Source organism: Mustela erminea, chromosome 18 (genome assembly GCF_009829155.1).
Source record: "Mustela erminea isolate mMusErm1 chromosome 18, mMusErm1.Pri, whole genome shotgun sequence".
In the NCBI taxonomy this organism is placed as follows: Eukaryota; Metazoa; Chordata; class Mammalia; order Carnivora; family Mustelidae; genus Mustela; species Mustela erminea.
In genome coordinates, this window is record NC_045631.1 from 14,591,936 (window position 1) to 14,726,182 (window position 134,247).

Sequence of the window (134,247 nt, forward strand, 5' to 3'; positions counted from 1 at the left end):
CTTTCCTCTTTCTCTTTTTTTCCTTTCCTCTTTCTCTTTCCTTCTTTTACTCTTTCTCTCTCCTTCCTTTCCTCTTTCTCTTTTTTCCTTTTATTAAAATTTTGTTAGCTTCTCTAACCAAATCTCTAATAGTTAATTCTTGTAATCCCTTCAGCCTCTGCAGCTTCCGTCTTTTTTTTTTTTTCTTAAGATTTAATTTATTTATTTGACAGAGAGAGATCAAAAGTAGGCAGAGAGGCAGGCAGAGAGAGAGAGAGAGAGAGAGAGAGAGGAGGAAGCAGGCTCCCTGCTGAGCAGAGAGCCCGATGCGAGACTCGATCCCAGGACCCTGAGATCGTGACCTGAGCCGAAGGCAGCAGCTTAACCCACTGAGCCACCCAGGCGCCCTGCAGCTTCCTTCTTATGTCTACTGCAGACTGTCCAATGAAAGCCATGGCTATTGACGCCTGCTGTTCCTCCGACTGAGGGTCAAAGGGAGTATACCTCCAGTAGGCATCAAGAAGCCTTTCTAGAAATAGAGAGGGGCTTTCAATAGGGCCCTGGATTATACCTCTTACCTTAGCCAAATTAGTGGGCTTCTCGACCTGCTGCCCTGAGACCCGCCGCTAGAGTCTGGCGATAGATTTCGAGGTGTCTCCTACCTTCAGGCAGATTAGGATCCCAGTCAGCGCGCGTCAGAGGTGAATATTCATCAATCAGATTAGGAAGCTGGGTAGGTTGCCCGCCGGGGCCAGGCACATTCTTTCGGGCATTCAGGAGGATATTCTCCTTTTCCTCAGAGGTGAGGAGGACTGAGAGCAGCTGTTGGCAGTTGTCCCATGTAGGCTGATGGGAGTTCCTTAGAGAGGTAATTAGATCTGTTATGCGGGCAGGGTCCTCAGAGAAAGGAGGGTTTTTGCAGAGATCCTGCCACACCAAGATGTAGGGCTCTTGGTTCGGGTGTCCTTTGGGTCGGGGCCGGTAGATGACGTTCTTGTCCTGCAAAATTAGGGAGAGATGGAAAGACCCCTCGGGGGGCCAGTTGACCTTAAAAGATGGCCATTTAGTGGCACAGAGAGTCTGCCATTTAGCTTTCTTTACAGAGAGAGAGAGAGATTATGAGCTCTAGCCTGAACCTCTGACCAATGGGCTAGGGTTAGAGACAGGGGAGTTGATGTGTTTTGTCCCATCTCGAAGTACAGGAAGATTCTTGCAGTCACCAAACCTAGAAGAAAGAAAGCAGGACGCAAGCGCTTGTCCCCACTGGGACTGTAGGAGAGATGAAAAATAAAATAGTGGCCAATGATAGTGTTTTCTGGGATATAACAGATGTAGATCCTCCGGATCTACCCGACAGGAGGCCACCAGGCGTCCCTGGCCCTCCTTCACCTTTGGGGCGTCCCCCAAGGTTGCAACCGGCGTCTCCTGGACACGTCTGTCAGACACTGAAGGTTGCCCAGATTATCCCCAGAAATCATGAGAAAACAGAATCAGACTAACATGTGCACATGAATATTGGTACCAAAAGAGGAATGGGCGCTGCAGACTTACCCAAAGAGCGAGTTGGGTCTGTCCCGTCCGGCGTCCCGTTGGCTGGGTTAAATCTCGGTGGGACCTCCAAATGTTAGGGTCGAGAAGACCTCAACCCAGGGAGGCGCGGAGGAATGACACCAAGGCGGCTCCTTCTGCAACAGCAAGGGTTTTATTGTTCCAGCATGCTGGGGCTCTGCAGCATTCCTGAAAACCAGGCGGAGCCTGAGAGCCTCGATCCAAGGGAGTATGGGGTTTTTATGCATTTTTTCGACAAAGGCTTGTCATAAAACCATGATCACAGTGACCTCATAGTTACAGTTCCTGGTATGTTCTGTACAGTTCACATTTTTCAGTTATCCATATCTTATTGTCCGGATGTAGCTCGGCGGCTGTGAAACTAGGACAAAATAGTTCTCTTCTTTCTTAACCACAAACATAATTCAAGGACATCTCTTGAGCAGGGAACGTACTCAGGATGTGGGGCCTCGGGGGAATGGAGGGGAACACAAAGGGAAGACCATGCTCCTACTTCTCAAGGTTTGACCCGCAAAGCAGCAGAGCAGTTACAGAAAAGCAAGTTAGCAGAAGCTCCACACAACTTAACTCTTTCAGCTCTGGATCTCTTCATTCCCCACTTCTTCTTGTGGGTATCTCTAACCTTAGAGATTGTGAATATTATCCGAGTGTAATGCTTTATATTGTTGCCTTATTACCATTAACTTGATCTGTCCTATTCTATCTTGCTTAAAGGCTATTAACTTATTTAAAATATAGGGTCCTAGAGTCAAAAGCAGGAGGAGAATAAGTATGGGTCCCGTTAGCATGGATCTAGGCCGCGATGCCGTCAACCTTGACAGCAGTTGGCGTGGTCAGCAGGATCAAGTAGGGTCCCTTCCATCGAGGCTCAAGGTTGCGTACCTGGTGTCGGTGGACGTAGACCCAATCACCTACAGAATAAGAGTGGGGAGTAACAGTACCCGGTCGGTAGGCCTCTGATAGGCCCTTCCAGATATATTTCTGGATGGCCTCCAGAGCCTTAAGTCTGGGTATCAGCATGGCAGAGGAAGTAACAGATGTCCCATATCCATGTTCAGTCGTGTGTTTTAAAGGAGGGAGTCCCCCATAGAGGATTTCAAATGGGGTCAGGTTCCTCCTAGAGGGGGGAGGGGTATTACGCGCACGGAAGAGGGCATAAGGAAGGAGCACCGTCTAATCTTTCAAGCCAGTCTCTATAGCTAATTTGGTTAAGGTCTCTTTTATAGTTCTACTTATCCTTTCTATCTGTCCTGAGCTCTGGGGTCTATATCCACAATGTAATTTCCAATTAAACCCCAAGACCCTGGCCAATCCCTGACTTACCTGGGCCACGAATGCAGGTCCATTATTAGATCCCATTACCTTAGGCAGCTTAAATCGGGGAAAGATCTCCTCTAGGATCTTTTTGGCCACGATTATGGCCGCCTCCTTTTTGGTGGGGAAGGCCTCAACCCATCCTGAAAAAGTGTCTATAAAGACTAGCAGGTACTTCTTTCCATATGTTGCTGGTGTTACTTCGGTGAAGTCTGCTTCCTAGAAGATTCTAGGCCGGTTTCCCTGGTCCCTGGTTCCGGCGGAGCCGTCTGCTTGTTGCACGTTTGTCACTGTGCAGGCTTCGCAGGAGGAAACAATGTCTTGATCCAGGTCCTTTGTCCTACCCGGAGGTAGGGACGGTAGATTTTGGTCCTTTAATAATTCCAGCAGCACTCTGGTGCCTAGATGGGTGAGGCGGTGGGTGAAAAGTAAAAATTCATTTACCTTTTCTTTTGGGGTCTCCAGCTCAGTGACTTCTTCCAATGTAGTCAGGATGTTTGCTACCGGGGGGTCACGCAGGGCGGCCGATCTTGCTTCTTCGTCTGTGCGACGGTTGCCCTGGGCAACTGGGTCTTCAGCTTTTTGATGTCCAGGGCAGTGTATGATGGCTATCTCCTTTGGGAGGTGGATCTCCTCAAGGAGATCTATAATCTCCCGTTTGTTCTTGATTTCTTTTCCAGCGGAGGTGAGAAGCCCCCGCTGCCGGTAGATGGCACCATGTACATGAGCAGTGGCAAAGGCATAGCGGCTGTCTGTGTAGATATTAGCCCGCTGGCCCGTCGCCAGGTGCAAGGCTTGGGTTAGAGCAATAGGTTCTGCTTTCTGAGCAGAAGTTCCAGGAGTTAAGGGTGCTGACCAAACCACAGCTTGAGGCCCAACTATTGTTGCCCCTGCCTGTTGCTCCCCTTGTTGTAGGAAGCTGCTCCCGTCCGTGAATAAATTTACATCAGCATGGGGCAGGGGTCTGTCCTTGAGGTCTGGCCTCCTGCCTGTTTCTTCAGCCAGGATATCCTGGCAGGAATGGATTACTGGATCATCCGTCTCCTCTGGCAGCAGGGTGGCGGGATTAAGGAGCACAGGATTGCCCAAAGAGATGCGGTCTTTGTCTAACAGGAGGCTCTGATAGTGGGTTATGCGAGCATTGGAGAGCCAGCGGTCTGGGGGTTGCCGGATCACACTTTCCAAAGTGTGAGGGGCAATAAGAGTGATTTTCTGTCCCAAAGTCCATTTGTCAGCATCCCTGACAAGTAAAGCTGCGGCGGCTATGACTTTCAGGCATTTTGGCCACCCGCCAGCAACAGGATCCAATCTTTTGGATAGATAGGCTATGGGGCGCTTCCAGGGGCCCAAGGATTGGGTCAGTACTCCTCGTGCCACCTCGTTCCTTTCTTCCAAGTACAGGGTGAAGGATTTTTTTAGATCTGGTAAGGCCAAGGTGGGGGCTGAAAGCAGTGCCCGCTTTATTCTATCAAAAGCCTCTTGTTGTTCCTTCCCCCATTCATAGGGGGCCTCATTTTTGGTGAGGGGATAAAGCCGGGCAGCTAAGGAAGCGAAGCCAGGTATCCATAAGCAACAGAAGCCTGCCGTCCCTAGGAATTCCCTTAGTTGCCTTCTAGTCTGAGGAGGCGGTGTTTGAGTAACAGTCTTTTTCCTTGTGTCCGTGAGCCACCGTTTACCTTCCTTGATCTTATAGCCTAGAAATGTCATTTCTAACTGGCAGAGTTGAGCCTTTTTTGGCAGAGGCTCGATATCCCAGGGTAGCCAGAGTTCTTAATAGGGCCTTAGTCCCATGGAGACATTCCTGCTGGCTCTCAGCAGCCAGCAGGAGGAGGTCATCCACATATTGCAAAAGAGTCAAAGTGGGATGTGTCTCCCGGAAGGATTTCAAGTCCTTACGCAAGGCTTCATCAAACAGGGTGGGAGAATTTCTAAAACCCTGGGGAAGCCGTGTCCAGGTGAGTTGACCCGAAATTCCAGGATCAGCGTTGATCCACTCAAAGGCAAAGAGGTGCTGGCTGTCAGGATGCAGCCGTAAACAGAAGAAGGCATCCTTTAAATCTAACACAGTGTATCAGACTCGGGAGGGACTTAGCATGCTGAGGAGATTATATGGGTTTGGCACTGTAGGGTGTATTACCTCCACCCGAGCATTCATTTCTCTTAGGTCTTGGACAGGGCGATAGTCATTTAGTTCCAGGTTTCTTTACAGGGAGCAAGGGAGAGTTCCAGGCCCACTGGCAAGGCACTAAGACTCCCTGTCGAAGGAGCTTGATAATGTGAGGGCGGATGCCCTCTCGAGCTTCCTTATTCATTGGGTATTGCCTTACCTAGATAGGGGTGGCGGAAGTCTGAAGTGTCATCACTACAGGGGGTCGGGCGGTTGCTAAGCTCAAGCCCACGGTTTTAGCCCAAGCCTCAGGGAAGTCCTGTAGCCATTTTTTTTAATTTTTTTAGATCCGGGAGGTGGTCGGGAGGGTTGGGCCCTTCAAATAGCTTGTATTCATCTTCTAGAGTGATGGACAGGGTATTTACTACAGGCGGAGTTGGTGGAGGGGAAAGATTCTTATCCGAACGCGTAGGCCCACGATGGGGTTAAGAAAATCCATCAAAGGCCCGGAATCAGTGAAGGTAATTCTGGGTCGCAATTTGGTTAGCAAGTCTTTCCCCAACAGGGGGGCAGGGCAGTCAGGGAGCACCGAAAAGGAGTGGTGCACCCTTCCGTTCCCTAAATCCATTGTCCGCTGGGTGGTCCAGGGGCGGTACCTGCTCCCGTTTGCCCCCTGACAAGGGCCCGTTGGGATGAGAGGGGCCCTAGGGCCTGCTGCAAGACTGAATAAACAGCTCCAGTATCGACCTCAAAACTGATAGGAGTTCCCTCCACTAGAAATTTCATCTTGAGCTCGGGGAGGGGGTCCGAGCCCCGTCTCCCCTAATCATTATCTTCAAGTGCCAGGAGGTTGGTAGCCCAGTGTTCATGCTCTTTACAGTAGGGACACTGGTCTGAGGCCAAGTTTGGGTGTCGCCTAGGAGAGTGGCCCAGGTTCCCTATCTTTCCTGAAGTCTTAGTATCTGATTTTCTACCAGTTTCTACCATTGTGCCCAGGATCTTAGTCAACTCTTTGTTCCTTCTTTTATCCCTTTCTTTTTCCTTTTCCTCTCTTTTTCTTTCCTTCCCTTTCTCTTTCCTTCCTTTCCTCTTTCTCTTTTTTTCCTTTCCTCTTTCTCTTTCCTTCTTTTACTCTTTCTCTCTCCTTCCTTTCCTCTTTCTCTTTTTTCCTTTTATTAAAATTTTGTTAGCTTCTCTAACCAAATCTCTAATAGTTAATTCTTGTAATCCCTTCAGCCTCTGCAGCTTCCGTCTTTTTTTTTTTTTCTTAAGATTTAATTTATTTATTTGACAGAGAGAGATCAAAAGTAGGCAGAGAGGCAGGCAGAGAGAGAGAGAGAGAGAGAGAGAGAGGAGGAAGCAGGCTCCCTGCTGAGCAGAGAGCCCGATGCGAGACTCGATCCCAGGACCCTGAGATCGTGACCTGAGCCGAAGGCAGCAGCTTAACCCACTGAGCCACCCAGGCGCCCTGCAGCTTCCTTCTTATGTCTACTGCAGACTGTCCAATGAAAGCCATGGCTATTGACGCCTGCTGTTCCTCCGACTGAGGGTCAAAGGGAGTATACCTCCAGTAGGCATCAAGAAGCCTTTCTAGAAATAGAGAGGGGCTTTCAATAGGGCCCTGGATTATACCTCTTACCTTAGCCAAATTAGTGGGCTTCTCGACCTGCTGCCCTGAGACCCGCCGCTAGAGTCTGGCGATAGATTTCGAGGTGTCTCCTACCTTCAGGCAGATTAGGATCCCAGTCAGCGCGCGTCAGAGGTGAATATTCATCAATCAGATTAGGAAGCTGGGTAGGTTGCCCGCCGGGGCCAGGCACATTCTTTCGGGCATTCAGGAGGATATTCTCCTTTTCCTCAGAGGTGAGGAGGACTGAGAGCAGCTGTTGGCAGTTGTCCCATGTAGGCTGATGGGAGTTCCTTAGAGAGGTAATTAGATCTGTTATGCGGGCAGGGTCCTCAGAGAAAGGAGGGTTTTTGCAGAGATCCTGCCACACCAAGATGTAGGGCTCTTGGTTCGGGTGTCCTTTGGGTCGGGGCCGGTAGATGACGTTCTTGTCCTGCAAAATTAGGGAGAGATGGAAAGACCCCTCGGGGGGCCAGTTGACCTTAAAAGATGGCCATTTAGTGGCACAGAGAGTCTGCCATTTAGCTTTCTTTACAGAGAGAGAGAGAGATTATGAGCTCTAGCCTGAACCTCTGACCAATGGGCTAGGGTTAGAGACAGGGGAGTTGATGTGTTTTGTCCCATCTCGAAGTACAGGAAGATTCTTGCAGTCACCAAACCTAGAAGAAAGAAAGCAGGACGCAAGCGCTTGTCCCCACTGGGACTGTAGGAGAGATGAAAAATAAAATAGTGGCCAATGATAGTGTTTTCTGGGATATAACAGATGTAGATCCTCCGGATCTACCCGACAGGAGGCCACCAGGCGTCCCTGGCCCTCCTTCACCTTTGGGGCGTCCCCCAAGGTTGCAACCGGCGTCTCCTGGACACGTCTGTCAGACACTGAAGGTTGCCCAGATTATCCCCAGAAATCATGAGAAAACAGAATCAGACTAACATGTGCACATGAATATTGGTACCAAAAGAGGAATGGGCGCTGCAGACTTACCCAAAGAGCGAGTTGGGTCTGTCCCGTCCGGCGTCCCGTTGGCTGGGTTAAATCTCGGTGGGACCTCCAAATGTTAGGGTCGAGAAGACCTCAACCCAGGGAGGCGCGGAGGAATGACACCAAGGCGGCTCCTTCTGCAACAGCAAGGGTTTTATTGTTCCAGCATGCTGGGGCTCTGCAGCATTCCTGAAAACCAGGCGGAGCCTGAGAGCCTCGATCCAAGGGAGTATGGGGTTTTTATGCATTTTTTCGACAAAGGCTTGTCATAAAACCATGATCACAGTGACCTCATAGTTACAGTTCCTGGTATGTTCTGTACAGTTCACATTTTTCAGTTATCCATATCTTATTGTCCGGATGTAGCTCGGCGGCTGTGAAACTAGGACAAAATAGTTCTCTTCTTTCTTAACCACAAACATAATTCAAGGACATCTCTTGAGCAGGGAACGTACTCAGGATGTGGGGCCTCGGGGGAATGGAGGGGAACACAAAGGGAAGACCATGCTCCTACTTCTCAAGGTTTGACCCGCAAAGCAGCAGAGCAGTTACAGAAAAGCAAGTTAGCAGAAGCTCCACACAATTTAACTCTTTCAGCTCTGGATCTCTTCATTTTTTTTAAACATGAAAAATTAGGCTTTTATAATAATAATTTCCATTAATTTTATATACGAATTTCCTTTATTAATTTTTAGAGCCTAATATTCACATTGCCTGTATGGACTGAGAAATCTATACCAAAATGTGAGTTTACATCTACTTGAATTGGAGGTACCTAGAGGAATACCTATAAAATTTATCCTATAGGAATGTGCTTTAAGCCAGGCATTAATATATTCCTATTGAGAAACGTTTCAATAAATAGTCAAAACCCATACAACAAGTGAAGAATGTGAACCAAAGAAGAAGGTGGGGGAGGAGGAGGGGACAGAGGGCAGGGTGCGGGAGGGGAGGGGAGGGAGAAGGAGAAGAAAAGCTTTCAAAGACCATATACTGCAAATGACAAAATCTGTATATTTTCAAAAGAAAGTATTGACATTGAAAGACCCCTCTCCCCTTTCTAAAGGCTTGTTTAAGTAACCTGATTTCCCCACAGCACCCCCTCTCCCCTTGCTGAAGGCTTGATTGTCCCCATAGCTGGATGGCAACACATACCAGGATTTCTATTGTCTGTAATCACCCGGTCTGTCAAGAGAAAAGACAAATGAGGAATAGAGTGTACCTGGGACTTTCCAGAGTGCTGAGCCAAGGCCCACCAGAACAAACCCTTGTGTCCTTGCCTTAAACCCAGTGCCTGACAATGCTTGATTTAAGTTAACCAATCAGATCCCTGTAACCAAGCATCTACTTCTGTAAGCTCGCTTCCCGCCACCCCAACCCTTGCCCTATATAATCTGCTCCCCAACCTAGCCCAGCGCGCTCAGTCCACAAAGGCTGATGCGTCTGCAGGTGCCTGTGTAACCAATAAACCTCTTGCAATTTGCATCCAGTGGAGGCGTGCTGTTTGATTCTTTGGTGCGGCTCCAGGGTCTTTCAACATCAACATGAAAGATTAGCAAAAATGTTTAGACATTTGAAAGGAACCCAGGCGAAACTTCTAGAATTGACAAATGAAATAACTAAAATTATAAACTCTGCTAGAGTAATAAGCAGATACAGAGGATTTAATTAACTAGAAGCTGGATTTGAAGGTATTATCAACAATGCCACAAGGATTAAAACATGGAAAATGTGGATAAAACTCCATGAAATTTCAAAACACTTTAAGGTCCTCAAATGCACTTGCACAGCCTCCTAGATGGGACTATCTCTTTTCTTCCTCCGTGACCTCATCTGGTATCAATTTCCCATGACTCAGAAGCTTCATTCACTCTTGTGAAATATGCTGTGATGGTTCATTTTTTGTGTTGGCTTCACTGGACCATTGAGCACCAAAGGTGCACAATTGGGTGAAACGTTGCTCTGGGCCTATGAGAGTGTTTCTGGATGAGACTAACATTTGAATCAGTTACTCAGTAAAACAGATCGCCACCCCAATGCTGCCGGGCCTCATCCAACTGGTTGAGCCAGAACAAAAAGGCTGAGTAAGGGAGACACCTCTCCTTCTAACCCTTTGTCTCTGAGCTGGGACACTGGTCTTCTCCTGCCTGGGTCATAACCATGTGAACCAGTTTCTAATAAATCTCTTTCTGAAGAGAGATTTCATGGAGATATAGGTATAGATGGTCAGATATTTCTCTGGAGAATGCTGACTAATACACATTCAATTCCTCCTCCTGACTTAGTTCCATTGATTTATCTCCTTCTTTTCTTTGGTAAAAGAGGTTTTAGATTAGATGCCCTTTCTGATTAGGTTAGATGCCCTTTCTGATTAGGTTAGATGCCCTTTCTGACATAAGCAGGTTTAGACCACACAGATCCGCAGTTCACTCCCCAGTGAATAGAAATACCGCTCTGTGGTCCAGATCATGGATCTGCATTGTCACAGCTGTGTCCTAGGGAGGCTTCAGGTAGTTTCCCAGGTTCCTCCCCGCGCAATGAGAAGCCTTTATTATTTCCCAAGTGGAACGATAAGAGGCCACATCCTATGTCAGCTACAGGAGCAATAGAGCAGAGCAACAAATGGATGAACCAAAAAAGCAGACCGCATGTGAAAGAAAAATGAAATAAAATGAAAAAATTGAATGAAAAATGAAATGAAATAATGAAAAAATGCTTGTTCAACCAATTCTCATTTCAATGAGAAATTCAAATCTGGGTTGCATTTCAGATGAAATCAGCAATTTAATATGGCAGACAGGTATTTTAAAATTTTTCTTACAAAGACAGGAAACCTGCACTGGGAGAGTTAAAATCCCTTTTAACTGACGATTAAACAAAAAATTCAAATGATTTATTTGACCAAGAAACAAAGGAATTCAATCTAAAGAAATTGCAAAAAAAATATTGATGTAATGAAAGTACAGATTTAGACATTAAAATTGAGTAGACAATATATGAAAATGATGGTTAGATATAGAAATATCATTGTAAGCCAAATATTTGCCACATTCCTCATATCTAAATGTCCCAGTCAAGTACTTCTACTTATGCTCAAATCCCAAGTCCCAAGTGCTATGTGATATGTCCCAGACCCATAGGAAGAAGGAAACCTGCCAATTTCTTTGACTGAAGCCATGTAGCCTGGATCACGAAGCCTGTGTGACACAGCCCAGTAGAGGAAGCCTCCCTCCCTCTGCCTCACTTGTAAATGCAGACTCCAATGTCCTCACTACAATAATAGCAGCTATCATATCTCAGTAGATTAAAATCCTAAAAGAGCTTATGAAAAAGCCTCAGTAGAGGAATGTGAAGATATTTCAATAACATGTCAAATGGTGTAGGGTAGATTAATAGGTGCACAGGCAGAAATAACATGACAATAAAGGGTGGGAATATATTAGACATAACCTAAGCCTCCTCTCACCTCACTGCCGCAGAGACCCAGATGCCCCGGAGGATGATGCCTGACCAACGCCAACTGTTACCCCAAGTGGGGCCATTTGCATAGTGACTAGGAGAATGGACTGTGAATCCAGGCCACCAGGATTCAAATCTTGGCCACATCATTTTCTATGTCACCTTAGTGAGCTACCAAATTTAAGTGCTCCAGTTTCTATAGCTGAAAAATGCTGGTACTAATAGTACCTACCTCCCAGGTAGACATAAGGGAGGGGTGAATTAATATACATGAAGTGCTTAAAATGGCAAGATGACAGTTCAGTGTCCTCTTGTTGATATTTGCATTATTATTGCCACTGTTGGTATCTTACTGAAGCCAGCTCTCTGAGATTCCCTCTTTCTCTCTCCTCCAAAAGAGTGACCCAGAGGGGCACCTGGGTGGCTCAGTTGGTTAAGCATTCCACTCTTGATTTGGGCTCAGGTCATGATCTCAGGGTCCTGGGATGAAGGCCCAAGTTGGGCTCCACTCAGCAGGTGATCTGCTTGAGAGTGTCTCTCCCTCTGGCCCTCCCAACCTCTCTAAAATAAGTAAATAAATCTATCTGAAGAGAAGAAGAATAAGAAGAGGGAGAGTAAGAAGGAGAAGGAGGAAGAGGAGCAAGTGGAGGAGGAGGAGATGAAGGTGAAACAGGAAGAAGTAGAGGAAGGAGGAGGAAGAGACCAGAGCCCTAGATGGGGAGGAGGGAGGATGGGGAAAGTTTCTCTGTGGTTAGAAGGCAGCGTCCCTGACCAGGAATGCAAGAGATTAACATCTATTTTGTACAGCCAAGGGGATTTTTGTGTTTATTTACTATCACAGACACAGTTAAGGTAACAAAGATGAGGCTTAATTATTTGTCTAAAAAAGTAGTAGAGGTCACTGTAGCTATTTCAAGTTTGGTTTTCAATTCCTTATTTTCAAAGTCCTTTTATCTGTAAAAAGAAACAATTTGCCCTAGATAAAATTCACCATTGTATAGTTTTTTGTTGTTGTTGTTGTTGTTGTTGTTTGTTTGTTTTTTACATGCTTTGGGGATGCACACATAAAGGTTTTGTTTAACAAAATTAAAAAAAAAAAAAAGCAGGCCCAAAATGGAGTCATCTGCACTAGGCCCACCAAGACTTAGTATCTTAACCTAATTACTATTTCAAACTCCCTCAGAAATGTAGTGTGGAATTTTCTGATCAGCACCAATGATGTAATCTGCCACATGGTTCCTTTCTATCCTCCAAAAGAAGATGAAGTAATCCCCCTAATATACCCTTTTATCCTCAAAAGCAAGGTGAGTTCATCTGGAGCAATTAAAACAAAAATTATGACTTAGTTGACTTGTCTTTAAAAACCTTTCCCTAACTGTAGATTTTGGATTGCCTTTCTAGTGTTAGATAGGATGTTGACTGATTCTTGAATCATTTGAGAAAACCAATTAGATCGTTAAAACTGGCTCATTTGAATTTTTGTTGCTGAGTAGTCTTGACATTTCTGGTTAATTCTGAATATTTGAGGAAAGTTCTGCCATCTTCCTATGTTTTCCCATTTGAAATGGACTCAGTGTATTTATGTTTTTATTACAAGAATAAGAAGTTTCAAAGATGATTTTCAGAAATATAAGGATCTTGCTTTCTTCTTTCCTTTGTTCCCAGGAAAGTTGAAATCTAAACATCTTCAAATAGGCAGTCTCAGATAATTGTTTCCTGGGGTCTCTGTCATTTTAAAAGTACATGTGAAAAAACCCTCCCTGTAACTTTTAATTAATTTTTTAAAGATTTTTATTTATTTATTTAACAGACAGAGATCACAAGTGGGCAGAGAGGCAGGCAGAGAGAGAGGAGGAAACAGGTTCCCTGGCAAGCAGAGAGCCCAATGCGGGGATCGATCCCAGGACCCTGGGATCACAACCTGAGCCAAAGGCAGAGGCTTTAACCCACTGAGCCACCCAGGACCACTGTTAATTAATTTTTCATAAAAAGAAGCTATAAATAAGGGTATCAAAGATATCTTTTAAATTTTTAAGAATTTCTAAGTTGGTAGATTTTATGAGATAAGATTTTAGTGTACAATACTATACAATTTTTCTAGCCTTTTTTTCTAACAAAATATTCACTTTTTTGAAAGAATGCATAGTTTTTTTCTTAGTTCAGTTGCTAAATTTCCAAAGCACCGTATATAATTAAAAATAGATGTTCATTGGGACACCTGGGTGGCTCAAGGGTTAAAACCTCTGCCTTTATCTCAGGTTGTGATCCCAGGATCCTGGGATTGAGGCTGATTCCTCCTCTCTCTCTGTCTGCTTCTCTGCCTACTTGTGATCTCCCTCTGTCAAATAAAAAAATAAAATCTTTTAAAAAAATGGATGTTCATGGACTAAAATATCTGGAGAGTTAAGACAATATTTAAACTAATGTTGTCTGCATATCCCCGTGTTTTAAATATTACTGAAACCAAGTGAGGTTGTGTTTACATATACAATATATTTTAGGCATGCTACAAAAACAAAGTTGTTGAAAACTTAGAAAAAGACATCATCAAATTTATTTGCTGACCTAGGGTTTTTTACATTCTTTAGGTTATTCCTTTACTTTCTATTTCTGTGAAATAGAAATATAACAGAACTATTTGTTCTGTGTCTCCATTTCAGGCACAGAACTAAAAACCTCTGTAATTTCCAATGAGGATAACAACAAAGTTTTCTTTCATTATGTTAATGAGGTGGCTTTTGGACCTCATTGAGGAACTGTGGTTGGTTGGCAGTGGGGTCAACTTGTGATTAGAGGCATGGACCTTTGAGCCCCACCAGGCAGACCTCTGGGGAGAAAAGACAACTGGACATGAAAATCAATGGCCAATAGTCAATACTGTAATCAATCATGCCTATGAATTGAAACCTTAATAAAACAGCATTTCTTATAACATCATGCATTTGTAAACCAGGCTTTGATTTTAGAAATTTTGTTTTAGCCAAACTAGTAAAAACTGCAAGGTTTTTGTCTTGATTTTGTACATTCTCGTATTTGGAATCATAAGGGTTCTGTGCCCAATTTCCACAGGTGTGGGAGGGTGTTTTCCCCACACCAACAATTCTCTGACACCAGCTAGGTGCCCTACAACTTAATTCAAATCTGACCCTATCTATGTGGACATAGATACCTGGAGATAGCAGGGGCTCAGTCCCACAAGACTGTCCCCCCAACCTCTGCCCCACCACAAACACATTACACACTTTAGACAAGAATCACAAATCTGGGTTGTCACCTCTGCCTCCCACCAACCAGCTAAAGATTACAGATTCCCACCACCCACTCTTTGGGTTTGATTAATTTGCTAGAGTGGCTCAAAAAACCCAGGGACATTCCGGACTTCAAGCTCTATTACAAAGCTGTCGTCATCAAGACAGCATGGTACTGGCACAAAAACAGACACACAGATCAATGGAACAGAATAGAGAGCCCAGAAATAGACCCTCAACTCTATGGTCAACTAATCTTCGACAAAGCAGGAAAGAATGTCCAATGGAAAAAAGACAGCCTCTTCAATAAATGGTGCTGGGAAAATTGGACAGCCACATGCAGAAAAATGAAATTGGACCATTTCCTTACACCACACACAAAAATAGACTCAAAATGGATGAAGGACCTCAATGTGCGAAAGGAATCCATCAAAATCCTTGAGGAGAACACAGGCAGCAACCTCTTTGACCTCAACCGCAGCAACATCTTCCTAGGAACAACGCCAAAGGCAAGGGAAGCAAGGGCAAAAATGAACTATTGGGATTTCATCAAGATCAAAAGCTTTTGCACAGCAAAGGAAACAGTTAACAAAATCAAAAGGCAACTGACAGAATGGGAGAAGATATTTGCAAATGACATATCAGATAAAGGACTAGTGTCCAGAATCTATAAAGAACTTAGCAAACTCAACACCCAAAGAACAAATAATCCAATCAAGAAATGGGCAGAGGACATGAACAGACATTTCTGCAAAGAAGACATCCAGATGGCCAACAAACACATGAAAAAGTGCTCCATATCACTCGGCATCAGGGAAATACAAATCAAAACCACAATGAGATATCACCTCACACCAGTCAGAATGGCTAAAATAAACAAGTCAGGAAATGACAGATGCTGGCGAGGATGCGGAGAAAGGGGAACCCTCCTACACTGTTGGTGGGAATGCAAGCTGGTGCAGCCACTCTGGAAAACAGCATGGAGGTTCCTCAAAATGTTGAAAATAGAACTGCCCTATGACCCAGCAATTGCACTATTGGGTATTTACCCTAAGGATACAAACGTAGTGATCCAAAGGGGCACATGCACCCGAATGTTTATAGCAGCAATGTCCACAATAGCCAAACTATGGAAAGAACCTAGATGTCCATCAACAGATGAATGGATCAAGAAGATGTGGTATATATACACAATGGAATACTATGCAGCCATCAAAAGAAATGAAATCTTGCCATTTGCGACAACATGGATGGAACTAGAGCGTATCATGCTTAGCGAAATAAGTCAAGCAGAGAAAGACAACTATCATATGATCTCCCTGATATGAGGAAGTGGTGATGCAACATGGGGGCTTAAGTGGGTAGGAGAAGAATCAATGAAACAAGATGGGATTGGGAGGGAGACAAACCATAAGTGACTTTTAATCTCACAAAACAAACTGAGGGTTGCTGGGGGGAGGGGGTTTGGGAGAAGGGGGTGGGATTATGGACATTGGGGAGGTTATGTGCTTTGGTGAGTGCTGTGAAGTGTGTAAACCTGGTGATTCACAGACCTGTACCCCTGGGGATAGAGTATTATGCCTCCATCAGAAAGGATGAATACCCAACTTTTGTAGCAACATGGACGGGACTGGAAGAGATTATGCTGAGTGAAATAAGTCAAGCAGAGAGAGTCAATTATCATATGGTTTCACTTATTTGTGGAGCATAACAAATAGCATGGAGGACATGGGGACTTAGAGTGGAGAAGGGAGTTGGGGGAAATTGGAAGCGGAGGTGAAACATGAGAGACTATGGACTCTGAAAAACAATCTGAGGGTTTTGAAGGGACGGGGGGTGGGAGGTTGGGGTACCAGGTGGTGGGTATTATAGAGGGCACGGATTGCATGGAGCACGGGGTGTGGTGCAAAAATAATGAATACTGTTATGCTGGAAATAAAAAAAAAAAAACCCAGGGACATTTTCCAGACTAGATTACAGATTCATTATAAATGGCTCTAACTCAGGAATAGCTGGATGGAAGAAATGCACAAGGAAGGTGTGTGGAACAGGTGCAGCACTTCCATGCCCTCTCCAGGTGCCCACTCTCCCCAGACCACCACGTGCTCACCAAACCAGAAGCTCTCCAAACCCCACCTTTTTGGCTTTTTCTGGCCAGGACACCACAGTGACACAGGTCCTTTGGTCTGAAAGGGAAGGCACAGATAAATGGGCTTTGACATAGGGAGCTGTATTTCACTGAGTTCAAATATTCCCTGGCATATATTTTTGTTACTATCAATTTTTAAATATCCCACCAGCCCCTGTTTCCCAAGATGAATAGGCTTCCCTCTTCCCTCCATCCCTGGGTTCTCTCAGCATTTGGTACCAGTGATTCTTGAGGATGGGTCAGCGTTCCCTGGAGGGACCCTGAAGTTCCTGCAATGGGGACAGGAAATCTTCTTGACTGTGTATCTTCGGTGCTCCGCAAGAACAATATGGCAGTACTTAGCATGTTTCTGCTGCAGGAGTGCTCGGTATTTGCTTGTGGAGAACTCAAGAAGGGAAAAGTTTGGGATGCAGGTGTGTACTAGTGCTGGGTGGGATCAGGTGGCCTATGGTTCTCTGGAGAGATGAGTATGCAAACACTCAGATTTTCAGCGTGAAGTTGAATGCGCAGGTCTTGAGGTTTTCTTAGAAATCATGGGAAAGATGATGTAAACTGTCACTTATTTCTCGAATTAGTCCCTTGGACAGTGGTGAGGTAGGTGGGTGTCCCAGCTAGGCACAGAGCCATTTTACTGAAGGAATGGAGTTCTAGTCTTATTTCACTCAGGAGCCTTTGGTGTTCTGTTGGTCCCTCTGATGGACTGTAAACTGTACTGGGCAGAGCACCGGCATGCTCTGGGGCATTATTTCCTCCCTAGATCTCCCTTACACTCTGCTTCAGGTGGCACTGAGGATGGAAGGTAACTTTCCCCAACTTACATGAGAATTCCAGAAACCCGCACAGTAGCCCACAGTATGCAAGTTATTTCTGAACACCCTTCTCACTTAGAGCAGTGCTTGGTACATGAATAAACAGACACAAAGTCAAACTTAAAGACTGAAAAAGATCGGGCCTGAGACCTCAGCTCACTGAGTTTTGAGACTACACGAAGGGCCCAAATGGAATCTTCAACAATATATGGGGTTTGGCTTGAAAACATCTGATTCTAGTTGATTGTATTTCTCTTCTATAATTTTTGATGTCATTAATTGTGTCACTAAAAGTGTTTTTTTTATTTTAATTTTTTTTTTTTTTTACTTTGCATGGGGTTAATTATTGACAAATCCACAATTCAATCTGGAGAATTCAACACTCATCTGTCAATAATTAATAGAAGAAGCAGATAGAAAAGTGGCAAGTAAATAGACCTAAAAATCCATCCAACCTGCTTGACCTGTTTGGCACTGGAACACAAGGCCCAACAAATGCAGAATACCCAAGGACACAGGAAATACTCATTGAGATCAACCACATTCAAGCCCATAAAACAAGGCTCAAGAAATTTTTATTTTTTATTTTTTTAAGATTTTATTTATTTATTTGACAGACAGAAATCACAAGTAGGCAGAGAGGCAGGCAGAGAGGAGGGGAGCAGGCCCCCCCACTGAGCAGAAAACCCGATGTGGGGCTCCATCACAGGACCCTAGGATCATGACCTGAGCTGAAGGCAGAGGCTTAACCCACAGAGCCACCCAGGCGCCCCTCAAGAATTTTTTAAAAAGCAGCTGAGGGGCACCTGGGCGGCACCCTCAGTGAAGTGCCCAACTCTTGGTTCTGGCTCAGGTCGTGATCTCAGGCTCTTGCGATTGAGCCCTGAGGCAAGCTCTGGGCTCAGTGCAGAGTCCACTAGGATTCTCTCTTTGCCCTGGCCTTCCCGCCTGACTCACTCACCTGTGCTCTTTCTCTCCAACAAACAAATCTTTAACAAAAATGAACAATGGTTGAGAGTGGGAGGGGTCGGGAGAGAAGCGGCTGGAGGGCAGGGGGAGCGGGAGGAGCCTGAGATGTTGCCACCCTCCCGGGGCAGCGCTCGCTCAGCCGCATCCGCCGCCTCTGGACAGAGCAGCAGAGCGCCCAAGTGTAGGCACGCGCCAGCCAGGCCGCCTGGGCACAGAGCGCGCGCTAGCAGCTAGTAGCGCCTCCAGCGCCCTCTGAGCGCGCTCGCTTGGGGGCCGCAGGGCCGCAGACCGGCCCAGGGAGGAGGCGAGGGCAGCGCCCAGGCGCCCGCCGATGGGGCAGGCAGGATGTGCCGGGAGATCCCTGCGGACTGACGGATCTGCTGCAGGGCTTCACGGTGGACAAGGCGAGGCACCAGCCTGCAGACCTGCTAGAGTTCGCGCTGCCGCACTTCACGCGCCTGCAGCAGGAGAAAGAGGGCAAAGGCGCCCTGCCCTTCGGCCATCAGGGCGGGACCTGGGGGCGCGGACACCGACGCAGGGGCGGCACCCCCAGTAAGGGGATCATATCGGGGAGTAGCCAGGAGGTGGGGAAATTTAGTTTTCTTTTGACAAGGAGGAATTTACCAAACAGCTCATACCTAGTCTTCAGAAAGTCAGAATTGCAGGTGCCACCAATGCTGCTTCTTAGGCCTTGGCGCCCTGGGAATACGTTGGGGGACGGAGCTGAAGAGAGTGGTTGAGAGGGAGGAAGGCTAATTTCAGGACAAGGGCCCGAGTGGCGCCTCTCCCAAGCTGAGCGCCAGGGGGCGTGCCCGCCGGCGCGAGACAGAGCCTTGGACACGTGACCACAGGCTGGCCCTCCTGCTTTACTGCGCTGGCCCTGGCGGCGGTTACAATGGGGCGGGGCTTGGGTGACCACCATAGATAGGGAGAGAGTGGAGGAGAAAGCAGTGGCCACTGGAGGCTGGGGAGGTGACCTAGGGGTCCAGGTGGCAGGAGGGCCAGTCCTTTGAGGCCCTTGGAGGGCGCACTCTGTGAGTCTGGGTTGAGGGTCCTGGTGTGGGAGGGTCTGGTGCCCAGCAGGGGTCTGGGGATGCTTGGGGGCCAGGTCAGCCTCAGAGAGACCTAAGCTGGAGGAAGGACTTGTGCCTCTGTGTCCCCCTTCCCTCCCCCACAGAAATAAATAGACCTTTAGTCTATTTTCCTCCCCTGCACTTTCCTCCCCTCCCCTGGGCCCTGCATCAAGATGCTCTGGCAAAGTTTGCAGTTGGAGCAGGCCCCCTACTCAAGGCCCTGGGCCTTGAGTGCTTTTTCCACCTGGAGGAACTGAGCATTAGAGAGGTCTGCCCCTTTCCAGCGGTGTGAGCCCATTAAGTTATTTCAACTCCCAGAGCCTCAAATTCCAGTTTGTCTGAAGAAATGAATGAGAGACTATGTTAGAAGGCTGTTAAACTGTAAACGATTGCTGCCTTTCTCAAGCCCTCTGTGGCAGCTGCACTGAAAGTTTTACATAGGTCATCTTAACCCCAGAAATTAGGGTTCTCACTTTTATCCTGCCTGTGAGCAAATAGGCACTCTGAGGGAACAGCGACTTGCCCAAGGTCTCAGAGCAAGTGAGTGGTGGAACCAGGGTTGGGTGCTAGAAGAAGCCTACTGCAAAGCCCACGCTTTTAACCACTAAGTCGCTGCTTCTGTCCCTATTTACATTATTAGAATTGTTGTAAATGCCTGGGTTATCATTTCGCTTGCCTGTGGGAATATGAAGGGAATATGAATGTATACAAAGTGAGTTACAGAGCTCTAAAATTATTCCTGGAAAGATGAGAGGCCCTGACGTCAATATGCTTCCAATTACATATAGGTTTTTCCAGAACTATGAAATTCTTTTTATTCCTGTGGAAAGGAACCAGAGCTGGTATTGCTCAATGCAGTTCGTTTATAGGTTCATGTACTAGGAAATTAAAATGGGAAGCAGAGTGAACTGCCAATGGTTATGGTCAATATTTTTCTAAAGGAAACTCCACAAAGAAGAATGTCAGGTGCAGGGGAGATACTTACACTGACTGATTCCCAGTCAGTCATGTCAGGAACTTCCCTAGTATGCAGTAATTTTAAGCCATTCATCTATTCATTCATTCATTCATTCATTCATTCATTCAGAATCATGGAATGCTCACCATGTGCCAGGCTATGGGGATAATACAAATAAGACACAGTCCATTCTCTTAAGGAGCTCTAGGGTGTGTAGGGAGGCAGACTGATACCTGAGCACCATGAAGCAATATCCTAAGTGGAGCGATTGAGTGATGCATGGGAGATATTTAAAAAACAAAAATCAAGGACGCTTAGCCCAGTTAGGAGGATGGTCAGGGAAGGCCTCCTGGAGAAGGTGTGCAGGGGAGCTGACAGAAAGCGTTCCTAGGGGTTAGTTGGAATGCAATTGTCTTAGAACACAGTCAGCATGATTATAATAATGTAGGCTCTCCCTGCGAAGGAGAACTCAGCTGTGGTCCAAGGAGAAGAGTGACTGTGACTCGCCCATCCTTGGAGATGACCAGGACCACTTAGAAGAATGGTTTTCCTGTGTGGTTCTGCTCGTAGGCCAAGAATAAACCTGACACATGCATGATTCATGTTATTTAAGTATAAAATGTCCCAGGCTCCTTTTTATTTTTTTAATTATTATTATTTTTTAAGATTTTACTTATTTATTTGACAGAGGGAGTAAGAGAGAGCACAAGCAGGGGGAGAGCAGGAGAGGGAGAACAGATGCCCCACTGAGGAGGCAACCCAATGTGGGGCTCCATCCTAGGCCCCAGAATCATGACCTGTGTCAAAGGCAAACACTTAACCAACTGAGCCCCCCAGACGCCCCCCAGGCACCTTTTTGAAACAGTTCGTAGTTCCAGTGTGAGCTGAACACTAAGGCTGGCTGAGTAGGAACAGAAAGAAAAGTAAAGGAGGGAATCAAGCAGCTATACACTGTATTTGGAATCACAATCTTCTTTTATTTCTTTTTTAAGAGAACCCTTGGCGAGTGAAAGGGTGCATTAGAATCAAAGCATTTGGAAACAAATGAGCCTTTAAGAGACTTGAGCTCTAAAGGAAAATTTCTTGATTTGGATCAAAGCGATTCTGAGGAACCAGAGATTAGTTTCCCTGAAACACAGCCCTCAAGCTGGCTTGGGGAGAAAATCGACCAGATGCCTCAGGATGAGCTGGGACGGGAAAGGAGAGAGGAAAAAAGATGATCAGACTTAAGTGAGCAACAAGAGGAAGAATTCCCAAAGCAGAGATCCCGGAGAAATCACTGGTGTCCACCAGCGAGGACATGTTGTTTTGAAGGGATGACCACGCCAACGTGTATCCTTTGGAAGGGAGTGTAACATGGATTTTAGTGTCCTCTAGTGCTTTAAAAACATTGTGAAATAAGGGGATTTTATGCATATGGAAGAAAAAATACCACCAGAAATATCCTTTTGAACTAATAACAAACTCATATGTTTTAAAGTTCAGTTCAGCACTCTGGAGGGACATGTGTGACAGGAGTATTGTCTCTGGGCCTGACATCTGGGTCCGACACTGTTGCTCCCCAGGCAGGAAATTCTGGATGTGGTTTGTTACGTAGGGTGCCCTTTCTTGTGGGAGACTCAAGGACAATCTCTCCCTCTCCTCCCCATTCCCCTTCTTTCTCACTTCCTCCTCCTGCTCCTCCATTCCTTTCCCCTTTCCCTCCTCTCCTTACCTCTACCGCCTTAGATGGCCTGATGCCTCTTCACTAGCTCCTAAAACCATTACGGGCTCCTAAAACTGTGCGTTCAGAGATGGACCAGAAAGCAAAAGGTATGGAAAAAGTGAAAGCCACTGAGAAAGGCACCAGGGGGTCGACTGGCATCTGCCTTTGCCGCACAAATATTACCATTTACCAAGAGAATAAGAGGAGGAGAATTTTTCCCTTCCTCCTCCATGTGCCACTGAAAATTGCTTCCTAGTATTCACCTCTACTTTTCCCTGTAGATTCTGCCTTTGGAAGATTTGTAAGTGATCGGATGCACATAAAGTGTTTAATGTAGTTCCTGACACACAGTGAGCACTGGACAGGTGTTGAACACCTCTCACATCTGGATGATGCTAATGGTGGTGGTGACAAGGATGGTAGCATTGATGAGGATGATGGCAAACACCTAGTGGGAGATGCAGACAAATGACAGCCTCGTTTCTGTAGACTGGGTTTACTTTGAGCAGTGGAGTTCAAGGTCAAAACTTGGGCTTGTCCAGTCTGAAAGATAGAACAAGTTTCAGAGCCCTTGAAGACTTTTGGCTTGTTTAGCCAGCTAGAACGACATCTGGGGATATCGCTAATGAGAGCAAGTGTCCTGCATGCCAGGGGTTTGGGTCCCCTGTTAGCCTTGGGCTCACTGCAGAACTCAACTCTTCTAGACCACCTCCCTCCGCAAATTTGTTTATCTCCTTGAGGACACCTTCTTTCTGTTCCTTTCTGTTCCCGTTCCTGTATTGGTTTTTTCTCTCTCCCTCTCTCTCTCTCTCCCTCCCTCTATCTCTTTATTTTATTTTATTTTATTTATTTGACACAGAGAAAGAGATCACAAGTAAGAAAAGTGGCAGGCAGGGAGAGAGGGGGAAGTAGGCTCCCTGCTGAGCGGAGAGCCTAGTGTGGGGCTCTAGGACCCTGGCATCATGACATGAGCCAAAGGCAGAGGCTTAATCCACTGAGCCACCCAGGTGCCCCCCCCTTTTTTTATTCCTGTTAAAAATAATAGGTGCTCTTAAAAAAAAAAATTTAAAGCAGAGGCACCTGGGTGGCTCAGTTGGTTGAGTCTGAGTTTTTATTTCGGCTGGGGTTGTGATTGTGATCTCAGGGTTGTGAACTCGAACCCCGCATGGGGCTCTGCACTGGGCATGAAGCCTGCTTGGGATTCTCTCTTCCTCTCTCCCTCTGGCCCTCCCCCTTCTAAAAATAAATAAGTTAAAATTTAAAAAAAATCAGGCAGATTCCTCTTCTCGCACAGACCATGCCAAATCCATTTCCTGAAAGTGACTACCATTCCAGTTTTGTATAACTGTATATCTTTACAGACCTTTTCCTGGGCATCTATGGACATGTCTCTGTGTGTGCACACACAAACCACACATGCTAGGTTTTGTTTTCTTTACAGATCTTCTGCATGACCACTTAGTATGTCTCAGAGGGTTTTCTGCTTCAGGGTGTGTAGAACCACTTCCTCATTTTAAATTCAACCGGTGCCCTGTTATGGATGGCCGTTTTCGTTACTTCTGATTTGTTCTCACCAAAGGGGCTTCAACAAGTGTGTTCCTGCCTCTCTCTGCCTGCAGCATTCCCCTTTTCCTTTGGGGTCCCCTGCCTTACACCAGAGGCCTGGAGTAATTCAGAGTGCTCCTGGTAAGTAGGCATAACCCTGGATACTGACTTCCACCGAGAAAACAAGGTGTCTTGCATTTATGAGAAGGACTCTTTGATGATTGTCAAGTGCAGTGAAATCTGCTTTGGACCATAGCGTTTTGTGTTCACGTTTGGAAGGTTGCTGTAAGACCCGGCTACTCCATGACCATTCACCATGAACAGTAGCACTAGTGCCCAGCATCAGCCGATAGCGCGTGCTTTCAGTGAGTGTGCGCGCTGCTGGAGCAACGAGGTCCCGTTAATACTGAGTGAGTCAGTTGCTAAAAGTCTCTAATCACTTAGCCATCACTTTAGAAGCTACCACATTCAATTAATTGGCCTCGGTTAATTTTTTAAAGGGAATGCTTTTATTTTAAGTAACTCTACACCCAGTGAAGGGCTGGAACACTCCGAGATCAAGGGGCATAGGCTTTACTGACTGAGCCAGCCACACATCCCTAAAGTCTATTTTTTGGAGCAGTTTAGATTGATAGCAAACAAAATGAGAAGTACAGAGTTCCCATATACTCCCTTGTGCCCCCTACCAGGTTCCCCTTTTGTTAATATCTTTATTAGCGGGAGACATTTGTTAGAGGTGATGAGCCCATGTTGACTGTTATTATTAACTAACGTCCATATTTTACTTTAGGGTTCACAACTGGGGTGTGACATTCTCTGGGCGTTGACTAAGGTATGATGAGGTATATCCACCATTGTAGTATCATACAGACTTATGTCACTGCCTTCAAATCCCTCGTGCCCCACTCTCCATCCCTGCCTTCACCCCCTCACTCCCCGGCCACCATTTTTCCCCCCGGCCTTAATAGTTTTGCTTTTCCAGAATATCATGTAGTTGGAATCATACAATGTGAAGTCCTTTATTTTAAGATTTTATTTATTTGTCAGAGAGAGAGAAAGAGAAAACACGTGTCGGGGGAGGGACAGAGAGAGAGAAGCAGACTCCTGGCTGAGCAGGGGGCCCAATGCAAGGCTCCATCCTAGGACTCTGAGAACGTGACCTGAGCCAAAGGGAGACACTTAACCAACTGAGCCACCCAGATGTCCCCACTGTGAAGTCTCCTAAGGTTGGCTCCTTTCACTTAGCAAAATGTATTTAAGATTTCTCCATGTCTTTTCCTGGCTTGCTAGTTCATTACTTTTTATTTCTGTATAATACTCTTTTGTATGAATCCACAGCTTTTATAAACTGTTTTAATCACTTGTGTGATTTTTATAAAAGACTTTGCCCACAAAAATATGCATAAGTAAACTACTATTGAGTTAAAAGTAATAGTCAGATTTATAATACCTCAAATTTTTCATTTCAGAGAATTTTTATCTTGGATTTATTCCTGGTAATATGGAATTTTTAATCATGCTTAGGGAATTTTGTCTCTTTGTGCTTTATTCTTCCAGGGGAAATGGTATATGAGGACCAAATACAAATATTCCCAGCTGAATAATTGCCTTTCTTATGAAGTTCCTTGGCAACTATACTGTGACTTCCCCCTTCCATAAATTTCATGAAGTAAATTGAATTTCACAATATTAAGTGCTCACTATGTGTCAGGTACTGAGCAGCCTAGGTTCTGGGGATTAGGAGGATAGGACGTTCTTTCTGTTTACTGTTGACTTTCTTTTCTTTTTTAAGCAAGGTATAATTCATATACCATTAAATTTACCTTCTTAAAATTTAAAATTGTGGTAAAATACATATAAAGTAAAATTTAGCATCTTCCAAAAAAAAAAAAGATTTTATTTATATATTTGACAAAGAAAGAGGCAGAGAGAGAGAGGGAACACAAGCAAGGGGAGTGGGAGAGGGAGAAGCAGGCTTCCCAAGGAGCAGGGAGCCTGGCAGGGATTTCAGTCCCAGGATCCTGGGATCATGACCTGAGCTGAAGGAGACACCCAATGACTGAGCCACCCAGGCGCCCCTCATCTTTCTTTTAAATATTTACTTATTTATTTGAAAGAGAGGGGGATTGGGGAAGGGCAGAGGAGAGTCTTAAGCAGGATACTCATGGAGCCTGCTGTGGGGCTGGATGCCACAACCCTGGGATCACGACCTGAGCCAAAGCCAAGAGTCAGTTGCTGATCCAACTGTGCCACCAGGCACCCCTAAAATTCACCATCTTCACCATTTTGAAGTGTACAGCATCGTAGTAGGTACATTCACACTGTGCTGCAACCAACACCTGGAACTCATATCGTGAAAAGGAAACTCCCTACCCATTGAACAACTCCTTGTTCCCCAGCCCTGCTCCTGGCAACCACCATTCCACTTTCCGTCTCTATGGAACTGATTCTTCTTGGGACCATGTCCGTGGAATCCTACCATATTTGTCTTTCTGTGACTGGTGGATTTCACTTCCATGATGTCCCCAAGGCCCATCCATGTCATAGAGCATCGGGTCTCCTTCCTGTGGAAGTCTGAGCAACACTCACATGTTGTTCATCCCTTCATCTGTCATGGGACACTTGGCTTCCTTTTATCTTCTCTTTTCTGTGAAGTATGCTGCTCTAAACATGGGCGTGTGAATGTCTCCTTGAGAGCCTGCTTCCAGTTCTTTGAGGTAGGTAACCGGAAGTGTCGTTGTTGCGTAATATGCTAATTCTGCTTTCAGTGCTTGGAGAGCTCTCCCTGGGGCTTTCCAAAACAGCTGCATGATTTCACATTCCCACCACGAGTGCCCAGTCGTTCCAATTTCTTCACATCCTCATAAAATTGACCCCTTTAAAGCGTACCATCCATTGCTTTTTAGCATGTTCACAAGGTTGTGCAGCTGTCACCACTGTCTAATTCCAGAACATTTTCTTCCCCCACCAAAGAAATCCATATCCCCTAGCCATCACTCACCAACCACCTTTCCCAGGCCCCCAGCACCACTGGGCTCCTTTCCATATCTATGGGTCGGACTGACCCTGCACTGTGTGTGGCCCCTTTCACTCAGTGTCATGGATTCGAGGGTCCTCCGCACCCTATCATGCCATTGAGGATGTTCTTGAAGGGATTTCCCTCATTTTGAACTGATGATGTGAAATCCTTCCCCTCCAGAGACTGCGCCAGGGGTGCCTGGCATCACAGTTCTGGGCTCCGTGCACTCAGGGTCTTGCTGGTCTTGCCTTTGTCTTCCAGACCATGACTTGGTCTTTCGGATGGAACAGTTCTCTTCCTGTTTACTACATTCAAGATGAAAACCAGCGAGTTCTTCTGTACATCTGTGCTGACACTGCATTCATCTATGATGTCTTCAAGAATACTCAGCACCATCTTCAGGTATGCAAGTTTTTGTTGTTGCTTTTTAAGATTTTATTTATTTATTTATTTATTTATGAGAGCAAGCAAGAGAGAGCAATAGGGAGAAACAGACTCCCCTGCTCAGCGGGGAGCCTGACCTGGGGCTCTATACCAGGACCCTGAGATCAAAGACTTAACTGAAGGCAGACGCTTAACTGACTGAGCTGCCCAAGAGCCCCCAGACATATATTTTAATAAGGACCTTCCTTAAGTCAATGCCTAGTTCAAAAACATCACAGAAGGCTTCCCAAAAGCCTAGTCTGTACTCAGGGATCCATGCCATGTAGGTGCAGAATTTTCTCTCTAGGTGTCTGGAAACACACAAGCCCACAAGCAGCCCTTCTTGGAGCTTAGTTGAATGTGCAGCACTGAGCCCAGTGCTGATGGGAGGGAGGGAGGTAGTTTGTGTCTGCAGAGCGAGGAAGGAGCAGCAGGCAGAGGGGCTGAGAAGTAGGGACCATGCCAGGCAGCTGTCCAGCCTCCTGCAGAGTCAGGTGGCTGGGAGTGGCCTTGATTATCCATCCATCCATCCATTCATTCCTTCATTCATTTATTCCATAGGTATTTATCAGAACCTCTTTGTTTCAGATTCTGGGCCTGTAGTCATGAACAAAACATGGAGTTTATACACACAATTACAAATTACAACAAACACTCCAAAGGAAATGTGGACTGCTGCAGGAGAGAGATCAGGAGTGAGAAATGGACCTCCAGTTGGTTGCGCTGGCAAACATGCCCTTTGTGCCAAGATCTGACTGACTGAGGAGAATGAACCAACCAGGGGCAGTTTGGGGAGGAGCAGTCCAGACCCAGGGAGCTCCAGGTTTACAGGCCTGCCCAAGCGGCCCAGAAAGAAAGCTGGTATGACTGACATGGAGTGAGCAAAGGAAGAGGAAGGAGGGAGGGAATGGGCTATTTCCTGGCAGGCAGCACTAGCATTTTATTTGTTTCCAGAGGTTGCTGAGTTACTGGGAAAGGATTGTGGGGGGATGGGAATGAAAGCAGGGAGACCAGCAGAGGGCTTTTGCTCCAGATCTGCTCAGTGGCCTGGGTGGACACTGTTTAAGGGAAAGGAGGCCAGCAGGGCTTCAAGGGGGCTGGAGGTGGGGCAGAACCCCAACATTTATTCCCCACCTGGGTTCACAGTTGGGCACATGCCTAGATTTGTAGGGAGCCCTTGTCCTTGTGGAGAGTGTGGTATACCCTTCAGGGGTTTGGAGGGAAAGAAAATCGGAAAATGACTGATTATGGAGAAATGCCAGGGAAAGGCCATAGGAGTGGGATTTTCAGCCTGATGAACCAGGAAAGGAAGCTTAGTTCTCTCTGTGGGGCTCCAGCTTTTGAATGTTTCAGAGCATTTTCTCTGCATTTCTGCAGGGCCACGCTAATGTGATATCCTGCCTTTGCATCAGGGAAGACAGGTGGTGGATTGCCACGGCCGACAAAGGGCGTGACTGCCTGATAATCACATGGGACTCCTTCACAGGGTAGGTGTGGCACAAGCCTCTATTTCCCTGCTCAGTGTAACGTATCTGCAACAAATGAGAAATGCTGGCCTGGGCACGCAGAAGCCAGACGTGGGATGCCGGGTGAGGGTGAAGCGGCCTGGGGAGGCTGGCCATCCTGTTGCCTTGAGGCTGGGTCAAGTGACATTACCTTCATGAATTTCCCCCATTACAATTCTTGGCCCTTTAGGCCGAGAAACTTGGTTTGGCGATGTCCCAGAGTAGATGAGGGAGGTTAACACTAACCCAGCTTGGAGGCCCAGAGAAGTGAAGTCATTTTCCCCATCTACAAAAAAAAAGAGGCTAACCATACCCACTGTTTTAGTTTCCTTGGGCTGCTCTAAGAAATTACCACACCCTGAGGTGCCTGAAGGGCTGAGCAGGTTAAAGCCTCTGCCTTTGATTCAGGTCCTGACCCCAGAGTCCTGGGATCCAGCCCTCCATCTGGCTTTCTGCTCAGCAGGAATCCTGCTTTTCTCTCTCTCTCTGCCTGCCTCTCTGCTTACTTGTGTGATCTCTGTCCATCAAATAAATAATTAAAATCTTAAAAAAAAAATTACCACATGCTGAGGGGCTTAAAATAAGAGAAAGTTATTCCCTCACAGTTCACGAGGCTGGAAGTCTGAAATTAGGGTGCCCTAAGGGGCGGTTACTTCTGGGGCTCTGAGGGAGAACCTGCTCCAGACCTCTCTCCCAGCTGCTGGTGGTGGCTGGCAGCCCTTGATGTTCCTTGGCTGGTAGACTAATCACTCTAGTCTCTGCCGCTGTCTTCACATGACGTTGTCCTCCATGTGTCTCTTTGTGTCTGCACTTCTATCAGTTCAGCAGTCATTGATTTTAGGATTCATCCTAATCCAACCTCATCTGAACTAATTCATCTCAAGGACCCTGTGAGCATTATATGCTCACATCCTGAGGCTCTGGGTGGACCTGAATTCTGAGGAGGCCCTCAACACACTGCACTTACCTTACGGGACTGTCATGAAGACCAGTAGCACACAGTACATGGCCCATGATGTGTGTTTTCTTTCTTCATTCCTGGTCCTAGAGTCAGAGTGCAGTGCTAGATTAATTCATAAGATTGTAAGGCCCTGGTTGAGTTGTGGGGGTGGTGACATGGGGTTGGCTGAGTCCACTTAGGGACGAGTAGTAAGAAGTTGTTTAAAGCTCTTGGGTGTTCTGGAAAGTTAGGTTGAATGTTCTAAGATACAGGTCCCCCAGGTGACTGGTGATGTCCTAAGGCCCTGTTACTTAATCCTGGTCCTCATCTTACTAGATGTCTCGGTGGCATTTGACACTTGTAATTTCCTTGGCTTCTCTGATACCACGTCTCCTTGGTTTTCATCTGCCTTCTGAGACTCTGCTTCCTCTGGCCCAAGATGGTGAGGAGGATACAGTTGGTCCTTTTCTCCAGCCAGGAGGGAGCATACCTGGGGTGGTAACCACACCATCTTCATCTCCCTAACCACCTCATAATTCCTCTTTTCATGGATGAGGAAGCTTCTGGAGAACATTCCACCTGGATGTCCTGTGGATATCTCCTGCTAAAATGTCCCCAAGCCCTTTTGCATCTGCTCCCAGAGGCCTTCTAAAGCCAACTCTGCTGGCTCTGCCCTCCCACTCCCACCTGGCCAGCCTCCTCCTCTGCAGCTTCACTCTGCAACCCAACCTCCAGGATAGTGATTTAGAATACACATAACATGACATTGGCCATCTTCACATTTTTAGAAAAGATTTCTTTATCATTTATTTAAAAGCAAGAGAGTGTGAGTGGGGGGAGGGCAGAGGGAGAGGGAGGCAGAATCCTCAAGCAGACTCCTCGCTGAGTGCAGGACCCAACATGGGGCTTGATCCCAGCACCCTGAGATCATGACCTGCACCGAAACCAAGAGCCAGACGCTGTACCAACTGAGACACCCAGGCGCCCCCTTGTAAAAATATATATCTTTTAATTTAAAGATTTTATTATCTGCTGGAGGCAGAGGCTTTAACCCACTAAGTCACTCAGGCGCCCCCAATTATGATTTTAAATGTCTAATTTGGTGGCATTAATTACATTCACAATGTTGTGTGACCATCGGCACTATTTCTGGAACATTTTCATCACCCCAAACAGCCTCTGTGCCCCTCATCAACTTTCTGTCTCTATAGGTTTGCCTGTCATCGTTTTATGTCTGTGAATCATATGTGGCGTTTTTTTAAAAGATTTTATTTATTTATTTGACAGACAGAGATCACAAGTAGGCAGAGAGGCAGGCAGAGAGAGAGGAGGAAGCAGGCTCCCCGCTGAGCAGAGATCACAATGCGGGGCTTGATCCCAGGACTCTGAGATCATGACCAAGTCGAAGGCAGAGGCTTAACCCACTGAGCCACCCACGCGCCCCATATGTGGCTTTTTATGTCTGGTTTTTCTCTCAGCATAATGTTTTCAGAGTTCTCCCGTGCTGTGGCATCAGTCAGTGCTTCCTCTGTTTTCAAGATTCTATCACATGGATATACTGATTCTGCTTATCTACTCATCTGTTGATTTTTAATAATATTTTAATTGAAAGCTAAGGTCTCCTTTGGCCACCATCTCCAATCTTCGCCCTCTTCCTGGAGTGTCGGAGGCAGGCCCCTGGCCAGGGTGGCCTCCGCCATTAAAAGATGGCGCCTGGCTAGTTGCCAGGTTAGGATTGCCTCATGAGACTAAGCAGAATGCCCAAAGAGGAAGTAAACAGCATTGGTTGCTAGCGAAGTTGTTCATTTAGGTGCACAGCCTGATTCACTCCCTCCTGTACCCTGCTCACTGATTGGTCATGTAAGTGTATATAAATGTGTAGACTTGCAGAAATAAGGAGAGAGAAGATGCATCCGAACCAGGGTTCTTGTCGTCCTTGCGGGCCGAGGGCGATAAATGGTGCCGAAACCCAGGAACTAAAAAAAGGAATCTTGCAAGGTAACCCACAGGAAAGTGGGGAGTAAAGGTCCTCAGGTAAGCGGGGACATTAGCCATGTTCAAAAGTGGGAATTCCGTGGTAAAGCGGGGAGTAAAAATAGAAAAACCTTGCAAGGGAGAAGTCTGCAGGTAAGCGGGGTAAAACCACGACAAAGGTGGTGGGAAACTTGTACAAGACCGCAACAAGAAGCGGGGCGGCCATAGAACCAGGATTTTCTTATCAAAACTTCAGGTAAGTGGGGAAGGGACCACGATCAAAGTGGTGGGAATCTTGTACTAGTCCGCAATAAGAAGCGGGGTGGCCTTAGAGCCGGGATTTAGCCGCGAGTCTTTAACGTCCGCGTAAAAGCAAAAACTGCTCAGGCGTTTTTGAATACAGTGGAAAAGGCGGCTCCATGGTTCCTAGATGAAGGCTTGCTAAACATACCTCAATGGGACCACTTAGGGGAGGATTTGAAGAAACAGAATGCTTTAACTCTTTGCCTCAAATTTAACATAACAAAAGCACAGGCTCGGGACATAGTAGTCTCCTGCAGAAATTGCGTGATCTTACTACCTGCACCGTCCTTGGGGGTTAATCCTAAGGGTTTGTTAACTAATCATATATGGCATATGGGTGTCACACATGTTTCAGAATTTGGAAAGTTAAGATATGTTCATGTCTCTGTAGATACCTGCTCTGGAATAATTTTCGCCTCAGTGCATATGGGGGAAAAATCCAGAGATGTTATCGCCCATTGCCTACAGGCTTTGCGGCATGGGGAAAGCCATGCCAATTAAAGACAGATAATGGTCCAGCCTACACCTCACAACCCTTTAAAGCCTTCCTACAACAACTTGACATTTACTTGATACATGGAATACCCTATAACCCACAAGGACAGGGTGTTGTGGAGCATGCGCATCTTACAATAAAAAATGCACTTTATAAACAAAAAGGAGAAATAGGGGACACCTTCAGGTCCCCTAAAGATCAGCTCAACACCATTCTCTTTATTTTGAATATTTTAACATTGGACAAAACGGGTAAATCAGCTGCAGACAGACATGCAAGTGATGCTGCTGCTTCCCCTAAGCCTTTAGTACTTTGGAAGGACATCCTCACAGGAAAGTGGAATGGACCAGATCCAGTGTTATTATGGAGTAGGGGGTCTGTATGTGTTTTTCCACAGGAAAAGGAGGCTCCAATTTGGATCCCAGAGCGGCTGGTGCATGCAGCCTTGCCTCCAAACACCAGTCATGATGCTGAAGATGCTGATGATAACTCTGGGGATGCTACACCTCCTGTGGCAGACTCAAGCCAGAGAGCTGTGAGCAGTGGTTAAAGCATGGCTATATCCTTTACCATTGACTAACTCTTCTTTCAAATTCCCTCCTCTCCCTTTGATGCATGGTAGGTCTGTAACTTGCTAGGAGCATGTACTGATATCTCAGCAGTGTCCATGTTAAATGGTGGCAAATCCCTCAACTGTTCTTATAAACAAAATGACTCTAGTACCTTTGAGACAACAGTTAATGTGTCTTGTCCCAATAATATTACTTATCAGCCCACTCCCATATGGGTCTCTCCACCATTCCTTTTCCTCATAACAAATGCTAGCGAGCTGAATGATACGTTGAATTGCACTAAGAATTGCTATCTTTCCCAGTGCTGGAATGTTACGGCCTTCAAGCTGGCTGTGATTATGCATATCCCTACCCATGTTCCTATCCTAGTTTCCATTCCAGAGGACAAATTACCGGTGGTGCTATCCAGAAAGAAGAGATATTTTGGTATCATAGCCGCCGTTGTGAAAGCATTGTCTATATCTACAGCAGCTGCCACGGCAGCAGCAGTCTCGCTTGCTGCAACTATACCCACTGCGGAAGCTGTGAACACCTTGCAGAAGGAACGGCGGCTGCCCTTCAAACACAGACTCAGATCAATGCACATCTGCAAGCAGGAATCCTGATAGTCAACCAGAGAGTGGATTTGGTTCAAGAACAAGTGGACATATGGGGGACCCTATTGGGACTGGGATGTATAGTACCCTTCCCGGCGATTTGTGTAACTCCCATAGCCTATACTAATATGAGTGACTTACAGAATGTCTCCCGACAGCTCTCCCAATACTTGCAGGGGAATTAGTCCGCAGAATTCCAAAACTATACTCAGCACCTGCTACTCGGCATAACAAGGATAAATAACACCAGAGTTGAGCTTGCAACCCTCCCAGAGACAATCAAAACATTGCAAGAAGTGTTAACCTTTACGAAACAATGGGCTAGTGTAATTGGTCTGATGATAATCCTCGTAGTGGGCTTGATTCTGCTAGTAAGGAAACTGCAAATTTGGAGGCGACAGCAACCTAGGCAACAGCAAGCCATGGTGCAGGCCTTATTAGCCATCGAGGCTGGAACATCCCCCCAAGTGTGGCTAAGTATGCTGGATCGGTAGTCAACGATGGGTAAGATTGGTGGGGGAAATATACCAACCTAAGACAGGACGCAGATCATTGATATCTGCCGTCTGATGACGGGTAAGGATATTCCCCTCCACTGACAACCTAAGACAGGCACGATCCCTGCCATAAAAGAAAAAAGGGGGAGATGTTGGAGGCAGGCCCCTGGCCTGGGCAGCCTCCGCCAATAAAAGATGGCGCCTGGCTAGTTGCCAGTTTAGGATTGCCTCATGAGACTAAGCGGAACGACCAAAGAGGAAGTAAACAGCATTGGTTGCTAGCAAAGTTGTTTGTTTAGGTGCACAGCCTGATTCGCTCCCTCCTATACCCTGCTCACTGATTGGTCATGTAAGCATATATAAATGTGTAGACTTGTGGAAATAAGGAGAGAGAAGATGCGTCCGAACCAGGGTTCTTGTCGTCCTTGCGGGGCGAGGGCGATACTGGAGGTAGTCAATTTGGTGTATTTCCTTCCAGAACATTTGCTGTTGTCCTAAATACAGATCCATGGACATCAGCGTGTAGCATCATTTGGTTATTTTCCACAGCATTTTGAGTCTGATCTCTTCACAAAGGCAAAATCTGTTTGTGTTATTCCCCTACTGAACACCCTTCAGAGGCTGCCTCTTGCCGATGCAGCCTGAGATAGAGGGAAAAACGCATCTTGCATCCCAGTCATGGGAACTTGTCCCCCAGAAAGTGGAATTCCCCTTCCACGTGCCTGGCTGTCACCTGTGGCTGTCACACACTTCCAGCTGCAAGTAGTGGAATATCTGACTTACACATGAGGGAAAGTTGTTCTATCCCGTGATAGAGTCCACAGGAGGAAGGGTGGGCGCCTTACATGTGTCTCTTCTCTGAAACTGTTGCTGATAGCTCCCTTCCCCAGGCGTGGCTGGCCCCCTAAAAAGGCTTTATTCTTTGCTTTTTTTCTTTTCTTTTCTTTTTTCTAAGATTTTATTTATTTGACAAAGTAGACAGCACAAGTAGTCAGGCAGGCAGGCAGAGAGAGAGAGGTGGAAGCAGACTCCCTGCTGAGCAGGGAGCCTGATGTGGGGCTCAATCTCAGGACACTGGGGTCACTACCCGAGCTGAAGGCTTAACTGACTAAGCCACCCAGGCGCCCCTCGTTGATTTTTCTCTTGCTTATAAAGCTGTCTCCCCGACTAGACTAGGGGTGACTCTGGCAGTGATTTTTTTCTTTTTAATTGCAAAGTAAAGTGCATCTTTGGTTAATGATTCAATATGTCAATGTGAGTTTTATGATATAGTAAATGATGAATTTGGAACCAAGAAAAAAATTAGTTGGTTTTAGAATTAATATTCACTTTATTAAAGTTATAAACTAAGAACCATAGTTTTCCCTTAAGTTTTTTTTATTCAACTTATAAATCTTACTCCTTTTATAAATCTAGCAGATTTTTATAATTGCCTTTAAGGAGGTTTTGATTAATGTTTGGCCCAAATCACAGATTTGATTACTAATTCTTTTTAAAAATTTTTAAACTGCACTTAGAAATTGAATATATTTGGTTTTATCTCTAAGTTTTTTAGTAGTCTGATTAAAAATAAACCCTTCACCCATACTTAGAGAATTATTGTAAATCTAATAAATTAGACATAACTATGGCAAATCTTAAGTTCTCTTAAGTTTTCTAATACTGTTTATAAACCAGTGTGATTTGAATGTAAAATTACAAGTCTGAATCAGTGACGGGTTTTAAATTAGAGTCACAAATTTAATCTATCAGAGGCTCTGATATGTTAAATTCTTTTAAACATCACCCATTCCTAAGCAAAATAAACAGATTCTCTTCCCACCAATATGTTTACAGAACAGGCCCAGCTGACATCACTGGCTCTCTGTTTTAATTCTGGAAAGCTGCAGGGATAAGATGCTGTTCCCCACTAAGGACATCATGGTGTCATTCACAGCAATGTTAGGACTGCCTTCTCTCAAATGATTTTGGGGGCTAGTTCCCAGGGGGATGAAGCCTTCTCCAGTGACAGAGAACCAGCCAGGTCCTCAGCTGGGACACAGACTTGGTTCCAGCCAGTTGGGGCCGTGGAGTGACCTACAAGGCCTGCTGGTATTTCCTGTAACAAGAGCTCTGTAATGAAAAACAATGGGAAACCACCAGCCCTTGGTCCTGGATCAGGACGTCCTACCACCGGCCTTCGCTCCCCCAACCCCCGTGCTGCCGCTCACTCACATCACTCACATCCTTGCTTCTGTTGTGTCTCTCGGGCTCGCTTAGATATTTAAGTATCTCATTTAATTCTGCAGGTGACAAGGTTTTTCCTGCTTCTTAGGGTTCTACAGTCTTGCCAGTGACATTGTATAGTAGTGAATGAGGGAAGAAAAAGTGAGTCCTTCCTTACCCAGACCCATCGCCAGAGTCACCCTTGTTTAGTTTAAAATCTGTTCCTCTAGACTCTTCTGAGTCTAGAAATGTGTGCACTCTCTCTCCCTCATTCAGAATGAAGTTAACTACACTGTTTGGCAACTTGCTTTTTTCACAAAATATTGGTCACCTTCCCACATTGACCTCATTCTTTTTTTTTTTTTTTTTTTTTTTTAGTTATTTTTCAGAGAGACGGGGGAGAGATAGAGCATAAGTAGGCAGAGTGACAGGCAGAGGGAGAGGGAGAAGCATTCTCTCCACCGAGCAGGGAGCCTGATGCAGGACTTGATCCCAGGACCTGAGCTGCAGGCAGCCCCTTAACCAAGTGAGCCACCCAGGTGCCCCTGCCTCAATCTTTTTGCAAGTAGCCTAGTTTTTCATTATATGGTTATCTCATAATGTTTTTAAACAGTTCCCACATCCGTGGATATTTGTGTTTTGAGATTTTTTTGCCATTAAAGCAGTGCCATGATGAACATGATTTTATATTTATCTCTGCTTAATTTCACTATTGTTTTTCTGGGAAAAAAGCTGTAGAAGAGGAATTGTTGAGTCCTAGGGTGTGTGCATTCAAAATTTTGACAGATGCAGCTAAGTTGCTGTCTAGAAAGCCTGTGCTTATTTTCATTCCCACTTAGGTGGGAGGGCACTCGTTTTCCTGAGAGCTGGGGTATTGTCCTAGGCATCTTTTTTTCTTATTTCCATCCTTCATGCCTGGCACAGAATCAGCGCTCAATAGTGGGTGACAGTCGACTTCATGAAGAGAACTAACAGCATGTTTGCATAATGCTGAGTTAGTTTTATTATTTTTTAAAATGAGGTAAAATTCACATAAGGTAAAATTCGCCATTGTGAAGCCTGTGATTCAGTGGCATTGAGGGCGTTTACAATGTTGTGCCATCGCCGCTTGTATCTAGTTCCAACTGCTGTTTTAAAGTCATCTCTATGCCCAAAGTGGGGCTGGAACCCACAAACCCGAGGTCAGGAGTCACATGCTCCACCAGCTGAGCCCGCTGGGTGCCCCTAGTTCTAAAATCCCAAAAGGAAAACCTAAAGCCCTCAGTCATCCCTCCCATTCCCCCTGACAGCCACTGACATGCCAGTCTGTCCCTGTGGATTTTCTAATTCTGGACACTTCAATCAATGAGCTCGAACAACGTGTGGTCTTTGTGTCAGACTTCTCTACTTCATGTGATGTTCTGGGGGGTCCACCCTTGATACAGAAGGGGTCTATGCTTCCTTCCTTTGTATGGCTGTATCACAGTCTGTTGTATGGATGGACCACATTTGTTTCCTCCATAACTTTTGAAGTGAGTCCTTCCGGGGAGCAAGGCAGACCTCCACAAATGGGTGTTCCCTGGTCCTGTTTTGCACCATTCCTGTGCACACAATATTGACAGCTGCCCAGAAGGCAACGGCATCGGGGCCATAGCCATCACCTGGGTTGCCAAATATCTGGCAACCATCTCCGATGCTGAAATTCAGATATGGGGCACGTGGAGGTGGCCTCAGTGGGCTGGCCGGCCTGTCAAGCGGGTCCTGGTGAGCAGTTGACGTGGTGATGTGATGCTCTCAGGGAAGGACTGGACCCCATGGCCCCTCGTTGGGGTTCTCTTTCTGGGGTTTAGCTCATGGTGCCATGTTCCCGAGCCAAAGTTACATGGCTACCATGAGAGGTGTCGGGTTTATCAACAGCCTTCAGGAACCTTCTCATTCTGCTCCATCTGCTGTCACTCACAGGAAGTTTGCATCTGGAGGTGGACCTTAGCCATGGAAATGCCAGCATGTACCCTCAATCTCCTCAAAGAGTATGGTGCTCAGGTGAGTTCAGTTTGAGTGTGCAAAGCTAGTCTACAGTCACACCAAGCCCAGGTCCAAACCTATTTTTGGTTTTGCTGGCATTCAGTTATGGTACACTAGCATTTGTAAAAACAAAACAAAACAAACAAACCAAAAAAACACAGCCATATCCTTGATCTCATTTTACTCTTCTTGATAGTGAGCAATATTTTCTTGAGCATGTATTATGTGCCAGGTTCTGCTAAGTTTGTTACAGCAAGTATCTGACACAGTCAATGCAAACGTGCTGGGAAGGAATTCTTTAGTAACACAATGGACTGCTACTGTTAAGTACTAGGTAATTTGTCTGAAGTCATGGGACAGCGGCCTTTCCTGTTCTAGACATGCTCTTAACTGCTCCTGAGACCCAGAAATTATTAGTCTCAGTTTGCTTGAAGCGACTTGCCAAGGACAACCACCAAGTCTACTCTTCCATTCTGTATCGTCTTACTCATCCTTGCACCCTTCGCTCACCACACGGCTGCTTGGTCCCTACAATATGCCAGACAGTGTGCAAAGTGCTCACCTGGGTGCAGGACCCAGAACCCAGTCAGAGGTCCTGGGTGACTGGGCTCAGCCGGGTACATGCCATGCTGCAGCTTCATGTCCATGTCTCTCCTTCTGGTCCCCCACCTTCCCTCTAGGTCTCTGCAAAAAATTTCCTCACAGCTTTTATAAGCTGAGCTGATAAAGTAGCCACTGGCCATAGTGAGTTTTTCTGTTGCTGCAAGAAACCACTCTGGGACTTTTTAGAGCTTGCATTGAATCTGTAGATTGCTTTGTGCAGTTGTCCTCTTAACAATCCATGAGCACAGCGGCACCTGTGTGGCTCAGTGGGTTAAAGCCACTGAGCTTCTGCTCAGGCCATGATCCTAGGGTCCTGGCACTGAGCCCTGCATCAGGCTCTCTGCTCAGTAGGGAGCCTGCTTCCCCCCACCTCCCACCTGCCTCTCTGTGTACTTGTGATCTCTGTCTGTCAAATAAATAAAATATTTAAAGCAAGTAAACAAAAAAAAAAAATCCACGGGCACAGGCTGTCTTTCCATTCTCTTACATCTTCTTGAGTTTCCTTCAGCAGTGTCCTTTGCAGCAAACAAACCCTCCACCGAAAGTTTGTTCCTAGGTCTTTTTATGCTATCATAAGTGGACTGGTGTTCTTCATTCCCTTCGTGGGTTTTCATTGCTAGTCTATAGAAACACATCTGCCATGTGTAGGATTTTGTGTCATGAAACTTTGCTGAATACATGTGGCTACTTGGATTTAAGTCGGTTAGAGTGAGATAAAACTAGAGATTCAGGGGAGCCTGGGTGGCTCAGTGGGTTAAGCTGCTGCCTTTGGCTCAGGTCATGATTCCAGGGTCCTGGGATCGGGCCCCACATCAGGCTCTCTGCTCATCAGGGCACCTGCTTCCCCAATTTCTCTTCCTGCCTCTCTGACCACTATGTGATCTCTGTCAATTAAACAAATAAAATCTTTAAAACAAAACAAAAAAAAACAAACAAACAAAACTGCAGATTCATTTCCTTGATGTCACTACATTTCAAGTACTCCCCAGCCACCTGTGGCCAGTGGCTGCCTAGTTTGACAGAACAGATGAACCAATATCTCAGTCACAGAGGAATGTGCTGTGGACAGCGCTGCAAGGCGCCAAGTCTGGAAGGATTCTGCCATCTTCTGCCTGCTCTACATTCCTGCCCGCCCCGCTGGACTGAGCCCTTCAATTTGGGCTTGAGTCACAAAGGGTGAGCGAGCTCTCAGCACAGCCCAGCTTTCTAGTAGGCTGGCTGTTTCATTTCTAGAGCGAACTGTCTCACACCTTCTCTTCATCCCTCCCCATCCCTTCCTCTTCCTCTTGGCTGATGACCTCTCTCATTTTGTGTTGAGAGAATGGTGGCCATCAGATACAAACACTGGCCTGTTCTCACTCTCATCCTACAACCTGCTACATCCTCACCACCGTCTCCTGCTCCTCTGCGTGTAAGAGTGGTCAGAGCCCAAGATGCCTCTCCTCTCAGGCGCCCAAGGCCCTCTCCTGCAATGATCTGCTCTCCCTCCCTCTGTGGCTATACCTTGAGCAGACACACATGTGTTCATTTCCCCTGTCTTTGGGGGCACCACTGACGGTGCATCTCTTTCCGGCTCTGGCTCTCTGCACCTCTTCACAGTTACATGTCTCTGAGGTGCTGTCTGTGCCTGCTTTCTGACTTCATCATGTCTCATTTACTCTTTTGTGCCCAAAATATTTGATCTCTTTATATTTTAATTGCTAAAGGAGGCATACATCCAAAATGTGTCCATTTTAAGGCATGAAACAAAAGGTACCTGTGTGTTTACTGACCGATGAAGAAAGAAAATCATCCAAACCCTGGAAATCCCTTTGTCCTCCTTCCACAATCCCATCTCCAAGTTAACTAGGGTTAACTAGTTAACTAGTGTCCCAGATTTTGTGTTACACATTCCCATGCTTTCCTGTATACTTTTGTCTAGCAAGTATCTCTCAGTACTTTTTTTTTTTTTTTTTTGAGTGAGAGAGAGAGAACGTGAGCAGGGAAAGGTGGAAAGAGAGGGAGAGAAAGACTCTCATGCAGACTCCAGGCTGAGTGCAGAGCCTGATGTGGAGCTTGAACTCAGGAGTCTGAGATTCTGACCTGAGTCAAAATCAAGAGTCGGATGCTTAACCAACTGAGACACCTGGGTCCCCGCCACCACTTTTTTAAAGTAGGCTCCACAGCCGGCATGGGGCTGGAACTCAGGACCCTGAGATCAGGAGCTGTGGGCTCTACTGGCTGAGCCAGCCAGGTGCCCCTCCGTCAGCACTATCCTATTTTGTTTTACTTGTTTTTTTTGGTGCATATCAGGAATCATAATTGATTCATTTTGTCTGCCTTGTTTCTGAGATTCATCCATTTTGATTACTGAGCTATAATTCACTATTTTCATGCCTATCTAGTCTTTTCTACTTTGAATATAATGTAGCTCATTTATCTATCCTACTGATGATGAACATTTTGGTTCTTCTGATCTGTCTTCCACCTACCCACAGCTCTACCAAATCTGTGCTTATCACAGTCACTGGTATTTCCAAGTGAAGCAAGCACTATTACATTGGCATGAGCACCATTCCCAGTGGGAATGGTGAAGACACCTTCCTTGTGCTCACAACCTTCCCTGAGCTACTCTGTGGCCTTATCCTCTTTGACTGCACACCTTCTAAATGCTGGCTATCCTCAGGGTTGAGTTGTGGGAGCTCCTCTTATGGCGACACCTTCTTCCTGGTTGTTCTCATCCATTCCCATGACTTTTAAGTCCTGTGCACTCCCAAGATGCACCCGAAATCCTTCTTCCCCTCTCCATTTCCACGGCCACCACAGCTCCCTGCATGACTACAGTATCCTTCCAGCTGAGCTGTGTTCACTCTTGTTCCAGTCCTTCCTGCCATCCTGCAGCAGCCAGAGCGACAGTTCTTAAGTGAGCTGGACAGAACATACCACTCTCTCACTTCAAGTCTTTGAGTGGCTTCCCTTTGTGATGGGGATAACCCTAAGCTTCCCCTCCACCCATCTTCCAGCATCTACCCTCCTGTTTATTAATGTCTGTCCATTTGTATTCCCTGGAATTTTACAGAAATGGACTCTTTTTGTGGAGGGTGCTGATGTCTTTTATTCAATTTAATTTTTTTATTTGATTTAATTTTTGAGATTGATCTATGAATGCAAAAATAGTTTATTTCTCTTTATTCCTCTTTATGTGTCCTTTAAAATGTGAATGCTGAGTAGTCATCAAATGGATATATCACAATTTGCTGATTCACCTGTTAAAAGACATTTGCTCTGTTTCCTGTTTGTGGCTGTTGAAAACAAAGGTTCATGAACTTTCATGCACAAGTCTTTGTAGGATATATGCTTTCGTTTCACTTAGTAATTATCTTTGTTTCTGAAGGCGATTTGCCCTAACTATAGGGCTGTAGGGTGGTAGTTATTTCCATATGTTGAAGATATTATTGTCTTCAGACTTAACACCATTTCCGTTGTGAAGTCAACTATCAATCTTATTGTTCCATCTTCTGAAAGTTATGTATGTCTTTCCCCTCCTGCCCCATTCTGGCCACTTTTAAGGTTTTCTGCTAATTGTTAGCAGTTTTTAAGGATGTGTCTCTATGTATATGAATATGTTGTTGATTTTTTTTTTAAAATCCAAAATTGGTGCCTAGCTGGCTCAGTCAATGGAGTATGTGACTCTTGATCTTGTCTTGTGAGTTCAAGCTCCATGTTGGGCAAAGAGATTACTCACAAAAAAAGGATAAATAAATAAAAATGAAAATCTAAAAAACAAAAATAAAAACAAAAACGTATCTCCTGGAGTTCTTTGAACTTGGAATATCGTATCTTTCTTCAGTTTTGCAAAATTCTCTCCCACTACTTTTAACATCACTTTTATCACCTTTTTTTTCTTTCCTCTCCTTTTGGTACTCCAATTATACAGACATTAGACCCGTCTTGTGCTCTATCTCTGTTATTGTCTATATTGTCTGTTCTTTTGTGTCTTTATCCTTCAGTGTGGACATTTTCTCTTACAATTTATCTTCCCATTGTACTGACAAATTATTTCTTTGGCTATATTTTATTTTCTGTTAAATTATCTTTTGAAGTTTTTAAAATCAGTTTTGGGTTTTTTTGTTTGTTTGTTTGTTTTTTGTTTGTTTTTCTTTGTTTGTTTTTAGATCTAGAATTTCCACTTGATTCTTTTTAAAAATAGAGTTACTGCTGAGATCGCCCATCTTGCCCTCTACTCTCTGGCACATCGTGACCACAGTTATTGTCAAGTCTGCGTGTCAATGTTATGCATGCATCTCCTGGGGTCTCTTGCTGATGGTTGTTTCCCTCTCAATTGTCAGTCGTTTGGAAATGTCTTTTTCATATGCCTGGTTGTGTTTCATTGGATGCTCAGTGTCATGCTTTAAGAAGTCTAGGAATAATTTGATACTCAGGATGGTACCTTCCTCCAAGGAAGACTCACTTTTGCTTCTTGCTGGCATCTGGCAAAGTTAACAAGATTAACTGATTAATTGCATCACAAATCGTAGTGATTTGAGGCTGATTTTCAGCCTTTTTGAAGATTTGTCCATGCATTTACTTCCAACAGTTCTGCCCCCCACCCCCGCCACCCCATTCCTCCCGCCCCTGCCAAGGCTAATGAGATGTCCTGGAATTACTTCTCAAACATTGGCACTGGGCCTTCACATTCTTGGAGTAGGCAAGGAGTAGGTGATGGTGTGGAGGTGGCAGGAAGGTAACTTAAGTCATGTTTCTAGAAGCTGTCTCCCAGAGCTGCCCCCGCCTCTCTTCACCTCAGGCCACAGCCAGTCCCTTCCACACACATACCCCCACAGGACACATGCCTCAGTCTCCCCAGGGAGCTCCGTAGTGGTGTGGCTGATGTTCACCTTCTGCACTTTGTGGGTTCCTCACTTGCATAGTTACCACAGGGTTGATTTATGAGAAGGGAGCCAGGAGTCCATGCTATTCTCCCTGTTGGCAAGAATCAGAAACTCTTTCCAGTGTTTGCATTCAATCCAAGTTACCTTGTGGCCTTGTCAAATTTAGATATGTATATGCAGCAGTTTTTGTCCAAAAGGACACAGGGTAAAGGTTACTAGGGAATATTGTGCTACTTTTGCTTGTTCCAATTTACAGATGATGAATTATAATAAATAAGACTAAATAAGAAAAGGGACACATTTGAGACCATTAATTTTGATGCTCAGAGTTTCAATTCCATTCCTATTGCTTACAAAATGCTGTTGTCTTTTCCATTTTATATTCCTAATCAGCTATTTAATATAATATAAATATTATTTTTTTTTTATTTCCAGCATAACAGTATTCATTATTTTTGCACCACACCCCGTGCTCCATGCAATCCGTGCCCTCTATAATACCCACCACCTGGTACCCCAACCTCCCACCCCCCGTCCCTTCAAAACCCTCAGATTGTTTTTCAGAGTCCATAGTCTCTCATGTTTCACCTCCGCTTCCAATTTCCCCCAACTCCCTTCTCCACTCTAAGTCCCCATGTCCTCCATGCTATTTGTTATGCTCCACAAATAAGTGAAACCATATGATAATTGACTCTCTCTGCTTGACTTATTTCACTCAGCATAATCTCTTCCAGTCCCGTCCATGTTGCTACAAAAGTTGGGTATTCATCCTTTCTGATGGAGGCATAATACTCTATCCCCAGGGGTACAGGTCTGTGAATCACCAGGTTTACACACTTCACAGCACTCACCAAAGCACATACCCTCCCCAATGTCCATAATCCCACCCCCTTCTCCCAAACCCCCTCCCCCCAGCAACCCTCAGTTTGTTTTGTGAGATTAAAAGTCACTTATGGTTTGTCTCCCTCCCAATCCCATCTTGTTTCATTGATTCTTCTCCTACCCACTTAAGCCCCCATGTTGCATCACCACTTCCTCATATCAGGGAGATCATATGATAGTTGTCTTTCTCTGCTTGACTTATTTCGCTAAGCATGATACGCTCTAGTTCCATCCATGTTGTCGCAAATGGCAAGATTTCATTTCTTTTGATGGCTGCATAGTATTCCATTGTGTATATATACCACATCTTCTTGATCCATTCATCTGTTGATGGACATCTAGGTTCTTTCCATAGTTTGGCTATTGTGGACATTGCTGCTATAAACATTCGGGTGCATGTGCCCCTTTGGATCACTACGTTTGTATCCTTAGGGTAAATACCCAATAGTGCAATTGCTGGGTCATAGGGCAGTTCTATTTTCAACATTTTGAGGAACCTCCATGCTGTTTTCCAGAGTGGCTGCACCAGCTTGCATTCCCACCAACAGTGTAGGAGGGTTCCACTTTCTCTGCATCCTCGCCAGCATCTGTCATTTTGTGACTTGTTGATTTTAGCCATTCTGACTGGTGTGAGGTGATATCTCATTGTGGTTTTGATTTGTATTTCCCTGATGCCGAGTGATATGGAGCACTTTTTCATGTGTCTGTTGGCCATCTGGATGTCTTCTTTGCAGAAATGTCTGTTCATGTCCTCTGCCCATTTCTTGATTGGATTATTTGTTCTTTGGGTGTTGAGTTTGCTAAGTTCTTTATAGATTCTGGACACTAGTCCTTTATCTGATATGTCGTTTGCAAATATCTTCTCCCATTCTGTCAGTTGTCTTTTGATTTTGTTCACTGTTTCCTTTGCTGTGCAAAAGCTTTTGATCTTGATGAAATCCCAATAGTTCATTTTTGCCCTTGCTTCCCTTGCCTTTTGCGTTGTTCCTAGGAAGATGTTGCTGCGGCAGAGGTCAAAGAGGTTGCTGCCTGTGTTCTCCTCAAGGATTTTGATGGATTCCTTTCGCACATTGAGGTCCTTCATCCATTTTGAGTCTATTTTTGTGTGTGGTGTAAGGAAATGGTCCAATTTCATTTTTCTGCATGTGGCTGTCCAATTTTCCCAGCACCATTTATTGAAGAGGCTGTCTTTTTTCCATTGGACATTCTTTCCTGCTTTTTCGAAGATTAGTTGACCATAGAGTTGAGGGTCTATTTCTGGGCTCTCTATTCTGTTCCATTGATCTGTGTGTCTGTTTTTGTGCCAGTACCATGCTGTTTTGATGATGACAGCTTTGTAATAGAGCTGGAAGTCCGGAATTGTGATGCCACCAACGTTGGCTTTCTTTTTCAATATCCCTTTGGCTATTCGAGGTCTTTTCTGGTTCCATATAAATTTTAGCATTATTTGTTCCATTTCCTTGAAAAAGATGGATGGTACTTTGATAGGAATTGCATTAAATGTGTAGATTGCTTTAGGTAGCATAGACATTTTCACAATATTTATTCTTCCAATCCAGGAGCATGGAACATTTTTCCATTTCTTTGTGTCTTCCTCAATTTCTTTCATGAGTACTTTATAGTTTTCTGAGTATAGATTCTGTGTCTCTTTGGTTAGGTTTATTCCTAGGTATCTTATGGTTTTGGGTGCAATTGTAAATGGGATTGACTCCTTAATTTCTCTTTCTTCTGTCTTGCTGTTGGTGTAGAGAAATGCAACTGATTTCTGTGCATTGATTTTATATCCTGACACTTTACTGAATTCCTGTATAAGTTCTAGCAGTTTTGGAGTGGAGTCTTTTGGGTTTTCCACATATAGTATCATATCATCTGCGAAGAGTGATAATTTGACTTCTTCTTTGCCGATTTGGATGCCTTTAATTTCCTTTTGTTGTCTGATTGCTGAGGCTAGGACCTCTAGTACTATGTTGAATAGCAGTGGTGATAATGGACATCCCTGCCGTGTTCCTGACCTTAGCGGAAAAGCTTTCAGTTTTTCTCCATTGAGAATGATATTTGTGGTGGGTTTTTCATAGATGGCTTTGATGAGATTGAGGTATGTGCCCTCTATCCCTACACTTTGAAGAGTTTTGATCAGGAAGGGATGCTGTACTTTGTCAAATGCTTTTTCAGCATCTATTGAGAGTATCATATGGTTCTTGTTCTTTCTTTTATTGATGTGTTGTATCACATTGACTGATTTGCGGATGTTGAACCAACCTTGCAGCCCTGGAATAAATCCCACTTGGTCGTGGTGAATAATCTTTTTAATGTACTTTTGAATCCTATTGGCTAGTATTTTGTTGAGTATTTTCGCATCTGTGTTCATCAAGGATATCGGTCTATAGCTCTCTTTTTTGGTGGGATCCTTGTCTGATTTTAGGATCAAGGTGATGCTGGCCTCATAAAATGAGTTTGGAAGTTTTCCTTCCATTTCTATTTTTTGGAACAGTTTCAGGAGAATAGGAATTCGTTCTTCTTTAAATGTTTGGTAGAATTCCCCCGGGAAGCCGTCTGGCCCTGGGCTTTTGTTTGTTTGGAGATTTTTAATGACTGCTTCAATCTCCTTACTGGTTATGGGTCTGTTCAGGCTTTCTATTTCTTCCTGGTTCAGTTGTGGTAGTTTATATGTTTCTAGGAATGCATCCATTTCTTCCAGATTGTCAAATTTATTGGCGTAGAGTTGCTCATAGTATGTTCTTATAATAGTTTGTATTTCTTTGGTGTTAGTTGTGATCTCTCCTCTTTCATTCATGATTTTATTTATTTGGGTCCTTTCTCTTTTCTTTTTGATAACTCTGGCCAGGGGTTTATCAATTTTATTAATTCTTTCAAAGAACCAGCTCCTAGTTTCGTTGATTTGTTCTATTGTTTTTTTGGTTTCTATTTCATTGATTTCTGCTCTGATCTTTATTATTTCTCTTCTCCTGCTGGGCTTAGGGTTTCTTTCTTGTTCTTTCTCCAGCTCCTTTAGGTGTAGGGTTAGGTTGTGTACCTGAGACCTTTCTTGTTTCTTGAGAAAGGCTTGTACTGCTATATATTTTCCTCTCAGGACTGCCTTTGTTGTGTCCCACAGATTTTGAACCGTTGTATTTTCATTATCATTTGTTTCCATGATTTTTTTCAATTCTTCTTTAATTTCCCGGTTGACCCATTCATTCTTTAGAAGGATGCTGTTTAGTCTCCATGTATTTGGGTTCTTTCCAAACTTCCTTTTGTGGTTGAGTTCTAGCTTTAGAGCATTGTGGTCTGAAAATATGCAGGGAATGATCCCAATCTTTTGATACCGGTTGAGTCCTGATTTAGGACCGAGGATGTGATCTATTCTGGAGAATGTTCCATGTGCACTAGAGAAGAATGTGTATTCTGTTGCTTTGGGATGAAATATTCTGAATATATCTGTGATGTCCATCTGGTCCAGTGTGTCGTTTAAGGCCTTTATTTCCTTGCTGATCTTTTGCTTGGATGATCTGTCCATTTCAGTGAGGGGAGTGTTAAAGTCCCCTACTATTATTATAGTATTGTTTATAGGTTTCTTTGATTTTGTTATTAATTGGTTTATATAGTTGGCTGCTCCCACGTTGGGGGCATAGATATTTAAAATTGTTAGATCTTCTTGTTGGACAGACCCTTTGAGTATGATATAGTGTCCTTCCTCATCTCTTATTATAGTCTTTGGCTTAAAATCTAATTGATCTGATATAAGGATTGCCACTCCTGCTTTCTTCTGATGTCCATTAGCATGGTAAATTCTTTTCCACCCCCTCACTTTAAATCTGGAGGTGTCTTCGGGCTTAAAATGAGTTTCTTGGAGGCAACATATAGATGGGTTTTGTTTTTTTATCCATTCTGATAGCCTGTGTCTTTTGACAGGGGCATTTAGCCCATTAACATTCAGGGTAACTATTGAGAGATATGAATTTAGTGCCATTGTATTGCCTGTAAGGTGACTGTTACTGTATATGGTCTCTGTTCCTTTCTGATCTACCACTTGTAGGCTCTCTCTTTGCTTAGAGGACCCCTTTCAAGATTTCCTGTAGAGCTGGTTTGGTATTTGCAAATTCTTTCAGTTTTTGTTTGTCCTGGAAGCTTTTAATCTCTCCTTCTATTTTCAATGATAGCCTAGCTGGATATAGTATTCTTGGCTGCATGTTTTTCTCGTTTAGTGCTCTGAAAATATCATGCCAGCTCTTTCTGGCCTGCCAGGTCTCTGTGGATAAGTCAGCTGCCAATCTAATATTTTTACCATTGTATGTTACAGACTTCTTTTCCCGGGCTGCTTTCAGGATTTTCTCTTTGTCACTGAGACTTGTAAATTTTACTATTAGGTGACGGGGTGTGGGCCTATTCTTATTGATTTCGAGGGGCGTTCTCTGAACCTCCTGAATTTTGATGCTCGTTCCCTTTGCCATATTGGGGAAATTCTCCCCAATAATTCTCTCCAGTATACCTTCTGCTCCCCTCTCTCTTTCTTCTTCTTCTGGAATCCCAATTATTCTAATGTTGTTTCGTCTTATGGTGTCACTTATCTCTCGAATTCTCCCCTCGTGGTCCAGTAGCTGTTTGTCCCTCTTTTGCTCAGTTTCTTTATTCTCTGTCATTTGGTCTTCTATATCACTAATTCTTTCTTCTGCCTCATTTATCCTAGCAGTGAGAGCCTCCATTTTTGATTGCACTTCATTAATAGCTTTTTTGATTTCAACTTGGTTAGATTTTAGTTCTTTTATTTCTCCAGAAAGGGCTTTTATATCTCTTGAGAGGGTTTCTCTAATATCTTCCATGCCTTTTTCGAGCCCGGCTAGAACCTTGAGAATTGTCATTCTGAACTCTAGATCTGACATATTACCAATGTCTGTATTGATTAGGTCCCTAGCCTTTGGTACTGCCTCTTGTTCTTTTTTTTTTGTGTTGAATTTTTCCGTCTTGTCATTTTGTCCAGATAAGAGTATATGAAGGGGCAAGTAAAATACTAAAAGGGTGGCAACAACCCCAGGAAAAAATGCTTTAACCAAATTAGAAGAGATCCAAAATCGTGAGGGGGGAGAAAGGGGATAAAAAGAGGTTCAAAAAGGAAGAAAGAAAAAAAAAAAAAGAAAAGAAAAGAATTAAAAAAAAAAGGAAACACCTAAGAAAAATGTAAAAAAGAAAAAATATATATATTAGATAAACTAGTAAAAAATCGTTAAAAAAGAACAATGTAACAGTTAAAAAAAAAAAAATTTACCCGAAGGCGAGAAAAAAAAAAAAACAAAAAATGAAAAAGAAAAAAATTAAATTAACTGCAAGACTAAAAAAAAATCACAGGGAAAAAGCCATGAGTTCCGTGCTTGGCTTTCTCCTCCTCTGGAATTCTGCTGCTCTCCTTGGTATTGAAACCGCACTCCTTGGTAGGTGAACTTGGTCTCGGCTGGATTTCTTGTTGATCTTCTGGGGGGGGGGCCTGTTGTAGTGATTCTCAAGTGTCTTTGCCCCAGGCGGAATTACACCGCCCTTACCCGGGGCTGGGGTGAGTAATCCGCTCGGGTTTGCTTTCAGGAGCTTTTGTTCCCTGAGCGCTTTCCGTAGAGTTCCGGAGGACGGGAATACAAATGGCGGCCTCCTGGTCTCCGGCCCAGAGGAGCCGAGAGCCCAGGGCCGCACTCCTCAGTGCGCCCTCAGAGAACAGCGCCCAGTTACTCCCGTCTGCCTGACCTCCGGCCCCGCTCCGAGCTCTCCGAGCCTGCGACCAGTTCAAGGTAACACCGAGCTGTGAGCTTACTGTCGGCTCTGTCTCTGTAGCCGGCTTTCCCGTTCCAATACCCGCAAGGTCTGCGACACTCAGACACCCCTGATCCTTCTGTGACCCTGCGGGACCTGAGGCCACACTGAACCCGCGTGGGCTTCGCCCCGGTTTAGCCTCTGGAGCGATATCCCTCAGCGGAACAGACTTTTAAAAGTCCTGATTTTGTGCACCGTTGCTCCGCCGCTTGCCGGGAGCCGGCCCCTCCCCCCGGGGTCTATCTTCCCGTCGCTTTGGATTCACTTCTCCGCCGGTCCTACCTTTCAGAAAGTGGTTGTTTTTCTGTTTCCAGAATTGCTGTTCTTCTTCTCTTCGATCTGCCGATGGATTTTCAGGTGTTTAGAATCTTTAGATAAGCTATCTAGCTGATCTCCGGCTAGCTGAAGCAGTCTCAGCCTGCTACTTCTCCGCCATCTTGACTCCGCCTCCAATATTATTTATTTTTAACGTTTAACTTAGCCAGAGAAAAACAGAAAATTTGTCATAATGTAATATATTTCCATACTTTATATTTCAGAGCTATCTTACTTTTAATCCAACAAATAATAAAGAATTGGTGAGCAAAAATAAAACACAGGCAATATGTTATTTGTGGGTAAGTAGAAATATTTTGATTTGTCTTAAATGTGGGGACAAGTATATGTTCATTCCCCGAGTAGAGGTGTTTTGGTAATGTAACAGTACAGTATCTACTTAGGAAGCATTAAATATGTATTAAAATGTTTTGATTTAATTATAGCATTTACTTTAGTCTTATTGGGAACTAGTGTATTAAATCAGAAGTAGATAATTTAAATTTCATTTAATTTTTTAAGGTAATGAGGCAAATATTTATTTGAATGTATTTAACATGTTTAAAAAATACAGGATTTTTCAAGACCTTGGTTTTTACCCCCCTTTAGAAAGGAATTAGCAAACAGATCAGCAATATATCCACTGACACAGGGCAGAATCGTGAGATTAAGAAAAAATCAACTTAAACATAAAATTACCACATGACCCAGCAATTCCTAAATCCAAAAGAATTTAAAACAGGCATTCAGACAAATGCAAACATACAAACATTCATAGCAGCAGTATGATTGTCAGTAACTAAAAGGTAGAAGCAAAACACATGTTCCTCAGCTAAGGAATGCATAAACAAAATGTGGTCCATCTGTACAATGGACTATGATTCGGCCATACAAAGGAATGAGGCACTGACACCCACTACGACATGGATAAAACTTGTATACATCATGGTGAAGGAAAGAAGCCATACACAACAAACCATGTGCTGTATGAGTCCATCGATGTGAAATGTCTGGAAGAGAAGAATCCATTGAGACAAAGTACAGAATGGTGGTTGTTGGGCCTGGGGGGAGGGGCGTGCATGATAACTTATTGGAGGGGGTCTTCCTTTTGGGGTGATGAAAATGTCCTGAACTAGACAGAGGGGATGGTGCCCAGCATTGTTAGTGTACTAAATGTCCCCGAATTGTACACTTTAAAATGACTAATGGTTGGAATGCCTGGCAGGCTAGTCAGTGGGGCATGTGGCTCTTGTTCTTGGAGTTGTTTGGTGTAGAGATTACTTCAAAATAAAATCGTTATTTATTTATTTATTAAGATTTCATTTATTTATTTATTTATTTATTTATTTTTAAAGATTTTATTTATTTATTTGACAGACAGAGATCACAAGTAGGCAGAGAGGCAGGCAGAGAGAGAGGAGGAAGCAGGCTCCCTGCTGAGCAGAGAGCCCGATGCGAGGCTCGATCCCAGGACCCTGAGATCATGACCTGAGCCGAAGGCAGCAGCTTAACCCACTGAGCCACCCAGGCGCCCCTCAATCACCAATTTTCAGTGCTAGTTGTTAATGCTGGTACTTATTGTGGCCTTAATGCCTTAGAAATGTAGCATTAATATTTTCATTTAGTACCATTTAAAGTCACAATCCTTTGTGGCATTTTTTTTTTTACATATTTGCTTTTCTTTCAGAATGTTTCAGATGTTCCTTGAGGCAGATTCTCTTATCTGAGGAGGTTGCAATGCTCTGACCTTTTTTAGATGCATTCCTTTTGATTTTGTTGTTATAGTAGTTCTTTCTTTTAGAAACCAGGTCTTTTTGTAGTAGTGATTATTTTTTCTATACCCCTCAGTATGAAGAGGGAGATATACTTGCTCCCAGTGCCCCACATTTAACAGAAAAAGTGAGTATGATTCCTGCATTTTTATATGTCAGATGTTGTGGAGAGTAAATATGTGTAAGCTTTGTTACTTTGGGCTAATCTTTGTTTATCTTGATAGTACACCATGGGAAAATCATTTGATATTTTTACTTGGGTCCTTTACCATATTGAATTCTCAGCTGAAAATAATGGTACCATTGTTCAAAATAAATATTATGGAAAAGAAATTTGATTAGACTGAGAAAATACCCCCCCAAAAGTGATGGCTTTACTAATGTATGTGTGCATATGACAAACAATGAAAAGTTATTTTAAAGTGATATAATAAAGAGTTGAATGTGAGTGGCTCATTTTTAGGCTACACGGTTTTCAGAATACTAAAACAAGATCTTAGATATTTAGACATTTCAGAGCAAGTTCAAAGGTGGTGCCTCAGGTGTTGGAGGAAACAGGTTATCTTGCCTGCCTGCTGCTTGCTCACCTGGAGCCATTGTCACATCTGAGGTGGACCTCGGGTCCCGTCTCCTGCCACAATTTCTGCATTTAACACCCATGTTATCTACCCTTATGGTGTTTCTTCTGCTTCCTCTCTTCACTCTTGGTAGGATTTATAGAACTTTATTTTTAAGAAGCATGCAAAAAAAATTGAGATAGATGAATACAAAGATGATTCTGTCCAAACCTCTTTTTCATATATCAAAGTTATCAAACAATAAAGACAATTCTCATTATGCATGGCAGTTAAGTTTCACAGTCTCTGCAGACTTCAGCGAGTACAAAATCATTGCTCCTAGAAGCACAGGATTAGATTCCTGCCAGCCTCGGGTCATAACAGTTTCCCCAACAGATAGATACATAACCTTGTCTTATGTGTGTTTTCTTTTGAAGACACAGTATTTAATACATAATGTTGATGCATTAGCGCTGACTCACAGCCAGCAGCTCTGAAATGTCTGCGTGAATGACGTTTATCTAACTCAGGTATATGCTCTGGAAGGTACGTCACTAGATTGCCTTTCAGTACCATGTTTGCCTTAGTTTAAATACTACCCTCACCAACAAAAAACACCTCAAAAACGTGACACACGTGGCACTAGGCAGACCCTGGAAAGACACTTGTTTACAGTTTGAAAGCTGGAATAAGAAGGCAGAGTATGTCCTCACTGGACTCAGTTAGGAACGTGTGCACAGGGAGAGTCAGATTTTTGCCACTCCGCATATGCACTTGTCTGCAAACCATCATGAAAGGGCCACAAGGGTTAATTTTGGGGTTATAAATTGTAGCGAGTAGGTGAGTCTGCAAATAACGCAAAAGCCATGACAATGCCTTGTATGGAAGTAGAGCAGCTCTTTGGAAGAACTTGATGGCCTCCCTTGACCAGTTATTGTTTTTCTGACCCTTCTATGTTCAGGGCAGAAGAGGTGAGCCCTAGGGTCTTCTCTGTGTTGTTAGAGAAGGGGGCAGCAAACTTGCTGTATCACGTGGCAAATGAAGGCCTTTCTTTGATTGATTCATTCACTGTGCATTCATTGTGGGGCTCCACTCACCACTCTGGGTTCTTTCTACACTTCGTCTCCAAGACATTGCCTAAGAAAGATGGCTCTCGTGCCTTATTTTATGTAGCATAGATTTCATGAGGTGTCAGGGGCATGTCTGTGTAGAGTACTTAATTTCTACTGATGGGAAAATAGTTTATGGGAAAAGGTTGTAGTTATAAGACTGGGATAATTGTTTTGTGATATCTTACAACTGGAGCATGCTTTTGCACAAGACAGACATTAGTCTCTTTTATCAGTCTCTGAAACCTCGGTAAGAGAAGTTGAACAGATATAAACAAGTGGTTAAACACTTTTTCATTTGCTCGAAGCAAACAGTTTAATGAACTCCATGCACAGCCCTTCACTTGCTCCTAGCAAACCTTCAGATGTTCAGAACGGCCTGCACCATGGCAATTCATGGGGAAGAGATTTCCTAGTGATTGGTTTTTTGATTTTATCTTTTTTTCCTACTGTAAATCAAGGCAGTATTGTAAAATATGCCATACTGACAAATGCTTTGTTTTATATTTATCACCAACGTAATGTGTAATCTGTCTTCTGAAATGCAAACCTTCAACAAGCTCGTGGGAAGATTTAGCCAGTCAGTCTTTCATTTGAATTTAACATGAATATTTTCCACGACAATGGAAGGGAAGCTGGTTTTCTGGGACCTCCACCGCCCACTATAGCCTACCTCTGCCTCTGTGGGCTTTCCTCAAATCACACCTTGTAAATTGGTTCATTTTAAGAAAAAGGGCATCACTTGTGCTCACTACGGTAGATCTGTAATTAACTTAATAAAAAAGCAGCTATCAGTGATTACCAAAATCTATTACAACCCTTTTGGATGTATACACATATTTTGCATATGCAGTGAATATTTCTGGAGAAAGTCCTTATTAACTGGGAATGTTTGGTGCCTCTGAGGAAAAGAACAGAGAAGCGGGATCAAGGGTGGGGGTGGCTTCAACTCTTCTTATGATCTCATTTGTACTAACTGGTTTGCTTTTTTTTAAAAAAAAATTATTTTTATAAACATATAATGTATTATTAGCTCCAGGGGTACAGGTCTATGAATCAACAGGTTTACACACTTCCCGGCACTCACCATAGCACATACCCTCCCCAATGTCCAAAACTGCACCACCCTCTCCCTCCCCCACTCCTCCCCAGCAACTTTCAGTTTGTTTTGTGAGATTAAGAGTCTCTTATGGTTTGTCTCCCTCCCAATCCCATATTGTGTCATTTATTCTTTCCTACCCACCAAACCCCCCACGTTGCATCTCCACTTCCTCATATCGGGGAGATCATATGAGAGTTGTCTTTTTCCAACTGATTTATTTCGCTAAGCATTATACCCTCTACTTCCATCCATGTCGTCGCAAATTGCAAGAATTCATTTCTTTTGATGGCTGCATAGCATTCCACTGTGTATATATACCATATCTGCTTTATCCATTCATCTGTTGATGGACATCTAGGTTCTTTCCATAGTTTGGCTATTGTGGACATTGATGCTATAAACATTTGGGTGCACGTGCCCCTTTGGATCACTATGTTTGTATCTTTAGGGTAAATACCCGGTAGTGCCATTGCTGGGTCGTAGGGTAGCTCTATTTCCAACTTTTTGAGGAACCTCCATGCTGTTTTCCAGAGTGGTTGCACCAGCATGCATTCCCACCAACAGTGTAGGAGGGTTCCCCTTTCTCTGCATCCTCGCCAGCATCTGTCATTTCCTGACTTGTTAATTTTAGCCATCCTGACTGGAGTGAGGTGCTATTTCATTGTGGTTTTGATTTGTATTTCCCTGATGCCGAGTGATGTGGAGCACTTTTTCATGTGTCTGTTGGCCATCTGGAAGTCTTCTTTGCAGAAATGTCTGTTCATGTCCTCTGCCCATTTCTTGATTGGATTATTTGTTCTTTGGGTGTTGAGTTTGAGAAGCTCTTTATAGATTTTGGATACTGGTCCTTTATCTGATAGGTCATTTGCAAATATCTTCTTCCATTCTGTCACTTGTCTTTTGGCCCTGTTTACTGTTTTCTTTGCTGTGCAAAAGCTTTTGATCTTGATGAAATCCCAATAGTTCATTTTTGCCCTTGCTTCCCTTGCCTTCGGCAATGTTCCTAGGAAGAAGTTGCTGTGGCTGAGGCTGAAGAGGTTGCTGCCTGTGTTCTTCTAAAGGGTTTTTATGGATACCTTTCTCACACTGAGGTCCTTCATCCATTTTTAGTCAATTTTCATGTGTGGTGTAAGGAAATGGTCCAGTTTCATTTTTCTGCCTGTGGCTGTCCAATTTTCCCAACACCATTTGTTGAAGAGGCTGTCTTTTTTCCATTGGACATTCTTTCCTGTTTTGTCAAAGATTAGTTGACTATAGAGTTGAGGATCTATTTCTGGGCTCTCTATTCTGTTCCATTGATCTATGTGTCTGTTTTTGTGCCAGTACCATACTGTCTTGATGATGACAGCTTTGTAACAGAGCTTGAAGTCTGTAATGGTGTTGACCCCAACTTTGGCTTCTCTTTCATTTCTTTGAAAAAAAAAAATGGATGGGATTTTGATAGGGATTGCATTAAATGTGTAGATTGCTTCAGGTAGCATAGACATATTCACAATATTTGTTCTTCCACTCCACGAGCGTGGAACATTTTTCCATTTCTTTGTGTCTTCCTCAATTTCGTTCATGAGTTCTTTATAGTTTTCTGAGTATAGATCCTTGCCTCTTTGGTTCGGTTTGTTCCTAGGTATCTTATGGTTTTGGGTACAATTGTAAATGGGATTGACTCCTTAATTTTTCGGTCTTCTGTCATGTTGTTGGTGTAAAGAAATGTAACTGATTTCTGTGCATTGATTTTATATCCTGACACTGAATTCTTGTACAAGTTCTAGCAGATGTGGAGTGGAGTCTTTGGGTTTTCCACATACAGTATCATATCTACTGCAAAGTGTAATAGTTTGACTTCTTCTTTGCTGATTTGGATGCCTTTAATTTCTTTTTGTTATCTGATGGCTGAGGCTAGGACTTCTAGGACTATGTTGAATAGCAGTGGTGATAATGAACATCCCTGCCATGTTCCTGACCTTAGCAGAAAAGCTCTCAGTTTTTCTCCATTGAGAATGATATTTGCAGTGGGTTTTTCATAAATGGCTTTGATGATATTGAGGTATGTACCCGCTATCCTTACACTTTGAAGAGTTTTGATCAGGAAGAGATGCTGTACTTTGTCAAATGCTTTTTCAGCACCTATTGAGATTATCATATGTTCTTGTTCTTTCTTTTATTAATGTATTTTATCACATTGATTGATTTGCGGATGTCGAACCGACCTTGCAGCTCTGGAATAAATCCCACTTGGTTGTGGTGAATAATCCTTTTAATGTTCTGTTGGATCCTATTGGCTAGTATTTTGGTGAGAATTTTCACATTTCTGTTCATCAAGGATATTGGTCTTAAATTCTCTTTTTTGATGGGATCCTTGTCTGGTTTTGGGATCAAGGTGATGCTGGCCTCATAAAATGAGTTTGGAAGTCTTCCTTGCATTTCTTTTGTTTTGTTTTGTTTTGTTTTTGTTTTTGTTTTTGGAACAGTTTCAGGAAATAAGAATTAATTATTCTTTAAATATTTGGTAGAATTCCCCTGGGAAGCTGTCTGGCCCTGGGCTCTTGTTTGTTTGGAGATTTTTTTTTTTGAATTTTTTTTTTTAAATTTCCAGCATAACAGTATTCATTATTTTTGCACCACACCCCGTGCTCCATGCAATCCGTGCCCTCTATAATACCCACCACCTGGTACCCCAACCTCCCACCCCCCGTCCCTTCAAAACCCTCAGATTGTTTTTCAGAGTCCATAGTCTCTCATGGTTCACCTCCGCTTCCAATTTCCCCCAACTCCCTTCTCCACTCTAAGTCCCCATGTCCTCCATGCTATTTGTTATGCTCCACAAATAAGTGAAACCATATGATAATTGACTCTCTCTGCTTGACTTATTTCACCCAGCATAATCTCTTCCAGTCCCGTCCATGTTGCTACAAAAGTTGGGTATTCATCCTTTCTGATGGAGGCATAATACTCTATCCCCAGGGGTACAGGTCTGTGAATCACCAGGTTTACACACTTCACAGCACTCACCAAAGCACATACCCTCCCCAATGTCCATAATCCCACCCCCTTCTCCCAAACCCCCTCCCCCCAGCAACCCTCAGTTTGTTTTGTGAGATTAAAAGTCACTTATGGTTTGTCTCCCTCCCAATCCCATCTTGTTTCATTGATTCTTCTCCTACCCACTTAAGCCCCCATGTTGCATCACCACTTCCTCATATCAGGGAGATCATATGATAGTTGTCTTTCTCTGCTTGACTTATTTCGCTAAGCATGATACGCTCTAGTTCCATCCATGTTGTCGCAAATGGCAAGATTTCATTTCTTTTGATGGCTGCATAGTATTCCATTGTGTATATATACCACATCTTCTTGATCCATTCATCTGTTGATGGACATCTAGGTTCTTTCCATAGTTTGGCTATTGTGGACATTGCTGCTATAAACATTCGGGTGCATGTGCCCCTTTGGATCACTACGTTTGTATCCTTAGGGTAAATACCCAATAGTGCAATTGCTGGGTCATAGGGCAGTTCTATTTTCAACATTTTGAGGAACCTCCATGCTGTTTTCCAGAGTGGCTGCACCAGCTTGCATTCCCACCAACAGTGTAGGAGGGTTCCACTTTCTCTGCATCCTCGCCAGCATCTGTCATTTTGTGACTTGTTGATTTTAGCCATTCTGACTGGTGTGAGGTGATATCTCATTGTGGTTTTGATTTGTATTTCCCTGATGCCGAGTGATATGGAGCACTTTTTCATGTGTCTGTTGGCCATCTGGATGTCTTCTTTGCAGAAATGTCTGTTCATGTCCTCTGCCCATTTCTTGATTGGATTATTTGTTCTTTGGGTGTTGAGTTTGAGAAGCTCTTTATAGATTTTGGATACTGGTCCTTTATCTGATAGGTCATTTGCAAATATCTTCTTCCATTCTGTCACTTGTCTTTTGGCCCTGTTTACTGTTTTCTTTGCTGTGCAAAAGCTTTTGATCTTGATGAAATCCCAATAGTTCATTTTTGCCCTTGCTTCCCTTGCCTTCGGCAATGTTCCTAGGAAGAAGTTGCTGTGGCTGAGGCTGAAGAGGTTGCTGCCTGTGTTCTTCTAAAGGGTTTTTATGGATACCTTTCTCACACTGAGGTCCTTCATCCATTTTTAGTCAATTTTCATGTGTGGTGTAAGGAAATGGTCCAGTTTCATTTTTCTGCCTGTGGCTGTCCAATTTTCCCAACACCATTTGTTGAAGAGGCTGTCTTTTTTCCATTGGACATTCTTTCCTGTTTTGTCAAAGATTAGTTGACTATAGAGTTGAGGATCTATTTCTGGGCTCTCTATTCTGTTCCATTGATCTATGTGTCTGTTTTTGTGCCAGTACCATACTGTCTTGATGATGACAGCTTTGTAACAGAGCTTGAAGTCTGTAATGGTGTTGACCCCAACTTTGGCTTCTCTTTCATTTCTTTGAAAAAAAAAATGGATGGGATTTTGATAGGGATTGCATTAAATGTGTAGATTGCTTCAGGTAGCATAGACATATTCACAATATTTGTTCTTCCACTCCACGAGCGTGGAACATTTTTCCATTTCTTTGTGTCTTCCTCAATTTCGTTCATGAGTTCTTTATAGTTTTCTGAGTATAGATCCTTGCCTCTTTGGTTCGGTTTGTTCCTAGGTATCTTATGGTTTTGGGTACAATTGTAAATGGGATTGACTCCTTAATTTTTCGGTCTTCTGTCATGTTGTTGGTGTAAAGAAATGTAACTGATTTCTGTGCATTGATTTTATATCCTGACACTGAATTCTTGTACAAGTTCTAGCAGATGTGGAGTGGAGTCTTTGGGTTTTCCACATACAGTATCATATCTACTGCAAAGTGTAATAGTTTGACTTCTTCTTTGCTGATTTGGATGCCTTTAATTTCTTTTTGTTATCTGATGGCTGAGGCTAGGACTTCTAGGACTATGTTGAATAGCAGTGGTGATAATGAACATCCCTGCCATGTTCCTGACCTTAGCAGAAAAGCTCTCAGTTTTTCTCCATTGAGAATGATATTTGCAGTGGGTTTTTCATAAATGGCTTTGATGATATTGAGGTATGTACCCGCTATCCTTACACTTTGAAGAGTTTTGATCAGGAAGAGATGCTGTACTTTGTCAAATGCTTTTTCAGCACCTATTGAGATTATCATATGTTCTTGTTCTTTCTTTTATTAATGTATTTTATCACATTGATTGATTTGCGGATGTCGAACCGACCTTGCAGCTCTGGAATAAATCCCACTTGGTTGTGGTGAATAATCCTTTTAATGTTCTGTTGGATCCTATTGGCTAGTATTTTGGTGAGAATTTTCACATTTCTGTTCATCAAGGATATTGGTCTTAAATTCTCTTTTTTGATGGGATCCTTGTCTGGTTTTGGGATCAAGGTGATGCTGGCCTCATAAAATGAGTTTGGAAGTCTTCCTTGCATTTCTTTTGTTTTGTTTTGTTTTGTTTTTGTTTTTGTTTTTGGAACAGTTTCAGGAAATAAGAATTAATTATTCTTTAAATATTTGGTAGAATTCCCCTGGGAAGCTGTCTGGCCCTGGGCTCTTGTTTGTTTGGAGATTTTTTTTTTTGAATTTTTTTTTTTAAATTTCCAGCATAACAGTATTCATTATTTTTGCACCACACCCCGTGCTCCATGCAATCCGTGCCCTCTATAATACCCACCACCTGGTACCCCAACCTCCCACCCCCCGTCCCTTCAAAACCCTCAGATTGTTTTTCAGAGTCCATAGTCTCTCATGGTTCACCTCCGCTTCCAATTTCCCCCAACTCCCTTCTCCACTCTAAGTCCCCATGTCCTCCATGCTATTTGTTATGCTCCACAAATAAGTGAAACCATATGATAATTGACTCTCTCTGCTTGACTTATTTCACCCAGCATAATCTCTTCCAGTCCCGTCCATGTTGCTACAAAAGTTGGGTATTCATCCTTTCTGATGGAGGCATAATACTCTATCCCCAGGGGTACAGGTCTGTGAATCACCAGGTTTACACACTTCACAGCACTCACCAAAGCACATACCCTCCCCAATGTCCATAATCCCACCCCCTTCTCCCAAACCCCCTCCCCCCAGCAACCCTCAGTTTGTTTTGTGAGATTAAAAGTCACTTATGGTTTGTCTCCCTCCCAATCCCATCTTGTTTCATTGATTCTTCTCCTACCCACTTAAGCCCCCATGTTGCATCACCACTTCCTCATATCAGGGAGATCATATGATAGTTGTCTTTCTCTGCTTGACTTATTTCGCTAAGCATGATACGCTCTAGTTCCATCCATGTTGTCGCAAATGGCAAGATTTCATTTCTTTTGATGGCTGCATAGTATTCCATTGTGTATATATACCACATCTTCTTGATCCATTCATCTGTTGATGGACATCTAGGTTCTTTCCATAGTTTGGCTATTGTGGACATTGCTGCTATAAACATTCGGGTGCATGTGCCCCTTTGGATCACTACGTTTGTATCCTTAGGGTAAATACCCAATAGTGCAATTGCTGGGTCATAGGGCAGTTCTATTTTCAACATTTTGAGGAACCTCCATGCTGTTTTCCAGAGTGGCTGCACCAGCTTGCATTCCCACCAACAGTGTAGGAGGGTTCCACTTTCTCTGCATCCTCGCCAGCATCTGTCATTTTGTGACTTGTTGATTTTAGCCATTCTGACTGGTGTGAGGTGATATCTCATTGTGGTTTTGATTTGTATTTCCCTGATGCCGAGTGATATGGAGCACTTTTTCATGTGTCTGTTGGCCATCTGGATGTCTTCTTTGCAGAAATGTCTGTTCATGTCCTCTGCCCATTTCTTGATTGGATTATTTGTTCTTTGGGTGTTGAGTTTGCTAAGTTCTTTATAGATTCTGGACACTAGTCCTTTATCTGATATGTCGTTTGCAAATATCTTCTCCCATTCTGTCAGTTGTCTTTTGATTTTGTTCACTGTTTCCTTTGCTGTGCAAAAGCTTTTGATCTTGATGAAATCCCAATAGTTCATTTTTGCCCTTGCTTCCCTTGCCTTTTGCGTTGTTCCTAGGAAGATGTTGCTGCGGCAGAGGTCAAAGAGGTTGCTGCCTGTGTTCTCCTCAAGGATTTTGATGGATTCCTTTCGCACATTGAGGTCCTTCATCCATTTTGAGTCTATTTTTGTGTGTGGTGTAAGGAAATGGTCCAATTTCATTTTTCTGCATGTGGCTGTCCAATTTTCCCAGCACCATTTATTGAAGAGGCTGTCTTTTTTCCATTGGACATTCTTTCCTGCTTTTTCGAAGATTAGTTGACCATAGAGTTGAGGGTCTATTTCTGGGCTCTCTATTCTGTTCCATTGATCTGTGTGTCTGTTTTTGTGCCAGTACCATGCTGTTTTGATGATGACAGCTTTGTAATAGAGCTGGAAGTCCGGAATTGTGATGCCACCAACGTTGGCTTTCTTTTTCAATATCCCTTTGGCTATTCGAGGTCTTTTCTGGTTCCATATAAATTTTAGCATTATTTGTTCCATTTCTTTGAAAAAGATGGATGGTACTTTGATAGGAATTGCATTAAATGTGTAGATTGCTTTAGGTAGCATAGACATTTTCACAATATTTATTCTTCCAATCCAGGAGCATGGAACATTTTTCCATTTCTTTGTGTCTTCCTCAATTTCTTTCATGAGTACTTTATAGTTTTCTGAGTATAGATTCTGTGTCTCTTTGGTTAGGTTTATTCCTAGGTATCTTATGGTTTTGGGTGCAATTGTAAATGGGATTGACTCCTTAATTTCTCTTTCTTCTGTCTTGCTGTTGGTGTAGAGAAATGCAACTGATTTCTGTGCATTGATTTTATATCCTGACACTTTACTGAATTCCTGTATAAGTTCTAGCAGTTTTGGAGTGGAGTCTTTTGGGTTTTCCACATATAGTATCATATCATCTGCGAAGAGTGATAATTTGACTTCTTCTTTGCCGATTTGGATGATTTTCCTTTTGTTGTCTGATTGCTGAGGCTAGGACCTCTAGTACTATGTTGAATAGCAGTGGTGATAATGGACATCCCTGCCGTGTTCCTGACCTTAGCGGAAAAGCTTTCAGTTTTTCTCCATTGAGAATGATATTTGCGGTGGGTTTTTCATAGATGGCTTTGATGAGATTGAGGTATGTGCCCTCTATCCCTACACTTTGAAGAGTTTTGATCAGGAAGGGATGCTGTACTTTGTCAAATGCTTTTTCAGCATCTATTGAGAGTATCATATGGTTCTTGTTCTTTCTTTTATTGATGTGTTGTATCACATTGACTGATTTGCGGATGTTGAACCAACCTTGCAGCCCTGGAATAAATCCCACTTGGTCGTGGTGAATAATCTTTTTAATGTACTTTTGAATCCTATTGGCTAGTATTTTGTTGAGTATTTTCGCATCTGTGTTCATCAAGGATATCGGTCTATAGCTCTCTTTTTTGGTGGGATCCTTGTCTGGTTTTGGGATCAAGGTGATGCTGGCCTCATAAAATGAGTTTGGAAGTTTTCCTTCCATTTCTATTTTTTGGAACAGTTTCAGGAGAATAGGAATTAGTTCTTCTTTAAATGTTTGGTAGAATTCCCCCGGGAAGCCGTCTGGCCCTGGGCTTTTGTTTGTTTGGAGATTTTTAATGACTGTTTCAATCTCCTTACTGGTTATGGGTCTGTTCAGGCTTTCTATTTCTTCCTGGTTCAGTTGTGGTAGTTTATATGTTTCTAGGAATGCATCCATTTCTTCCAGATTGTCAAATTTATTGGCATAGAGTTGCTCATAGTATGTTCTTATAATAGTTTGTATTTCTTTGGTGTTAGTTGTGATCTCTCCTCTTTCATTCATGATTTTATTTATTTGGGTCCTTTCTCTTTTCTTTTTGATAACTCTGGCCAGGGGTTTATCAATTTTATTAATTCTTTCAAAGAACCAGCTCCTAGTTTCGTTGATTTGTTCTATTGTTTTTTTGGTTTCTATTTCATTGATTTCTGCTCTGATCTTTATGATTTCTCTTCTCCTGCTGGGCTTAGGGTTTCTTTCTTGTTCTTTCTCCAGCTCCTTTAGGTGTAGGGTTAGGTTGTGTACCTGAGACCTTTCTTGTTTCTTGAGAAAGGCTTGTACTGCTATATATTTTCCTCTCAGGACTGCCTTTGTTGTGTCCCACAGATTTTGAACCGTTGTATTTTCATTATCATTTGTTTCCATGATTTTTTTCAATTCTTCTTTAATTTCCCGGTTGACCCATTCATTCTTTAGAAGGATGCTGTTTAGTCTCCATGTATTTGGGTTCTTTCCAAACTTCCTTTTGTGGTTGAGTTCTAGCTTTAGAGCATTGTGGTCTGAAAATATGCAGGGAATGATCCCAATCTTTTGATACCGGTTGAGTCCTGATTTAGGACCGAGGATGTGATCTATTCTGGAGAATGTTCCATGTGCACTAGAGAAGAATGTGTATTCTGTTGCTTTGGGATGAAATATTCTGAATATATCTGTGATGTCCATCTGGTCCAGTGTGTCGTTTAAGGCCTTTATTTCCTTGCTGATCTTTTGCTTGGATGATCTGTCCATTTCAGTGAGGGGAGTGTTAAAGTCCCCTACTATTATTGTATTATTGTTGATGTGTTTCTTTGATTTTGTTATTAATTGGTTTATATAGTTGGCTGCTCCCACGTTGGGGGCATAGATATTTAAAATTGTTAAACCTTCTTGTTGGACAGACCCTTTGTGTATGATATAGTGTCCTTCCTCGTCTCTTATTATAGTCTTTGGCTTAAAATCTAATTGATCTGATATAAGGATTGCCACTCCTGCTTTCTTCTGATGTCCATTAGCATGGTAAATTCTTTTCCACTCCCTCACTTTAAATCTGGAGGTGTCTTCGGGCTTAAAATGAGTTTCTTGGAGGCAACATATAGATGGGTTTTGTTTTTTTATCCATTCTGATACCCTGTGTCTTTTGACAGGGGCATTTAGCCCATTAACATTCAGGGTAACTATTGAGAGATATGAATTTAGTGCCATTGTATTGCCTGTAAGGTGACTGTTACTGTATATGGTCTGTGTTCCTTTCTGATATACCACTTGTAGGCTCTCTCTTTGCTTAGAGGACTCCTTTCAAGATTTCCTGTAGAGCTGGTTTGGTATTTGCAAATTCTTTCAGTTTTTGTTTGTCCTGGAAGCTTTTAATCTCTCCTTCTATTTTCAATGATAGCCTAGCTGGATATAGTATTCTTGGCTGCATGTTTTTCTCGTTTAGTGCTCTGAAAATATCATGCCAGCTCTTTCTGGCCTGCCAGGTCTCTGTGGATAAGTCAGCTGCCAATCTAATATTTTTACCATTGTATGTTACAGACTTCTTTTCCCGGGCTGCTTTCAGGATTTTCTCTTTGTCACTGAGACTTGTAAATTTTACTATTAGGTGACGGGGTGTGGGCCTATTCTTATTGATTTCGAGGGGCGTTCTCTGAACCTCCTGAATTTTGATGCTCGTTCCCTTTGCCATATTGGGGAAATTCTCCCCAATAATTCTCTCCAGTATACCTTCTGCTCCCCTCTCTCTTTCTTCTTCTTCTGGAATCCCAATTATTCTAATGTTGTTTCGTCTTATGGTGTCACTTATCTCTCGAATTCTCCCCTCGTGGTCCAGTAGCTGTTTGTCCCTCTTTTGCTCAGTTTCTTTATTCTCTGTCATTTGGTCTTCTATATCACTAATTCTTTCTTCTGCCTCATTTATCCTAGCAGTGAGAGCCTCCATTTTTGATTGCACTTCATTAATAGCTTTTTTGATTTCAACTTGGTTAGATTTTAGTTCTTTTATTTCTCCAGAAAGGGCTTTTATATCTCTCAAGAGGGTTTCTCTAATATCTTCCATGCCTTTTTCGAGCCCGGCTAGAACCTTGAGAATTGTCATTCTGAACTCTAGATCTGACATATTACCAATGTCTGTATTGATTAGGTCCCTAGCCTTCGGTACTGCCTCTTGTTCTTTTTTTGTGTTGAATTTTTCCGTCTTGTCATTTTGTCCAGATAAGAGTATATGAAGGGGCAAGTAAAATACTAAAAGGGTGGCAACAACCCCAGGAAAAAATGCTTTAACCAAATTAGAAGAGATCCAAAATTGTGAGGGGGGAGAAAGGGGATAAAAAGAGGTTCAAAAAGGAAGAAAGGAAAAAAAAGAAAAAAGAAAAAAAAAAGAAAAAGAAAAGAAAAGAATTTTAAAAAAAAAGGAAAACACCTAAGAAAAATGTAAAAAAGAAAAAATATATATATTAGATAAACTGGTAAAAAATCGTTAAAAAAGAAAAAGGTAACAGTTTAAAAAAAAAATTTTACCCGAAGGCGAGAAAAAAAATAAAACAAAAAATGAAAAAGAAAAAAATTAAATTAACTGCAAGACTAAAAAAAAAAATCACAGGGAAAAAGCCATGAGTTCCGTGCTTGGCTTTCTCCTCCTCTGGAATTCTGCTGCTCTCCTTGGTATTGAAACCGCACTCCTTGGTAGGTGAACTTGGTCTCGGCTGGATTTCTTGTTGATCTTCTGGGGGTGGGGTCTGTTGTAGTGATTCTCAAGTGTCTTTGCCCTAGGCGAATTACACCGCCCTTACCCGGGGCCGGGGTGTGTAATCCGCTCGGGTTTGCTTTCAGGAGCTTTTGTTCCCTGAGCGCTTTCCGTAGAGTTCCGGAGGACGGGAATACAAATGGCGGCCTCCTGGTCTCCAGCCCGGAGGAGCCGAGAGCCCAGGGCCGCACGCCTCAGTGTGCCCTCAGAGAACAGCGCCCAGTTACTCCCGTCTGCCTGACCTCCGGCCCCGCTCCGAGCTCTCCGAGCCTGCGACCAGTTCAAGGTAACACCGAGCTGTGAGCTTACTGTCGGCTCTGTCTCTGTAGCCGGCTTTCCCATTCCAATACCCGCAAGATCTGCGACACTCAGACACCCCTGATCCTTCTGTGACCCTGCGGGACCTGAGGCCACGCTGAACCCGCGTGGGCTTCGCCCCGGTTTAGCCTCTGGAGCGATGTCCCTCAGCGGAACAGACTTTTAAAAGTCCTGATTTTGTGCGCCGTTGCTCCGCTGCTTGCTGGGGGCCGGCCCCTCCCCCCGGGGTCTATCTTCCCGTCGCTTTGGATTCACTTCTCCGCCGGTCCTACCTTTCAGAAAGTGGTTGTTTTTCTGTTTCCAGAATTGCTGTTCTTCTTCTCTTCGATCTGCCGATGGATTTTCAGGTGTTTGCAATCTTTAGATAAGCTATCTAGCTGATCTCCGGCTAGCTGAAGCAGTCTCAGCCTGCTACTTCTCCGCCATCTTGACTCCTCCCCCCTGATCCCAATCTTTTGATACCACTTGAGACCTGATGTATGGCCCAGGATGTCATCTATTCTGGAGAATGTTCCATGTGCACTAAAGAAGAATGTGTATTCTGTTGCTTTGGGATGGAATGTTCTGAATAGATCAGTGATATCTGTCTGGTCCAGTGTCTCATTAAGGCCTTTATTTCCTTGTTGATCTTTTGCTTGGATGATCTGTCCATTTCAGTGAGGGGAGTGTTAAATTCCCCTACTATTTTTGTATTATGGTCGATGTATTTCTTTGATTTTGTTCTTAATTGGTTTATATAGTTGGCTGCTCCCATGATAGGGGCCTAGATATTTAAAATTGTTAGATCTTCTTCCTGGACAGACCCTTTGAGTATGATATAGTGTCCTTCCTTGTCTCTTACTATAGTCTTTAGCTTAAAATCTAATTGATCTGATATAAGGATTGCCACCCCAGCTTTCTTTTGATGTCCATCAGCATGGTAAATTGTTTTCCACCCCCTCACTTTAAATTTGGAGGTGACTTTGGGTCTAAAATGAGTTTCTCATAGACAACCTATTGATTTTTTTTTATCCACTCTGATACCCTGTGTCTTTTGATTGGGGCATTTAGCCCATTTACATTTCAGGTAACTATTGAGAGATATGAATTTAATGCCATTGTATTGCCTTTATGGTGACTATTACTATATACTGTCTCTGTTCCTTTCTGGTCTAATATTTTTAGGTTCTCTCATTGCTTAGAAGACCCCTTTCAATATTTTCTGTAGAGCTGGTTTGGTGTTTACAGATTCTTTGTTTTTGTTTGTCCTGGAAGGTTTTTTATCTCTCATTCTATTTTCAGTGATAGCCTAGCTGGATATAGGATTCTTGGCTTCATATTTTTGTCATTTAGTGCTCTGAATATATCATGCCAGTTCTTTCTGGCCTGCCAGGTCTCTGTTGATAAGTCTGCTGCCAATCTAATGTTTTTACCTTTGTATGTTACAAACTTCTTGTCTTGTGATGCTTTAAGAATTTTCTCTTTGTCTCTAAGACTTGTAAATTTTACTATTAGATGACAGGGTGTGGACCTATTCTTACTAATTTTGAGGGGGGTTCTCTCCTGGAACCTCCTGGATTTTGATGCTTTTTCCCTTTGCCATATTAGGGAAATTCTCTACAATAATTCTCTCCAATATACCTTCTGCTCTCCCTCTCTTTCTTCTTCTTCTGGAATCCCAATTATTCTGATGTTCTTTCGTCTTACGATATCACTTATCTCTCGATTTCTCCCCTCATTGTCCAGTAGTTGTTTGTCTCTCTTTTGCTCAGCTTCTTTATTCTCTGTCATTTGGTCTTCTATATCACTAATTCTCTCTTCTGCCTCATTTATCCTAGCAGTGAGAGCCTCCATTTTTTTATTGCACCTTATTAACAGCGTTTTTGAGTTCAACTTGGTTAGATTTTAGTTCCTTTATTTCTCCAGAAAGGGCTTTTATTTCTCCAGACAGCATTTCTCTAAAATCTTCCATGCCTTTTTCAAGACTGGCTAGCACCTTGGGAATCATCATTCTGGACTCTAGATCTGACACATTACCAATGTCTGTATTGATTAGGTCCCTAGCTTTCGGTACTGCCTCTTCTTGTTCTGTTGTTGTTGTTGTTGTTGTTGTTGTTTTGTGGTGAGTTTTTCTGCCTTGTCATTTTATCCAGATAAGAATATATGAAGGAGCGAATAAAACACTAAAAGGGTGGCAAAGACCCCAGGAAAATGTGCTTTAACCAAATCAGAAGAGACCCCAAATCATGGTGGGAAGAAAGGGGGTAAAAAGAAGATCAGAAAAAAATTTAAACAGTAAACAAATAAAGAAAAAATATATTAGACTGTTGAATAGAACAGGGTCACCCACTTAATTTTGGGAGTATTTTGGTCTCTTAGAAGAAACCACCTCCCAAAATTTTAAAGAATGAAAAACATATATAAGGGTAAACACAATAAAGGGATGGAATATTATTATAAAGATGAAAATTTTTTTATATTTATATAAAAGGAGTCGATAAGGAGAAATTGGTTGGGAGAATAAAGAAAAAGAAATTGGAGACAATTTGCTCTGGCTGGAGACTATAACAAAGCCCTGTGTTAGATTTAGGGTGTATTTTGATCTATTAGAAGAGGTTGTAACCCCAATTTTTTTTAGAAGAAAAAACCCTATGTGTAAACAAAAAATAAAGTTAGATACAATGAAGGATAAAATATGACTTTAATAATGAAGGTTCCAAAAAATATTTTTTTAAATGAAAGGTATTGTTAAGAGAAACCAGTTAAAAACATTAAAAGAGGAAAGGGTAAAAGTTAAAAAAAATTAGTGGAAGAAAAAAATAAAATTAAAAAAAAGTATTAACTTTGCAAGACTAAAGAATCATGGGGAGAAAGCCATGAATTCCATGCTTTGCTTTCTCCTCCTCTGGAATTCCGCTGTTCTCTTGGTACATGAACTTGGTCTTGGCTGGATTTCTTGTTGACCTTCTGGGGGAGGTGCATATTATAGTGATTCTCAAGTGTCTTTGCCCAAGGTGGAAATGCACTGTCCTTACCAGGGGCAAGGCTAAGTTATCCGCTCGGGTTCACTGTCCCTGAACACTTTCCGTAGAGTTCCAGAGGTCAGGAATGAAAATGGTGGCCTCCCAATCTTTGGCCCAGAGTAGCCGAGAGCTCGGGGCCCTACTCCTCAGTGTGCCCTTGGAGAAAAGCGCTCAATCACTCCCATCTCCCTGGCCTCCAACCTGTGACCAAGCTTCTCTGTCTCTGGCACATGACCGTGCCTGGAGTCTCTGAACCCTGCCAATCCCTGAGGTCTTCCGGGGGGGGGGGTCTCCCCGGATCTTGTGGGGTCCCTGCTCACAGAGCAGTGGCCTGTTCCATGGATCACGATAAGTTAAACCCGAGCTGAGAGCTCGCTCCTTGACTCCATCTCTGTAGCCGGCTTCCCCACTCTAATACCTATGAGCTCTGCAACACTCAGACAGCCCTGATCCTTCTGTGAGCCTGAGGGACCTGAGGCCATGCTCTTCTGGCATGGGCTTCACCCCAGCATAGCCTCTAGAGCGATGTTACTCAGTGGAGCAGACTTTTAAAAGTTCTGATTTTGTGCTGCATTGCTCTGCCGCTAGCCGGGAGCCAGCTCCTCCCCCTGCGGTCTATCTCCTCATCGCTTTGGAGTCACTTTTCCGCTGGTCCTACCTTTCAGAAAGTGGTTGATTTTCTGTTTCTAGAATTGCTGCTCTTCTTCTATTCGGTCTCCTGTTGGATTTGCAGGTGTTTGGGATGGTTTGATAAGCTATCTTGCTGATCTCCTGCTATCTGATGTTGTCTCAGCCTGTTACTTCTCCGCCATCTTGACTACTCCCTGGTTTGCCTTTTTTTTTTTTTTTAAATCATGGCCATGTATTACTTTTAAAGAACCCCTTTGTGTTGGTGAAAAAAAACGTTGGTTTTTTCCTTCCACGTTAATTAGAGTTATTTTAACCCTAAATATTATGTACTTTAATTTTAAGGAAATGACATAAATAGCTATATTGTTTCTTTTGATTATAAAACAACACTTACCCATTATGAAAAGATGAAATACAACAGAACTTTATAAAATTTGCTGACTGAAGAGGCTGTGGGGGCTCAGAGAGGGTCATTAAAGGCCTTAGTCTCAAACAGAAAGGGGCTCACATTCCAGATGTATCCCTGCCTTGCTGAATGACTTGGGGCAAGGGACTGAACTTGGCTGAGCCTCCATTTTTCCACGTTCAAAATGGGCAGGATGACACTCTCCCTCAGAGTGATTTTATGAGAATTTTTGTGAGACAAGCCACGTAAAACTCTAGCACCTTGTCTGGCACAGGGGAGCTCTAGGTGAAATAATCATTATCAGTATGCTTGAGAAGTTCCCGACAGGGACAGAGGACTCTGCCTCATGACAGGAACCATGCACATGTGTTTGGAGTCACTGTGCCGTCTGCTTTCCAAAAGCCCTACTTTTTTTTTTTTTTTCCATTTCTTTTAATACAGAAAGCAGTGAGGCCCTGGCATGTCTTTACCAAGAAAAATGCAAATTGTCCTCACTCAGGGGTGTATAAAATACAGTAGAAGAATTGCAGCTGATGATGAATCAGCCTTTAATTAGTTGGGGGGCTAGGGCCCAGTGAAGACCAGGCCTGTACTCCCCTCTCTCCATGGTAAATAAAACCCAGCCAGGACCAGGGAGCCCACCAGGATCTTGAAAACACTTGGCCTGTTTCGCCATTTCTTTCCAGCAGAGGGCAGTGAAAGATGTTCTTGCCAATTATTCTGCACACCTGCCTTGCTGATCAATCAGAAACTGCATTTAATCACTTTGCATCTATCAGAGGAAATTCATCCCCCATCCTGCCCCCCCCACCGTGATTAGACTTATGCCAGAAGCTTAAAAAAAACGCATTTGGGATGGATCTGGGAACTGGAAATAAAAGCCATTATGTCACAGGACACTGCCTTTGGCTGTGACCACTGGACAGGTTTTATATGGCTCTGAGAGCAGTGCCCTCCTGTAAAGTGGATTGTGTGCTTTTGTCAAGCTGTGTGATTTCAGAGGGCTGGTGGACAGACTCTGATGTCCTCTGTGCATGTGGCTGATGGGAGAGGGTGGGAAGAGGAGAGTGAGACAGAGCGTGTACTTTGCATTAGGTACCCCTGGGTCCCTGCACAGTCTAGCCACGGGGCCTGATGGGGCTGCCGTGTGTAAGTCGGTCCGCAGTGGTATTTGGGATATACTTCTACTGAAAGATTACTGCTTGTTTCACTGAAATTCAAATTTCATTGGGCATCCTGCATTTTTTACTTGCTAAATCTGGCAACCCCAGGCCTTGAGCAAATTTCTCAACTTCTCTGAGCCTTAGTTTCCCAGATGTAAGGTGGAATAACTGTAAAATCAGCCACAGTATTAAAGTGAAATTTGTACAACACCTGGATTCCAGAGCTGGACACAAAATGAGCTGTTCGGAGATGGTACTTACTACTGTTAGTTCCCAAACACATGTTTTTCTCCATTTCAGCTATATTGTCACAGGTGATAATAGAGGGAACATTAAGTTCTACGATTATACCCTGTCCATTGTTACGTGGTAAAACAACTTCAGACTGAGCTCCATAAGGACCCTGTCATTTTCCAAGGCCCCAACAGCTACCCCCGCCAAAAAATCAAACTATCCTCCAGACTGCACACTAAAAGGTGAACTTTTGATTGTAAGGTAACTTGATAACAAATCTAGGGCACCTGGGTGGCTCAGTGGGTTAATCCTCTGCATTCAGCTCAGGTCGTGATCCCAGGATCCTGGGATCGAGCCCCATATCAGGCTCCCTGCTCAGCAGGCAGCCAACTTCCCCATCTCCCTCTGCCTACCTCTTTGCCTACTTGTGACCACTCTCTCTCTGTGTCAAATAAATTTCAAAAATCTTAAATAAATAAATTAATTAAAATGAATGATAAAATAAATTAAAAATAAAATTAATAAAATAAAAGAAAATAAATAATTTGCAAATAAAATATTAAAATTAATAATAATAATAATAGAATAAATAAATTTATAATTGCCCAGGTTACATTTCAAAGCAGAATTTTCAGGACACCCGACTGGTTCAGTGTGTTAAGCATCTGCCTTCTCAGGTCATGAGGCCGGCGTCCTGGAATGGAGTCCCGCATAGGGCTTGCTGCTTAAAGGGGAGTCTTTTTCTCCCTCTGCCTTGGTCCCTCCCCCCTACTTGTGCTCTCCATCTCTCTCTAACAAATATGTAAATAAAACCTTTAAAAAATTTTAAGGCAGAATTTTAGAAATAACCTCTAAAAAGACGAGCTGCCCAGATGGCTCATTCGGTAGAGTGTGTGATGCTTAGTCTCAGGGTTGTGAGTTTGAGTCCCCCACTGGGTGTAGAGATGAATTCAGATATGAGAAATAACCTCTAAAAACGAAGAATTTTGTCATTTTTCTCTACGGATAGATAAAAATCTATACCCACATATAAAAATATGTGAGCCATGTTATGTTGGGACTCCCATTACTGAACAATTGGAAAGCATGTTCAAATACAAAGAATCTTCAGTCAAAGCAAACTGTTGGACTATTACCGATGGGATTACAATTCAGGATTTCAGAAACCCACCTCCCAGGCTTCCCATATGGGGTGGGGGTTGTCCTGCTGCTCCATGGCCACAGACTATCCAAGAACACAGGTGGATCCTGGCCTGGGGGGAATCGTTTTTAGCAGCAAACCGCCAGGGAAAGAAATTCTCTTCCGATGCCAAGTTTTCAGCCTCCTGAGCCCCCAGCAGCATGTCTGTAGCCTCAGGAGCTGTCATTGCTTGAAGTTTCTCTGTGTGCCCCTGGTGTGAGTTGGGCTATGAGCAGATGAAAGCTCTGGTACTAGGCCAGCCCTGGACACAGGGGATGGTAGATGCCACCCACTCATGCAAGCAGGAACAGGATCCCACCAAACTGCTATGCAGATGAGGAAGAGACTGACTAGGACACAGCAGGGGTGATCTGCCCACTGGAGACCTGACGTGCAGCCAGGAGGAAGGGCAGGATCTAGATGGCCTCACTGTATCCCTGGGTCGCTGCTCCTCCCCTCTTTCCTATCTGCCCTGTTTCTCTGTGTGTGCATGTGCATGTGCATATGCGTGTGTGTGTGTGTGTGTGTGTGTGTTGTCAGTCTCCTCTGTTCCTCTCCCCTCCCACCTCCTTCTGTAGTGCTGTCCATTCTCTGCTTCTCTGCTGCTTGCTGTCCCATCTTTCCCAACTACCTGCCACTGTGTCCACGGCAGTCAGCATCATCTCTCAGCCCCCAGGCCACCTTTCTTGTAAGCTCAGGCCAGCATCCTTAAAGCCCAAGCCGTACTTCCTGGGAGAGTGGCAAAAGGGGGCCCTGTGGAAGACAGGGGTCCACCCGGCCTATAGGCCACACTGCAAATGTAGCTGTCAGGGTCAGGGCCAGGGTACAGGGAACGGACCCCCTCAGGCCCCAGTCCCAGTGTGGGGACTGCTCAGCACTTTCTCCCTCTTCCCACCCTTGTCCAGCGAGCTCTAAGACCTATATGGATGAGGGAAGTTCATGGCCTGAGTTCAAGCCAGGCCTGCAAGCCTCTAGGACCCAGCTCTCAGCATGGACTCAGGCTGGCACCAGCCTAGCAGCTGGGTGACCTGGGACAGGCAGTGAATCATCTGCGTGTCTCAGCATCCACAACTATGGAGCAGGGAAGAGAAGACTCCCTCCTTAATGTGCCTCTGAGGACTGGATAGGGATGAACAGACATGAAGAATTTGGCATGGCAGTTGCCGCAGTCAGTGGTGAAAATTCGGTTCTGACGGGCAGCAGCAGCAAGAAAGAAAAGCCCAGAGACCACCAGGATCGCAGCTATAGCTGACCGGGGGGCTTACCACCCGTTGCTGTGTGGACCCACACGTGCCAGGGGACTGCTGGGGTCTCTGTGAGAGGGTGTTACCAGAAACGATTGCCCTTTGGGTTTCAGTGGTTGCTTGTGGGGACTGTCCAAGGAGACTCCACACTGGGTGCTGTCAGAAAGAAGGAAAGTTCTGTGAATGGAATCCAGTCCATGGGATCTTGAGAGTAGAGGAGAGACTCAGCTGTATATGTAACCCCAGATGCGGGTGTGCCAAGTGTACACAAAGAGCATGGCAAGGGTAGGCCAAGGGCACTGGAACAAGAATGGTGGACAAAAGGCAAAATGGAAAGCCCACTTGGACCTTCATCCTGTTGCTGGATTAATCAAAATGGGGAAAGAACCCTAAAGGTTTTCAGAGCGTCTCCTAGAGGCCAGAGTCTCACAACATGTGAGCCCACCGTCCAAGATGTCACCCAAAACCAAAGGGCCTGACACCCAGAGAAGGAGGCAATGCGGGCACTTGCTGAGGGAAGAGAGGATGTGTGCAGCCCTGCCATGCCCACCTGACAGGTCCCCAAGGGCATGGCTATGAGACCAGCTCTTGTCCCTTAGTGCTTGGGTCCCAGCCGGGGAGATGGCTGGCACCCACTGCACCCCCGTTCCCCTTCCTCAGTTCAGCCTTCAAGCCTGAGAGATCTGTGAAGCCCCCGAGGGTTGGGAACCAGGGAGTCGACCCCTCCACGGCGCCTCTGCAGGCCTGATTCTTGCACTGGGCGGCGACCCAACAGAAGCTGTGCGCATGCACAGGGGTTCCTGAACGCGCGCTCCCTCAGGTTCCAGGTTCCAAAGCTGTGTCCTGGCAACAGGCCCTGCATTGTGCTCTAGGTTTTCTGCTGCAACTTGGCAGCTGAAGAAGAGCGCTGCAAGCCTAGTTCGCTATCCTCAGCATCTGGCCTTACCCAATTGCTCTATGGGCACCTCCTTGAGCAGGCCGTGCCCCTCCCCCCATCCCCGGGCTCTGCAGGGCCCCCACCTGGCTCCCTGTGGCCGCAGACAACTCTTGGCACCCAGCGCTTGCCTGGTGGTCCACGCCCCAGGGGCCACTCGCAGGCGGTCCTCCAAGTACCCCACGAGCTGGCAAGCGTGCTCAGTCCTAGCAGCTTGGAGAAGGTACTCCGGGATCCTGGCGACCCCGTGCTTTCTTCTGGGGCTCCTCACCTCCTCCTGCAGGTGGGGCTGCCAGCTGAAGGTGATGCTGTCAGCTGCCGGATCGCAGGTGTCCTGCCGCCACAACTGCGAGTCCATCGTGGACATGGTCATCCCCTGTGTGCTGCAGAAGTGGGTCATCACCGGGCTGCCGCCCTCAGCACCCAGGAATGTCCACGATGTCTCCACAGTGGAGCAGGTATGCAGAGACCCCAGAGAGAGTGGCAAAGGGATAGCCCAGATAGAGACTCACAGAAAGGACCCTAAAGGCACTGGGGCCCCACAGGGGGCATTTAGGCCCCTGGGAGTCCACAGAGGCCTCTCTTCCTTTGTGCCCAGGCCTGGGCCTTTGCAGAGAGCCGTCCCCCGGGAAGACAGCTCAGAAGACCCATGCAATAAGAAGTCCCCCAGCTCCCATAGGAGCTCCTGCCCCACTCGAAATTCCATCACGAGTTCCTACAGTTCCACCAGGGGCTGCCACCCAGTGCGGAGGAAGAGGAGTCTGCCCACAAGTCAGGCCTCGCGGCCCCCAAGTTCCCCCCAAAAATCAGCCAAGAGAGCCCGTTGTGTCCTGCCAGAGTGCCTGCACTTTGCCAGAAGAAGAACCAGCTGGAAAAGGATGCCGATACCACCACTGGGCAGAAGGCAACGCAGAGGAACTGCTCATCCCCAGCTGACTGTTCCGGGCCCCGAAAATGCAAGTTTCCTCTGCTGCCACACAGGCAAGGGGAGCCTCTGAGGCTGCCGTCTCCCCCTGAGCTGGGGTTTCAAGTGACTGCTGAGGACCTGGACCAGGAAAAGACAGCTGTTCTCCAGCGCATCCAAAATGCTCTTTGAGGGGACACAGAGGCCACCTGCAGCTGTGGCCCGACTTGGCCATCTAGTGCCTTAGCCCTGCCTGCTGCAGTGGCTGCTCCCCTGCCAGCCCCTGACTCTCAGGTCACCTCCATGGACTGCTCCCCTTCTTCCAAGCCTCTCTTCTTGGGGTCTTACCCTGGCTGCAGTGGGAGCAACTTTGCATCTACCCAGGCCCTCTCGATGTAGTCCAGGGACAGCATGGCCTCAGTCACAGTCCCCACAGGGCTGCCTGCACTGCCTTGGGGTAGTGGCAACCCGGGATCCACTGTCCAGGCCCCACTCGGGGCTGTTGGTGGGCAGTGTCCCGGAGCCAGCACCCTTCACAGCTCTCCCCCGCATGGACAGCTGGCAGCTCAGGCTCCAGACCCACTCCAGGCCCTGAGCACAGCTCTAGCCTAACTGTCCTTGGGCAGTGGCACCCAGGCGGGTTATGTGGTTCCCTTACCCGCATCTGCCTCCCGGGGCACTCGTGCCAGTGCCCAGCCAGGTTCGGCTACCTCCCCTGCTGTACCTGTCTCTGGCACAGCCACTGCCCCTGGCTTGGCAGCTGCCCCCCAGGTGCCCGGCGCCATGTCCCATGCTCGGCCCAACAGCCAGCAGCCCCACACCCCAGGTGGCAGCACAATGCCTGCCCCCATCAGCATGGGGCTTTCGGCAGCACCCCCAGGTTTGGGGAGAGGAGATGATGTTGCAGTTCTGTGCTCCAGCTTTGGGGCTCTCAGCATCACAACAGGAATGAGCAGGGCCCCAAGTGGCCTGCAGGGCTCCAGGGCAAGCCTGGGCCTGAACACAGGGGCCCGCCCACGCCAGAGCACCCTATCAGGAACCGCTGGAGCCAGCATGACAAACCAGCCTGTGTCGGGAGCCTCGAGTGCCCCTCCCTTCAGCTACATCCCCAGGCACCTGACCAAGAAGAGGTTCAGATCAGATGGCTGCAGCTCTGCCAGCAAGGCTGCCTGTGGGGGTGGGGGTGTCCTGGCGTCTCCTCCTAGTGGCCCCGCCTTCCTGGTCAGCAAGGCCCAGAGCCCCCTTGCCACCAAGACCCCCTCATCCCCTGCCCAGCGCCTGATAGGACGCAAGAGAGCTGCACCGTGCAACAAGCCATTTGCCTCCACATCACAGCCCACTTCCTTGGGGCCCAAGAGGCAGAGGTTTGGCTGAGCCAATAGCTTCCTGCAGAAGTAGCCGGTGTTGCACTTCCTTCCAGGTGACCGGTGCAAGACTAGTGTGGAATGGGAGACACAAATCAAGCCCGGTCCTGGAGCAAAACCGGGCTCCCAGCCTGCCAGCCAACATCGGGGAAACTTCCCAATCCCTGACCTACCATTCTGAAGGAAGGTGGGGGTTTGAGGCCTTGTCTGTGATTCCAGGGGCCATGGGCCTTGGGACAGTACACGGAGATCCGTGTCCCTTTGGCCTCCAGTCCCACAGCTCCCGGGACTCCTGCCGCTGCCCACAGGTTTCCCCTCCCTTCTCCCCATGTTCTTCCAAGAACCTTTAGGTAGTGTTCATTTCATTAATTAAAGCCTGTTCTAGTTTCTCTGCTTAGCTCTCCTGAGTCTCTTCTGTGGGTCAAGTGGGCAAAAGTTGGGAGTTGAATGGGTGCTGGCATGGGAAGCCCGACACCATAATTTCCAGGTTCCCATGGCCCAGCAGAGCGGGCAGGGCTAGAAGGATAGACCCTTGAAGAGTGAGAGCAGGTTTTCTGTTTCGGGGATGGGCCTGGGAGAACACTGACCTGGGGAGGGCAAAGTGAGGAGACTCACCCTTGTCTATTGGAAGTACTGCTCCTCTCCCACTGCAGACCCCACGGAATCTTCTTGCTTCACAGCCCTAGGGCAATGTAAAGACACACCTGGCCTAGAGTATGGGTCTGTCATCAAAGATTGTGGCTCTGGGCAACAGAGGACAGCTTTGCCTTGAGGGTAAGACAGCTCCCTGAGTGCTGAGTGACATCCCACTTCACACAAGCACCAGGCCTCCCTCCGTGCATCTCTTCCCTCTGCCAGGCATTTGGGGGCTGCTTCCTGCTACACTCAGGAGAAGAATGAGGAACAAACAAGTCACCTGGGAGAGGGAGGGAGCAGGGACCACGCTGACCAAAAAACTCCTCAGTCCAACAAAGGAGGAGGTTATACATTAGTCATGGGTCTTGTAGGTCAACCAGAAGGAATGGGAGGCCTACGTCGACCATAGTCTTGTAGGTAAAGATAGTACGCTGTAACTGGCCCAGCAGCATGGAATTTTTGGTTGAGCAAGGGCAAATAAAGGGATTATTCTAACAGCAGGCTTTCATGAGGCAGGGGAGACAATGGAAAAGGGAAACACCCTGAGCTGCTGGGCTTCAAGGACGTGTATCCTCCTCTCCAACGTAGGCCTGCTGCTAGTACTTGTTTTCTCAAGGTCATCGTCAAGCATGCTTGCGTGACCAGTACAATTTCTCATTAGTGATATTTTAATCAGCCTATCATTCTGAAGGATGGTTCCATTTCCCCCTTTTTGTTAATGCAGAAGCAGGAAAATCCGTTTTGCAAGTTCTCGAAACATTAGTCGTCAGAAAGATTTCCGTGAGCATCTGAGGAGTAAGCGTAAAATGATTATAGCAATAAAGTGTCATCATTCCACCTATAATGCCAAGACCAGTGTTTTGATCCAAGCAAAGGGGTTTACATCAGACAGAATATCATTAATCCTTTAATCCAAGCCTCACTCTTGGAACTGATTGTAAGGATAGCAAGGAATGCCCTGAATAGAATCTCAAAGCTGTTTAATATCCACAGTTAGATTACTGCCATAAAGACTAGTAATATGGTGAAATCTTGTTGCACGGTATTTCTTATTCATTATAGGTGTAGGAGTAACACAGAAGGAAGAAACATTCTAATCACACAGAAGGTGAAGCCTTATATTTGGAAGATCTTCTCTCCTATATATATTATGGCTTCTTCTAAGTCAGAGACTCTTTCATGAAATCTGTGATCTAGGACTGTTTGTTGATTCCAAACCTTGCTAGCATTCTCGTGTCATTTTTGCACAAATTGTGTGGTTTGTACGGTCTGATGCAAGGCCAATCCCACAGTGGTAGCCATAACAGTAATGGCTATAATTCTTAGAATAGTTTGGTCGGAGGCACAGGTGACAACCCAGATTTGTGACTCTTGTCTGAAGTGTGTAATATGTGTGTGGTGGGGGGACAATTTTGTGGGACTGAGCCCCTGCTCTCTCCAGGTACCTATGTCCACATAGATAGTGTCAGATTTGAGTTACACTGTAGCACACCTAGCTGGTGTCAGAAAATTGTTGGTGAGTGGAACACCCCCTTCCACACCCGTGGTGGAATTGGGCACAGAACCCTTATGATTCCAAATATGAGAATGTCCAAAAACAAAACAAAAACCTCACCCTTTTTGCTAGTTTGGCTAAAACAGAAAGTCTAAAATCAAAGCCTGGTTTACAAATACACGATGTTATGAGAAATATTGTTTTATGAAGGTTTCATATCCCAGGCATGATTGATTACATTATTGACTATTTTCCATTGATTCTCATGTCCAGCTGTCTTCTTTCCCCAGAGGTCTGGCCGGTGGGGCTCAAGGGTCCATGTCTCTAATCACAAGTTGACCCCACTGCCAACCAGCCCCAGTTCCTAGGTTAGGGCCCAAAGCCACCTCATTAACATAACAAAAGAAACCTTTATTGCTATCTTCATTGGAAATTACAGAGGTTTTGTGCCTGAAATGGAGACACAGAACAAATAGTTCTGTTATATTTTTATTTCAGAGAGATAGAAAGCAAAGGAATAACCTAAAAAATGTAAAAAAAAAAAAGACCTAGATCAGTGAATAATCTTGATGTATTTTTCTAAGTTTTCAATAACTTTCTTTTTGTAGCATGCTTATAACATATTGTAAACGTAAATATAATCTCATTTGGTTATCAGTGATATTTAAAACACAGGGATATGCAGACAATATTTATTTAAATATTGTCTTAACTTTTCGGATATTTTAGTCCAAGAACATCCATTTTAAATTATATATGTTGTTTTCAAAATTTAACAACTGAACTAAGAAAAAAACTGAGTTCTTTCAACAAAGTGAATATTTTGTTGGAAAAAAAGACTAGAAAAGTTGTATAGTATTATACACCAAAATCTTATCTCATAGAACTTTCCAACTTAAAAATTCTTAAAAATTTAGAAGATTAAAAGAAAATTTTAAAGTGCACCTGGGTGGCTCAGTGGGTTATAAGCCTCTGCCTCCAGCTTGGGTCATGATCCCAGGGTCCTGGGATCAAGCCCCACATTGTGCTCTCTGCTCTGCAGGGAGCCTGCTTCCTCCTCTCTCTCATCCTGCCTCTCTGCCTACTTGTGATCTCTGTCAAATAATAAATAAAATCTTAAAAAAAATTTAAAAGACAGCTTTGATACTTTTATTTGTAACTTCTTTTTATGAAAAATTAATTAAAAGTTACAGGGAGGGTTTTTTCACATGTACTTTTAAAATGACAGAGACTCCAGAAAATAATTATTTGAGAATTCCTATTTGAAGACGTTTAGATTTCAAATTTCCTGGGACCAAATGAGAGAAGAAAGCAAGATGCTTATATTTCTGAAAACCATCTTTGAATCTTCTTATTCTCTTAAGAAAAATATAAATAGACTGAATCCATCTCAAAAGGGAAAACATAGGAAGATGGCAGAATTTTCTTCAAATATTCAGAATTAACTAGAAATGTCAAGACTGCTAAGCAACATATATTGAAATGAGTCAGTTCTAGAGATCTAATTGGTTTTATCAAATGATTCATGAATCAGCCAACATCCTATCTAATACTAGAAAGGCATTCCAAAGCTACAGATAGGGAAAGGTTTTTAAAGACAAGTCCACTAAGTCATAATTTTTTTTTAATAATTGCTCCGGGTGAAGTCACCTTCCTTTTGAGGATAAAAGGGTATATTAGGGGGATTACTTCATTTTCTTTTGGAGGAGGGAAAGGAGCCATGTGGCAGATTACATCATTGGTGCTGACCAGAAAATTCCATACTGACCAGTTAAGACTACATTTCTGAGGGAGGTTGAAACAGGAATTAGCTTAAGATATTAAGTCTTGGTGGGTCTAGCACAAATGACTCCATTTTGGGCCTGATATATATATTTTTTAAACAAAACCTTTATTTGTGCATTCTCAAATGTAGTAAACAGTGTAGTAAACAGTGTACAATAATGTAGTAAACAGTGTACAATAATGAATTTTCTTCAGGACAGATTGTTTCTTTTTACAGATAAAAGGCCTTTGAAAATGAAGAATTGAAAACCAAACTTGAAACAGCTGCAGTGACTTGTACAACTTTTTTAGACAAATAATTAAGCGTCATCGTTGTTACCTTAATCTGTGATAGTAAATAAACACAAAATCCCACTGGTTGAACAAAATAAGTGTTAGTCTCTGGATGCTGCCTTCTGAGCACAACAGAAACTTTCCCCATCTTCCCTTCTCCCCATCTAGGTCTCTTGCCTCCTCCTCCTCCTCCTTCCTCTTCCTCTTCTTATTCATTTTCTCCTTCAGATTTATTTACTTATTTGATTGTTTATTTACTTATTTATTTTAGAGAGGGTGGGGAGGGCCAGAGGGAGAGAGACTCTCAAGTTGACCACCTGCTGAGTATATCCCAACTTGGGGCTCCATCTTAGAACCCTGAGATCACGACCTGAGCCCAAATCAAGAGTGGAATACTTAACCAACTGAGCCACCCCGGTGCCCGTCTAGGTCACTCTTTTGGAAGAAAGAGTGAGAGGAAATCTCAAACAGCTGGCTTCAGTAAGATACCAAGAGAGACAATAATAATGCAAATACCAACAAGAGGAAACTGAACTGTCTTCTTGCCATTTTAAGCACTTCATGTATATTAATTTACCCCTCCCTTATGTCTACCCCGGGAGGCAGGTTCTATTATTATCAACATTTTTCAGTTATAGAAACTGGGGCACTTAAATTGGGTATATCAGTAAGGTCACAAAGGAAATGATGGGGCCAAGATTGGAATCCTAGTGGCCTGGGTCAGGTGTCATCCTCAGGGGCCTCTGGGTCTCTGGGGCAGCGAGGTGGGAGGAGGCTCAGGTTATGTCTAATATATTCCCACCCTTTATTGTCCTTTTATTTCTGCCTGTGCACCTATTAAACTACCCTATACCATTTGGCATGTTCTTGAAATATACCTCCATTCCTCTACTGAGGCTTTTTCAAAAGCTTTTTTAGGATTTTAATTTACTGAGAGATGATAGCTGCTATTATTGTAGTGAGGACATTGGGGTCTGCATTTACGAGTGAGGCTGAGGGAGGGAGGTTTTCTCTACTTGGTTCTGTCCCGCAGCCTTCGTGATCCAGGCTACGGGGCTTTATTCAAAGAAATTAGGAGGTTTCCTTTCTCCTCTGGGTCTGGGATGTATCATAGCACAGCATGGCCTGGGACTTGAGCATAAGTAGAAGTACTTGACTGTGACATTTAGATATAAGGAATGGGGCAAGTCTCTGGGTTTTAGTGGTATTTCTATGTCCATCATTTTCATATATTCTCTACTCAATTCTACTTAATGTCTAAATCTGCACTCTCATTCTATCAGTCCTTTTTTTTTTTCCTTGAGATTTCTTTAGATTGAGATCCTCTGTTTCTTGGTCAAATAAATCATTTGAGTTTTTCATTTAATCATCAGTTAAAAGGGATTTTAACTCTCCCTAGTGCAGGTTTCCTGTCTTCATAAGAAAAATTTTAAAATACTCATCTGCCATATTAAATTGCTGATTTTATCTGAATTGCAACCCAGATTTCCTAATTTAAATGAGAATTGATTGAACAAGCATTTTTTCATTTCATTTTTCTTTCAATTTTTCATTTCATTTCATATTTCATTTGCAAGTGGTCTGCTCTTTTGGTTCATCCACTTGTTGTTCTGCTCCATTTCTCCTGTAGCTGACACAGGATGTGGCCTCTTATCAGTCCACTTGGGAAATAATAAGGGTTTCCCGTGGCCCTGGGGGAACATGGCAAACTACCCAAAGCCTCCCTAGGACAGAGCTGTGACAATGCAGATCCACGATCTGGACCAAAGAGTGGTGTTTCCATTCACTGAGGTGGGAACTGTGGATCTGTGCAGTCTAAAGTTGTTTAGGTCAGAAAGGGCATCTAACCAGGGTACTCATTTCCCAAAGAAAGAAAGGCGTTAAATCAATGGAACTAAGTCAGGAGGAGGAATTGAATGTGTTTTAGTTGGCATTCTCCAGAGAAACAACTGACTGTTTATACCTACATCTCCATGTAATCTCTCTCAGAGAGGGATATATTAGAAACTGGCTCACACGGTTATGACCAATGTCCCAGCTCAAAGACAGAGAGAGAGTTAGAAAGATGGGCGTCTCCCTTACTCAGCCTTTTTGTTGTGGCTCAACCAGTTGGGTGAAGCCCAGCAGCATTTGGGTGGCAATCTGTTTTACTAAGTAACCGATTCAAATGTTAGTCTCATCCAGAAACACTCTCATAGGCCCAGAGCAAAGTTTCACCCAATTGGGCACCTTGTGGTCCAGCAAAGCCAACACAAAAAATGAACCATCACAGCATATTCTAAAGAGTGAATGAAGCTTCTGGGTCATAGGGAAATGATACCAACTGAGGTCACGGAGGATGAAAAGAGAGATTCCCATCTAGGAGGCTGTGCAAGTGCATTTGAGGACCTTTTAAGTGCTTTGAAATTTCATGGAGAGTTTTACCCACATTTTCCATGTTCTAATCCTTGTGGCATCATTGAGAGTACTTTAAAATATGGCTTCTAGTTAATTAATTCCTCTGTATCTGCTTCGCCCTCTAGCTGAGTTTATAATTTTACTCATTTCATTTGTCAATTCTAGAAGTTTCGCCTGGGTTCCTTTCAAATGTCTGGACATTTTTGGTAATCTTTCATCTTGATGTCAATACATTCTTTTGAAAATATACAGTCTGTCATTTACAGTATGTGGTCTTTTCAAGCTTTTCTTCTTCTCCTGACCCTCCCCTTCAGTCCCTGCCCCCTGTCCCCTTTTCCTCCCCCACCTTCTTCTTTGGTTCACATTCGTCACTGTTGTATGGGTTCTGATTATTTCCTCAAAAGTTTTTCAATAGGAATATATTAATGCCTGGCTTTGAAGGTCATTCCTGTAAAGTAAATTTTATGCATATTCCTCTAGCTACCTCCAATGCGAGTAGATGTAGTAAACTCACATTTTGGTTCAGATTTCTCAGTCCACACAGGCAATGTGAATTTCAGGCTATGAAAATTAATAAAGGGAATTTATAAATAAAATGAATAGAAATTAATATTTAAGGCCTTAATTATTCATGTTAAAAATAACCACGCTTCGGGAGAGGAGTGGTTTCCCAGTGCATTTAAGGGGATGACCTTAAGCATCCCATCTTACAACCTGGAGATATTGTGTACTGCAAAAAACTCCAGAAAAAAATCTCTTCAAGCTCTTTGGAAAGGCCCAAATCAGGTCTTGCTAAGCAACCCTGTGCTGCCAAACTCCAGGGAATAGGCTCTTGGATTCACGTGGCACATTTGAGGAAATCTCCAGATTCTGTGGGACCTGCACACTATGCGGTGACCTAAAAGTACAGATTTCCCAGCACTGAAGTGGAAGGCATCTCAAGAGACAGCTTTGCCACGATGTCTGGATGAGACGCATGTACTTTTTCTCACCGTTGTTTCCTCTCTCCTTCATGGAAAGACAGTACTCCATCCCACATTTACCAAACCCTTGCAGAAGGGGGCAGCATTTTGTTGTTGTTGTTATGATCTTTCAGAAACACCCTCCTCATAATGCCACGCAAATCAAACTTTTCCTTTGTTTTTGCTGGAGGACAGAAGTTCCTGAATCCACAGAAGTCTTTCTTTCATCGAAACCACTAACAGACTCTGGATTCTTAGCCACATTCACGGTCTCCGCATTTGAACACTTACAGGCTGTATTATTGGATAACATTTGTTTCTAAACAGTTCTTTGAGATAATACAATTCTAATGCAGCTTTGACATCTTGCTATTTTGCAAACAGTTGTCCACCTGTTGTGTCATGTCTATACCTGTGCTGCATCTTCCCAAGGGCACTCGGTTAATTCTCTGACAGGCTGCTTGCAGGGCCCACTATTCTGTTTTCATGGCTGTTTGAAGCAGGGACTCCAGGAGGCATGCATGGCTTTATCTGGGTTGGCCTTCATAAGGCGAACTCTTCTCTCCTAAGTCACAATAACTGCCAATAACCATTTTCAGTTGGCTACTTTCTGACCTAGGGTCCTGATTTAGAACCACAATACAATTTGGAATTTTCATGTGAATTTTTTATTTTTCTTAAAGATTTTATTTATGTATTTATTTATTTATGTATTTATTTAAGAGAGAGAACATACGCAGCCGGAGCGGCAGGCAAAGGAGAGGGAGAAGCAGACTCTTCTGCTGAGCGGGGAACCTGATGTGGGGCTCTATCTGATCCCTGGACCCCAGGATAATGACCTGAGCTGAAGGCACATGCTTAACCAACTTAACCCCACCCAGGGGTCCTGGCTTTATTTATTTGAGAGACACTGCATGTGTGAGCTCTTGTGTGAACAGAGGAACGTGCAGAGGGGGAGGGAGAGGGAGAGAGAACCCCAAGATAAAGAAAGATCACCCATGACAGAACAGGAACTACTTACTGACAGCAGGACAGTGAGTCAGGGGGGCATCTCCACCCCCTGCATTTGGCAGAGACTCAACTCAAAAGCAGGCAGAGGAGCAGGAAAGCTTTTGGGTGGTGAAAGGGGAAGGTCAGATGACAGGTTGTTGGGGTCGGGGAGCAGACCAGGAGCCAACAGAAGAGGGCTGTTCTATGTCATAGACCATATCTGAAGAGCATATCTGTTTCCCCTCTTGGTCTCAAGTTCGGGGGGGGTGTGTGCTAAGTTAAGAGCAAGAACAAGAAAAGCTATCTGGGGCTGATCACTGCAGAGATGCGGCTTTCCAGGAGGGCCTCTGCAGAGCTTGTGGGTCCAGTCCTGCCTGGTTTCTTGTCAGATTTAGAAAGTTCCATAGACTGGAATCCCTCTTCTAAGCTTTCTTCAGACAACTGAACACCTTCTATGGATAGAGAAACTGTATTCCATAACAACTATGATCAGTACTGTACATAATAATGACAATAATGATAATAATAATTTTAATCATCTACATCTTTCAATGTATAAGTATTAATATGTATGAAATTATATAATCTATATAACATGCTTATAGCATGTATGTAATTATATGTATTTATAATAATTATGATAACATATGTGATAGACTAAATTAAAACATAATAAAGTAATACATTAACAAAGTATGAAATAATAAAAATTTTATGATAAAAATGATTGGCTCACTGGGAACCAGAGATGCTCCTTTTCCTTATTGTGAGCTGGTCACAATGCTTTAGGCTGCCAGGTGTCTGATCTCCAGATAACTGAGTGTTTCTGTAGATGGATTATTAGTGTTTTAGAGCACTTTGTGCAAGGTACCACCACCTGCATGACCAGACTATGATCTGCTTTGTGTGGGCCCCACGAACTCTGGCAAGACCCTTCTGTTGTCAAAGGTCTTCAGTGAAAGCCGTGAGAATTTGCTCTCAACTTGAAAAACTGTGTGATGAAAAATACATGCACAGAGGCATGAGGGACAATGTTGGGTTGACAACAGATTTTAGTATTCAAAAAACACTGATATTCTAGAATGCCACCTTGAGGGGTACCTGGCTGGCTCAGTGGGTATAGCATGTGCCTCTTGATCTGGGGGTCATGAGTTCAAGCCCCACATGGGGCATAGAGATTACTTTTAAAAAATGCCATCTTGAATGTAAAAGAACTTGAAGAGGCTGATAATATCTGGAAATACTTCCAAGGATCTCAAGGAATCTGGAAATGCTAGAAAAGAACTGCAACTCAGCTCTTCAGCACCCACAGTTAAGTGCTGTATCCTTTTAACTTTTGCACATCATCAGGACAAGCCATCTGCTCACTCAGTACAAGAGACCAAAAGCTACTTGGAATCTGAACCACTTGCATGTGGAAAATGCTAGATCCTCATCCTTACTTGCTGGATGACTCGCATATCCTGCAAGACAGCTTCTCTCAGGTGATGAATTCACTAGAAGGAAAAGACAGGTGTCGGGCTGTGAGAAGATGAAATCTGATGAACACAATGGTTTCCCAAAGGCCTTGAACCTATCGTGTTCTTTTCTCATTGCTATTTTATTTTGACATCAAGTCTATAATAGCTCCAATATTCCTCTAGTTATCTCAAACTCTCCTTTCTAGTCAAGGGAATATTCTGTAAATCAGAAGAATGATCATTGGCATTAACATCACACACACGCAACTGAGAGAGAATGGATTCTCTGTTTACCACTGGATTCTCTGTTTATCCTCAAAGCCTACCTCCTCCTTCTGTTCTGTCTCCTCTATAATCCGTGTGAAAGTGGGTGGAATTCATGGCTCAGGGAAATCATTCCCTTATGAAGAACTGAGCCTGGGTCTGTGGGCAGAGTGTTGTGTCACTGGTACTTTCCCTACGATCTCTATCAGTTCCAAGATCTTAGGATTTTATTTTATTGTGTATGTCTTGGGGGGAATTGTGTTTATTTGTTTGTTTGCTGTATACTGGCCTTATATAGTGGGAAAAAAATAAGTACCAAAAACTTCAGTTGATCTCTTTAACAGAAAGGAGTAATGTGCCATAGTAAAATTAACCTAAAAAATTTAAAAACAACATGTATTTTTTTATGACATCTGAAGCCTCATTCCACTCTTAAGAGCAAGGACATTGTTTTAGTTTTTGAGAGGAATTAGATTAAATTTAGGCACAGTGCAGGCATCACTAATTACTATTCTATCATTTTCAAATATTTTTAATGGACAATTACTGTATACAATCAAGATACAACATAACATAGGTATATTTTCCTAAAAGTCTTAAGTGTTTGAAAAAAAGAAAAAAGAAAAGCAATTTCAGGTAATAGATACAAAATTTTAAAACCAGCCAAAGAGGTATAGTTTATACCAGCTAAATGCAAGCTGACATGAATTTCACAAGATAACAAACCCAGAATCATCTATATATTTATTCATTAACTACTCATGTGTCTTGATGAGCTCACCTGCCCATATCAGCTGTTGTATCTACAGACACAGACAGAGCCTTGGAAAATTTGTCCATAGGACTCTGGGCCAGGGATATCCATCAGGTGAAGGATGATCTCTCCCAGGCACCTCAGACCCACACTGGGCTGGTTCTGGGCAGCAGAGTTGAGTTGAAAATTTCCCCAGGAGCACCCTGCCTCAGCTCCTCTCAGCCAGTGTGAGTGCTGCTGGTCTCACGAATATGATTCAGAAATATCCGTGGACAAAAACCCATCCTTTCTTTGTGGTCTTCAGTCCATTGGATACCCTTTGTGGAAAGAGAAACTATTAAAAAAATATAACAGTGGGGCACCTGGGTGGCCAAGTCTGTTAAGCATCTGCCTCCTGCTCAGGTCATGATCTCAGGGTCATGGGATTTAGTCTAATGTTCTCTCTCTCTAATACATAAATAAAATATTAAAAAATAATAATAATAAATAGGTCAACTAATCTTCAACAAAGCAGCAAAGATTATCGAATGGAAAGAAAGATAGTCTCTCCAACAAATGGTGTTGGAAAAATTGGACAGTCACATGCAGAAGAATGAAACTGGACCATTTCCTTCCAGCAGACACAAAAATAGACTCAAAATGGATGAAAGCCCTAAATGGGAGACAGGAACCCATCCAAATCCTGGAGCAGAACACAGGCAGCAACCTTGGTGACCTCAGCTGCAGCAAATTCTTGTTAGACAAGTCTCCAAAGTGAGAGAAGGAAAGGCAAACCTGAACTATTGGGACTTCATCCAGATAAAAAAAGCTTTTGGACAACAAAGGAAACCACTGACAAAACCAAAAGAGAATGGGACAGAATGGGAGGAGATATGTGCAAATGAAAAATCAGATAAAGGGCTAGTATCCAAAATTTATAAAGAACATATCAAACTCACACCCAAAGAACAAATAATCCAATCAAAAAATGGGCAGAAGACACCAACAAACATTTCACCAAATATGACATCCAGATGGCCAACAGACATATGAAAAAAAAATGCTATCCATCACTCAGCATCAGGGAAATAAAAGTCAAAACCATAATGAGATGACCACCTCACGCCAGTAAGAAGGGCTACAATTAACCAGTCAGGAAACGACAGATGTTGGAGAGGATGAGGAGAAAGGGGAATCCCCCTCCACTCTTGGTGGGAATGCAAGCTGGAGCAGACACTCTGGAAAACCATATGGAGGTTCCTCAAAAAGTTGAAAATAGAGCTACCCTACCACACAGCATTTGCACTACTGGGTATTTACCCCAAAGATACAAATGTAGTAATCTGAAGGGGCACCTGAACCCCAATGTTTTTAATGTTTATAGCAGCAATGTCCACAATAGCCAGACTGTGAAAAGAGCCCAGATATCCAATGACAGTTGAATGGATAAAGAAGATGTGGGATAGACACACACACACACACACACACACACACACACACACACACACAATGGACTATTGCTCAGATATTTTAAAAAAATGAAATCTTGCCATTTGTCATGATGTGAATGGAACTAGAGGGATTTTGCTAAGCAAAATAAGTCAATCAGTGAAAGACAATTACCATATGATCTCCCAGATATGTGGAATTTAAGAAACAAAACAGAGGAGCATAGGGGAAGAGAAGGAAACAAGATGAAATCAGAGGGAGACAACCCTTAGGAGACTTAATTGGAGGAAGCAAACTGAGAGTTGTTGGAGGGGAGGGGAATAGGGTGGGGTAACTGGGTGATGGGCATTAAGGAGGCATGTGATGCAATGAACACAGGGTATTATATAAGATGGATGAATCACTGAACTTTACCTCTGAAACTAATAATACACTATATGTTAAATAATTGAATTTAAATTAAAAAAATAAAATTATACATATTATTACAATAATGGTTAAAGCAATGACAAAAATAGAATTATTTACTATTTATAGTAGCTCAAATTTATAGTTAAATTTATATTATAATTCATATGTATGTAAAAAAAATTAGCACCGGTGTACTTATAATACTTTATGTTTCTATAAAAAGTATTATTGCTGTGAATCTCAGGACACCTATTCCTATTCCATCTGACAAACACCACAGATTAACCTGTTTATTTGGGGTTCTAGTCTGTCCACCTGGTCTACCCTCCGTGACACAAAAGTGTTCCAGCCCTCATTTTGGCGCCAGGGACCAAGTCCGTTTATTCCCACAGCATCTTGGTGCCAGTTTTTAAGTCTGATTTTCCAATCAATGGGGGTGGGGGGGCTCTCATATCTGAAACCTCCAATTGATCCAAAAACAATCCTGAGGTCCTGCTGGTCAACCTGGACCCCAGAAGGTGTCAAGACCACTACCAACGTGCTCCTTCCCCCCGCTCGCCTGGTGCCCCAACACTTGGCCTGCCCTCCCTTTGCTTGTGGCCCCTTGCCGGCGTCTCCCTGGGAAGGGGACTGTGCAAGTTTCCAGGTCCTATTGCCTTTCTTGGTGGTTCCAACTGCTCCCCAAACCTGTCCCTGCCCCCGTTGAGACCTGGTGAGGTAGGGAAGGAAGTGGGAGTCAGCCTTGCTGGGTAAGGGCGATGGTAGTGAGCCAAACAGAACCACAGAGAACCCATGGCACCCTTTCTGCACTGCCGGGTCCCCATCTCTGGGTCCTGGAGGCCATCTCCTGTAACCCCATGGCTGTCCAGTCGATTCCCCCGGGTGGTCGGGCATCAGCTGGTCGACCCATCTGCGAGTCTCCAAAACCCACTGGGAAATGCGAGGGCCACCTCTTCCCCAGCAAACCTACTGGTACAATCCTCAGCAGATCAGAAACCTGCAGACACCGAGGCCCCAAGAGGAGATCGTGGGAGCGCTGCTGGCCTCCTGGAACTCTGCTTCGCGGACTGTAGCTGAATCCTATCCCTTACCCAGGAGGAACACTATGACGGCAATGCCAGGTGGCGCCAGGGATTTGACTTTTTTTTCCAAGAGGTCTCCTGAAACCAACTTTGCCTGCCTGGGACAGCCAAGGAGAAGTGGGCCGACTCTTGGCGACTCCTGTGCCAGCGGAAAACGTCAAAGTTTCACGGAGACGCCAGCAGCCCCTGTGCCCTACCCCAGCTTCTCAGAGCAACAGCAGTGCTCCTCGATCTCCAGGGTGGACAGAGTAGATTCGATGGTGGGGTCCGGTGGGCCTGCCCTGTGAAACTGAAACCATGAAAGTACTGGACAAAACGTGGATGGATCAATTTCAGTGTATGATGTTGGAGTGGACAAGGTCTTAGGAAGCATAAAAGTAAGTCCAGAATCCATAAAGGAGAAATGATTGATCAACTAGACCATCTAATTAGTAAATAGAGTTTACCTTTGTATAAACCACAAGGAAAGTCAGTAGACAGTAAATGGGTGTGGGGAGCTTTCGGGCATATATGGATGTACTAAGAATACTGATTTCAGCATTCCTTGTTACAGGAACAAAAAGTTGGGGGAAAATAATAGCCATTCAGAGGATGAATCTCTGGTGTGTCCAGACAATGCAATACTATCCGTGTGTGTTCTGGTTTATGAGCAGTCCAACTCAGTCAGCTGTGACAAGTGACTAGAGACTGGGTGACTTTAAAACAACAGAAATTCATTTCTCCTATTTCTGGAAGCTTGAAGTCCAAGGTCAGGGCATTGGCATGGCTGGGTGAGGGCCCTCTTCTGAGTCGCAGACTTTCCTTATAATCTCTTATGGTGGAAATATCTAGGTAGCTTTATGCAGTATCGTTTATTTTTATTTTTTATACTTTATTTTAATTCAAGTATAGTTAAGTTTCAGGTATAAAATACATGATTCAGAAATTCCTTACATCACCCAGTGTTCATCAGGACACGTGTCCTTTTTGCTCCCCATCACCTATTTCAACCATCCCCCCCTACCTACCCCTGCTCTGCTCACCATCAGTTTGTTCTCTATAGCTAAGACTCTGTTTCTTGGTTTGTCTCTCTCTCCTTTTCCCTCCTTTGCTCATTTGATCTGTTACCTAAATTCTACATGAGTAAGTCATATGGTATTTGTCTTTCTCTGACTTATTTCACTTAGCATTATATTCTCTAGTTGTAGCCATGTCATTGTGAATGGCAAGATTTCATGTTTGTGGCTGAATAATATTCCATTGTATATATATGTCCCATCTTCTGATCCATTCCTCTCTCAATGGACACTTGGGTTGCATTCATCATTTGGCACTCTAAATTTTGAAGAATACTGCAGTAATCACAGGGGTACGTGGTCACTTTGAATTAGTGCTCTTGTATTGTTTGGGGAAATATGCAAGTAGGGCAATTCCTAGATCAGGCGGTATCTCTATTTTTAAAGTTTTGAGGAAACTGCATATTGTTTTCCAGAGTGGCTGCACCAATTTTCACCCCCACAACAGTGCAGGAGGGCTCCCCTTTCTCCCCATCCTCACCAACACTTGTTTCTTGTGTTGCTGATTTCAGCCACTCTGACATAAGTGAGGTGGTATCTCGTTGTTTTGCTTTACATTTCCTTGATAATGAGTGATGGTAAGCATCTTTTTATGTGTCTGCTGTCCATCTGGATGTCTTCTCTGGAGAAATGTCTGTTCATGTCTCCTGCCCATTTTTTAATTGGATTATTTGGGGTTTTGGGGGGTGTTGACTTGTATCAGTTCTTTATAGAGTTTAAATGCTAACCCTTTATCAAATTTGTCGTTTACAAATATCTTCTCTCATTCAGTAGGTTGCCTTTTAGTTTTGATGATTCCTTCCCCATGCAGAAGCTTTTCATTCCGATGATGTCCCAGTACTCTACTTTTGTTTTTGTTTCTCCTGCTTCAGGAGATATATCTAGAAAGAAGTTCCTATGGCCAATGTCAAAGAAGTTACTGCCTGTGCTCTCTTATAGGATTTTTATGGCCTCAGGTCTCACATTTTGGTCTTTGATCCATTTTGAGTTTAGTTTTGTGTATGGTGTATGGAAATGGTCCAGTTTCATTTTTCTGCCTGTAGCAGGCCAGTTTTCCCAATACCATTTGTTGAAGAGACTGTCTTTTTCCTCTTGGACGTTCTTTTCTCCTCTATCAAGGATTAACAGAACATGCAGTTGTAGGTGTAATTCTGGGTCTTCTATTCTGTTCTATTGGTCTATTTGTCTGTTTTTGTGCCAGAACCAGACTGTTTTGGTTACTACAGCTTTCTGATATAACTTGAAGTCTAGATCTAGGGTCTCTGTTTAAAAAGCACTCATCCTACCTTCAACTTGTACAAACATGAACTCCAAATAGATCACATACATAAAGGTAAAAGGTAAAACAATACAACTTTAAAGGAAAATTTCTAATAAAAATATGTGGACTCTGGGGCTAAGCAAAGAGATTTTAGACTTGACACTCAAAGTGTGATTCATATAAAGGAACAGATCAGCTGGAATTCACCAAACTTAAAAATCCAGGCTCGGTGAAAAGGACTCTTGAGAGCCTGAAACCAAGACTGAGAAAATATACATGATTATATATATATATGTATATATGTATGTAAACTCTATCAGTTTCCATGATAGTTTTGAAAGACATGATTATATATATCTATATATAGATGTATGGATATCTGCTCTCTCTCTGTATATATATACAGAGAGAGAGTGAGAAAGCAGAATCATATATATATATATATATATATATTTTAAGAACTGAATTGCAGCAATATAAAGTTGGGGCTATAGCTAAGTTTCTTTCCTTGCATTACAATGTCATGTACCTTTAATAGTTTTCAAACAAATAATACTTTCTTCAATATAAAAAAAAATTCAAGAATCTTATTTACCTTCCAGTAAAGTAGTCATTTATCTTGAACTGCTCAATGGTAAAATAAGATATTCTATAGAAAGTACAGATGGATGAATGGTAAGTACTAGGGTGAATGGGAAACGTCTCAAGGCAAAAATGCAGAAGGCATACATAATAGAAAAAGATGTTTATGGAACACATCAATGACCTTTCTTGAATTCTGTGTCTGAGAGAGAAATGTTCTTAGTAGAGACTTCAACTAGAGACCATATTTTGTCTACTATTGCTGCTTAACTTTCCATGCATCCTTGAGGAGTCATATTTAAAATTGAGTAAATCAGATTTCACCCTTTAGTTAATTCTAGTCCATACAGTATCAAATGCAAAGCTTTCAAGTACTTTCTAAGAATACTCTTTGAACTATTACTTTTTAACTTTAACCTATTATCCCAAATTTATTGCTTTCTTTGTTTCAATATGACCACACATATGTAGACCAGAGATGCCCTTTCCATGTAAATGTATGTACATATGTATATGCAGTCATAAATAACACATATCATTAATTTACTATACTGTGTAATGTACTACAATGGTTCTTTCTTTAAGGAGTAGCAAAGTAACCCAGCATTTCTCAAAACAAGAAATTGAAAGAAAGAAAGAAAGCTAAATAGCAATCTCCACCTTGCAAAAAAAAAAAAAAAAAAAAGCAATGGACTGTGTATTTGGAAAAACAAAGGCAATTTAGGAGTATTTTTTACACCTCAAAACTATAGGTAGAACAAAAACAGTCATGATTAGCTCCTTTAGCCCACTGGAGCCAATTCATCTTACAGGAGACAATTGTTAAATTCTCAAAAATTTGCAGAGCTGGTTAATAAATACAGCCATTATTAAAAAGTAAATTGAAGCTTACAATTGAATAAGATATTAAAAACAAAGGTGATAGAAACTAAAAATTCATAAAATCCTGATTATTTTGCTACATTTTACTATTATCAATGTGCTTGAGGGGGTTTAAGTCAATTATTATACCAGCCCCATATAATCATGTGCCACTGATCATCTCTTTGCAACACCTCTTTCACTGCTTTTAGTTGGTGCCTTAAAATCAACCATGGTGGAGATACTTACAGCACAGAAATCAACTAAAGCTGCAATGTAAGGTGTTTTATCCCCCTCCATCCCAAAGACAGCTGCTGCTAAACATTTAAAAGCACACCACTGGTATTCTGAACAGGGATGAATGTAGCTTCGTGGTTCACAACACAACCTCTGAATCTGAACTTGTCCATTAATATCTGTGTGCTCTTGCACAACGTTATTAAATAAGTAGCGACCTAGTCTCTTTGTCTGTAAAATGGTTTATAAATCTTTTGACGCACTTAACACTGTGTCTGGATTGGAACTTTAAGTGACCAGTAAATGCTAACTATAATCACTATCAACTACAAGATGGAGCAATGAGCCACAGAAAGGACCAGTAGATTTAGTCTTATGTTCAAGAGAACTGATAAAATAGACAAATTAGGTTATTTCATAATTTACTTAGTTCTTTATATAGAATTGCATGCCTTAGGAGCCAGAGTATAGGGAGAAATCAGTTGCAGTCTCTGAAAAACCTATAAACAATAGGGTTTTTATACTTGTATAAAAACATATATACTTTCCTAATATTTAATTTTTTATTTATAGATTTTTTTTCATAGGGTTCTTTAACTTTCAGCTTTTTAACTTTATTTTAACTTCATAAACAGTATAAATTACATATATATATATATATATATGTGTGTGTGTGTGTGTGTGTGTGTGTGTGTGTGTGTATAGTAGTAATTTAACCAAATATCCATCATGATCCAGTAGAAAGGTTCTGACTCCAGGATTTTGCAGAACTAACATCTTTATATTGATTCTGTTTTAATTTCCTGCGCCTAGCAGAGCAAACCATCTATCTACCATGGATGGCCTCTACTTTCCTCAACTTTACATTGAAGTTATTTTACACCGTTAGATTAGCAGCTGAACTTGACTCCATCTTATTTTATTTTAAATTTTTGATTTATTCATTTGAGAGAGCGAGAGAGCACAAGTTGGGGGGGGTCAGTGAGAGAGGGAGAAGCAGATTTTTTACTCTGTTTAGCTCTTAGAGACTAGTTTCACTTTGACTACAATTTTTCTTTAATTCTAGTGTACTATGGTATTCTCTACTGCTTATTTTTCCCCTCTTTATTTTATTCTCTCCTTTTAGAGTTCCCTTTTTAATTTTATTATTTTAAAATTAACATGTAGTGTATTATTTGCTTCAGGGGTATGGTCTGTCAATCTTAAGCTTCAAGATGGTGACTGTGAAGGATCCTGAACTCGCCTCCTTCCCCATACACTGAGTCTATATATGAAATAATTTCAGGGGAGGTGGGTTTAAAGGGAAAGTTAAAAAAAAAAAAGAAAAAGAAAAGAAAGGAAAAGAAAACCTAAGGTCTGGCTGAGTAATTATCGACACACCAGGTTAATGAGAAGAAAACCACATCAAAGAGGGTGGGAGAGGCTGGGTCACAATCCCCTAAGCCCCAACACAGGCAGCCACCTGCAATCAGGAGGGAGCTCAACACCCAAACTTCCCAGAGTAGCGAGGGGTTTGAACCCCACACTGGGCACCCCAGCTTTTAAAAGCAGCACCTGAGAGGCAATCCCCCAAACATCTAGCTTTGAAAACCAGTGGGGATTGTGTCTAAGAGAACACAAGACTGCAGTGATCTAAGAAATGGGTCTTAAAGAGCTCTTCCCAGAGACACCTGGCGATGGAGTGGGTTAAGCAGGAGACTTTTAGTTTTGGCTCAGGTCTGGATGGAGCTCACTCTGGCTGGAGCGTAGGACCAGTTTGCTTAAGATTCTCTTCCTTTCCCTCTGCCCCTCCCATTCTTGCTCTCTCTCCCTCCTATTGGAGTCATATCAGACTTACCCACCCAGACTTCCCATAAAAGAGGCTCCTTTGCTTACAGGAAAGCATTGGCCTGCGGGTGCACCTAATCCAGCACAAAGGCCGAAGCTTGCAGGAGTACTCCAGGGAAGGAAGCTGGTGAGGGCCAATTTTTCAGTTTTGCTCTCCTCCTCTGCCTTGATCTAGGTGGTGAGTGCCATTTTTTAAAAGACATTTCTCTCTCTCTCTCTCTCTTTCGGGACAGGTGCCATCTTTGCTTTCCTGCCTCAGCATCACCACAGCCAGCGGGTGCCATCTTTCTGCTCTCACTGGGCTGTGCCCTGGAGACCCCGTAGTTCCCAGAAGAGACTTTCTGCATGGGTTTGGCGCCCGGATTTTTATGGCTGCTCCTGAAGGGAACCTCCTTGCTCCCCTGGTTCTGGTTGACCGGGAGGGGCTTGGGTCCCATGGGATTATGACAATAACCAAGACAGCTCTTGGCAATTTAACCACCCTCAGGCTGCTGCCCAGCACATAGACTAAACCACACCTGTGTCTCTGTAAAAGGTCCTGATTGGCCGCCCTGGACCTTCAGCCTGAGGGACAGCTTCCTGCTCGGCACACATAGCTTGTGGTCAGGGCAGCTGCTCTCAAGCAATGTGGAACAGCCATTCATGCATCCTGCAGCATCCTGCTGTATCTCCTGAAAAGAGCATATCCACTTGTCTGAGCCCTCCAGAAGACCACCGCCAAACCAAAATGCCACCACCATCCAGAAAACACATCCAGAGCACCTGGCTCTGCTGGCCATGAAGACTGATGCTGGTGGTCCCACCGGAATGCATAGATTTGCATACTTTTTTTTTTTTGAGAGATTTATTTGTCAGAGACAGAAAGGAAAGAGGGCATAAGTGGGGGTGTGTGTGGTGGGGGGTCAGCAGGCAGAGGGAGAAGCAGCCATCTCCCCTTAGCATGAAGCTGGATGTGGGACTCTAGCCCAGGATCCCAGGATAATGACCCAAGTGGTAGGCAGCCAATAAAGGAGGGAGCCACCCAGGTGTCCCAGATTTGCATACTTTAGAAACTGTTGTCTGAGGGTCTGGCTTCAAATCAGCCTGAGTCTGAGTGCTGGACATCCTCCATTTTGTGGCATTAACAGGCCTTGGCATGCTTTCAACTGCTGAGAGCTATGAAAACAATACAATAGATGGCTTGGGCAATCACAAAAGTGTGAGAGACAACCAAGAGCTGGGGCAGGGTTGAAGGACAAGTTTCATCTCAAGGCCACGCCTTCAGGACTGGGAGAAGTGTTGTTTCATCTAATGCGTGGAAACCAATAGAGCCAAATGAAGAAGCAGGAACATGTTTCAAACAAAAGAACAAGGTTAGACTTCAGAATGGCTCTTGAATAAGCATTATAATTGCTTTATCTACCTTCCATATTCTTAGCTTTACTTTCTAGACATTTTAATTGTTAAAAATTAACAGATGGGAGGGAGGAGTCAAGATGGCGGAGAAGTAGCAGGCTGAGACTACTTCAGCTAGCCGGAGATCAGCTAGATAGCTTATCTAAAGATTGCAAACACCTGAAAATCCATCGGCAGATCGAAGAGAAGAAGAACAGAAATTCTGGAAACAGAAAAACAACCACTTTCTGAAAGGTAGGACCTGCGGAGAAGTGAATCCAAAGCGACGGGAAGATAGACCCCGGGGGGAGGGGCTGGCTCCCGGCAAGCAGCGGAGCAACGGCGCACAAAATCAGGAATTTTAAAAGTCTGTTCCACTGAGGGACATCGCTCCAGAGGCTAAACTGGGGCGAGGCCCACGCGGGGTCAGCGTGGCCTCAGGTCCCGCAGGGTCACAGAAGGATCGGGGGTGTCTGAGTGTCGCGGAGCTTGCGGGTATTAGAACGGGAGGGTCGGCTGCGGGGACAGAGCCAACAGTAAGCTCACAGCTCGGTGTTACCTTGAACCGGTTGCAGGCTCGGTGAGCTCAGAGCGCGGCCGGAGGTCAGGCAGACAGGAGTAACTGGGCGCTGTTCTCTGAGGGCACACTGAGGAGTGGGGCTCCGGGCTCTCGGCTCCTCCGGCTGGAGACCAGGAGGCCGCCATTTGTATTCCCGTCCTCCGGAACTCTACGGAAAGCGCTCAGGGAACAAAAGCTCCTGAAAGCAAACCCGAGCGGATTACGCACCCCAGCCCCTGGTAAGGGTGGTGCAATTCCGCCTGGGGCAAAGACACTTGAGAATCACTACAACAGGCCCCTCCCCCAGAAGATCATCAAGAAATCCAACCGAGACCAAGTTCACCTACCAAGGACTGTGGTTTCAATATCAAGGAGAGCAGCAGAATTCCAGAGGAGGAGAAAGCAAAGCACGGAACTCATGGCTTTTTCCCTGTGATTTTTTTTAGTCTTGCAGTTAATTTAATTTTATTCTTTTTCATTTTTTGTTTTTTTCCTCACCTTCTGGTAAAATTTTTTTTTAACTTTTACCTATTTCTTTTTTAACGTTTTTTAACCAGTTTATCTAATATATATATTTTTTCTTTTTTATATTTTTCTTATTTTTTTAATTCTTTTCTTTTTTTTTCTTTTTTCTTTTTTTTTCTTTCTTCCTTTTTGAACCTCTTTTTATCCCCTTTCTCCCCCCTCACAATTAGGGATCTCTTCTAATTTGGTTAAAGCATATTTTTCTGGGGTTGTGGCCACCCTTTTAGTATTTTCCCTGCTCCTTCATATACTCTTATCTGGACAAAATGACAAGAAGGAAAAATTCAACACAAAAAAAAGAACAAGAGGCAGTACCGAAGGCTAGGGACCTAATCAATACAGACATTGGTAATATGTCAGATCTAGAGTTCAGAATGACAATTCTCAAGGTTCTAGCCGGGCTCGAAAAAGGCATGGAAGATATTAGAGAAACCCTCTCGAGAGATATAAAAGCCCTTTCTGGAGAAATAAAAGAACTAACATCTAACCAATTTGAAATCAAAAAAGCTATTAATGAGGTGCAATCAAAAATGGAGGCTCTCACTGCTAGGATAAGTGAGGCAAAAGAAAGAATTAGTGATATAGAAGACCAAATGACAGAGAATAAAGAAGCTGAGCAAAAGAGGGACAAACAGCTACTGGACCACGAGGGGAGAATTCGAGAGATAAGTGACACCATAAGACGAAACAACATTAGAATAATTGGGATTCCAGAAGAAGAAGAAAGAGAGAGGGGAGCAGAAGGTATACTGGAGAGAATTATTGGGGAGAATTTCCCCAATATGGCAAAGGGAACGAGCATCAAAATTCAGGAGGTTCAGAGAACGCCCCTCAAAATCAATAAGAATAGGCCCACACCCCGTCACCTAATAGTAAAATTTACAAGTCTCAGTGACAAAGAGAAAATCCTGAAAGCAGCCCGGGAAAAGAAGTCTGTAACATACAATGGTAAAAATATTAGATTGGCAGCTGACTTATCCACAGAGACCTGGCAGGCCAGAAAGAGCTGGCATGATATTTTCAGAGCACTAAACGAGAAAAACATGCAGCCAAGAATACTATATCCAGCTAGGCTATCATTGAAAATAGAAGGAGAGATTAAAAGCTTCCAGGACAAACAAAAACTGAAAGAATTTGCAAACACCAAACCAGCTCTACAGGAAATATTGAAAGGGGTCCTCTAAGCAAAGAGAAAGCCTACAAGTGGTAGATCAGAAAGGAACAGAGACCATATACAGTAACAGTCACCTTACAGGCAATACAATGGCACTATATTCATATCTCTCAATAGTTACCCTGAATGTGAATGGGCTAAATGCCCCTGCCAAAAGACACAGGGTATCAGAATGGATAAAAAAACAAAACCCATCTATATGTTGCCTCCAAGAAACTCATTTTAAGCCCGAAGACACCTCCAGATTTAAAGTGAGGGGGTGGAAAAGAATTTACCATGCTAATGGACATCAGAAGAAAGCAGGAGTGGCAATCCTTATATCAGATCAATTAGATTTTAAGCCAAAGACTATAATAAGAGATGAGGAAGGACACTATATCATACTCAAAGGGTCTGTCCAACAAGAAGATCTAACAATTTTAAATATCTATGCCCCCAACGTGGGAGCAGCCAACTATATAAACCAATTAATAACAAAATCAAAGAAACCTATAAACAATACTATAATAATAGTAGGGGACTTTAACACTCCCCTCACTGAAATGGACAGGTCATCCAAGCAAAAGATCAGCAAGGAAATAAAGGCCTTAAACGACACACTGGACCAGATGGACATCACAGATATATTCAGAATATTTCATCCCAAAGCAACAGAATACACATTCTTCTCTAGTGCACATGGAACATTCTCCAGAATAGATCACATCCTCGGCCCTAAATCAGGACTCAACCGGTATCAAAAGATTGGGATCATTCCCTGCATATTTTCAGACCACAATGCTCTAAAGCTAGAACTCAACCACAAAAGGAAGTTTGGAAAGAACCCAAATACATGGAGACTAAACAGCATCCTTCTAAAGAATGAATGGGTCAACCGGGAAATTAAAGAAGAATTGAAAAAAATCATGGAAACAAATGATAATGAAAATACAACGGTTCAAAATCTGTGGGACACAACAAAGGCAGTCCTGAGAGGAAAATATATAGCGGTTCAAGCCTTTCTCAAGAAACAAGAAAGGTCTCAGGTACACAACCTAACCCTACACCTAAAGCAGCTGGAGAAAGAACAAGAAAGAAACCCTAAGCCCAGCAGGAGAAGAGAAATCATAAAGATCAGAGCAGAAATCAATGAAATAGAAACCAAAAAAACAATAGAACAAATCAATGAAACTAGGAGCTGGTTCTTTGAAAGAATTAATAAAATTGATAAACCCCTGGCCAGAGTTATCAAAAAGAAAAGAGAAAGGACCCAAATAAATAAAATCATGAATGAAAGAGGAGAGATCACAACTAACACCAAAGAAATACAAACTATTATAAGAACATACTATGAGCAACTCTACGCCAATAAATTTGACAATCTGGAAGAAATGGATGCATTCCTAGAAACATATAAACTACCACAACGGAACCAGGAAGAAATAGAAAGCCTGAACAGACCCATAACCAGTAAGGAGATTGAAACAGTCATTAAAAATCTCCAAACAAACAAAAGCCCAGGGCCAGACGGCTTCCCGGGGGAATTCTACCAAACATTTAAAGAAGAACTAATTCTTATTCTCCTGAAACTGTTCCAAAAAATAGAAATGGAAGGAAAACTTCCAAACTCATTTTATGAGGCCAGTATCACCTTGTTCCCAAAACCAGACAAGGATCCCATCAAAAAAGAGAGCTATAGACCAATATCCTTGATGAACACAGATGCGAAAATACTCAACAAAATACTAGCCAATAGGATTCAACAGTACATTAAAAGGATTATTCACCACGACCAAGTGGGATTTATTCCAGGGCTGCAAGGTTGGTTCAACATCCGCAAATCAGTCAATGTGATACAACACATCAATAAAAGAAAGAAAAAGAACCATATGATACTCTCAATAGATGCTGAAAAAGCATTTGACAAAGTACAGCATGCCTTCCTGATCAAAACTCTTCAAAGTGTAGGGATAGAGGGCACATACCTCAATATCATCAAAGCCATCTATGAAAAACCCACCGCAAATATCATTCTCAATGGAGAAAAACTGAAAGCTTTTCCGCTAAGGTCAGGAACACGGCAAGGATGTCCATTATCACCACTGCTATTCAACATAGTACTAGAGGTCCTAGCCTCAGCAATCAGACAACAAAAGGAAATTAAAGGCATCCAAATCGGCAAAGTGAAGTCAAATTATCACTCTTTGCAGATGATATGATACTATATGTGGAAAACCCAAAAGACTCCACTCCAAAACTGCTAGAACTTATACAGGAATTCAGTAAAGTGTCAGGATATAAAATCAATGCACAGAAATCAGTTGCATTTCTCTACACCAACAGCAAGACAGAAGAAAGAGAAATTAAGGAGTCAATCCCATTTACAATTGCACCCAAAACCATAAGATACCTAGGAATAAACCTAACCAAAGAGGCACAGAATCTATACTCAGAAAACTATAAAGTACTCATGAAAGAAATTGAGGAAGACACAAAGAAATGGAAAAATGTTCCATGCTCCTGGATTGGAAGAATAAATATTGTGAAAATGTCTATGCTACCTAAAGCAATCTACAAATTTAATGCAATTCCTATCAAAGTACCATCCATCTTTTTCAAAGAAATGGAGCAAATAATGCTAAAATTTATATGGAACCAGAAAAGACCTCGAATAGCCAAAGGGATATTGAAAAAGAAAGCCAACGTTGGTGGCATCACAATTCCGGACTTCCAGCTCTATTACAAAGCTGTCATCATCAAAACAGCATGGTACTGGCACAAAAACAGACACATAGATCAATGGAACAGAATAGAGAGCCCAGAAATAGACCCTCAACTCTACAGTCAACTAATCTTCGACAAAGCAGGAAAGAATGTCCAATGGAAAAAAGACAGCCTCTTCAATAAATGGTGCTGGGAAAATTGGACAGCCACATGCAGAAAAATGAAATTGGACCATTTCCTTACACCACACACAAAAATAGACTCAAAATGGATGAAGGACCTCAATGTACGAAAGGAATCCATCAAAATCCTTGAGGAGAACACAGGCAGCAACCTCTTTGACCTCTGCCGCAGCAACATCTTCCTAGGAACAACGCAAAAGGCAAGGGAAGCAAGGGCAAAAATGAACTATTGGGATTTCATCAAGATCAAAAGCTTTTGCACAGCAAAGGAAACAGTGAACAAAATCAAAAGACAACTGACAGAATGGGAGAAGATATTTGCAAACGACATATCAGATAAAGGACTAGTGTCCAGAATCTATAAAGAACTTAGCAAACTCAACACCCAAAGAACAAATAATCCAATCAAGAAATGGGCAGAGGACATGAACAGACATTTCTGCAAAGAAGACATCCAGATGGCCAACAGACACATGAAAAAGTGCTCCATATCACTCGGCATCAGGGAAATACAAATCAACTCTACAGTCAACTAATCTTCGAAAAAGCAGGAAAGAATGTCCAATGGAAAAAAGACAGCCTCTTCAATAAATGGTGCTGGGAAAATTGGACAGCCACATGCAGAAAAATGAAATTGGACCATTTCCTTACACCACACACAAAAATAGACTCAAAATGGATGAAGGACCTCAATGTACGAAAGGAATCCATCAAAATCCTTGAGGAGAACACAGGCAGCAACCTCTTCAACCTTCGCAGCAATATCTTCCTAGGAACAACGCCAAAGGCAAGGGAAGCAAGGGCAAAAATGAACTATTGGGATTTCATCAAGATCAAAAGCTTTTGCAAAGCAAAGGAAACAGTTAACAAAATCAAAAGACAACTGACAGAATGGGAGAAGATATTTGCAAACGACATATCAGATAAAGGACTAGTGTCCAGAATCTATAAAGAACTTAGCAAACTCAACACCCAAAGAACAAATAATCCAATCAAGAAATGGGCAGAGGACATGAACAGACATTTCTGCAAAGAAGACATCCAGATGGCCAACAGACACATGAAAAAGTGCTCCATATCACTCGGCATCAGGGAAATACAAATCAAAACCACAATGAGATATCACCTCACACCAGTCAGAATGGCTAAAATCAACAAGTCACAAAATGACAGATGCTGGCGAGGATGCGGAGAAAGGGGAACCCTCCTACACTGTTGGTGGGAATGCAAGCTAGTGCAGCCACTCTGGAAAACAGCATGGAGGTTCCTCAACGTGTTGAAAATAGAACTGCCCTATGACCCAGCAATTGCACTATTGGGTATTTACCCTAAAGATACAAACGTAGTGATCCAAAGGGGCATGTGCACCTGAATGTTTATAGCAGCAATGTCCACAATAGCCAAACTATGGAAAGAACCTAGATGTCCATCAACAGATGAATGGATCAAGAAGATGTGGTATATATACACAATGGAATACTATGCAGCCATCAAAAGAAATGAAATCTTGCCATTTGCGACAACATGGATGGAACTAGAGCGTATCATGCTTAGCAAAATAAGTCAAGCAGAGAAAGACAACTATCATATGATCTCCCTGATATGAGGAAGTGGTGATGCAACATGGGGGCTTAAGTGGGTAGGAGAAGAATCAATGAAACAAGATGGGATTGGGAGGGAGACAAACCATAAGTGACTCTTAATCTCACAAAACAAACTGAGGGTTGCTGTGGGGAGGGGGTTTGGGAGAAGGGGGTGGGATTATGGACACTGGGGAGGGTACGTGCTTTGGTGAGTGCTGTGAAGTGTGTAAACCTGGTGATTCACATACCTGTACCCCTGGGGATAAAAACATATGTTTATAAAAAATAAAAAATTTAAAAAAAAGACTAATATTGGGGTTAGTGCCACTCTGAAACCAGAAAGCCTTTTGGAACTCATGTCAACTGTAAAACATTTCCTACAACAGCAGATCAGTTGCTTAGGTTATGATATGCATGATCCTTGCTTTAATACCAGTAAAAGTCATACAAGTCTTTCAAAAAATATTGAGTGCCAACTAAATACTAGGTTTTATTTAGAAACTAGTTCAGGTCAGTGGAGATATCCATCCAAAGACTGTGTCATATTACTTATAAATCTCAGCAAAAGCTTTGCAAATGGTTACTGATATAGAAAACAAGTTTCTGGAGTCCCAGGTGTCAAGGTATGGGCACGTTTGCATAGGGCTTTAGGTATCACTGACTAACTCTCTGGGCTCAGGTGAGGAACTCTGTGAATATCAGGCCATCTGTTTCTAAAGAGTAATTCCTTATTTTCTTCTTTATTTTCTTATTTTTATTTTTTTAAGTTTTAATTTATTTGAGAGAAAGAGAGAGAATGCATGGTAGAGGGAGTACATACAGCGTAGAAGGGCAGAGGGAGAGGGAGAAGGAGACTCCCTTCTGAGTGGGACCCCCCCCACCAAAATGGGGCTCAATTCCAGGACCTTGAGATCATGACCTGAGCAGATGCCCAACCAATTTAGCCATGCAGGCACCCATCTTGTCCTTCTTTAAAATCATTCCACACATGTAGGAAATTTCCTACATATTCCAGTTTGTACACATTCTTCTAAAATTTAAGATGATTTTAAGAGTTTTAACAACATTGTCAATATCCTAGAAAGTTCTAGTTGATATCTCAGGAAAGACAAGTTAGAAATTACCTATAGAGAAAAAATGGGCCCAGACTAACCAAAGTGAAGACAGAGGCAAAACCATAGTATTGACTATGGAAATCTAGGAGGAAGGATGCTGTGTTCTTTTGAACATAGAGTTAGAGCCAAAACCATTTTTCCCACTTCATAGTTATATCTGGATGCAGTAGTGAATCATGGAGGAAGAAAGTTGGGTGATGTTTGGAGTAAGATTTGAAAAAAATCTAAGGTACATAGATAAATGATGAAGGACAGAGAAAGACAGGGAAATGATGTAGGGAGGCAAATATAATTTGCACTTGTGGCGGCAGGAGACTAGAACATATTCTGGAGAAAGGGCCCACGATTTAAGAAAAAAAAAAAAAGTACTGCGGGAAGGCTTCCCACAAGACGGATTTTTGATTGCTGTGATAGGCTTTCCATGAGTGATTCTATTCCATATTTAAACCCAAACAAGTATGCTGGCATTTAAAGCCGAAAATAAATCTATTAATTGTACATGGCCAAAAATTTAAAACTGTAGAAGTCAGGTGCCCTTTTGTGGTGGTTGTTTTCTCGTACACATGACAAGTGAATGAAATCTGTCTTGACAGAGAGTGTTCTTTTATATTCTAAAAAGCAGTGCATCTTTATTTCTCATGATACAAAATACATGCGCCTTTTAAAGAAATTGATAAACTTAAGAGACTTGACTTTAATTATTATTTTGTGTGTGTGTTTTGTAGAACCAATTACAAGAACCCTCAAATGCCAGTGAGGAGAAGATATTTAATTAGAAATTCAACAATATTTAATGTGACTGATGTCAAGTGACTGGCAATCAAATATTTTATTTAGGCTGTGGTATGTCAATACTTTGAAGAAATGGCAATTCATTCTAAGATTATAGCAGCAAGCTCTGCTCCACAACCTAACTATGTAGCCAGGCAGGTTCAGATATTCTTATGTCTGTGGTTGGGGGACCACAGATTAATTAATTGTGTCAGGCAAATATAATTCAATGACACCAAAGGAGGGGCACATGTTTTGTCACATTCTCTGATCAGACTATATAAGTCTCCTTGTAAAAAGGTCGACATTCACACTCTGATTCTTGCATTGAACCACAAACCAACTCATCACCCTTGATACCATGAGCTTCTACTACAGCAACTACTACAGAGGCCTGGGCTATGGCTATGGAGGCTTCAATGGCCTGAGCTATGGCTGGGGAGGTTTTGGTGGCCTGGGCTATGCCAGTGGCTGGGGATGGGGCAGCTTCCCCACACTGGGCTGGGGCTGGGGAACCTGAAGATATGGTTGCAGTTACCCACTTTGCTATGGAGGAAATGGATTCTCCACCTTCTACTAAAACTATTGTTGAAACTGGATGCAAAGGGAAAGCCTCCACATTTTTGTACTTCAATTCCCAAAACATCTATCCTATCTTCTCCAGGACACACACACACACAGAGAGAGAGAGAGAGAGAGATCACAAGCTGGAGGAATGAGGGAATGGCAAACAGAGGGAGAGGAAGAAGCAGGCTCCCCATGGAGCAGGGAGCCCAATGTGAGGCTCAATGCAATCACAACCTGAGCCAAAAGCAGATACTTAACTGACTGAGCCATCCAGGTGTTCCCAGAACCCATCACCTTAAATGAATATTCAATATAGAAAGCCATCTGAGTTTGCCCTCCTCATTTGGTTTATTTCTCTTGCCACCATTACCATAATGGTATCTTTCTAGAAGATCTTAAAGAAACTTTGTATTTTGCTTTGTCCAATAAAATGGTTTCTCAAAATCTAAATACTTTGATTTTGTTTGATGTTTTAATTTTTATTAAGTAACAGCTTCTTTTGCAATTAATATAAAAAATTTCTTATGAAGCAATAAGTTCTGTGGCTATTGGTATACGGAGTATGATGCAACAGTTTCTAGTTCACCACATTATACAGGCTTGAGAACACATAAGGAGTAATACTAAGTTAATGAAAATGACTTACCCTATCTCTCCTTTAACATGTGTGTGTGTGTGTGTATCAGTCCTTTCAAATGTCCTGTAAGTGTTTCTGGAATGGGGCGCCTGGGTGGCTCATTCAGTTAAGCATCTGCCTTCAGCTCAGGTCGTGGTCTCAAGGTCCTGGGCTGGAGCCCCACATGGAGCTCTCCCTTTCTTTCTCCCCCTGCTTGAGCTTGTTCTCTCTCTGTCAAATAAATAAATAAAATATTAAAAAAACAAAAAGTGTTCCTGGAACTACTAAGGATTGTGTCATTCTCATATTTCCATTCAAGTACATGTTTCTGTGTGACATTGCTACTACCTAAATATTTTCTTTCTTTTTAAGGCATTGTGTTAGTTTCACAATGTAACCAAGAGGAAGGTACTGAGACTTCCTACATACCCTCTGCTTCAACACCTGCACAACACTCCCCAATATCAATATGCCCTGCTAGAGTGGTACATCAGTTATAACTTATAAACCTGCAGAGACACATTACCATCACCCAGCCCATACATGAGTGTTGATTCTTGGTGTAATACATTCTATGGGTTTGGGCAAATATACAATGACATGAATCTATCATTATAATATCATATAGAATATTTTTATTGTTCTAGATATCTCCTTTTTTAAAGTTTTTATTTAAATTTCAGTAAGTTACCATACACTGTATTATTAGTTTCATATGTACAATGTAGTGATTCATCACATTAAGTGTAATCCTTAATACCTACCTCCTGTGGTCTTCCTATCCATCCCTTCCCTTGCTGAATACCTTCTTGGTACCACCAGTCTGGCCAGACATGCCTTTGCTTTCTTATAAACTTTGTATTTGAGCAGGGGAGGAGATTGGAAAGTATTACTCATTTCCTGTTCAGGAGCTATATTTCTATAGTTGGTATCTACTGAGGGCTATTGTCCCTTATAAAGCTGGTCCATCTAGTATTGTTATGGTGCACTGGAACCCAATGGTACCATGTTCTATGGAAATAAAGATGTATGGGAGGGTTCTTTTCTGATTTCTTTTTACACTCTGTCAGAAGGCTCTTAATATTCTGTAGATCTTCTCATGGATGAATAGAGTCAAACCTCAGGCACATACGAGATGCTTTACTGACAAGAGTCTCCCATGGATGGAAACTCTGGCTCCATTGCTCAGTCAGGGTCAAAAAACCTGGCTCTTTCTTCAGAATTTATCCTCTCACAGAAAATTCCTCAATATCTTATGAGTAACTTTCTTTTTGGCTTTTTCCATCAGTTCACCCTTTGGAACAAGCCTCTTGGAACATCAACAGTGAGCACAGATTGAATTCTCTTTTAGAAGATTTCTTAGCCAACTATTAAAGTACCCAGAACAGCCTGATTCACCAGTTTGTCTGACATGACCGGACATGTCTGAATCCACTCAAATTCATACTTTGACCCTTATTACTTATGTCTTGAGAAATTTCTTTTATCCTTCTGTACACTGAAAGGGAAAACATTTTGCCACAGCAAGAACTGATACCTTTTTACCTGCAGTGTATTTTAGATTTTAAATCAGAAAAACCTAACAAGGAAAGTAAGAGAAAAAAAAGAGAGAGAGAGAAGAATTCATAGATCAGGGCCTGGTGACTTACAGAATATGCTTTACATATTTAAGTGAGGATGACCTGAGAACCAGATGAGCACCTGCCCAAGAGCTGTGAAACTAGAAGTTGTCAATTCAAAGGTTCTCCAAAAGATCCCTTCTGCATGCATTTAATCTCACTATTAATGCATAAAGCTTAGTATGCTCATACATAAAACTTAGTGTGTTCTAAGTGTGTTCTGTGATAAAATAGAAATATTTTTCAGGTAATCAGTTTATGCTCTAACCAAAAAGTACAATGGCATGATTCCTGTAGATTAATAATAATGATAACTACAGTTATTATTCTATGTGATTTGTAACTTTGGTTGTTTATTTTTCATTGTCTAAAATGTAACAATATGTGAACTACTTTGCACACTTTTGTGTGCTCTATAAGAGGTGTGGGTACATATAAAATTTGTCATGACAAACATACATAATAAATTATAGGCCTTTAAAGAACCATTACTTGTAACACAGAGTATGTGATTGTTCAACATAATTACCTCCAGATGGACAGTACACCGTACTGAGTTTGACCTTGTATATCATGCATATTAGATTTAAATGCTGCCCTTATTTGAAGGTATTTTTGGTTTTTAATCTGAACTGTCCAGATGCTATTAAATTTGATTTATGGCCAAACATAATTCGTGATTCTTTTGAATGCCATGGCTTTTAAAAGCATATTGCAAAAGCTATGTTGATGTTCTGGGTTATATTGTTAGACACTTGGAAGCTGGGAACATGAAACATATTTCTAAATTGCAGTCACAAAATAGTTCTACTGGGAAAAATTTTGTTTATATCTCTCATATCAGTAAGATGTTACATTCTTCTGAGTGTAAGCAGGGAGAAAATATCCTGATTAAAGATAAATGTCCTCATTTCAGAGAAGCCTTGACAGCATTAGGTGTGCCCCTTGAGTGCTAGTGAATAGAAATCACATAATTTAGGATCCAGGATTAATGTTAAAAGATAGAATGAGAGAGAGAATTTATTGAAACCCGGATGCAAAAAGTAAAATGTATTACCTCCACTGAACGTAGTTTTAGAGACATAATAATCATAATCACATCTCATTACTGATTTCAAATTGGTTATAGACAATCTAATAATAAAAATCAATATAAATGGGGTGTCTGGTTGGCTCAATGGGTTAAGCCTCTGCCTTTGGCTCAGGTCATGATCTCAGGGTCCTGGGATCGAGCCCCACATTGGGCTCTCTGCTCAGCAGGGAGCTTGCTCCACCCCCCACCACCACCTGCGTCTCTGCCTATTTGTCAATTCAGCACTCATTAACAAGATGTTAACATTCTGTCTTCATTGAGTTAATATCACCATTGCCCCATTACAGGGAACTATTTTGATCACAAGTAGACTGGGATCTGTCAAGCATGACATTTGTCCACCAAATTATTTCATTGAGTGACTATTTAATTGTATTTAATTTTTAGTATTTGTCATAGACTCTATCTCAACTTTGATATCTTTCAAATCACATTGCAGTATTCCAGGCTGCTTAATTTCTACCTCAAACATATAATGTGTAAGGAAATTTTTATGGGAAGGAGAAAATAAACTCATGAGATACTTTCATGCCTGAGATGAGATGTAATAGTGTTTTTCAAAGGTGTTATTTTTCTAGTAGATCCTTTCATGTGAGTGTTGCATCATTTATGTTATTTCCTATGAGGACACTCGGTTGCTATGGACAGTCTTTATTTTTATTCTAAGTGGTGGAAAATATAGAAACACCATAATATTTTAAACCCCCAAAAGCAAACATTTAACTCAGGGGCAGCATAGGATGCTAGTGAAAAACCAAGTCTATACTAATTAAAAGAAATCAGTCCAAGAAAATAATCAAACAAGCTGGTTTTGCAACTTGTTGAGCAATAGTATTATATATATATTTTTAATATTTTATATGCATTAAATATTTAGTATCTAAGGGAGGAAAAAAAACCTATATGACAAAAGACTTGTACGATATGGTATCCTAATCTCAATGAAGATTTAATAAGAAAGAACATAATGACTTTGCATACAATTTAATTGGCCCATTTTTGTACCAATTCTTCCATTTAGAAAGTCAGTTTTACCTACAGCCTTTATCTTTGTGGTTGTATTTGCACAATCACTTTGTTACATTTGCTGACTTGACCCCAAATATTCATTTATATCTTTCACAACGACTGCGAGCCATTAGTTTTCTCCTTGTATTTTCAGTTGGAATCTAGTTATTATTGTTTTAAAAAAAGCATTGATTTCTGAGTATCATGCTTCATTGGTGTTGATTGGGTCTTCTAAATGAACAATGATTTCTTATTTTTAGAGATAATATATGCTGTTCCCATAGGCATCTGATTAAAATGACTAGGTATACACAAGTGTTTTTCAAAGCCAATTTAAAGGATGTAACTAATACAATAAACTTTTAACTCAACAAAACACATCTCTTTCTTTTTAGAAACAATGGTAACCAGTCCATGGTAAATTTACTTGTGACTTTATCTGAGGAGTTATTTTTTCAACTTTTATCCCAAAGAGTGGCACAATACAAACATCATAAATCATTTACATGCCATGCTCACATCTGCATACTGCTTTCATAGTTCACCCAGCTACTCTCTCCATATCTGTAAATACATGCGTTGTACCAGTTTCATGACCAAGGTATTTTGACATTCTGTGATTCTTGTTTCTACTGTTGCTACTGAACAGAGTTTTTTTTTAATATATTTTTAAATCAAAATTTTTGGTGGAGGTGTTCTAAAATTCATTGTTTATGCATCTGACCCAGTGCTCCATGCAATGCATGCCCTTAATACCCACCAAAGTTTCTTTTTGAATACTAAAATTTTATTTAGAAAATAAAACCAAAAACCTTTAAAATTAGGTATGTCTTTTGGGTTTAAGACAACTGACTAAGAATTTTTATGACTACTACTACAAATTATTACCTAATACACATTTTTGTGTTTTTTAATTTTAGCATAACAGAATTTACTGAAATATTGATTGCCTGACTCATTTGGCTGTCTGATTATCTGTTAGGTATCCTGTAATATCTTAAGGAAAATGCTATATCTTTCAAGCCAAATATATGTTTCCAGTACAAAGTTATAAAAAAAAATAACCACCCCTTACTGATTACTGAAGAATCTAGTGATTATTTAAATTGATGCTTTGAAATAACTTGGGTTAACTGATCTTTATTTTCAAGGCATTTTCTTTCACTTCATAAATAGATATTTACTGCTAAAAATAGAATAAGAGAACATATGCATTTTGATGTGTTTGAGTTATGGTGCTCATCACTTAGTTAGTTGGGCTGGCTTCAACTTTAATCACCTGAGATCAATTCATTTGGATTTAATTTTAAAATCCACCATTTAAAGCTGAATAATTTGCAATAATATGGATGAACCTGAGGACATCGTGTTATGTGAAATAAGCCACATGCAGAAAGAAATCCTGCATGATATCATTTCTATGGGGAACTTAAGAACATCAATATAATAGTAACAGATAATAAAATGATGGTTACAAGGGGCTGGAAGTGGAGGAAATGGGGAGACATTGGTCAAATGGTATAAACTTTCAGTTAAAAGATGGAAGTTATGGAGACCTAATGCACAGCATGGTAGTTATAGTTAATAATAATGTGTTGCATACTTTGCTAAGTGAGTAAATAGCAAGGGTTCTCCTTTCCAAAAAAAAAAAAAAAAAAGGTAACAATGGGAGGCAATGGATATGTTGGTTGGGTTGATTAGGGTAATCATTTCACAATGTAGATATAGCTTAAGCATTATGTTGTCTATCTTAAGCATATACAATGTTTATTTGTTCATTATACCTCAATAAAGCTGGGGGAAAAAACCCACCATCTAACTGTACAGTTTTACATTAAACATTTCATCCTCATCATACATGTAAGGCAGGGAAACAGAAGCCAGAAGGCCCCTCTGCTTATAAAACTCATGAATAATTTTTATCCCCTTCATAACAAGGCAACAGTTGCCAAAATGCTCTTGGGTTCAGCAACTTTCTTTTATTTGTCTGATTCCTTTCTTCATTATACCTTCTTTACATCACTTTATCTTATCACCTTGGTCTGAATTTCTTTTTTCCTCTAAATATTTACATTAAGCATTATCTTTACTGAAACAGACAGAAAAGTATTCCTTTCCAACATATTTGCCTCCTTAAATTCTTCCTACAGTATGTTATATTTAAATTAATACAAAATACACAGAATCAACTGATACATTTCTTGACACATTATCAAATACGTGACACATTATCAAATACTTGACACAAGTTTCAAAGATAACTCTATTTTTGGTAAATATCAAGAATGTGTTTGCATTTGAATAAATACATATGTATGTGCATCTTTGATTTTAACTTCCTATATGTGAGGGACACCCCATGCAGACTACCTAACTGTGAAATCTGTATTAATCTTCATCTGAATGAATATTAGGAGTAGATTAAATTTTAGATTGCTGAAAGTTTTTTTGAGAATCTAACCTGAGATCAGGAAAAGAAAATTAAAAACAAAGTACTTTTTATATGAGTTGATAAAATATTAAAGTTGATTGTTTCAGCTTAAGTGTTTATCAGCTAGTGTCGCTGAAATTATGAAGACATAATTTTAGGTTGTTCCCCTTCTATGTTTTTTTTAAAGACCCTGAAGGAAAATAATTGAGTCTTCAGAAATCAAAATGAGAAATGCAGAGAAAATAGAAATGTTTTCCTAAATTGCTTTTGCTCTTGTTACACAAAGGTTGGGAAATGGTATCAAAGTTGGAAGGAGTGTGCTAGTTTCTCATATGTTCCTTGATTGCTCACCAGGAATTAATCACAACATTTAGCTTTCATCTAGTGATTAAAACCAGCTTCTGGTAAGTTTCATAAACTCTTGTTTATACAAGCAATGTTCTTCTGAAACTGCAAGTTACCATGACTAGCACTTGAAAACGTATATACATTTCTAGACCTAGAAAGAAATTTTATACATCTCTGTCAGTCCTTATTTGGTGCAATACTTCCCTGCCTTGTTATTTCCTTCTTTTTTTTTTCAAAGCCTATTTTATTGAGGTATGACTGACATTCAAAAAGCTGTGTATATTTAAAGTTTTTTTTAAAGATTTTATTTATTTATTTGACAGACAGAGAACACAAGTAGACAGAGGCAGGCAGATAGAGAGGAAGGGAAGCAGGCTCCCTGCTGAGCAGAGAGTCCGATGTGGGACTCGATCCCAGGACCCTGAGATCATGACCTGAGCCGAAGGCAGCGGCTTAACCCACTAAGCCACCCAGGCGCCCTAAAGATTTTTTTTAATGTATTTGACAGACAGAGATCACAAGTAGGCAGAGAGGCAGGCAGAGAGAGAGGGGGAGGCAGGCTCCCTGCTGAGCAAAGAGCCCAATTCAGGACTCAATCCCAAGACCCTGGGAACATGACCTGAGCTGAAGGCAGAGGATTCAACCCATTGAGCCACCCAGGTGCTCCAAAAAAGCTGTGTATATTTAATGCATACAACTTGATGGATTTGGAAATAAAAATATGAAACCATCACCACAATCTATGCCATAAATGTATCAGTAACTTCCAAAAGTTTCCTCCCATCCTCTTGATGATGATGATAGTAATGAAAACACTTCATATAATAAATTTTTAGATGAACCATACAGCATTGTTATCTATAGACACCACACTGTACAGAAGATCTCTGGTATTATCATCTTCCATAGCTAAAACTTCATACCCTTTGACTAATACCTCTTCATTTCTGCCTTGCCCCAATCCCTGTCAATGACCATTCTAGTCTTTGCTTCTAGGATTTTGACTGTACTAGAGTCTACATGTAAGTGTATCAAGTCATATCTGTCCCTTTGTATCTGTTTTGTATTTTTTATTTTAGATTTTTATTTATTTATTTGAGAGAGAGAGAATGCACACAAGTAGGGGGGAGGGCAAAGGGAGAGGCAATCTTCCCACTGATCAGTGGCCAGATGTGGGACTCAATCCCAGGACCCTGAGATCATGACCTGAGCTGAAGGCAGATGCTTAATGACCGAGCCACCCAGGTGTCCCTTGTATCTGTTTTGTTAACATTAGCGTAATGTCTTTGAGGTTTATACATGTTGTCACAAATGACAGTATTTCCTACCTTTCTAAGGTTGGATAATATTTATTGTTTGTGTATACCACATATTTTACTCCATTTTTCTGTCAACAAACACTTAGCTTACCTTTATGTCTTGGCTATTGTGAATAATGGTCAGTGAATGTGGAAGAGCAGATATTTTTGTTTCTATTTCAGGTGAAATGTATTGAAGTTTCCCTGGGTTGCTTTACAAAGCATTGACCTTATACATGAAAATTAATAAGGAGAAAAGTGTTGTTGCAGAGAAAAGAAATGAGATTAGCCAGCATTAAATATACAAAGAACCTTAGAATTTGTGAACATAATAATAGATATATAATATACCAAAATAGTATAGTCCTCACTTATTCATTACCTAATTTAGGTCAAAAACTGAATACCTTACATAATCTTGGAAAACATTATAATCTCCAATTGCATGAATAAAGAAATGCAATCAGAAAATCTAAGTGACTTACTCAAGACCACATAGCTAGTGGGTGATAAAGTTAGGAATCAAATTGGGATCCAAAACCCATATTTGTTCTGTTTATTACACCGGTTCTTGTCAGAGAGAACACATCAGTAGTGATATTAGTAATGATATTAAAATAAACTCTCACTGTGGACTATTAGAGATGGTAGATTGACTTTGTACTCATCATTGGTCAGTTTAGATCGAACATAAATAAGTAAAACTCAATCAAGTTTTAGAAATAAGAATAAAATATAGAGAGAAAAGTGAGTCTTGCTTAAGATCCCAAGTTTTTGACTTGGGAAGAACAGCTGTGTAAAATCCAGGAGACGCTTGTGTCAGCTAACTATCAATAGTTCTCTAGAGGGTGGGGTTATGGACATTGGGGAGGGTATGTGCTATGGTGAGTGCTGTGAAGTGTGTAAACCTGGCGATTCACAGACCTGTGCCCCTGGGGATAAAAATATATTATATGTTTATAAAAAATAAATAAAAAATGAAAAAATAGTTCTCTAGAGCATTCTGTTTTAGCAAACCTGATTTTAGATAAATTGGAATAGATTATCAATAATACTTTGTGTAGGCTGTTGAACAAGTGCCATAATTCTAAATAGATAATGGACAGAAAGGTCACCTTATTAGAGGAAAATTCTCTAGGCTCCAGACTGCAACGATGGGACTCAGTCTAGTGGGACATGATGAATAAAAAGCAGACGACGTTAATCTTCCCTCATTCTCCTCTTGTCCTTCTCCTTTCACCATGGAAAATATGGTGCCTCAAACTCTATCTGATACCTTTTAAGGAAGATAAGCATTTTGCAAAAATCTTCCAGGGAAAGTGAAGCATTTTATAGGAGATCGGCTAGTGTTTGGAAGGAGGAAATTTAAAAGGATAACCCAGAAAGATGGAAAGATCTGAAGAAAGGAAGGAGTCTCTCTCTGATAGAACATTTTCCTAATTTATAATATTGCTTAGCACATAAAGTCTAGCTTCTCTAAGCTAAAGGTGAGTGGACTTTACTAGAGGGCAGATTATTTGAACAGCAGAGGTACTGTAAATGAGATGCTCATTAGATAGGGTTGTAAGGGAAATGACATTTTAAATAAAAAAGAAAATCACAATAGGGAAGAGAATCTGTACGATTTTCTCACATTAGAGATTCTATAGAAATCTCTGATACAGACATCTGTAACTTGAGTCAAGCAAAATGGCTGCAGTGGTTTTTTTTTATTAATTTATTTATTTTCAGCATAACAGTATTCATTAGTGGTGCTTTTGTACACCAGGGGGTGTATTATAATTGTTGATTCATTGTCCACCACGTTTTGGCATTTCTAAGTAATTTTCAGAACTCTTTCATTCCCTCATTCTGTCATCTCATTGAATATCTTTCAAGACTGCCCCTTGTCTCTTCTAATGCTATTCTGGACCCCAAAGACCTGATGTAAGCTGGAAGTTTCTACTTTAAGTATCATTTATAGGCCAAATGAGAGCCATTTTAAGATTGGAATAAAACTTTTCAAACTTCCCATTCTTTATTTCCAACCCTAAATTCTTTGTTCTATGAAGCCTGACATTTCTGTTGTGGTAGAAACTGGTGCAAATTAGGATAAGCACAAATTAGTGTTTCATAATTTATGCTTTGGGTGGTTGTCCTCCAATGTTAGTTTGCTGAGGATCTTTTGGACTTTAATGAGAACTATACTCATTAAAAATCAATGTCAGATTGGGACACAAATGTCCTAAAATGTTGTTTAATGGCTCCTAAAGAAAAATTATTCATTAAGAAAACTCCTTTCTTTTTACCTACTAAAGAGTATAGATTTTTGAAACTATTATAACCTATGGTATATACTAAGTACTCTTTAGTCAACAAAAATAAAAGGATATATGCGTATCTGTATATTTTATTGCGATACATACAGATTATGTATATAAACTATTATATATAAATTTATATATTATATTATATATAATATATATATTTATATATAATATATAATATATATAGTATATAAATTTATATATAAAATATTATATACTATATATGGCACATATATTATAATATATAGTTTATTATAATTTCAGGACACATGGGAAATGTAAAATTGAATACAAAAAGTTATACTTTCTTGAAGAAACAATTTTAGTGTGTTGGACACCAATATTCTAGAGAAAGAGCTTTGTCAGCCAGTTGATTTTTAACACTTGAACTCAAAGGAAACAGGAGCTGTGTGTCAATAACAGAAAACATGATTTCTTATGTTCCTTGCAGAGCACAGCCTTTGTAAGGCAAGTACCTCCTACAGATCAGAATTAGGAAACATATCAGAGAGCAGCAACAAACATAGCTTCTGAGGCATGTCATCAATCATACTCCATTTACACTCTGGAAATGTCTCCGCTGGTAGTCACCTCTGTTTTCAGAGGTCAAGTGGAATACTCTTCTCCTCTTAAATGCAATGCAAACTACAAACCAAAGCTAAGTGGCTGGATTGTGGTTTATTTCTCAAAAGACTCTGATAATTACAAGTGAAAAAATCCTGGACTGTTCTCATGATAGAAGGTTTTGGAAAGAAATACACAAATGCACAAGTGTTGCCTAGCAGCATGGTTTTCATAAGGAAAAGCCAATTGTTGAACCTTTCAGAAAGTTATCACTGAGGATACCACATTCCTACTCCTTTAATGAAAGGGTGAGAGAATTAGATAGAGGACTAAGTCCTTTTTGACCCCACTATCAATGAACTAGTGATGCTTACATATGAAGTTCCAATATTTATTTCCTTATGCAATAATTCACATTTTATGGGACATTGCTGACAAACTAAGCATGTACTTCAGTGTGATGTCAACCCTTCACTCCACCAGATCATTTCCACTATCTCTTGAAGAAGTAGAAAATGATCATTACATCAAAGTATTTCTGTATTAACTAATGGCTTAAAATTGGCAAGGAGAGTAATATCGCAAGGATCATTATTTAAAACACTGACTGTGAAATCTTTTCTAATTACAAATGCAATAAATATTAAGGAATATCTACTTTGTGATTAAAAAAATTGGGCTGGATGTTGTATTAGATTTTTAATGAAGGTAATACTCAAATGGTAGGAAATAAACATGCATGAGTGGCCATAATACTAGACGAACACTGGTAAGTACCATCTTCTTAAGCAGAGGGACTCTTCTGAGGGGATGAAAGGCTAAGAGTCTAGCATTTCAAAGTATAAAAACAGAACAATGTCCCAAACAAAAATAAAGTTATATCAAAGCATGGTGTGAAAAAATTAATGAACAACTCAGAGTGTGGTAAGAAATGAATCTGCAAAAGCAGATTGGGACCAAATCAAAGACTATTCTGTGAAAGAACTATACTGAATAAAAAGCAGACAGAGCTAAGCCCTGGCTTCAAAAACCATTAGGCATGTATCCTTGGGCATATTATTTGTTTTCTCCTATCTTGGGTACCTACCACAAAGAGTTGTGAGAATTAAGTAAGATACTTCATGCAAAGACCCAACTCCATAGGCACCCAGTAATGAGAGTTCCATAGTTTAGGTAAATGAGTATGAGAGAGCCACAAGAAAGGATTCAGGACATCTTATTTCAAATACTATCTTAGGTCGCATTTGTTTTGTTTTGTTTTCACACAGACACACTTAGCATATAAATTATATAGACATAGTCTTCTTTCACAAGGAAATATGCTCTCTCTCTCTCTCTCTCTCTTTTTGTTTTAAAGATATAGAGCCCTCTCTTGGGGCATGTTGGTGGCTCAGTTGGTTAAACATCTGACTCTTGATTTTGGCTCAGGTCATAATCTCAGGGTCCTAGGATGGAGCCCCTTGTGGGGTTCCATGTTCAGAGGGTAGTCTGCTTAAGGATTTTCTCCTTCTCCTCCCCCCCTTTTTAGTTAACATTTCACTGAGTGATGGGAGGGGTCAGACTAAAGCCAGAGGTAAGAAGGGGCCAGAGACCTGGTATCAGTTTGCTAAGGGCAAACCAGTAATGGGTTAGTCTCTATGCTGAAATCAGCACTGGCATGAATGGAATGAATTGTTGTTGATTTAATGACTCAACCTGGTAATGGTGCTAGAATGTAAGCTCTCTGGGATCAGAAACCTTCTTGGCCTTGTTCACCACTCTACCCAGCTCTTGCCTGACATAATGGGTGAAAGGGTGTTGACTGACTCGCTGCTCATTGGTGCAGAAGTCCTTTCTGACTCATCCACTCTAGGGTTCTACTCACAACTTATTTCCTTAATTGGATTCTAAGTATTTAATTTTTTGGTTCCCACAGTTCCTTTAAATACCTGTGATATTTTTTAAAGGTTCTCAAGAAAGGTGGGTGGCAATTAGTTTAAATTACAGCTTTTCATGTGATAAAACTGTATGATCAGAATATTTTCAGGCATCCAGTTACCTCTTGTCATACTAGATGCTTAACCATGAAAGACTCCAATTCAATGTTTGAGAACTAATGGCTAAAATTATGTTGAATAATTTCTTTAAAAAGATAAAAGATTTCCAAAAATAAATTATTTTATAAGATTTGTAACATATAAACAGGTTTCCCTTACCATCAAATTGCAGGAAATTCAACTAAATATTAATGTATGTGACATATTCTGGTCAGCAATTTCATTAATGTGATAGATTTCTCCGAATCATCATATTTAAGTGTTACACCCACTAATAAGCCTTTATGGGTTAGAACACCAGATGATAAAACTCTATCTTAGACCACTTTCTAATAATGAATTCAGCAGAACGACTGTCATCTGTTATTCTGGAAACTTTAGTCAGGTCGCCAGGGGCTCCCTTTGGCTTCTGTCCTGCAGTTTTCCCATCCAGGCCACTTTATTGTCTTCCTAGTACTTTTCAAGATAGTTACCAATTCCACAGTGACTGCCATGATTCTTTCCACAATACCGGTGGCTACCAGTGTTGTGGCCAGTCCCTGTATTTCCAGCTAAGATTTTCTCCATCTCCCATCCTTGGCAAAGAACTTATAGCAGATCTTGGGATTCTGGGGGTGGGTTCTACCACCTGAGGATCCCTGGGGTTTCAACCATTGAGTTATGAACATCTGTGATTTCTTACCATGTGGAGAAACTGGTTACCTGTGACTGATTCAGAAGCATCTGGGAACTACCACTAAGTTCGCAGGAATTTTCAATCAATGCCCTGGCTCTCTTTCTAGAAGGCTTCTAGTCATGAATATTAGTAACCTGCAAAGTCTCCATTCTGAGGAAATTGCACAACAATGCCTTTATGGAAGTAATAAATATCATCTATACTACAATAAACAGTGTTCATGAGATAATGCCTGTGTATCAAAGTCCATATAAACTGTAAACCACTATACAACATTAAACTTTGTTGAGTATTACTTGAAAGAATTCAAGCTCGAATATCTACTTAATTAATCTCTTTCTTGAATCACTAATATAAGCAGAGATATGTGTGTATTCCCAGTCTGCTGGTTTTAATAAACACTTTTTTAAAAAGGGAAACATTTTTATTCTTAATAGAGCTCATGTCCAGGTGCCTGGGTGGCTCAGTGGGTTAAGTGTTTGCCTTCTCCTCGGGTCATGATCCCAGGGTCCTGGGATCAGGCTCTCTGCTCAATGGGGAGATTGCTTCTCCCTCTTCCTCTGTCTGTCATTCCCTCTGCTTGTGCTCTCTGGTGCTCTCTTGAGTTCAAATAAATAAATAAAATCTTTTTAAAAATGGAGCTCATGTCAAGTTTTATTCTTCATAAAGTCCATTTTATACATCAAATATTGTGTATGCAACTGAATAATAAAATATAAATAAAGACTGAGTAGTTAAGTGTACCCATTGAAATACAGGGTATCTTTGGGGGTTAAGGGGAGCAATGGACAGACTAAATAAATCCTAATTTCTCATAAAAGAATCTGTACAAAATTGACATATTTCATGATTTTTAAGGAAATATAATGAATTCACAATTAGTTTATCACAGCTTCAAAGCAACCTGGTACTACGAGCTTGAGCAATTTAGGATTTATCATTATAGACTTTCATCACTTTGTTTCAATATGAAGCAAAAGTATTCTGAGGATGACATATGAAAGAGTAAAATTAAAATGTTTCCTATTCTTAATCTTCTTGCTGGTTCTTTCTGTGTTCCCTCTATAATTATGTAAAATCAAATTACTTAAGTCAATATCATAATAGTTAGAAATCTCTAATTTAGTAGTTATGAGAATGTAGTAGCCAAATGGGTTTACTGGGAATGCACTGTATTTTATACAAGAAAGCCTGCTCTTTACTTAGTTCTTCTTCATGAGCATTCCTATTTTTGTGCTGATATGTAAATCTAGGTAGGGTCTTTCTCCAACTGTATGTAATACCATCCAATTCTCCAGACTATTTCTTTCATATTATCATTCCTCAATTTGTGCTCCACTTGCCCAAATAAATATTCTTAAATACTTCATCATATGTCCTGCCATAACCATTTAGGATTTTTAAAAGCATTCATTTACCTTTTGTAGAGATTTTATTCATAAAATAAATTTGTGGAAATGCAATTTGTTAATGGCACAGATTCCTAATAACCAAATCCTACATTATCTAAGATCTTTGAAAAAAAGTAATGCTCCCTATTTCCTTGATGTCAAATGTTTGAAAACGTTACTAAGTCAAATAGATATTTTACTACCTAGAAGATTGTTGACAATTCACCATCATCAAGACACCTCATCCTGACAAAGAAGTACCCAATGCAAATGCTAAAAGTAATGCCAGGAGCTCTGGAAACTATAAAGAGAATGAATGCTGGGTTAAAGTGCAGGACGAAAGCAGTAATGTAGAAAATGATAAAAGAAGGGCATGACAAAAATGGCGTGGAGTATGACAAAAACTATTGAATGAAGCAAACATAAGAAATATCATGACTAGAAATAGCATAAGATGGGCAAATATATTATTGGGGGGGTGGGGGAGGAGGGAGACAGTGCCTGGGTGGCTCAGTTGGTTAAGTGGGTGACTCTTGGCTTCATCTCAGGTCATGATCTCAGGGTTGTGAGATGGAGCCCTTCATTGAGCTTGGGGTGTGGGGTTGAGTCTGCTGGAGATTCTCTCTCTCCCTTTCTTTTGCTCCTCCCCTGCTTGAATGCTCTCTTGCTCTTTCTAAAATAAACAAATGAATCCTTCAAAGAAAATTTTCTTGGAAATAAATTCCCTGAACATTGCCCTCTGCCCTAATATGTCTCATGTGCTTAGATAGCCAGAGTTGTGTTCCTAGCAGGACTGCATTGGAGAGATCATTAGCAGAAAAGAAATTGTTCTTCTCAACACACACAGACATGTATTAAGAGGTTTCCATACTCCAGTGGGCAACTGTGAAACTCCTAGAAATCTCTCTTACAAATCAGACTTAAGAATCTGAAAAATGGGGGCCCCTGGGTGGCTTAGCCGTTAGGCATGCCCCTGTGGCTAAGGTTATGATCCCAGGGTCCTGGGATGAAGCCCTGAATCTGGCTCCCTGTTCAGTGAGAAGCCTGTTTTTCCTGATCCCATTCCTCCTACTTGTGTTCCCTTTCTCATTGTCTTTCTTTCTCTCTGTCAAATAAATAAATAAAATCTTTTTAAAAAAATAAAGAAAAGAAAAATGACCTAAAAATGTATGAAAATAATTTTATAAACTGAGAGGAAGATTACTTACAAGTAAAATTTTAATTTACTCCTGCTTAAGGTCTTATGCACTAATTTATACTGTATATTTTATGCGATAGATACCCTCAGCCCAGATTTTCAAGAGATTGTGGTAGATAATTTCTATGTGTCAGCTGGACTAGGTTATGGTGCCTAGTTGAATGGCCAAGAACTAGTTTTGCTGTTCTTGTGAAGATATTTTGTGGTTTAATTTTCATTTGCAATCAGTTTTCTTTTAAAGAGATTATTCTAAGTAATGTGGGTGGGCTTTGTCCAAGCAGTTAAGGCATTAAGAGCAAAAACAAAGTTTTCTCCTAGAGGAAGAAATTCTGCTCAAGAGGACAAATAGAAAGCCTCCCGAGTTTTCAGCCTCCTGGCCTGCCCTAGGAGTTTTGGACTTGCCAGTTTTCACAGTCATATGAGATAATTTCTTAAATATCTTTGTGTGTGTGGGTGTGTCTTTTTCTCTCTCTGTTCACACATATCTTTCTTTCTCTAGTCACATCCTCAAGAGAAGACATGGCGAAACCATTTTATAATTTTTGAGAATGTTTTAGCCTTCAAGAGAAGCTTAGACGTTCCTAAGGCTTAGACAGTCATAGGGGGAGGAGATTTACTCTCAAGTAGTCCATTCTGATAAAATGATATCACCCTGCCCCACAACACATACACACACACACACACACACAGTACTTCTCATTTCTTGTGAAAGGAGAGAAACTCAAAAGTACCATCTGTGGACAGTGTGGTGGCTTCCCAGAAGTGGAGACAGTAATCTTATTCTATACAATAGGAATATTTTATATAATAGGAGCTCAACAAATGTTTGTACAATGAATGCCTAACTGAAAAAACAAACAAACAAATAAAAAAACTGAAGCAATTAGATGAATAAAGGCACCTAGGAGAGAATATACATCTCTCAAAATAGGAGCTATGTCATAGATTTCAACTCTTATTTAACCTCTCTCCTTTCTCTCCAGCAAAAATGTTAATAAAATATATGAAACAAAATATATGGAAAAAAATATGAAACAAAACAAAGAATGTTGACCCAGTGAAGATAGTTGAAAAGTACAGGATGCATTTGCTAAATGTACCATGTTAATAAAAAGAATGGTAGGGGTGCCTGGGTGGCTCAGTGAGTTAAATCCTCTGCTCAGGTCATGAGGCCTGCATAGGGCTCTCTGATAAGCAGGGAGCCTGCTTCCTCCTCTCTCTCTGCCTACTTGTGATCTCTGTCTGTCAAATAAATAAATAAAATCTTAATAAATAAATAAATAAATAAATAAATAAATAAATAAAAATAATGGGATACCTGTGGGATTTTGTGCCTTAGTGCCACTGAGGGGACAAGGCACAAAATTGTCCATGTTTCTTGGAGGCTGTGAGTTACAGTGACTAATATTCCCTGTATCTCTCCCAAAGTGCTGCAGTGAGTCATCAGGGTTGGCTGAGTGAAAAGAAGCTGCTCTAGGAGCAAACTATGCTTCCATGGATAGGCAAATAGTGTGTGTGTTTCCTCTTGGCCAAGAAGTCTGTCTCTAGAGCAAACAGATGCTGGCAGGAGAAAGCAGGATGGGGCATAGAGCAAACAGATGCTAGCAGAAGAAAGCAGGATGGGGCATAGCTCTGGTGGCAAGAGGGATGGAGGGTGAGGAACTAACAAGAAGCTGTGGAAGAGTGTGGTCACTGTCAGGTGAGTGAGTGGTTCAGTGCAAAAGGTTCCAGGCAGTGGTGTAGGGTGGTAACAAGATGCTTTCTGGACAACACACCACAGTCTCCACTAGGGAAAGGGCCATTATTCAGACACCTGTGAAAACTGAGGATCTTCAACAGAAAAGACAGATTCACAAATAATACTAGCTACGTGAACACTTTTATGTCCCTTTGAACACCTTTGAATATCAATCAGTATGTTACTTAAGCAAAATGAAATATAGCCAAACTTCCTGCATGAGGGAAGGATGCTGGGAGTTTGAGCTGTTGACTCCCAAGAGAGGTGTTAGAAGTGAGATTCTAGATTCAAATTGTGTCAGGGCAGGAAATTGATTGGGACTGGGCAAACTTATTATGTGATATTTTAGGACTGGTGAGCATAGCAAAGAGAACATACTGGCACAGGTCTCTCAATAAGCAAATGGTTGCTTATTTTGGGCTCTGTTTTTCCAGGTATAAAGACCACTTTGTCCAGCAAGCTAGCCCATAAAAGTTTCCTGAAGAATACAGTGAAAAGATTCATTGGTTAAATCTCACCTTTTCCCAGGAAAAGTTTCCTGAAACAAAGAAGTCACGTTGACACAAGTAGTCTAAATCATGCTGGAACAGATGACCTGAGTTCTCATTTTCTTTCCTCCTGTCTTTTCTCTCTGGCTTAAACAGGAGAAACTGGGAGCAGAATATTGATGGAAGACAAGGGAGAGCAAGGAGTTTAAACCAAATGATCATGTCAATGATCAATGATCAGTGGCCTGTCAAATCACATGGCAGGCCTAAATTAAAGAAAAAGGAGGAAGCTTGATGTAGCTATAATGCTGATTTTTAATTTATAGTGGATTGAAATTAACTACTAATGTGAGATAAAGACATTTCTTAATATCTTAATGTGATCATAGATCTGCCCGTGGAATTGTTCAGAGATCCAGTCTAGTTAGAGCCCTCAGGTCAAGTATGAAATTCAATATCACAAGAAAGATGAAGCAATTTCTTAATTATAACCTATTGGGTCTAGCATGTCTAATACATTAGTTATATTTAAAATCAAAGATGGCCATCCAGTAATTCTCAATTCCTTCTCATATTCAGCTGCAGAGTTAGAGTTTCACTCACTGAGTCCTAGATAGGTTCTGTTTCAGGAATTAATTTTTTGACCAAATTAAGTAAAAAAAAAAAAAGATACTGAATTTAATTCATGAAAAATTCCATCTTTTTATTTATCATTTCACCATTTATCACTATTTTGCCTTATTATAAATCAGAATAAACATCATGGAAGCTATGAAAATGTAGTTCTCACACCTCCCTCTGCAGGGAAGATAATTGATTGACATCTCTAGTCTCCAGTCTCTGAATCTACCACCACATGCATGCCAACGTCAGACTGTGCCCTCTCCTTGGCCAGTTACTGAGCTTGGCAGCGATACTAAGGCAGGCCCATATCTGTCTGTGAGACATGGAACTACTTTAATGGATAACTTATCAAAGCTTTCTTGGATCTGCTCTGAAGAAGGTTATTCCAACCCAACATTCCTTCTTGTTTCTATCTTTCCTTCACTGAATTCAAATATTCATTGCAGTCTATTGACTTTCCCAGAATTCTCCAGCTACTTCTCTATTTTCCCTGACAGGCATTTTCTCCAATAAATTTCTTTTAGGTCAAACCCTGTTTGGCAGATATTTTTTTTTTATTTCCAGCATAACAGTATTCATTATTTTTGCACCACACCCCGTGCTCCATGCAATCCGTGCCCTCTATAATACCCACCACCTGGTACCCCAACCTCCCACCCCCCGTCCCTTCAAAACCCTCAGATTGTTTTTCAGAGTCCATAGTCTCTCATGGTTCACCTCCCCTTCCAATTTCCCCCAACTCCCTTCTCCACTCTAAGTCCCCATGTCCTCCATGCTATTTGTTATGCTCCACAAATAAGTGAAACCATATGATAATTGACTCTCTCTGCTTGACTTATTTCACTCAGCATAATCTCTTCCAGTCCCGTCCATGTTGCTACAAAAGTTGGGTATTCATCCTTTCTGATGGAGGCATAATACTCTATCCCCAGGGGTACAGGTCTGTGAATCACCAGGTTTACACACTTCACAGCACTCACCAAAGCACATACCCTCCCCAATGTCCATAATCCCACCCCCTTCTCCCAAACCCCCTCCCCCCAGCAACCCTCAGTTTGTTTTGTGAGATTAAAAGTCACTTATGGTTTGTCTCCCTCCCAATCCCATCTTGTTTCATTGATTCTTCTCCTACCCACTTAAGCCCCCATGTTGCATCACCACTTCCTCATATCAGGGAGATCATATGATAGTTGTCTTTCTCTGCTTGACTTATTTCGCTAAGCATGATACGCTCTAGTTCCATCCATGTTGTCGCAAATGGCAAGATTTCATTTCTTTTGATGGCTGCATAGTATTCCATTGTGTATATATACCACATCTTCTTGATCCATTAATCTGTTGATGGATATCTAGGTTCTTTCCATAGTTTGGCTATTGTGGACATTGCTGCTATAAACATTCGGGTGCACGTGCCCCTTTGGATCACTACGTTTGTATCTTTAGGGTAAATACCCAATAGTGCAATTGCTGGGTCATAGGGCAGTTCTATTTTCAACATTTTGAGGAACCTTCATGCTGTTTTCCAGAGTGGCTGCACCAGCTTGCATTCCCACCAACAGTGTAGGAGGGTTCCCCTTTCTCCGCATCCTCGCCAGCATCTGTCATTTCCTGACTTGTTTATTTTAGCCATTCTGACTGGTGTGAGGTGATATCTCATTGTGGTTTTGATTTGTATTTCCCTGATGCCGAGTGATATGGAGCACTTTTTCATGTGTCTGTTGGCCATCTGGATGTCTTCTTTGCAGAAATGTCTGTTCATGTCCTCTGCCCATTTCTTGATTGGATTATTTGTTCTTTGGGTGTTGAGTTTGCTAAGTTCTTTATAGATTCTGGACACTAGTCCTTTATCTGATATGTCGTTTGCAAATATCTTCTCCCATTCTGTCAGTTGTCTTTTGATTTTGTTAACTGTTTCCTTTGCTGTGCAAAAGCTTTTGATCTTGATGAAATCCCAATAGTTCATTTTTGCCCTTGCTTCCCTTGCCTTTTGCGTTGTTCCTAGGAAGATGTTGCTGCGGCTGAGGTCGAAGAGGTTGCTGCCTGTGTTCTCCTCAAGGATTTTGATGGATTCCTTTCGCACATTGAGGTCCTTCATCCATTTTGAGTCTATTTTTGTGTGTGGTGTAAGGAAATGGTCCAATTTCATTTTTCTGCATGTGGCTGTCCAGTTTTCCCAGCACCATTTATTGAAGAGGCTGTCTTTTTTCCATTGGACATTCTTTCCTGCTTTGTCGAAGATTAGTTGACCATAGAGTTGAGGGTCTATTTCTGGGCTCTCTATTCTGTTCCATTGATCTATGTGTCTGTTTTTGTGCCAGTACCATGCTGTCTTGATGATGACAGCTTTGTAATAGAGCTGGAAGTCCGGAATTGTGATGCCACCAACATTGGCTTTCTTTTTCAATATCCCTTTGGCTATTCGAAGTCTTTTCTGGTTCCATATAAATTTTAGCATTATTTGTTCCATTTCTTTGAAAAAGATGGATGGTACTTTGATAGGAATTGCATTAAATGTGTAGATTGCTTTAGGTAGCATAGACATTTTCACAATATTTATTCTTCCAATCCAGGAGCATGGAACATTTTTCCATTTCTTTGTGTCTTCCTCAATTTCTTTCATGAGTACTTTATAGTTTTCTGAGTATAGATTCTGTGCCTCTTTGGTTAGGTTTATTCCTAGGTATCTTATGGTTTTGGGTGCAATTGTAAATGGGATTGACTCCTTAATTTCTCTTTCTTCTGTCTTGCTGTTGGTGTAGAGAAATGCAACTGATTTCTGTGCATTGATTTTATATCCTGACACTTTACTGAATTCCTGTATAAGTTCTAGCAGTTTTGGAGTGGAGTCTTTTGGGTTTTCCACATATAGTATCATATCATCTGCGAAGAGTGATAATTTGACTTCTTCTTTGCCAATTTGGATGCCTTTAATTTCCTTTTGTTGTCTGATTGCTGAGGCTAGGACCTCTAGTACTGTGTTGAATAGCAGTGGTGATAATGGACATCCCTGCCGTGTTCCTGACCTTAGCGGAAAAGCTTTCAGTTTTTCTCCATTGAGAATGATATTTGCGGTGGGTTTTTCATAGATGGCTTTGATGATATTGAGGTATGTGCCCTCTATGCCTACACTTTGAAGAGTTTTGATCAGGAAGGCATGCTGTACTTTGTCAAATGCTTTTTCAGCATCTATTGAGAGTATCATATGGTTCTTGTTCTTTCTTTTATTGATGTGTTGTATCACATTGACTGATTTGCGGATGTTGAACCAACCTTGCAGCCCTGGAATAAATCCCACTTGGTCGTGGTGAATAATCCTTTTAATGTACTGTTGAATCCTATTGGCTAGTATTTTGTTGAGTATTTTCGCATCTGTGTTCATCAAGGATATTGGTCTATAGCTCTCTTTTTTGATGGGATCCTTGTCTGGTTTGGGGATCAAGGTGATGCTAGTCTCATAAAATGAGTTTGGAAGTTTTCCTTCCATTTCTATTTTTTGGAACAGTTTCAGGAGAATAGGAATTAGTTCTTCTTTAAATGTTTGGTAGAATTCCCCTGGGAAGCCGCCTGGCCCTGGGCTTTTGTTTGTTTGGAGATTTTTAATGACTGTTTCAATCTCCTTACTGGTTATGGGTCTGTTCAGGCTTTCTATTTCTTCCTGGTTCAGTTGTGGTAGTTTATATGTTTCTAGGAATGCATCCATTTCTTCCAGATTGTCAAATTTATTGGCATAGAGTTGCTCATAGTATGTTCTTATAATAGTTTGTATTTCTTTGGTGTTAGTTGTGATCTCTCCTCTTTCATTCATGATTTTATTTATTTGGGTCCTTTCTCTTTTCTTTTTGATAAGTCGGGCCAGGGGTTTATCAATTTTATTAATTCTTTCAAAGAACCAGCTCCTAGTTTCGTTGATTTGTTCTATTGTTTTTTTGGTTTCTATTTCATTGATTTCTGCTCTGATCTTTATGATTTCTCTTCTCCTGCTGGGCTTAGGGTTTCTTTCTTGTTCTTTCTCCAGCTCCTTTAGGTGTAGGGTTAGGTTGTGTACCTGAGACCTTTCTTGTTTCTTGAGAAAGGCTTGTACCGCTATATATTTTCCTCTCAGGACTGCCTTTGTTGTGTCCCACAGATTTTGAACCGTTGTATTTTCATTATCATTTGTTTCCATGATTTTTTTCAATTCTTCTTTAATTTCCCGGTTGACCCATTCATTCTTTAGAAGGATGCTGTTTAGTCTCCATGTATTTGGGTTCTTTGCAAACTTCCTTTTGTGGTTGAGTTCTAGCTTTAGAGCATTGTGGTCTGAAAATATGCAGGGAATTATCCCAATCTTTTGATACCGGTTGAGTCCTGATTTAGGGCCGAGGATGTGATCTATTCTGGAGAATGTTCCATGTGCACTAGAGAAGAATGTGTATTCTGTTGCCTTGGGATGAAATGTTCTGAATATATCTGTGATGTCCATCTGGTCCAGTGTGTCATTTAAGGCCTTTATTTCCTTGCTGATCTTTTGCTTGGATGATCTGTCCATTTCAGTGAGGGGAGTGTTAAAGTCCCCTACTATTATTGTATTATTGTTTATAGGTTTCTTTGATTTTGTTATTAATTGGTTTATATAGTTGGCTGCTCCCACGTTGGGGGCATCGATATTTAAAATTGTTAGATCTTGTTGGACAGACCCTTTGAGTATGATATAGTGTCCTTCCTCATCTCTTATTATAGTCTTTGGCTTAAAATCTAATTGATCTGATATAAGGATTGCCACTCCTGCTTTCTTCTGATGTCCATTAGCATGGTAAATTCTTTTCCACCCCCTCACTTTAAATCTGGAGGTGTCTTCGGGCTTAAAATGAGTTTCTTGGAGGCAACATATAGATGGGTTTTGTTTTTTTATCCATTCTGATACCCTGTGTCTTTTGACAACTATATAAACCAACTATATAAACCAATTAATAACAAAACCAAAGAAACACATAAACAATAATGCAATAATAGTAGGGGACTTTAACACTCCCCTCACTGAAATGGACAGATCATCCAAGCAAAAGATCAGCAAGGAAATAAAGGCCTTAAATGACACACTGGACCAGATGGACATCACAGATATATTCAGAACATTTTGGGCATTTAGCCCAAAATGGGCATTTAGCCCATTAACATTCAGGGTAACTATTGAGAGATATGAATTTAGTGCCATTGTATTGCCTGTGAGGTGACTGTTACTGTATATGGTCTCTGTTCCTTTCTGATCTACCACTTGTAGGCTTTCTCTTTGCTTAGAGGACCCCTTTCAATATTTCCTGTAGAGCTGGTTTGGTATTTGCAAATTCTTTCAGTTTTTGTTTGTCCTGGAAGCTTTTAATCTCTCCTTCTATTTTCAATGATAGCCTAGCTGGATATAGTATTCTTGGCTGCATGTTTTTCTCGTTTAGTGCTCTGAAAATATCATGCCAGCTCTTTCTGGCCTGCCAGGTCTCTGTGGATAAGTCAGCTGCCAATCTAATATTTTTACCATTGTATGTTACAGACTTCTTTTCCCGGGCTGCTTTCAGGATTTTCTCTTTGTCACTGAGACTTGTAAATTTTACTATTAGGTGACGGGGTGTGCGCCTATTCTTATTGATTTTGAGGGGCATTCTCTGAACCTCCTGAATTTTGATGCTCGTTCCCTTTGCCATATTGGGGAAATTCTCCCCAATAATTCTCTCCAGTATACCTTCTGCTCCCCTCTCTCTTTCTTCTTCTTCTGGAATCCCAATTATTCTAATGTTGTTTCATCTTATGGTGTCACTTATCTCTCGAATTCTCCCCTCGTGGTCCAGTAGCTGTTTGTCCCTCTTTTGCTCAGCTTCTTCATTCTCTGTCATTTGGTCTTCTATATCACTAATTCTTTCTTCTGCCTCATTTATCCTAGCAGTGAGAGCCTCCATTTTTGATTGCACCTCATTAATAGCTTTTTGATTTCAACTTGGTTAGATTTTAGTTCTTTTACTTCTCCAGAAAGGGCTTTTATATCTCTTGAGAGGGTTTCTCTAATATCTTCCATGCCTTTTTCGAGCCCAGTTAGAACCTTGAGAATTATCATTCTGAACTCTAGATCTGACATATTACCAATGTCTGTATTGATTAGGTCCCTAGCCTTCGGTACTGCCTCTTGTTCTTTTTTTGTGTTGAGTTTTTCCATCTTGTCATTTTGTCCAGATAAGAGTATATGAAGGAGCAAGTAAAATACTAAAAGGGTGGCAATAACCCCAGGAAAATGTGCTTTAACCAAATTAGAAAAGATCCCAAATCGTGAGGGGGGAAAAGGGGGATAAAAAGAGGTTCAAAAAGGAAGAAAGAAAAAAAAAGAAAAGAAAAGAATTTTAAAAAAAGAAAACAAATAAGAAAAATATAAAAAAGAAAAAATATATATATTAGATAAACTAGTTAAAAAACGTTAAAAAAGAAAAAGGTAAAAGTTAAAAAAAAAATTTTACCAGAAGGCGAGAAAAAAAACAGAAAATGAAAAAGAAAAAAATTAAA

At 42.1% G+C, this 134,247-nt stretch overlaps 1 pseudogene; it reads left to right on the top strand.

Annotated features, from left to right (window-relative positions):
* Positions 1–21,415: 21,415 nt before the first annotated feature.
* LOC116577978 lies at positions 21,416–76,806 on the top strand (annotated as a pseudogene).
* Positions 76,807–134,247: the final 57,441 nt, after the last annotated feature.